Source organism: Peromyscus leucopus, chromosome 14 (assembly GCF_004664715.2).
Source record: "Peromyscus leucopus breed LL Stock chromosome 14, UCI_PerLeu_2.1, whole genome shotgun sequence".
In the NCBI taxonomy this organism is placed as follows: Eukaryota; Metazoa; Chordata; class Mammalia; order Rodentia; family Cricetidae; genus Peromyscus; species Peromyscus leucopus.
The window spans coordinates 23,170,430-23,314,608 of NC_051075.1; the positions used below are offsets into that span (position 1 = coordinate 23,170,430).

Here is a 144,179-nt window from a genome sequence, read left to right on the forward strand (position 1 = left end):
TCTGGTGATCCCCTAGACCTCCCACAGTGCCATCAGAAAGGTCATTCTGTTAGAGATCTCCTCCTACTTTATACACTTCGACACAGCAAAGCATAAGGCACATGGCACGGATTTGAAGGTTTTGTGTCCTGCTCCCAGTTTCCAGGTGCCCCCTAGGCATCGCTGTCTCCACCAGACCCCCCATTGCTCTCCTTGATGGCTCAGAGGTTAAGAGCACTGACTTCTCTTCCAGAGGTCCTGAGTTCAATTCCCAGCAACCATATGGTGGCTCACAACCATCTGGAATGAGATCTGGTGCCCTCTTCGGGCCTGCAGTCATACATGCTGTATACATAATAAATACATAAATCTTAAAAAAAAATTCCTTCTCATCTGTGTGCTCACTGAACTTAGTCCGCAGGCTCCCACGACATCATTCACAGCATGGCCTGATAGCCATTATCCCCACCACCACCAACTGTTACCTCTGAAAACAGCAAGAGACAGGTTCTCTTTTCGCATGCCTGGGAGTGACGACGATGTGGTAGGTGCTCAGCAAAGGTTGCGATTAAGACCCAGCAACTAAAGGTGAGCAGCGATTGATTACTGAGCTAGAACTTATTGGACACCTCTTCCATAATACTGCAAATGAAATACCTCTTATGCAATATTGTGAATGACCATAGGAAGTAAATAAGGATTCAGAGGTAAATTCGATTTAGTTTTGCTAACTCTTTTCAGAGAATGAATGCAGCCTGTCTGTAGCCCACGCTAAGCTGAGAAGCCGGAAGTCTGTGTCACGTGACCATGCCCTCTTAACATCAGCTGACTGGACCACAAAGGAATGGAGGGCCGTATGTTCTGGAGACGAAGTCTCAAAAGAATGATTCCAAGCCAGGCCAGTGTTAGATTTATATCAAACCCACAGCTACAGGTAAGAAGAGACAAATACTGAGGCTGGGAGATGGCTCAGCCTTTAAAGTGCTTGCCACCTAATCACAAGGATCTGAGTTCAAGCCTCAGCACCCACATGATAAGCCAGGCATGGGGGGCATGCACCTGTCATCCCAGCCCTGAGGAGGCACACACAGGAAGATCTCTGGGGATCAATACCAGCCTACCTCGTCCAATCAGGAAGCCCGGATCCCAAGAGAGCTGCTACCTCAAAAGTAGCGTGGAATGACATCTGAGATCGACCTCCGGCCTCTACATGTATGTGCACACAAGTGCACATGCACCTGTAGTGGGTAGCCATTCCAGCTTGGATCTGGAAGTTCCAACCCCCATTGAGACTCTGGCAACTGTCACGCCTACGAGGCGGGGCGAGGGGAGGTGCTGGAAACCCAAGAGCTGGATGGGCCAGCGCTCTCTCTGTGCCTGGAGCCTGGACGGTGGAGATTGACTGTGCAGAGCTCCAGAGAACACCGCTGGATTGCGATACACCTTCCCCAGACCCCCGCAACCTATCCATTCCTTCATTTGTAAGTCATCCACTAAATAAATCTTCCTTTTAACTACATGGAGTGGCCTTAATAATTTTCCCCAATATACACCTATACACACGACAAATAGCAAAACACTAAAACGATGCATAACAACTAACATGTCTAGGACTTTCTACATGCCGTATGCTATGCTATTACCCAGTTCATCCTTAAAACAAATCTGTGAGATACCAACCTCAATGTCCTCCTCCCCCACCCTGGTTCTAATCTGAATTACAGCTGGTTTCATTTGCATGCACCACCACCATTGGCTAGCACAATTACACCCCCAATGCATGGGTGGGATATCAAGTAGAAAGGCAGCTACAGAACTCCCCTAGTTCACATCCCCAACAGAGAGATCTGGGAGTGGTCTCCAGACTCAATCCCTCCCCATTGTAAGCTCTTAATGCGTCATTGGCATCTACACAGCTCCGGTTCCCACTGAGCCTTCCCCGTACTTTATTTTGTTTGTTTGTTTGCAGTAGTTATATACATAATTAGAGACAGTTTGTGAGTCACATCTCTGTGGCCGCTTTCAAAGTGAAATAAAGGGAGACTGGAAAGAAGAAAGAACCAGCCTAGGTTACAGGAGCAGATGGTGGAGTGCCTGCCACCGCGGGCGAAACCCCGGAACCTGGCAAAAGCCGCCCTCCTTTGCTCTCTGCTACACCTTGTGATCAAGGTTGCGTCTGCAAGGCTGCACGGGGTGTTGACTGGCAGGCAGGGATGCGCCTGGAAAAAAAGACCGTAGAACCCAGCCTGTGTCTCCAGTGTGTGAAGAGGGAGTGGAGTGGAAAGGAGCGGAGAGGCGAAGCATTGGCGCTCACTTCCCAAGGCTGCCCCAGCAGCGTGGGTGCTGAACCCTGGGATCATCCTGCAGGGGGCGTCATCAGGCAGCCAGGCTGCCATTTTCCTTGGGTGAAAAATGAATGGGGCTTCTAAAGAAACGGCACCTGCCAGATGAAGCTTCCAACCTCAGCATCTAGAGCAATTGATTCTAAACTGTCCTAACGCTGCAACCCTTTAATACAATTCCTCGTGTTGTGGTGACCCCAGCCATAAAATTATTTTCGTTGCTACTTCACAACTGTAACTTTGCTACGATTATGAACCGTTATGTAAATATCTGTCGTTTTCCAATGGTCTTAGGCCAACCCCGTGGAAAGGTCGTTCAACCCCCAAAGGGGTCACAACCCACATGTTGAGAACCACTGATCTCGAGCTTCAGACCCCTAAGTCAACCACTTAGCAGAGGTCTTGGTGGTCCTTCCTCTGCAAAGCGTCCTTTGCAACTCTCCGGGGTTTCCTAGCAGCACCATCTGCATGAATTACCTCAAAGCGACTAGACACCGGCGGCTGCAAGACTGCTCTCACGCTGCAGGGTGGGCTGTTCACTAGCAGCACTCTGCTCAAGTTGAACAGAAGATTCATGGGGGCTGGGGGCTGGGGAAATAGTCCATAAGTGCTGTGCAACAAGAGGACCCACATAAAAAACTGGTGGAGCTTTGGTGCAGCCAGAGAGAGATCCAGTCTCAGAAACTAAGGTGGAAATGCATCATAGATAATCTCAGCAGTTAAGAATGTGTTGCCGGGCGGTGGTGGTGCACGCCTTTAATCCCAACACTTGGGAGGCAGAGCCAGGCGGATCTCTGTGAGTTTGAGGCCAGCCTGGGCTACCAAGTGAGTCCCAGGAAAGGCGCAAAGCTACACAGAGAAACCCTGTCTCGAAAAACCAAAAAAAAAAAAAAAAAAAAAAAAAAAAAAAGAATGTGCACTCCTCTTCCAGAGGACCTGAGTTCAGTTCCCAGTACCTGCTTTGGTGTCTCACAACCACCTGTAACTCCAGCTCCAGCAGACACCACATCTCTGGCCTCTATGGGCGCCTGCACTCAAATAAATATCCTCTCATGACATAGGCACACAAACACACAGAATGAAAACTAAAATATTTCCCCAGGTGTGGTGGTGTACACCTTTGATCCCAGCACTCGGGAGGCAGAGGCAGGCAGATCTCTTGTGAGTTCCTGTCTCAAAAAGAAGGGCAGGATTTGGGAGAGCAATTAAAGAAGACTGTGGGTTTCTATAGGTAGGTTACCAACTCATGTGAACACACACATACGTGAAGAAAAAAAAAGAGACAAAAAAAGAAAAGAAACAGAAAGAGAAAGAGAAAAGAAAGAAGGGATCGAGTAAGGGAGAGAGAGAAGGAGGGGGAAGGTCTTTAGGGAAGCTCTCTGGAATCTGGAACACCTACCTCTAGAAGGCCTCTGAGCAAAGCTGTGACTTGAAGAACTGGAGGAGCTCACCACTAGAGGGCCCCACTGAGCTCTCTGCCCAGGGAGGGTCACAGGCTGGAGTATGTAGTTTCAGCCTCCAGAATTCAGCCACCCACACAGGAACACAAGACTAAGAACACGGTAGGATTTGACAGAATCTTGAGTCTTCAAACAAGTCTCAGAGGCAGAGGTAAGCCTCCCTCGTCTTTCTCCACTCTGGATGGAGTCCTATATCCCTCCAAGTAGAGTCTATACTTAGTACCCACTGTCATCCTCCGAGAATGGCTAGGGAATGGGAAGGGTGTTCACTGTGCCCTGAGGGTATGCTGAGTGACTTCCACATAGTCTGGTGAGATTAGAGGGACTGCCATCCATTGTCCCCAACCCCCAACCTGCTCCCTACACACACACACACACACACACACACACACACACACACACACACACACACACACGGGGGGGGGGTGGTATCCAAGAGTATTCAAGAACTTCCACGTAGTTAATTCTATAGGGCAAGAAAGGAGAAGCAAGAAAGACCAGGGACTCTGAGTGCAGGGTACCCAGACGCCAGGGGAGATTGGGACCCTTACTGGGAAGCAAGGTCCACTTAAGGAGGTTAAGAAGGGTTAGACAAGCTGGAGTTTTAAACCAGTGTCCGTGGCTTCCGGGGAATAGACTGGAAGAGCGTGAAGGAAAGTCATGGAAACCAGGTCGTGAGGCAACTGCGATAATCACAGCCGAGGGGATATGAATGCACCCGAGCCCAGTGACAGGGACCGTAAGGACACAGAACGGACAAGACCAGGTGGCCTGTAGGGAAGAGGAAAGGGAGGAATGTGGCTCCCGGGTTCAGCTGTGGAACTGAGTGGACAGTGGCGCTGTTTGTTGAAAGGGAAGTCTAGGAACTGGGGCCACCAGAAACAGCTGTCCACAGCTCAGAAGGGACTAGGTGATCCAGGCTTTAACTGCACTGGTGACTTGGTCTGTTGGTCCCAGCGCTTTGTCAGCCACAGAGGGATAGGGGCAGTATCTTAACTCGCTTTGATGCTCAATGCATCCCTCAGAGTGGCTGCTCACTAGCTGCTGGCTGCGCGAGCATATAGATAGAGCCCTGAGCTGAGTGAAGGAAGGCTAAGATAAGGAACAATAGAAAAAGCGAACCACGGTGAAAGTGAATGAAAATGCTAAACAGATAGCCAGGGACCTGTAAACAACTCTGAGCACTGTGGCAACAAGCACGCTCGCCTTGGGAAAGGAGCTCCCCTCCAATCTCCCCCCCCCCCAAACCCCCATTTAAGAACTTAGAGCACCAAGAAAGAGTGTAACAAACAGACCCCGTGATGGGTGAAGTGTTAAAGCGACATGGTCGTGTAACAAGAATATATTTCTCTCCCAAATTTACTGAAAATGTGTCCATCAGAATAAAGCTAGAATTACTTACTGGCAATAATAGAAATAGATCATTTGAATAAAGCAGTTACCCGGGCCAGAACAGCTGCCTGAGTGCCTGAGGCATGGTGCCCACCCAGAAGCTTCATTTGCCTATCAAATGCTGGCTCCCTGAAGGACTCAAACGGAAGATCGCAACTCTGCGGGTTTTTGTTTGGATTATCTCTGAAGCCGTCTTTCTAAGAGCAAATAATGTATTCATTCCACTTATCTTCACCAACTTTGAAGGTGGTAAAGGAAATCAGAACAAAGTTTCAGGCTAGCAATTCCTGGTTTGGGAAGAGGCAGCAGGGAGTGGAGGCGTCTGTCTCTGTGACCATGCCAGTGAGTCTTTCTCACCTTCAGGTAGAGGAGAATTAGGGCTAAGCAATCTAAAACATGCCATCCCTTCATTGATATATTAATCCTGCTGGGCGAGACTTAAGACCACTACCACAATTTTTGAGCCAAATTTGAAGCAAGCATTATTAAATACGGCCCAAGATGATGGACCCCGCCCAGGTCCATACCTGGGATTCTCTGAGAAGGGCACGGAATTGCATTAGACAGGGGCCTATAAAGGCAAAACCCACAAGGCTATGTACGCCCCACCTTTGTCCAATCAGGGGCAAGCATGCATCCTGGCATACTTCCCATCTATGTTACCTCCGACCTACGTGTGATCAAGCACATCTGTGCAGTGGGGGTAACCAACCTTGTTTACTAAAGTGCAAACACATGGCTAGTTATCTTATATAAACAACAGCCCCCAGCACTCCAGGAAGTCCTCTGTCCTTGGGGAAGTGGGGCCTCCAGACTGGAGGCAGTTTTTGTTTTACAGACCTCTTCAGCACTGTCATACAAACTTAAAACAACTTGAACCTCGCAGCTAGCCCTTCATGGCAGTTCACGTCCATTGTCTTCGTGACTGGATTAAGAAACAGAGGGTCGGGAGAGATGGCTCTGTGGTGAAGAGCACCCACTGCGCCTGCAGAGGACCCAAGTTCAGTTCCCTGCACCCAATTCGGGTGGCTCACAACAGCTTATAACTCAAGCTTCAATGGGATCCAAAGCCTCTGGCCTTCTCAGGCACCGGAACCCACCCAGACACACATGCACAAACATAATTAAATAAAAAAAAAAAAAATGTTGGGGAGACACACCTCTGAGCATGTCCTTGAGGGTATTTCAAGAGAAGTTTAACTAAGGATGTGGGAAGGGAGCGCCACACCGGGCTGGGGTCCTGGACTGAGGAAAAGCAGGAAAACGACAAAGGAGGCCATTCCCCTTTCCCTACTTCATGGCCTGGCCGAGATGTAAGCAAGCAGTCTCCTACCCACCACCACAATAGAAGCCACTTCCCCCAATGTGATGGAATATATATATCCCAGAACCTTGATCCGGAATAAACTTGACCTGCCTAAAGTTGCTCCTTGCCAGGTACTTGGTCACAATAACAAGAAAAATATACTCTTCATAATGTCCCCAGGAAGCCCCATGGGCTCCGTCTCCTACCCATGATCTGCGTCTTGCTTCTTCTTCCCTGTCTAGTGGTAACTCCAATACTAAATCATACTTTTGGTGTGTGTGTCAGGGGAAAGGGGATGATGCACGTCCAGGACGTAGGCAAGGGGATAATACTAATTTTTTATTGCTGTGTAATGAATTAACACAGATTCAGCAGTTTAAATGAACACACATATCTCACAATGTTGGATGTATATATGTGTGGTATATGTGTAGTCTTATGGGCATTCATATGTGTGTGTGTGTGTGTGTGTGTGTGTGTGTGTGTGTGTGTGAAGGTATGGGAAAATATGTATGCAGGTGTGTGCAGGTGGAGTCCAGAGGCCAATGTCAAGTGTCTTCCTCTTTCCCTCCCCACCTTATTTTTGATATAGTCTCTCACTGAACTGGGAGCTTGCCATTAGGCTAAATGAGCTAGCCAGCTAGTTCAGAGAATTCCCCCCCCCCTTCTCTGCTCTCATCCCCATCCTGAGCACTAGGCAACCTCCATGCCTGGCTTTTATGTGGGTGATGGGGATCTGAACTCAGATCCCTGTGTTTGCACAGCTGGCCCTTTACCCATTCAGCCATCTCCCCAGCCTTCCTCACAAGTTTGAAAATTAGGGACATAATCCCACAAGACAGCAATCGAGATGTTGAACAGGGTGCAGTTCTTCTCCGGGTTGGGTTTTCATCTGGAGGTTTGCCCACACTCATAGGAAGTGGGAACACACAGCTCCCGTGGCCATAGGATGCATGGAATCTTCCCTATTCAATGCTAATGATAGAGAAAGACTCTAGGAAGAGGGATGGCACACTCCCGAGATCCCTCGCCTTTGACCTATCCCCACTGAATACAATCAAGACGTGGCAGATACCCATACTTAGGAGAAGGATGTTATACATGTGCGTGATGAAGATAAGGATGAAGCAGTGCTCTTTTTGTGTGCATGTGTGGCTTTTTGAGATGGAGTTTCTCTATGTAACAGCTCTGGCTGTCCTGGAACTCATTTTGTAGACCAGGCTAGCCTTGAACTCTGTCATGTGCTGGGATTAAAGCCTTACATCCCCACCACCCAGTGGGGGAGGAGGGACTCTTTCCCCGAGGTCTTCCCACCAATGAGGATTTGGCTGGAAGAAGATGGACAAGGTCATCTTCCAATCAACCATCAGCTACAGAAGTCTTGAAGATCATTTGGTTTCACTTTGTCTTTTCCTGGCTCTGAAAGTCATTGGGGAAAAAAAATGGGTTTTGTAGCAAATCTAATGCCCTGCACAGAGTTCCCTCAATACAAACTTGTGACATAATGAACTGAGAGACTGACCTAGGGATGCATAGTGACTAATAAAACCATCCAAATCCCAGTGAAGTTTTTCTACTTATCATTCACACCTGTCATTCTCTCAGAAGAGCTTACAGAAGACCTGCATTGCCCGCCCACCTCGGTCCTTGAGTGGAGGCAGACTCTCAGAATATATGCTCACATATCACAGCTTCTAGTAAATATTCCTACTTAGGAGGTGATGTTTAATCTTTTTGCCAAGAATAAAATTCTGTGTGGCCCAAGTTTCTCAAGCATCATCTCACCTATAGGAAGGATGTTATAGTTTGTATCACAAACATCTCCCAAAGGCTTGTGTGTTTTGATCAGTAGCCTGTGGCACTACTCAGAGTTATCTTCAAAGGTGGAGCCCAGCAGGAAAAGTTGAGTAGTTGGGATGTGCCATTAAAGAGAATGCTGGAATGTCAACGATTCTCTCTCTTCTTCCCTCTTCCTCCTCCTTTTCCCTCCCCCCTTCTCTCCTGCAGCCCCTTCTCTCCTACCCCATTCTTTGGCTCCCATGATAGACTAGACCAGTGCTGGAAAACGTGACCCAAAACAAACCTCTCCTACTTCAGGTTGTCTGTGTCACGTAGTTGGTCACAGTGATGGGAAGCTGACAAACACAAAGGGAAATGGCTTGGAGATGGCATTGTCCCACAATTTGGTTAAAGTGTGAGTCAACCAAGGAGGGGATGCGGGGGACTGGGGATGCTTGTTCTAGCTTGGAAGCACTCACCCTTTCTTCCAGGATCCACATCTCTGTGGACCACTCTCTTCTCCTCTCCATGGGAGAGTCCCTTTGAAATATGAACTTTGGCAGTGAGTGAGGAGAAGCCACCTGTAAACAGAGGCTCTCAGGACATCATTCCCAAGTCAAATGGGAGCTCACGTGGAGAGCACAGTCCTGACTATGTATAGTCCTGACTGTTCAAGGGGCAGAAGCAGGAGGATCACTTGAGCCCAGGGAGGCAAGGCCAGCCTGGAGAATACATGGAAAGCCTCCTATCAAAAACCACAAACAATTGAGAATAATAAATAGGAAACAAATCTACTGGCAAGGCCTTCCATCTTGAATGTTTAATATGTTAAACAGTCTACGCAAATGTTAATGAGCTTGTTCCCTTCTGAGTATGAGACAATTAAACATCTATTGCATGGTAACCATATCATGCCAAGTGGTTCAATACCATTGCTTCCTTAGAAAGCAATAGATTGATAGTTTATTGGAGTATGAGGTATGAACAGTGGCATATGCAATTGTACAACAAGTCTCCCAAACGAAAGAGACTTACAAGTCATTACACTTCCATAACTCCTGAGAAATCAGGAAACAGAAAAGCCATGTGTACACACACACACACACACACACACACACACACACACACACACCCCAAAAATATTCTCCATGAGTACTAAGCCCCACCTTACATCAAAAAGACTTCCAATGTGCTTCCTCATCTCACAGTTCTGGCAGACAGAGAAGAGAAAGTATTTCTTCACATTTTTAAGGCAAGCAAAACAAAAACCCCTCGGGACATGAAGTGGTATCCAACACACTACGAAGGCCTGGCAGGATGGCTAAGTGAGTAGCAGTGCTTTCTGTACAAGCCTGAGGACCTGGGTTTGAATCCCCAGCACCCACATAAAAAGTTGGATGTGGCTTTATGCACCTGCAGAGCAGAGATTAGAGAACCGCGTGGACTTATGGCCACTAGCCTATCCTAAATCCGTCAAGCTCCCAGTGAGAGAGACCCTGCTCCAAAGAACAGGACCGACAGCAATGGAGGGAGACACTTGCCATCCTCCTCTGGCCTCCACACGGGAATGCACGCCTGCACACATGTGTGCACACAGGCACACACACAAAGGTAAATAGATGTTAAATTTTAATTATGTGTGATATTTAGCTGAAAATTATCCCCCCCCCAAACTATCCACCCCTAATCTCTGGAACTGATCAATATTAGCACGTATTACACCAAGAGATTACAGATGTGATCGAGGACCTTGAGAAGGGAATTTTATCTCCACTTATCATGGAATTATGATGGTGTGCATCCTTGTAGAAAGGAGACAGTGGACAGCCTGAGACAGGCACACAGCAGAGCTGGCACTGTGGCCACAGGCCAAAGCTGGAGACACAGCGACAGCAAGGAAGGCCTAGAGCCACCAGAAGCTAAAAAAGGGGGGGGGGGTGATCCCAGCCTTTGTCTTTTGACACTCAGAACTGTGCACCGAGGACTCACGGCTGTCTTTGCCATCTGTGATAGCAGCCACAGGAAACTCATATGAGTGCTGGGAGGAAAAAGAGTACAGAGCGGAGTACAGTGTGACGAGGGGACCATAGTGGGGGTGATATCCCAGAGAGGAAAGTCCAGAGGCTCTGAAGGGTAGCGTAAGAGCCCAGAGCTAGCAGTCAGAACTGACTCCAGTTCCCGAAGGACAGGCGGGGCCTGGGCCTCTGCCTGATGAGCATCCTTTCCACACAAAGATGAGGCCTGCGTGGGATGAGTCCAAGAGGCAGGGAAGAAGAGATATTACTTAGGATGGAGAAAAGGGAGCCGGGAATGGGAGGGAAACTCCAGATCATAAATCCACTTCTATGCTATGTTTAATGTCTATAACGATCTGAAAGATCCAGCTAATCTCGGGTACAGAGAGGTTCTACAGTTCACCCCGAGTCATACCGCAGGTAAGTGACTGAGCAAAAATTCAACCAAGCTTTTTTTAACTCTTAGTACTGAATTCTTTATGCTGTAACTATGAAAGAGACTTAAAAATGTAGACTAGGGTAAGAGCAAGCTGGGACCAGGTCAATAGTGTGGCTGTAAGCCACTATACACCAACAAAGACTTGGGCAGTACAAGCCCGACTCTGCCTGGTGAAGTCCCTGTGGGAACACAAGAGACAATGTCACCCAGTAACTTGACCAAGGAACACAGTTAAAAGAATAAATGCAAAATAAGACTCTTCCCCCCTCCCCCTCTCCACTCCCACCATCTGGCATTCACCTAGGTATGGGCTTCTATCTCCTCTAAACTCTTCCTCAGACATAGAGGCTTGCATTTCCCACATCTGGGGCCAACTCGGGCACCTTTCTTGAGGCTCCACACAGCAGTCAGGAGGCTCTGCTGACCCCTAGAACTGAAGGATCACCCGGAGCTCCAGCACGACTGATTTCCTTAACCTGGATTTGATTGGTGAGATCAGCCATGGCGTACCTGACGGCAGCAGAACCATTGCTCCTTCTGGTGTGGGCGGCCAATGGGGTGCCAGCCCAGGACTGCTGGAGCCAGGACTGATCTCAACGTTTGCACTGTGGCTAAGCAGGCATGAAGAGGAAAAAGCAAGCCCTGGGGACAATTGAAAGGATCAGTGAACAGTGCCGCGCCATCAGCACCAGCCAGGAAGGACACAGGGACATTTCCATCTATAGGGTTCAACTGGACCACTATGGAGAGGTGGCATTAGAAAGCAAATGATAGTTCAGCCAGGACGCCAGCCTCTGTGAGTGCTCAGCTAACTTGAGACCCTAGATCTAGGCACCGAACCTAGAAAGTGTGGGTTCTCGGAGGACCGCGTGCAAAAAAAGGACTGTCAGGGCTGGTGACACAGCTTTAACCTGCAAGAGCATGGGACTTCGAGGGCTAGAACTCGACCTCAGGTCATACCCCAACACTGCCAGGGAACTGCCTCCCGTTCTTTCCCCTTCTCTCCTACAGGCTGCCCAGTGTGAGGAAATCGGGAGTTATTCCTGAGGCCAGTAACTACAACCAATCAAGTCCCCGCTGTGCCCAGACATGGTTGTCCCAGCCCAGGGCAACTCCAGTGAGGTTGTGGCAAGCTTTCATGCTGAGGCCATGGGTGGAGTTGGGCTCCATGGGGCCTGGCCTCGTGTGTGGGGGCAGCTTTTTTAACACTGCTCTGGGTACTCAGCTGAGTTCCTTTTACCTTCTGATTCCTGAATATCTCTGCCTGGCCTAGCCTCCGCTCCCAGCTCCTCCCAGCTCCTCCCAGCTCCTCCCAGCTCCCAGCTCCTCCCAGCTCCCAGCTCCTCCCAGCTCCCAGCTCAGCTCCCAGCTCCCAGCTCCCAGCTCCCAGCTCCCAGCTCCCAGCTCCCAGCTCCCAGCTCCCAGCTCCCAGCTCCCAGCTCCCAGCTCCTCCCAGCTCCCAGCTCCTCCCAGCTCCCAGCTCCCAGCTCCTCCCAGCTCCTCCCAGCTCCCAGCTCCTCCCAGCTCCCAGCTCCCAGCTCCTCCCAGCTCCCAGCTCCCAGCTCCTCCCAGCTCCCAGCTCCCAGCTCCTCCCAGCTCCTCCCAGCTCCTCCCAGCTCCCAGCTCCTCCCAGCTTCCAGCTCCTCCCAGCTCCTCCCAGCTCCCAGCTCCTCCCAGCTCCTCCCACCACCTCCCACCACCTCCCACCACCTCCCACCTCCCAGCTCCTCCCAGCTCCCAGCTCCTCCCAGCTCCTCCCAGCTCCCAGCTCCTCCCAGCTCCCAGCTCCTCCCAGCTCCTCCCAGCTCCCAGCCTCCTTTGTGGTGGGGCCACTTATAGCCAATTTGAATCAACCAGACATGAAAAAGAAAAGACTCTATTCTCAGTTACATGAGAACACAAGGATGGTCAGTGAAGAGAGCAGTGTTGCCAATGCTGACTGACTGGACAGACGAGACCAGCGAAGCATGTGCTCTAGGGTGAAACAATGAGGCCAGACTAAAGAACACAGCTGTCGTCACCATGGAGGCAAGCACAAGCACCAAGGATTGTGCAGTCATCCTCGCGATGCTGAAAGAAATGGAAGATGACCGCAGGCTCAGACTTCACAGTTGCTCCTTGTGAAGTGTGGCTCCGTCTGTTTTCCCAGGCTTGTTGGTGCTAAGTAAGTGTGCAAACCTCTCCCCCACCCCCTGTGTTATCGTGGGTTGTTGAGGTTTACAACCCCTTTTTATCTTCATTGCCGAAGACTCTCAGGGCCTCCAAGATCTAGGTCCGCTGACCCCAGGGACCCCACTCCCTCTCTTCCTTCGTCCTGTACCTCTGCTCCTGCTACCCTGGGCTTTTCCCTTAAACATACCCTCTTACTCCTCAAACCACCTTATTAGCCTGCCTCCCAGGGGTTTAACCTAAACCATAACACCCCATTTCATAGATGCATTTGGATATAGGTGATGGAGATATAGCACTGTGGTTAAGACCATTTGCTGCTCTTGGAGGGGACCTGGGTTCAATTCCTACACCCCACATGGTAGCTCACAATCATCTATAACTGCAGATCTAGGGAATCTGATGCCCACTTCCGGCCTGCATGGGCACAGCATGCATGTGGTACACAGACATTTAAAAAATTTAAAAACAAAACAAAACAGAATTCAGTTAAAAAGTGAGACTGTTCTTGTGGAGGACAAGGATTTGGTTCCAATTATCTACAAGGGAGGATTGGATTGCCTTTTCTGGCCTCTGCAGGCATCCACACACCTGTATGCATACACACACAGGCATACATACACATAAAATAACTAATCTTTAAGAAATAATAGAGCTCTCTTTCTCTTCCACGGGGCAGCCAAGCGAATACCAACATGCAGATCTTTGTGAAGACCCTGATAGATAAACCATCACTCTTGAGGTAGAGCCCAGGGACACCAGTGGCCAAGATCCAAGATAAGGACGGTATTCTGACACACCACAGTGACTGGTACCCACTGGCAAGCAGCTGGAGGATGGCTGCATCCCGTCCAACTACCACATCCGGAAAGAGTCCACCCGGCACCTGCTGCTGTGCCTGTGCGGCGGCATCATTGAGCTGTCACTTGCCCAGCTCACAAGATGCTCTGCCACAAGCGTTCGGCATGCCTGCCCCATTCTGCCAACTGTCACAAGAAGAGGTGTGGTCACACCAACAAATTGAGCCCCAAGAAGGAGGTCAAATAACGCTGAGGCCTGCTTGGCTTATGACCCCAGGATCCAATAAAGTTCCCTTTTGTCAACTGGAGCAGAAAAATTAAGTTACCTGGGTTTGTATCCTTCCTGCCTCCCCCACAGACAGCAAGGATCTAACTTGTCACCCTAATTGTTTCTCCTCTGATACCTAGAAGAGCACCCGGCACAAACTAGCCGACAGTCAACGAGTATTTCATGGAGTGAATCATGAACAGGGTAAGTGCTGGTTCATTAGTCAACTCAACACAATTCAGAGTCTGAGAAAAGAATCCTCAGTGGAGAAAATGCCTTCATCAGATCGGTCTGTAAACAAATCTACAGGGTATTTTCTTGATTTGATGACCGATGTGGGGGGGCCCAGCCCACTGTGAGGATAACACCACTGGGCAGGTGGTCCTGGGGTGTATAGAAAGCAGGCTGAGCAAGCCTTGAGGAGCAAGCCAGTAAGCATCATTTCTCCACGATCCCTGCTTCAAATCCTGCCTCCAGATTCCTGCTTGAATTCCTGGCCTGGCTTCCTCCAGCGATGGACCCTAAAGTGTAAGCCAAAATAAACCCTTTCCTCCCCCAAACTGCCTTTAAAGGTCATGGTGTTTATCGCTGCAACAGAGAGCAAACCAGGACAGCATATATACACATATGTATATGGTCTATACAAATATTTTCTATAAGACAGCTTAAGTCATCGGCCTACATACAACCCTGAAACTTGAGCTACAAGATGGTGTGTGAACTTCGATCTTCTCTATCCTGTTTGCTGAGTGCGATGAGGACCAGCCTGGAATCATGAGCAGCAAATAAAGGGCACCGCATCAAGCCTTTCACAGAACGCTGAATACAGCAGAGTGGACAGTACCTGTAATGGGTACTTCCTACCAAACAAAATTATTACCTTGTGCTATGTACTATAACCCATAACTACCACACTTAGCAGTCTGTCATGACTGGTAGTTATGAGATGTCCCCCATAAGTCTTGGGTATTTGAATACTTGGTCCCCAGTTGGTGGCTATTTGGGGAGGATTAGGAGGTGGGACCTTGCTAGAGGAAACTGGTTTGAGGTTTCAAAAGACTCATACCATTTCCTGTTCACTCTCTGCTTCATGTTTATGAGATGTGAGTTCTGAGCTTCCTGTTCTGTCTGTCATATCTGCCGCTCACTGCCCCTGCCATTATGGACCTTAATTCTCTGAAACCGTAAGACCAAAATAAACTCTTTCTTCTATAAGTTGCTTTGGTCATAGTGTTTTATTGTAACAATAGAAAGGCAACTGGGACAGTGACTACAGTAGTGTCCTGGCTAGATTTAGACCAACTTGAAACAAACTAGAGTCATTAGAGACGAAGGAGCTTCAGTTGAGGACATGTCTCCATGACATCCAGCTGTAGGGCATTTTCTCATTTCGTGATCAATGGGGGAGGGCCCAGCCCATTTTGGGTGGAGCTACCCCCCTGGGTTGGTGATCCTCTAAGAAAGCAAGGTTCTATAAGAAAGCAGACTGAGCAAGCCAGGGAAAGCAAGCCAGTAAGCAGCTCCCCTCCATGGCCTCTGCATCAGCTCCTGCCTCCAGGTTCCTGCCCTGTTTGAGTTCTTCCTTCAGTGATGAAGAGCAATGTGGAAGTGTAAGCCAAATAAACTCCTTCCTCCCCCACTTGCTATTTGGTCATGGTGTTTCGTCACACAATAGACACCCTAAGACAAGTAACAAAGCAGAAAAAGACAAAAAAAAAAAAAAAAAAAAAAAAAAAAAAAAAAGGTCCTTATCTGCGAATAGCAGTCGCAATGATGGACAGTCACTGCAAATGGCCCTGCACTTTACACAAAGGCTGTACTAGGTCTACTGCAATATTTTGGATGGTGTTTCAAAATAAGATTGTAAAAATTAGGAATAATAAAGATGCATCCAAAATATTATAAAGGCCCACCACTTACAAACCACTTAATGGGGGCTGGGGAGATGGCTCAGTAGTTATTAAGAGCACTTATTCAGCATCCATATGGTGGCTCACAACCATCCATGGCTCCAGTTCCAGGGGATCTGATGCCCTCTTCTGACCTCCAAGGGCACCAAACATACATATGGGACACCTATATACATGCAAGTAAAACATACATAAAATAAACAAGGACCGCGGGATGGAAAAAGTATCAGTAACGTCAAGCCCCAGAGGTCTGACTGCCCACGGAGCCCTTGGCACCAAGTCCAGATAATTCATGATACAACTGCCTCTTTGGAACTCAAATTGGGCTATAGGTCAAGTTCTGGCCACCATTTTTTTCCAAGTTACAAAAAACACACTAGAAGTTCCAAAAGAGAACAAATAGCCATTTTCAGGATAGGAGAAACTTGTTGCCAACCATGAGGACTCCAGGCACGTGGGGGAAACTGCCTGTCAGAAAGGGTCAAGAATGATCCTGTAGGAAGATCCTCAACCGTCCAGAAGCCGGAGCCTCACAGCTGAAGCGTCTCCACAGAGCCCCAGGCACGTTTCTAATGATGAGTGAGTTGACTTTCTTTCCCTATAAATGGCTTTTTAAGTCTCGTTTCTGAAGTAACTAGGAACACATGCGTGTCTGGCGTGCCTCCTGGGCTCCTGCCCTCCTGCACATGCCAACTGTCCCAAAGCTGCAGCCCCTGAGAGTGATCTCAGTGATCCATATTATGATGAGGAGCCTATGAGCATCTCATGGGCTCTCTGGACCTTACAAGAAACCAAGGCCCAGAAAAGTGATGCGATTTTCCTAAGGTAGAATCATGGCTTGCAAGTCATGGCTTCCTGCATCTCAAAGCAGCATTGAGTTCATTTTAGTAATTAGCAATTGCCTGTGATTGGTTTATGGTCCCCTGGACAAGGGGCTAACAGTATAGCAAAGCCTGCTTCTTAGGCCTAAGGCTTTTTGTGTGTCTAGGATGACTTAATCCACACCACAATGGGGAAGAGAAATGCAACTCCATACATAGCCTCTTTTAATCCTGTGAAATATTCTAGTACTGAGCTGTTATTCAGTCTTAATACCTACTGAGGCTTCATTGTGCTAATCCCATGGTTGGGCCAAGTTCTTGAGTGACTCATGAGCCACAGAGGATTTCTTAATGCCGCCCTACCTATTCTTCCACACTGATTTTCGCCAGTCTTTGATGAGGCTAGCAATCCTCCTGCTGTGAGGATCCAACTCCCTAAGCTGTCACAGAGTCCCAGCTAGTTCCCTGGGGAATGCCAGAGAGCAGGGCCTCTATCTCTGCAGTTCACGCCTCAACCTGCCAACCTTCTTCTCTTTCCCAGCCTTGGAGAGGCGCCTTCACCTCGGCACCCCTTCACTCCCCCACGCCTGGAGTCTCCGGTACATCTCTCCAAGAGGGTTAGCATGTTAATAAAAAAGAAGAGGCCCTGACTTCAAGCAGCTTCTGAGTTTGGGTCCTAAAAAAAAAAAAAAAAAAAGCCCTCAGGCAGAAAAGAGTAGGGGAGCATTACCTAATTAGAATTCAGGAGGAGGATAAAATATTCAGCAAACAAATTCAAGCGAGCATCTCCAAACACTACTCAGCCTCCCTAGCACAGGCTCTTGCTGCCGCTGGCTCCCTGATGCTATTGTATTGCATTTTTAAAGAACAACAGGAAAGATCTTTAGCAAGACACCTAGTCTAACTTGTAATACTCAGCCTTTGTGTTCAGGCGTGTCTACACACACTCTTCATACTGGAATAATACAGTGTTTATGTTTGTGTCACCTCTATGATTTTGAAAGACCTTTCTCTATTCTTGTAGCTGTTTAGAGCTAATTCCCCAAAGGATAGTGCTGAATTACTTTAAAAATGCCATGTTTTTCCCACACACACACACTCTATGTTGTTATGTCACATCAAGTTCTGTGCGCGTCTCTTTAAGTCTTAGATGCCAAAGGCACTTAGCTGCACTGATTGGGAACACGTGGTTTAGGTGCCAGACAAATATCTCAGCAAAAACACCATGACTCTGGAAGCAGTGACCGAAGGCTTGCTGGACCCCTTTCCCATCAGCAATAGACATTTACTAACTAAGCCAATGGTTGTTCAAATTAGGTTCTCTTTCTTTTCTTTCTTTCCTTTCCTTTTCTTCTTTGAGATAGGGTTTCTCTCTGTAACAGCCCTGGCTGTCCTGGAACTCACTTTGTAGACGAGGCTGGCCTTGAACTCACAGAGATCCGCCTGCCTCTGCCTCCCAAGTGCTGGGATTGAAAGCGTGTGCTACCACCACCCCACTATCAAATAGGGTTCTCATTAGGAGAGTAAATGGTGTCAAAAGAGATTCCCTCATCAGAAATGCTTGGACTTTTCTCTTTCCCAGATGTGGGATATTTGAAAACACAAAGTGTGATATCTTAGGGTGAGACCCATTGTGCCTCATATATAACTTCGACATGTAGTCTGAAGGTCCTTTCATATAATTTTTAATAGGTTTCTGCATGAATGGCATAGGAGGCATTTTCCCCAAGGGGCATTGTCTTACTTAGGGTTACTATTACTGTGATGAAACTCCGTGACCATAGCAATTGGGAAAGGAAGGGTGTTATTCAGCTTAAGCTTCCACATCGCAGTTCATCACCAAAGGAAGTCAGGACAGGAACTCAGGCAGGACAGGAACCAGGAGGCAGCAGCTAATGCAGAGGCCATGAAGGGGTGCTGCTTACCATGAAGGGCTTGTTCTCCAGGATTTACTCAGCCCAGTTTCTTGTAGAAGCCAGGACCACCAGCCCAGGGATAGCACCATCCATGCCCTACAGGCTTGCCTGTGGCCTGATCTTATGGAGGCATTTTCTTAACTAAGGCTCCCTCCTCTCAGATAACTTTAGCTTGTATCAAGCTGACATAAAACTAGCCAGCACAGCTGACCCCTTATCAACTTTACACACAAAGATATCACCGTTCAGCCACAGCCTTTCCTTTCTCATTCACCCTCCAAATCTCACATTAAAACATAACTTTAAAAGTCCCACAGTCTTTACAAATTCAAACACATTGAAGTTCACTCCCTTTAAAATATCCAGTCTCTTTAAGAATCTGAAATCTCGGCCGGGCGGTGGTGGCGCACGCCTTTAATCCCAGCACTCGGGAGGCAGAGCCAGGTGGATCTCTGTGAGTTCGAGGCCAGCCTGGGCTACCAAGTGAGTCCCAGGAAAGGCGCAAAGCTACACAGAGAAACCCTGTCTCGAAAAACCAAAAAAAAAAAAAGAATCTGAAATCTCGATCCTAAGTTCTAAATCTCTCAATTGTGGGCTACTGTAAAAATTAAGTTAAGTACTTGCTGTGGATATCGCTCTGTATAAATAAAATGCTGATTGGCCAGTAGCCAGGCAGGAAGTATAGGCGGGACAAGCAGAGAAGAGAATTCTGGGAACAGGAAGCTGAGGCAGGGAGATGCTGCCAGCCGCTGTGATGAGAAGCAACATGTAAAGATACCGGTAAGCCACAGAACACGTGGTGACATATAGATTAATAGAAATGGGCTGAGCTTAAGTGTAAGAGCTAGTCAGTGGTAGGCCTGAGCTAATGGCCGAGCAGTTTAATTAATATAAGCTTCTGAGTGATTATTTTATAAGTGGTTGTGGGGTCTGTGGGGCTGGGAAGGACTGGAGAAAACTTCAGCTACAAGTACTTGCTTATTTTAAGAGGGCACAAACAGATCAAAGCAAAACCAAACTCCAACAATGTAAATAGCCTGGCATCTAATAATTGGGATTCACTAACCATCTTCTGAGCTCCTCCAAAGGGCCTGAGTTACTTCTCCAGCTCTGCCCTCTGCAGCACACACAGCTTGTCTCCTGGGCTCCAGCTGGCTCCACTCTACTGCAGCTCATGTTCGTGGTGGTTGTCCCATGATCCTGGCATATCCAAAATGCTGGGGCCTTCTGCTGCAACCGGGCTACACTTTCACCAATAGTCTCTCCTGGGCTCTCTTTAGGGACTCCAGCCCTCCCACACAGTGCCAAGCTTCTGCTGCTCTCGATGATGGCTTCATGCCTTCAAAACCAGCACCACTGGGTGATTCTTACATGACCAAGTTCAGCTGCCAACAGAAAGTACAGCCTTGAGCTGGGCGGTGGTGGCGCACGCCTTTAATCCCAGCACTCAGGAGGCAGAGCCAGGCAGATCTCTGTGAGTTCGAGGCCAGCCTGGGCTACCAAGTGAGTTCCAGGAAAAGGCGCAAAGCTACACAGAGAAACCCTGTCTCGAAAAACCAAAAAAAAAAAAAAAAAAAAAGAAAGAAAGTACAGCCTTGACCACTTCCAGAACATAGCTTGAGTGTGCTAACCCTCATGAAATACTTTCCAAAAGACTTTACTTCAATGATGCTGGTCTCTTCCTAATCAAAGCTGATTCTCTAGCTCCACCTGACCAGCATCCATTGTTCCAGCAAAGCAAAGGTTTTATTTTAGCAGTTCTAGTCTTTTGCTAATCATAACCAAGTTGGCCAGACACCACACCTTCTTCGTACAAAAAGCCCTGTAGTCTTTGCTTCCCTCTGAAACTTCACAAGCCAGGCCCCCATTGTCTGCACTGCTCTCAATATTCTTATCTTCCAAGCTCCTACAGAACAGCCCACTGAGATTTCAACATCCAATGACTTTTCTAGTTCAAAGTTCCAAAGTCTTTCCACAATTCTCCGAAACACAACATGGTCAGATCTTTCACAGCAGTAGCCCCTATCCTGATACCAACTTGTCTTACTTAGGGTTACTATTGCTGTGATGAAACACCATGACCAAAGCAATTTGGGAAGGAAAGGTTTTGTTCAGTTTATTTTCCACATCACAGTTCATCATCAAAGGAAGTCAGGACAGGAACTCAAGCAGGGCAGGAACCTGGAAGCCGCAACTGATACAGAGACCAGGGAGGAGTGCTGCTTACTGGCTTGCTCTCTGAGTTACTCAGCCTTCTTTCTTACAGAACCAGCCCGGGGATGGCACCACCCACCAATGGATCACTAATTAGGAAAATTACCTACAGACTTGCCTCCAGCTCATCGCACGGAGGCATTTTTTAACTTAAAGTTCCCTTCTGTCCAACTGTCATAAAACTACCCAGCACAGGCATCATGTCAAGAAATTGTGGATTTTGAAGCATTTTGGATTTTAGATTTTCAAAGGAGGAACACTTAACTATTAAATGTGCAGTGACAATTTACAGATGTTCCCAACACTTAGGTGGAGAGGAATCTGGAGCTTTGCTATCAAATACAGTAACTACTAGCCACAGTTAGCTGGGGAGACGTTGAAAGGTAGTTTGCTTGGACTTTCAAAATTGTAGCTAATCCCATATCCAGAGTGAAGCACCAGATGAAGTGAGTACTTACATTGTTCTTAATATATATATATATATTTATATATATAAACTCGGGAGTCAAATATTGGGGTAGAAACCTGGTAGGTCCAAAGAGAGACAGCAGAATGATTAGTTGACCCTGCCTCTCCACACTTCCAGATTGAAAAGGCCCATGAATCTTTCTAAGACCCTCCCTATTCCTTCCTGTGTCTCTCTATCCCAATCTGGGTCTACCAAAAGCTCTATGGTTAATTCTGGCCAGCTGAATGTGGACTCTATTCACCCTCTGATTCAAGGTTTAACTTTATTGTTGGTGTCAGAGTGCCATCAGAATATTCCACAGTGCCTGAGTTATATAAAATTTGGCTTGTGTTATAGCATTTTTACTTCATCAATAAGAATTCTATCTTAACGTCTGGAGTGGTGGTGCATGCTTTTACTCCTAGCATTTAGGAGGCAGAAACAGGAAGATCTCTGTGAGTTCATGGCCAGCCTGGTCTATATAACCAATTCCAGGATGGGTAGGTCTACACAGAGAGATCTTGTTTCAAAAAAATGAAAAACAAAAATAAAAAATTATGTGTTATTAGGCCTCACTGCTCTTAAGGGTATATCAGCTTTCACAGAACTTACAGAGTGTACCTAATTGTCAAGTCACCAAAAAGTGACAATATAACAAAATTTGATCAGACAACTTGCTTTGGTTGTAACCTGTAGTGAAGAGACACAGAAAGAGCTCTTACCTACTCCTGGAGACCTTATAACCCAGGGGCTCTGGCCCTTGACTGGGCACTGTGAAAGGCCCACACCCTTCCCAAAAGCAGTTGCATGTCATAGAGCCCCAGTGGGGCTCCATAAATGCTGCTTTAAACTGGTAGGAGAGGCAGAATGGTGGGGTGAAGGGAGAGGTATGCCAGGGTCCAATGCAGCAGCTACTCCAGCGAGTCCGTAGCCTGGTGCAGAAGTCACTACTGCCCAAGTGAGGCAGCAGAACAGCCTGGTTCTCAGGGGTTGGGGATTGAAAGCCGTATCTCAAACGTCTCCATTTTAAGGTATTCTTTTTACAATACACATATGAGTTGCGAGGTTTATTAAGTTCTGTAGTGATATTCAAATTACACATGCACAGACACCATGCTCCCTGGGAAATTCCTACAGTAATGGTTTCCAATAAACCATGCCTCACCACGCTCCTGCCTTTACTAACCCCTTCCTACCTGGGGTGGTTTGAATAAGAATGACCCTTATAGGCTCATATATTTGAATGCTTACTCATCAAGGCATGGAACCCTTTGAAAGGATTAGAAAGATTGGGAGGCATGACCTTATTGGAAGAAGTGTGTCACTAGGGGTGGGCTTTGAGGCTTCAAAGTCCCATGCAAGACCCAGTCTGTGTCTCTCTGCTTGTGGATCAGGATGTTGCTCTCAGCAGCTTCTCCAGCACCGTCTCTGCCTGTGTGCTCCCTGCCATGACATAACGGACTAAACCTCTGAAATGGTAAGCAAGCCCCCAATGAAATGTTTTCTTTTGTAAGAGTTGCTGTAGTCATGGTCTCTCTTCACAGCAATAGAACAGGGACTAAGACAGTCCCTTAATGCTGGTCTTGCTCACATGACTTGCTTTAGGCAAAGGAACACTAGCAGATACAGAGGCTGAATAAATGCTTGGGCACTGAAGCATGCCCTCTTGCTACCCGAAGGCCAGCATAGTGAGTTTTGCTGGAGGGCTTCTCTCCAGGTCCCACCAAGCCCCACAGTCCCACAACCCACATATAAAATAATCACTCAGATGCTTTTATTACTTATAAACTGAATGGCCATGGCAGGCTTCTTGCTAACTGTTCTTATATCTTAAATTAACCCATTTTTATAAATCTATAACTTGCCACGTGACTTGTGGCTTACCAGCATCTTTACATGCTGCTTGTCCTAGCGGTGGCTGGCAATGTCTCCTCCTCCTCCTTCTTCCTGTTTCCTCAATTCTCCTCTCTCCTTGTCCCACCTATACTTCCTGCCTTGTCACTGGCCAATCAGCATTTTATTTATATAGAGTGATATCCATAGCGCTTCCCCTTTTCTTCTTTTTTTAAAAAGGAAGGTTTTAACTTTAACATAGTAAAATTACATATAACAAAACAATTATCAAGCAAGAATCACAGTTACAATATTAAAAAAGATATCCTATCTATCTTATATTTGTGAGTTTAAGGTTTTATATCTAACTTATCTTTTATTATAACTGAGGAAATTACAACTATCTAGTCTTCAACCACATCAAAGACCTCAGAAGGATATAATATTACCTGAAAAATGGGAGAAGGATGTAAGCAACTTTCGGGAGTCTTGCAGGGTGGACAGAGACAGCTGACAGCCTGGACAGTCACCTAATGTTCCTTTGCAAAGTTGGGGCATCTGTCTTCAGCCCACAGGGCTAGAGTCTCATCACTTTTTTTTTTTTTTTTCAGTGTCCTGTAGAATGCCTGGCAGTTTTCTCTGCAAAGCAGGAACTTGAAGGACCATCTTGTCAAGCAAAGTTCAGTGGTCATCCTTCCATGGGTCTTGCATGTCCAGTCAATCAAGCAGTCCAGGCAAGAACAGTTTCTTGCCCGAATGGCTATCTTTGCCAAGGTGAAAATAAACTCTATATGGAGTGTCTTTGGTACCCATTCTCCTCTCCGAAGTAAATCAGTGCTGCCAGGAGCAGACATGTCTCACTGTCCAGAAAGTCTAAATTTTTAAAACATTTTAAATGCCATATTCTGTAGGTCTTTGAAGTGTTTGAAGATTACTTATCTGAAATATATCTATGTATACCTAGAAGACTTAACTAACATAGCCATAAGTATGATTATCATAGATGACTAATTATTAATCTACTTAATTATCCATTCTAATCTAAATGAGTTACATAAAAATAATACCTCAAACAAGAATAGAAATTTATATACAGTATAACAAAATTAAGTTTAAACTTGTATCAATAAACTAAAATCTATACCAATGTAAAACATTTTAAACATAAACTAAAATCTATACCAAATGTAAAACATTTATTTTATTTTATTTTTTTTAGATTTATTTATTTATTATGCATACAGAAGAGGGTATCATATCTCATTACAGATGGTTGTGAGCCACCATGTGGGTGCTGGGAATTGAACTCAGGACCTCTGGAAGAGTAGTCAGTGCTCTTAACCTCTAAGCCATCTCTCCAGCCCAATGTAAAACATTTTAAACAAGTTGTTGTTCTTTAAAAGTAGGTTTATTAATCTACCCTTTTATCTTATCATCGCTATATCCTATATATTTATGTCATATCCCCTTTTCTTTTTTAGAAAGAGATTGCATTTATAATCAACCTGTTTTAAGTAAAAATATTGGTTTTTCTCTGACCCACATCAGAGGGCTCCTCTGATTTGGGACACAAGAATCTATTAACCATTTTATTTTAGGAATATGCCTGGGTTTAGAGAGGGAGTGAGCCCATTCCATCTCCAAAGCCAGCTTGGTATATTTGGGAATTTGGGCATAGCTTCTCTTACTACTTCCTGCTGGAGGGGGGCGCTGTATCTTATGGGGACACAAAGAAAATTTTAGGATTATGGAGTAGTCCGTAATGGTGTATCATCTGAGCCAGTTGCCTGAAACCATTCTGGATGTTGGATTATCTGGGCCATGGTGTCATTGGAGACCTTTCAGGGGGTCTTGGCTGGTCAAACCTGATGTATCTTAATCTGGAACAAATCCATAGCCTCTGGCTTTCTGTGGAAACAAAAGCAGAACCTCTTTTCCAAAGCAACATACCTTTATATCTAAATTTTGAAGTCAAGGTACCTTTAAAACTTACATTTTGGCATAACTCAACAGCTTTTACAATCAAATGTTTTTCTTCAGTTACGAATATCAAAGACAACATAATCCAGATTCTCTGTGTGATAGCCATCTTTACTCGGCTTGTTACCTTTATCGTTTTTTTTTTAAAGACTTTATTTTTTAAAACTATTTGTTTATATAATGGTGTGTGTGTGTGTGTGTGTGTGTGTGTGTGTGTGTGTGTGTATTTCAATCCTACGTACATTTTACACACATTGTAAACTATTTTATCTGAACAGTCTTATTGTGAATCTGTTACTTTAAACTGAAGTATTCTAAGCCTGAAATGGTGCTGTGGCTGCTGGCTCCACCCGCTTCAGCTTCCCAACATGGTGTTGGTACGTTTTCTCCAGCTCTGAGAGTCATCAAGTCTCAGAAATAGTGGGTCTACGCTTTTATCAAGGCAGCATGTAGCCCAGAAACCTCTTTTTTTTAAATACTAGTAAAGACTAAATCTACCACACAGCGTAATGTGCCACTGGCAGACACCTCATTCCCGTCATACTGCCAGTCAAACGCACATGCCAGGAACCCACCAGTAGCAGAAACCCATGTTTTGTGGCGTCTAGCAGCCCGTATGAGACATGAAGCAGGAACCTGGTTTTGGCTCTGTTTAGAATTGGTTATTAAATATTCTCAGGTTTAAGGTGGAAACTCAAGCCGTTGGGCGCCATTTGTTGCTGGAGGGCTTCTCTCCAGGTCCCACCAAACCCCACAGTTCCACAATCCACGTATAAAATAATCACTCAGATGCTTATAATACTTATAAACTGTATGGCTGTGGCAGGCTTCTTGCTAACTGTTCTTATATCTTAAATTGACCCATTTTTATACATCTATTCCTTGCCACATGACTCGTGGCTTACCGGCATCTTTACATGCTGCTTGTCCTAGCGGTGGCTGCAGTGTCTCCTCCTCCTTCTTCCTGTTTCCCCAATTCTCCTCTCTCCTTGTCCCACCTATACTTTCTGCCTGGTCACTGGCCAATCAATGTTTTATTTATATGGAGTGATATCCACAGCAAGTGAGGGAGCCCAGAATTTGGGAGAGAACTTGCTTTGATGCCCCAGCTGTCTCCGACAGGACTGGTGCCATGAGTGAGGCCAGACAAGGGCAGCAACAGAAATCCCCAGAGTGGAGAGAGATGAGTAGGTGTTGGCTCTTCAGGCTGCTAGGTTTAGGATGGTGTGTTCCGCAGCGAGATGGGCGAAGCAGCAGTCTCCTGCCCTCACAGGCTTTTCCATTTCACATCTCATCAGGACCGGCACAGCAGGGTAGAAGGTTCAAATTAAGCATTCATTAATTCACCAAGGATGATATTCTGAAAATACAAATGTTAATATCAGCTCATGTTGATCGGTTGCTTTATTTCTTCTAATACTGCACATGTGACTGTGGGTCTGAAGCTCTTTTGCAGGCTGATTTTTGCACAGCACCTTTGCCAGCTGAGGTGGTTCCCAATGCACTCAAGTCTACTTAGCTGAATCTTTATCTCACATTATTTAAAAATTGTGTTTATGAGACAAAAATCCTTCCTTCTTCAGTATCTAAAATCACATAGCAAGCAAATTAGTGTGGAGGTTTGGTTTCTCAAGTGTCAGAGTAGGGGGATATACGGCAACCGCAAAATCATGAGCGCAGGGGCTGGAGAGATAGTTTGGTGGCTAAGAGTGTCGGAACACAGTCCAAGAATGGAGTTGTGCGAGAATTCTGAGTGTCTGTGAGGAAACTCTGAGAAAATAAGACAAGAGTCTTGTGACCTCAGTTTCTTCAAAAAACATGCAATTGTTCTTGGAATGTATTTTCCTGCCCCTCCCACGTGTAGAGGATAGGAGTGAATTCATTTAGATTATTCATTACAGCTGGCTATTATCTGTTTATATGCCTCTATGGAAAAACATGTTTTTGTCACGTGCAGCCTGTCCTTGTCACTGTACATTTTACTCAGGTGACTCTTCTTAACCCTCTGAGTATAAACTGTCTGATGCTCTGAATAAAGTTGGCTACTGTATGAGACTTTAGTCTGCCTCGTTTTTAGGCCCCCACTCTCCCAGGTTCATGCCTCTAACTGGAGCAGTAAACAAAGAGCTGCTCTTCCAGAAGACCCAGGTTCAATTCCCAGCACCTGCATGGTAGCTCACAACTGTAACTCCAATTTCAATGGATGAGACACCTGCTTCTGGCCTCCACAGGCACTGTGCATGAGCATGGTACTCAGACATACATGCATACAAAACAGCCTCAGACATAAAATAATGAAAATTTAGAAGAGACAAAAAAAAAATGCTCTGTGCATTTTAGAAAAGGGGGAAGGTAAGCAGGGCCAGACTGTTTAGGAAACATCTTAGAGCAGAACACATTCTCTCCTCACACTGCTGAGAGAGAGAGAGAGAGAGAGAGAGAGAGAGAGAGAGAGAGAGAGAGAGAGAGAGAGGTCTTAGACTGTCTGTGATGCTCTAATAAAGTAAGTGTGATTGCACCATTGACAAGGAGTAGAACTTCTTCACTGAAGGCTGACAAGGGGCCAGCACATCAGTGTCTGGTGGGGTTCACCTTCTCGCTGTTGGGGAAGAGGCAAAGGAGCTCCCGGAAGCTCTTCAGTAAGGGCATCACAAATGCCAGTCACAAGGTTGGAGCTCTTCCGGGTCAATCACTTCCGGGGTGGGGTGGGGGTCTTACTTCTCATACTGCTGCTCTAGATATTAAGTTTCAGTACATGAGTAGCAAGGGGAAGGGGTGGGGGACTCCAATATTCAGACAATAGTAATAAAATGTATAAATAACATCTGACTTGGCAGAGCACAGAAAGTTGAAAGGCAAGCCAGAAACAAGGCAGTTCATTTTTTTTTAGGACATGATCCTCAAATCTATATTCAGGGAGTTGGCGGTTTCAAGTCTCCCCAGAAGGAGAGTTAAAGGCAGAAATATGGCCAACAAATTGAATGCTTACACAAACAGCACCCCAACCCCTCAGTGCTGATCCTGACTCCCAAGAGCAGAAGTTCAGCATGCCGGCTACAGTTGAGATCACAGGTGACATTCTGATAAGGGGGTGGGTTTGGGGGGTGTGGTTCATGAAAGTCCTCAGGTGAAATCAGACACTCCACGACCCTGCTTTTTCCTTCTTTCCGAGGTATCTAAACAAGGAGATGCATATTTTAAAGACAGAGGTTAATGATTGCCCCCAAATAAAAGAAGGGCTAGGGACGGCCTGGCAGGTAGACAGCTTGCTGTGTCAGCCTGACCACCTGAGTGATAGCCCCAGACCTGTGTAAGAAGCCAGGGGCCTTGGCACAGAATCCCGGCGCTCCGACTGTAGGACAGAAGGAAAGACAGGAGTATCAGTAGAAACCTTGTGGACCCGCGCAGCTGCAGAAACAAGAGACACCCTGCCTTGAGAGGCGAAAGGACAAAACCAACTCCTGAAAATTATCCTCTGACTTCTGCGCACGTGCAGTGGGATGAGCACACACACACACACACACACACACACACACACACACACACACGGCTTCATGCATGCTAGGCAGGTACTCTACTTCTAAACTCCATCCATCCCCAGCCCATGACCTTCCTCTTAGATAATAAGAGACAGCCCCAGAAACAGCAGGAATTTATAGGCAGCTTCTCCCATTGACAGAAAGATGGAGAGAGGCAATCAAATGGACACTTAGAAGAACAGGAGACAGTTCAGAGAGCTAGGGGAAAAAAACCTAGAATGGTATAATTAATATCCTCAGACAATCTCAGAAAATACTTCACATCCATTATGCTATAAACAAGATGCTATTTTAAAAAAAAATAGGGAATACTCGGAGGGAAAGAAAAGCAAATTAAAACAGTTGGAGGTATTTTGAAAGTCCAATAGAAGGTTTTGGAAGATGAAGTGGAAACGATGTCCCAGAAAATAGAGCAAAATTAAATGAGGTGGAAAATGAGAAAAATGAAACTTGAAATTAGTTTCAAAGGTCAATCATCCAAATAAAAGGAGTTATAGAGAAGGAAGAAGAGGAAGTGACGTCAGGAGTAAGGAAGAGCCCAATATACAAGACACTGAAGAGCTCAGGCTGTGGGTATACACAAAACACAACTGGACAAATGAAAAATAACGTCTTTTTTTTTTTGTCCAGTTTGGGTAGCACACATCCTTAAAAGCTTCCAAGGGTGGGAGGGAAGGCCAGAAGAAGAGTTAGAAATGAAAACATCATCCAATCTTCCGACAATGATGCAAGTTAAAAATAAAAGGGAACAATGCCTTTAAGTTCGGAATAAAAGTGATTTCCCTGACAAGAATTCTTTGCCCAGAAAAATAATCAATCAAGTTTGATTGCAGAGTGAAAGCATTTTTCTGGTAAGTGAGGACTCAGAAAGGTGACCTAGAAAATCTTCAAGAAACCAGGAGAGCTGTGCATTAGCAAAACAAAAGAGCCACCCAGAAATGAGGAGCTGCTTCTTGGAAAAGCCTGGAGCTGCAGGTGAATGACTCCTCATCTGAGGAAGGCCCCTGGGCTGCCCGCTTAGAGGGCCAGCGGACTGTGAGCCAAAGGACCAGATGCTTCAGGGAGCTTTGTTGGCAAGGAAAAAAAAAAGATTTAAATGTGTCCGAACATGTTGACAGTAGATTCTGCCTGTTAATGGGGTGTTTAGAGATTCATAGAAAATAAAAGGCAATGATTATTTAGCTCAAAGGAATACAAGATGTCACTCAGTATGAAAATACTGTCGCAGAATACTCAATGGCTCAGTTCACATAGCATTTTTATCAAGGGCTTAAAAAAAAACAACCTGCATATAATAGGGCTGGAGACACGCTCAGCGGTTAGAGCACTTGCTGTTCTTCCAGAGGACCCGGGTTCAATTCCCAGGCCCCATGTGGTAGTGCATACAAGTGTGTAACTTCAGTCCCAGAGGATCCAGCGCCCTTTTCTGTCCTCCGTGGGCACCAGGCATCCACATGGTGCACAGGAAGACATGCAGGCAGAACATCCGTGCACACATATAAAAATTTAAGTTGACACACATGCCGCCCAGGGGTAGTACCTGTTGGTCAGGTTCAAGGAAAGCTGTTTAGACAAAAGGGTACACTGCATAATACACAGCAGCTCCCAATGCCTCTAAGATGAATGAGGAGGCGATGGAGAGGAAAAGACAGAGGAGCAAGGTGGTGTGGGTTTTCTTTTTTTCTTTGTTTTGTTTGCTTGTTTTTTTTTTAATTGAAATTGATATTCTTATTTGTATTTTTTATTTTATTATTTTTTCTTCTTTTAAGTCTATCTTGTTTTTATTATTTCTTTGTTAGTTTTACTTTGCAGGGGGCACTACAAGGGTGAGGGGCAGATGCAGAGGGACTGGGAGATGAGTGGGATTGGGGTACATGATGCAAGAGTCCCAAAGAATCAATTTTAAAAAAGCTTTAAAAGTTGGACACATTGGGCTAACTAAGAGGTACTGTGTAAGTTTATTGAGAAGAGAGGAAATACTGGGCTGGCAGCAGTGGATGGGGGAAGAGGCATGGTACAACTCTTCATTTTCAAAGTCTATAGCCAATCACACTCCAAATGCAAGATCAGGCAGAAAATAATAGTACAAGCCGTCCATCCAGAAACACAGACACAGCCAAAGGAACAGCTTAAGATATTCAAATAAAAATAGGTTGGAATTATTAAAGGGACCAGAACTAAAAAACGAACGCTATACATATATAATCAATTAAATGTAGTTGTATTTTAAAAAAAAAGAAAACATTTAAGAGGAGTGGAGCAAGCTGGGATTTCTGTTCAGATCTGTTATGTTTATGGTAAAATGCTTTACATTTTTTCTGCGGCTGTAGAATATCTGGGATCTGGTCCTAGCTCAGTCAACAATAGCCTATGTGATTTTATATAAGAAAGGTCAAAGTAGTATTTGTCCAACTTAGCTCAGCAGCTAAATCTACTGTGGGCCATGTTCCCACTGAACAGCAAACAGCTAAATGACAAATGGCAGCTACTGTTTTATAAAGGAGCCACAGTGGGTACCTGGTCTTCTATTGCTCCTAACACTGAGGTTATAGGTTCTTATTATTTTGTTTACCCTTTTTTCTATTCTTGGTAGGAAAACTTGTTTAACCCCTTGAATTTTATCAGTGGAAACCTAATGGCTTTTTAATTTGTGGCTACAACTCCGTGATGTTAAAAGCTCCATCATAAACTTCCTATGTTGACAGTAAAGGCACTGAATGGGTTAGCAGGCCTCAGATTTGGGGCTACCAAATTTAAAAAGTAGTGTATCCTTGTCCTTTCAGCATTGAGATAGATTAACTTACTGTAGTGTTGGGACATACAGACTTCCATTGTTTGTTTGTTTTTGCTTCTTTGTTTGCTTGAGACAGGGTATGCTTGCTTGCTTGAGACACTACATAGCCTGGAACTCACTATATAGACTAGGCTGGCCTCAAACTTACAAAGTCTGCCTCTGCCTCCTGAGCACTGGGATTAAAGGTTTGAACCACCACACCGGACAAAACACACAGACTTCTAACAGGCACAGCTGTCTCTTCACAGAAAACTGTCTGTAGTCTTTATCAAGGAATTAGGTTCCTAACTCAGATTTGCATGACAACGGTGGTTGGCTGACATGATGTGAAAAGGCTATCCTCTGATCTTAATGCAGGGCATTTTATGATGAGATTGAGGATTCAGGCATCTTTCTTCCTATCAATCCTAGAATAAATTTGACCTGATTACAAACCTTTGTCTCTACCCCACTTTCTTCCATCTCTTACACGTATTTTTCTTAAGAGCTGATCAACTAAATCCCTGTCTCAAACTCTGTGTCTAAGGAATTTCAAAGAGACGTGGTGTTAAAAAGTAGAAGTGGTCCTGAGAAGCAGCGAATCTAGAGATGGAGTACCAATGATAGAATACCACAAAGCTGGACTCTCTCAAAAGTGATGGCACAGGCCTATAATCCTAGAGTTTCAGAAGAAGATGGTGAGTTCAAGACCAGTCTGAACCATATGGTGAGACCTTGTCTCAAAAAGCAAAGACAGAAAAAAAAAAAGCAAGATAGATGGACAGACAGATGATAGATAGATAGATAGATAGATAGATAGATAGATAGATAGATAAATAGATATTGATAGCCCTTGGCTTGATGCTATAGTAGTCTTATTAGCACTTTCACAAAGGAACCAAATCAGCAACATGGAAGACTAGTAGTTCTAATAATTCCCCTCTTCTCCCTCTAAAATACCAAGTTAACAATATGGAGACAGTACCTCTGTGAAGAGCTAGAGACAAGCTGACAAGCCACAGGACCCAGGCAACTTAAAACCAAAATGCACATGGTGTTTAATTTTCATTGTCAACAGAATTTAGAGTTGCCATGGAAACATGCCTCTAGGTGTGTCTATGAGGATGTTTCCAGAAAGATTTAATAGAGGTGGGAAAGCCCAGTCTGAATGGAGGTGTCACCATTCCATGGGCTGATCCCAAATGGATAAAAAGGAGAAATCATGCAGACCATCAGCATTCATCTCCTGCTTCTTGGCTGTGGATGCTCTGTGTTGTGGTGATTGCCCCACCATGATGGACTGTAACCTCCATCTCCTGCTTCTTGGCTGTGGATGCTCTGTGGTGTGGTGATTGCCCCACCATGATGGACTGAACCTCAAATTAGTAAACCATTCTCCTTTATGTTGCTTTTGTCCTACACTCTGTCACAACAATGAGAAAAATAACCAATGACCAGGAGTTTCAATGAATGGGGGTAGGAAAAGCCACAGCATTTTGCACACTGGTTTCCCATGCCTTACAATATATAATGTGTGCAAATGGGAAGAAATTTCCTATCCCAGGTCTGTATCATGGCATACAGAAGAACAGACCGTGTGCCTAGCAATACAGCTTGTCTGGGGTCTGGCTGTCCAGTTCAGAGTTCTTAGAGAGCAACAAAGTTCGAAAGTCATTGAAAAGATGCAAGCACCACTGAGGGCTGTGTAACAATCTTTGTATACTGTAAATATGTATTACTCTCATTGGTTAATAAAGAACTGACTGGCCTGTAACTGCCAGGAAGAGATTGGACAGGAGAGCCAGACTAGGAGGATTCTGGGAAGAAGAAGGTTGGAGTTGTAGGAGTCACCAGCAGATGCAGAGAGAAGCAAGATGGGCATGCTGTACTGAGAAAAGGTACCAAGCCACATGGCAAAGCATATATAAGAAATGTGGATTAATTTAAATGTAAGAGTTAGCTAGTAACAAGTCTGAGCTATTGGCAAAGAATTTAAAATCAAGTTAAGCCTCTGTGTGGTTATTTGAGAGTGGCTGAGGAGGCACATAGAAATTCTGCCTACAACTGAGCATTAGAACTGTAGTTCACAGGAAAATACCAGGTGAACAAGAATCCAAAGAGGGTTTGAGAGTTCCTCCTAGGGCCTTAGAGGGGTTGATGAGTGAAGATCTTCCCCTGCATGAAACCAGAATACAAACACTTGGAAGTTTCTCAAATATTCACATCCCAACAATAGACTGCATAATATACATGGTCCAAAGGACCAATTAAAAACTTCAGAAACCAAACCTAATACAATGTTGTCTTAGCCGCCTGAATTTAAAGTAACAGTCACAGATGTTCTAAATGAACTAGTGGTGCCCCAAAATGGCAATGCTGGTGACATCGTCCTAAACATAAGGACTTTGCCGGGTAAACAGGATTCTTATTGGGTAAACAGAAGCCTAAAAGGTGGATTCCTGTTCACCAGAAAAGCATATCTCCAAAGGCAGGCATGTGCTTACCAGGAACCTCCCTTACTCTGCCCCCAAGAGTCAACTACCTTGGGCAAGGGTTTCTAGTTCCCCTTTAGTTGGAACAGTCTGTATCCACTCAAAGACCCCACCCTGCTGACTCATACAACCCACTTGCTTTTTTGCTGTTTTATTGGCCCCTCTCTGCCCCAAAAGTTACCTTTGGCAGTTTGATCCCCAATAAACCTTCATTCTGCCTCACTTATAAAAATGAACACAGACAAATAAACAAAATGATGCATAAACAAAATGAGGATCTTAACAGAGATACTAAGATGAATCAAGTAGGAAATCTGGTGTTGAAAATAGAATAAATAAAACTAAATGATTGACTCAAGGAACTTAGCAGCAGACGGGGCAAAAGAAGGAATTGGTGAACTGGAAGTCGTTAGTAACCCAATCAGAAGTGGGGGAGAGGATGAGTAAAAGAGAACTTACATCCCATGGGGAGTGTCAGAAACAAAATGTGCAAACAAAGAGCTTACTTGAAAAACAAAAACCCAAACACAACAAGAAAAAACTAGAATGTTCCTCAATATGGTAGGGGGAAAAAACAAGTTCAAAAGGTTCAATGAACTGCAACTACTATAAGTTCAGAGAATGACACAAACCATCAAAAGTAGAAGAGAAAATTCTAGAAGCCACTCAAGAAAATCAATGCATCATGCATTAGTCAGCTTCTTTGAGATCTTATTTTTCTTAATTCTTGAGACTTTTATACATGTACAATGAAATATGATCATATCTACCCCCAATGCCTGCAACTCTTCCTGCATCACCTCTGCCATGTTCTTCTCCCACCCCAACTTCATGTCTTTTTTCCCTGTGATAACCCACTAAGTTCAATTAGTGCTGCTCATATGTGCATGGGTGTGAGGCCACCCACTGAACATGGAAAACCTTCTTGTTGGAAAACCTTCACAAGTGAATGATTCTCCTTCTCCAGTAGCTATTGGTTGCCAATAGCTCCTTAGTAAGGAGGGAAGGGGTATCAATGACTATCTCGGCAAAACTGTGCAAGCCAGTGAAAGAAAAAAACCTACATTGAATACAAAAACACTGTATTGAGAAAAACTGCCCTTCAAAAAATGAAGGAGGAGGTCTGGGGAGCTGGCTCGGTGTGTAAGAATGCTTGCTTGGCAAGCATGGGGATAGGAGTCTGAATCCCCAGCACTCACATGGCCAGGCATGGTAGAGACAGGCAGATCCCAAGAACTTGTTGGCCAGCCAGCCTCTGTGAGAGACCCTGCCTCAAGACAATGAGATAGAGCTAGAAGACACCTGATGTTCCATGCTGGTCTCCACCTGTGTATGCACAGCTGTGTCACATACCTGCATAAAGGGGGAAATTGAGACTTTTAGATAAAAACCAAAGTGGTTCATTACCACTTAGACAACATCTGTACAAAATGCTAAACAGAATCTTTCAAGCTCACATGGGAGACACCTGTCAGCACATGAAGCAAAATGAAAAAAAAAAAAAAAAATGAGGTCCTCTAAGAGCAGTAACTATCCAGGCAAAATGCAGTAGCTGCTAATATTATCAGAAATTCAACAGCAGGATTACACACCTGACCAACTGACATTCATTCATGGAATGCAACTGTAGCCCGGCATACGAAAATCAGTATAATATACTACATAGCAGAATTAAGGACAAGACCCAGTGACTGGCTGAGCATGCTGTTCAGTGGAAGAACATTCGCCTAGCATATGCAAGGTCCTGAGTTCCATACCCATCCCGTCACCAGAAGGAAAAGTGAAACATAGTATTTCGGTTGACACACACAAAAAGCACTTGACAAAACTGAACACCATTTCAAGATGAGAAACAAACTGGAGTGCTCTCACTGAACCAGGACTGGAACAAACCCATCGCAACCTAAGAAAAGCCTGTGTAAAAAGGCTCCAGACAACACTCTTGATAGCAAACGACTAAAAGCCTTTTCCTCTAACACCAGGACCAGGAGAAGGAGGCCCATTCTTACAAGTCCTTTTCAAATAATATTTGAAGTCCTGGCCATAGGAAAAGAAATAAAAGACATTCAAATTAGAAAGCAGTAAAAGTATCTTTGTTCACCAATAGAATAAACATATATATATATATATATATATATATATATATATATAGAGAGAGAGAGAGAGAGAGAGAGAGAGAGAGAGAGAGAGAGAGAGAACACCAAAGATGCTACCAAAAATATGTCATAATAATCTCATTAAGCAGAATTCTAGAATTTAATGTCAAGTGCAGAATTTTGGTTTGGTTGGCTTAAATGGTTTCTGTTTTCTTGAAAAATGTTCTCATTGTGTAGCCCAGGATGGCATGAAGATCAAAATGTAGCCCTGGCTGACATTAAACTCATGATCCTCCTGACTACCTCAGCCTCCTGAGTTTTGAGATTGCAGGCAAGCATCTCTACATCCCATTTCAGTTTTGCTAAAATACACCAGCAAAGAACAATTAAATAGGAAATATGAGATAGGGCTTAAAACTTCCAAACTTTTGTACAGAAAAGGATACAACTAACAAAATGAAAAGGCAACCTATAGAATAAAAAAAAAAACACTGCAGATCGTGTGTGTGTGTGTGTGTGTGTGTGTGTGTGTGTGTGTGTGTGTGTTATAAATTTATATAATAAAATTTGGAAACTCCTGTAACTCAGCAGTAACAATAGCAAAATCATAAAAACTTATTTGAAACATGAACATAAAATACAAATAAAAATTCCTCTAAAGGATAATCTATGAATGGTCAGAAAATATATGAAAAGGTGTTCATTGTAACTAATTCTTGGAGAAATGCAAATAAAAACTGAAATGAGGCTAGACATGGTAGTAGGAGCCTGGAACTCCAGCATTTGAGAGGTAGAAGCAAGAGGACTGTCTGATGCCTGCCTGTGCTACATAGTGAATGCTATACTCACTGGAACTATACATGGAGACTGTCTCAACAGCAACAGCAGCAATAACAGCAGCAGCAGCAGCAGCAACAGTGCAACAGCAATGGACAGTTCACTAACTAGAATGGATACTTACAAAAACTGAAACAAAAACACTGAAAGTGAAAAATTCAGGTGATGTTATAGAGACTTGGAATCCTTTCACACTACTAGTGGGATTATAAATCAATGTGACTGCTATGGAAAACAGTGTAAAGCGTCCTCAAAAATTAAAAACAGAATTCCATGTAACCCAGAGATCTCAATTACAGGTATTCACCCAAATAAATTGAGAGCATGCTGCTAAAGGTATATTTTCATGCCCACCTTCACACCATGCTATTCACAATTTCCAAAGGGAACACAAAATTCAAAAGTGCATCAAGACATGGATGTAGAAACAAAATATAGCCTATACATTCAATGATACTCTTCAGCATTTTAAAGAGGAAATACTGTCATGTGACCACAATAGAGATGAAACTTAAGGGTACTGTGTTAAACAAAATGAGCCAGTCACAAATAGACAAATGGCATGAGAATGATTCCACTCATATGAAGTTCCTAAAACAACAGGAGTCACAGAGACAACAAGCAGCCTGGTGGTTGTTGTAGAATATCATTTTAAGGTGTGTTACTTTTGTTTATGTTACATTTGTTTAACTATGTGAAGCTGTGTTACTGTGCCCGTCTAAAACGCCTGATGGTCTAATAAAGAGCTCAAGGCCAATAGTGAGGCAGGCAAGAGAAATAGGCAGGGCTGGCAGGCAGAGAGAATAAAAAGGAGAGAAAAGAAGTAGCCAAAGAAGGAGGAGGACTCCAGGGACCAGTCACCCAGCCACCCAGCTGCATAGCAAGCCACAGAGTAAGAGTAAAATTTACAGAAGAAAGAAAATAAGAAAGCTGAGAGGCAAAAGGTAGATGAGATGAGTTAAGTTAAGGAAAGCTAACAAACAACAAGTCAAAATAAGGTCAGGCATTTATAATTAAGTATAAGCCTCTGTGTATGATTTATTTAGGAACTGGGTGGTAGGTCCACTAAAAGACTAAAAAAAACATCATTTTGGCACCCAACATGGGACTGTATTTCCACATAGGGCTTAAGAAAGCTGGGGGTGGGGTGGTAAAAAGGGATACTCCTCCTATAAGAATTTTGGCTGGATATTTTCTGCCAGTCACTGGGCCCTTTGAGCAGCTAGTATGTTAAGTAGGAACAAAAAACAAGTAAAAAACGCCTGCCACAGTGTAAGCATTGGCATTCTAGAGCTCTAGGAAGGTTGAATGCAGTTCCTGGTCAGACAAACCTGAGAGCCGTGTAAGGAGAATCCAGGTGTAGGCTAGCAGTTTAAAAGTTTGCTCATGCAGTCAAAAAAGACTAGAGATTCACGGTAAAAGAGATCCAGATGGAAAAACCTCTAAACAGGTTACAGTGTATTTAACAATGTGTATAGGCTTAAGAAAAGGAAAAGGGTGTAGTCATAGGAAGAAAATGAATAGTTTATCAAATAAAGTCTTTAAAGAGAGAGTAAAAGAAAAAAAGCCACAGAGAGATGGGAAATACACAGGTAGCCTGGATCCTGTACGTTATTGTGTTGATTTTGAATTTTTTGATTGTTGAAAAGCAAAGAACAGTTACAAAGAGACCTGGAATTGAAAGACTGTTGAATTAGTTTATATACTTTAGGAATGCATTCACTTTTAAAAAGTCAAAAAATAAATTTGTCAAATGGAAGTAAAAAATGCTTTGGAGTTTTGTTCCTACAGGAGATGAGAGGCTATGGATTCCTTCAGGGTTAATATAGATCAGGTTTGATCAGGCAAGACCTTCTGAAACTTGACAGGTGATATCTATCAACAAAGATTATAGCTGGTCTTCCAGGACGTGGCCATTATCTGAAATTTTCTCTCTGAGACCCTAAAGATACTTCTTCCACAGACAGCAGGAAGTAGTATTGAGAAAACTATGCCCACATTCCCAAGAATTGGAGGATGTGGGTGGTTTTTGGTTATTTGGTGGGTTATGGATGTTTGTTATCATTTAGGGAAATATGGAATACTGATACAAATTTAAAGTTATTTTTGTTACACTTGTCTACTCTTGTCTAAAGGATTATTTAAAAAATGTAAGGTAAAAATTCTAGTTTTAGAAGGCTGTTATAAACTATATAGGATAGTCAGAAAATATAGGTTAATGGTTAGTCATTTATAACAATCAATTTTGTAGATATGTTAGGTATGCTTTCCAGATCATATAGAGGTATATTTTAGATAGATAGATGGTCTTTAAACCTTCCAAAGACCTACAGAATGTGGCATTTTAAATGTTTTGTTAACCTAAAGTTTTTCATGACAATGAGACACATCTGGTCCTAGCAGCACCTCAGAGATGATGGGCATTGAAGAAACTCCTTATGGAGTTTGCTTTCATTATGGCAATGTTAGTCACTGGGCAAAGAAACTGTTCTTGCCTTTGACTGCTGACAATATGCTGTGCAGACTGGACATGCAGGACACAGAGGAAAGTGACTGTTGAACTTTGCCAAAACAGGCAGGACAGTCCTTCAAATTTCCTGCTTCACTGAAAAGTCTGTCAGATACTCTCTAGGCTGAAGATGGATGCCCCAATGTTGCACAGGAACTTTGAGTTACTGTTCAGGCAGCCAAATGTCTCTGTTGTTAGGTAATATTACATCCTTCTGGGTCTTTGATGGAGTTGAAGACTAGGTAGTTATAGTTGCAATGTTCTTTAGTTATGATAGAAAGTAAATTAGGTATAAAACTTTGGATTCACTAAGATAATACATTATATTCTCTGAATATGCTAACTACAAATGGACAGAATACTGTAAATATAATCTTACTTGATAACTGTTTTTGTATATAGTTTTACTATGTTAAAGTTACAGCATTTTTTTAGACAAAAAGGGGGAAATGTTGTAGAATATTATTTTAAGGTGTGTTACTTTTGTTTATGTTGTATTTGTTTAACTCTGTGAAACTGTGTTACTTTGCTTGTCTAAAATACCTGATGGTATAATAAAGAGTTGAACGGCCAATAGTGAGGCAGGAGAAAGAAATAGACAGGGTTGGCAGGCAGAGAGGATGAAAAGAAGAGAAAAGAAGTAGCTAGAGAAAGAGGAGGACTCCACGGGCCAGTCACCCAGCCACTGTGTCCTTCTTGTCCAGTCTGCACAGCAGTCTACACAGCAAGCCACAGAGTAAGAGTAAGAGTTACAGAAGTAAGAGAGTAAGAAAGCTGAGAGGCAAAAGGTAGACAAGATGAGTTAAGGAAAGGTGGCAAGCAACAAGCCAAAATGAGGCTGGGCATTTATAATTAAGTATAAGCCTCTGTGTGTGATTCATTTGGCAGCTGGGTGGCAGCCCCCCAAAAAAGTAAAAAAACAACAACAGGTGGTTACCAGGTTGGGGTAGAAGGGAAGGGGGAGGTGTCTTAATGACTGTGGAGTTTCAGATTTCAAAGATATATTGGTTACTTGTCTGGTCGCTGTGTCCAAAGTACCCAACAGAAACAATTCAAGAATGAGTCATTTATTTTAGCTCATGGTTTGTGAGAGTTCAGACCGTGGTCACGTGGCTCCACTGGACCAGATGAGAGATGGGACATGACAACAGAGAAGTGTGTATGATAGGAGAACCTTTTCACGGTGGACAGGAAGCTGAGGAAAGCACGAGGCCAGTGTGCTCTGACTCTCTCCTTTCCCTTTTATTTTTATCTGGGCTCCCAGCCCCTGGGATGGCGCTACCCACCACATCCAGAGAGAGTCTTCTCTGCTAAATCCTCTGGAAACATGCTCAGACATACACATGGAGGTGTGCCTCAGTCCCACAGGAATTATAAATCCTGTCGACGTGACAGTGAAGGTCAACCATGAAGCAAGATGAAAAAGACCTAGAGGGGACTACAGAGCCTAAAGTCGCAGAGATCAGGCAGTAGCACTTTAGTTGTGACTGACTTTAGGGCCAACTGCACCAGGGTGACCGCACTGTTCTCACAAATCCTCCTCTTGTGTGCTATCCCAGAGACCGTGACTAACCAGAATACTGCCTGGTAGAACAGCAGAATCTAGACCTTAATAAAATGTACCAAATGGGTGAGGCTGGACGGGGTGAACCCGTATTGATGCTGTTAGTATCCCACTACTGGGACGTGTGTGTGTGTGTGTGTGTGTGTGTGTGTGTGTGTGTGTGTGTGTTGGGGGGCATCAGTTCCCTCCACTGCCATGTGGGTAGGCTGGCAACAACTGACTGACAAGGCAGTGAGAACTGTACCTTATCCAGGAGGCCACAGCTCCCACCTCTTCACTTGGATCATCAGTGCATGAGCAGAGTCTGGAGTACCAGAGGCAGTGTGAATTACACTCTAGCATTCCCTCCCCCCTCCCCCTCCCCCCTCCTCCCCGAGCTCTAATCTATCTGAGACTACCTTCCTTGATTTGCCTCCCCTTCCTTATTCCACTGCACTGCTCATCTACAGACTTTCCATGACAAAACATGTCTTTAATAGAATGCATGTGCCCAAGGACCTGTCTCAGGATGTGCTTTGGGGGAAACCAGTCAGACGTCAGGCACATATGAATGTGACTTGAACTTGGAGGATCTGTACGCAGGGGGACGTTTGTTACCAATCTGACCAGACTTGACCTGGTTAAGCAGAAGCTGGTAAGGCTCCGTGGGGAAAGCACATGGCTACTGCTACCTTACACAAGGCATGTGGTTTATTCCCACAAAGACATATTCAAGGCCAAGCAGGAGAAAACAGGTTCCTTGTAACTCCAAAACCAGTTTCTGGTAAGTTCCTTGAAATGCATAGTTTAGTGTAAAGGGAAGCTAAAACACAGGATTCAAAATGGAAACAATGTTTAAATAAATTTGTCTTACAAAAAAACATAAAGGGTTGAGTGGAGATGATTTGGGACGATGGTTCAGTCAATGAAGTGTATTTCTGCAAGCATAGAACCTAATTTGAGCCTCAAGAACCCATATTTACACACACACACACACACACACACACACACACACACACACACACACACCACAAACAAACAAACAAACACTCACTTGAGCCTGGAGAGATGATTTGCTGCTCTTGCAGAAGATCCAAGTTGGATTCCCACCACCCTTGTGGCAGCTCATAATTGCCTATGACTCCAGTTCCAGGGGATCTGACACCTTCTTCTGGGCCCATTGGTTCCTGTATGTACCCGGTACACTTATATATACTCATGCATATACAGCTTAACAGTACATTTTTTTTAAGTCTTTAAAAAAGTGCAGTTGGGCATGGTGGTGCTCTGAAGAAGTGGAGACAATGCAGAGTCCTGGAGATGCAGTCTCCCCAGATTAGCTGGTTGTTTTCCAAATGTACTCTAGAAACTACTAGATAAAGAACAGGTAAAAACAGAGCTGTGGCCACCTCGGGAAGAACAGTTCAAAGGACAAACCCCACTGATGTTGGACCAAGAGTGTCACGGTGGCACAAAGACCACAGTCCACAAGGGAACTGAGGCAGAAAGCTGCACACCAGGGTGTCTAACAGTAAACCAATTCCTTCCTCCAGGACAGCCACAAAGCCAGCACTGAGCAACCTTCAAAGTCAGGGTGGCAGGGATGGGGTGGGCGGGTACTCCCAGCAGGGGGTAGTGAAAGGCAGAGGCGATGCTCTCTTGGCTTTGCAGCCTTGGAAAACCGGGCCATCGTTACTAATGATGTAGGCAGAGAAACAAAGACAAGGAGTCTTTGCTTTTGAACGTGAATCCCACAGGAAAGCTGCTTTGCGCTGTGTAGGTAGAAACAGACAAAGAGTTGCAGGCAAACGGTCACATCTCACGCTTTCATCTCCTGGCTGCCTAGCAACATCCACAGGTAGAGTGTGGAGAGGGAAATCCTCACAGAAGCCTAAGAAGAAGTTACCGGGTGTGTGGCGTCACCTCGTCTGAGAACTACTGCAACAGCCTGTGGAGATCAGCCCAGGGCCAGGCAGATGCCAGAGAGTGTGCCCCTTCATGCCTTGGTGCAGAATCTGATTAGGGGGTTGCTTATTTGGGCTTTGGGCTTGATTCTGAGTGGGGTCCCGAGTCTGCCACCAGGGAAAGGCATAAGCAATAACTAAAGCCGAAGGAACACTGTGGTTAAAAATCAGCAAACAGGACTGGAGAGATGGCTCAGCAGTTAAGAGTACTGACCGCTCTCACAGAGGACCCAGGTTTGATTCCCAGCCCCAACTGGCAGCTCACAACTCCAGTTCCAGGGGATCCAAAGCTCTCTTCCGACTTCCACAGGCACCACACACAGTGAACATACATACATGCAGGCAAAATATTCATACACATAAAATTAGATAAATCTAATATATATGTGTATATATATGTATACATACATATTTAATATACACACATTAAATAAACAAGCCTGACAGCATCATGCACTTCTCCTTCCTATATCTCAACATGACAAAGCACGGGTCTCCTGGTACTATATCAGTGGCAGGCCAGCCTCCCTCCATAGCTTTTCTCTCTCTCATGAAGAACATTCAAAACTTAACCCAAAACTTGGCTCTTGGGGATCCTAAACGAATGCCTTCTCTGCAATAAATCCAATTGAGCCAAATTAAAAAGTAAAAGGCAGGTTTATTTAGGGATGAAGTTGCGCCGCTGGACTGGGTTAGGGCTTTTTTGTAGGAGATGGGTGGGAGGCAGACATGTGCTTGATAAGGTATTGGAGTGTTGCCTGGATTTGGGGGTCCAGTAGGTGTGTCCCGAATCCAGTAGTCACTGTGGGATCCAGAACTAAGTGTTCGCTTTGTCCAGTGTTCTGTGCAGGCTGGCTTCTGGCAGGAATCTCTGTCTTGTTTGCAGAGCACCAGGTTCTGGGGGGTCAGGTAGGGGGTTCTTTTTGTCCCCAAACCTCCTGCCTAACGCTAAAGACAAGGAAAGGGGTAACAGGACAGGAAACAGTGCCCTCGGCAGGGTGTACAGGCATCCACCAACTACAGAGAAGGATTTTGTTCTTTGAAGATGTAAAAATATTTCACATGTATTTAGAGATATTGTGGAGAATTTCTGGTTTTCAAGTCTACTAGAGTAAACCTTGAAGAGTATTAGAGAGTGAACATGAATGAGGATGGTTTGAAAGACGTTTGTATGCGTGCAAATAATAATGCCTTCTTTCGAAAACAGACACGCTTTCATGTTTCCGGAACAAACCCCATTTAGATACTAGATTACTCCTTTTGAGAGTCTCAGCTTTAAGTTTTTAATTATGTTCTACTCAAAATATACACCCACACTGGAAATGAGTGGAAACAAAAGCAAACACATTAACCACTTGGAATTTTTCAACAACAAAAAAAGTTATTTTACATGTATATATAATGAATTGGGATAACTATGGGGGGTTTGTTTATTTTTACTCCCAATCAAAGTTTCCCCTCCCCTCTTCCCAACTCCCCACCCACCTCCTCCACTCCTCCTCCACTGTCTCTCTTCAGAAACAGGTGAATGGGGGCAATTTTACCCCCATTTCCTCTCCCCCTCCACCATCCACCTCCTGCATACTAACGGACCCTTCCTCCTCTCAAGTCTCCTTCCTACATCAGGCCATTTTCCTTCCATACACTAAATTTAATTAGAGTCACATGTGTGAGCATGGGTTGGGGATTGTTTACCAAAACATGGACAATTTAGCCATGCCTATACCACCGGAGAAAATGACATTTTCCCGGCCACGCAACCATTAACTGCCAATGGTCCCTCAACAACCACTATCCATAGTCCCTCGGCAGCAACCACAAAGTCCAGCAAGTCAGGCCAGAAGACTCTCAGTAAGGTCTGACTCTCCCACCTTATGTTCATATAGTCCTCATAACTCCATGCGATAAATGCTTCGCATCCTTTCCAGTGTGGAAACTGAGGCACCAGGAGGCCAAGCCGTTTCCCCATGGACTTACAGCCAAATAAGCAGCATGCAGCCTGGTTATAAAGCCCACAGTTTTATTTATTATAGCTGTCAATGCCATGCAAAATCCACGGGGAATGACCAGCCCTGAAGAAAACCCACCCATACTGATGATCCATATTGAAAATATAAACTACAGTGGGAAGGTCACTTCCTTCTACATGAAACATGGAGAAAGGTGAAAGCCAGAACAGAAATGGCAATAGCTCTGCCCTAACTGAGGATTCACCCAGAGTCTCTGTTGGAGTGGAGGAAAGAGAAGGTCTGTGCGCCTAGATAGATGATCGGGTTGCTGGAATCCCCCTGACTTTCATAAGCAATGACATGTTAGAGCATCTGCAGATATTGAATCAAAATTATTATCACTGTGCCTATTGAATCAAAATTGAGTTCTCGGTGAGTGCATCTCTAATGACTTTAATTATAGCAACTTCGTAAGTCTTTGTAAATGGAGTTGAGGACTGGGGTTACCATGTCAGGATTTAGCTTGGGGCTACGGCTTGGACAACAGATGGTTTTCTGATCTTGATGAAGTTGCTTGACCTTTCAACTCTGTAGTTTTCTGGGTCCTTGTGAAGACAGATTATAAAACATTTAGAATGTGCCTGGTGGAGGATAGCTCCTTTCTGTCGTTTAAATACATAAGATATTTATATAGTATTGGTTAAAAATTCCAATTAACAACCCAAAACAAAAGGGTATGTGTACTCCAAAGTCAGGAAAGCAAAGAGAAATAAGTTGCTATAGGAGACTATAAAACATCAGATTCTCTGTAACAGTGGCTCGGGCTGTGGACAAGCCCTCATAAAAAGGAAATAAATAAAAACAAACCTCAAGTCTGTTCGGAAATGAAAGTCACACTCTTCTTAAAAGAGGTACAGGCCGGATGGTGGTGGTGGCGCACGCCTTTAATCCCAGCACTCGGGAGGCAGAGCCAGGTGGATCTCTGTGAGTTCAAGGCCAGCCTGATCTACAAAGTGAGTTCTAGGACAGGCACCAAAACTACACAGAGAAACTGTCTCAAAAAAAAAAAAAAGTGAGAGGTACTAAACATACAGTTAAAAGTTATCAGAACCACAGGGGTCAGCACAGAGTGGCTACCAATGCAGCAACTGGGAGACAGAGACAAGAGGATGAGCAGTTCAAGGTCATCCTCCATTATACATCAAGGTCAGCCTGGAGTATGTAAGGCCTGCCTCAAAACAGACAAACGGAAGAACTCCAGAGGTAAATGAGCATAGAACCCACTTCTGTCTAGACGGGATTCACCATTCCTGCTACTCTTGAATTTGCATGTGAGTAACTCAGGGATGCAGTGAGAGAGATGTCATATCATAGCCCAGGCCCACATATAAGAAGGAAGAAGGGCAATAACAGGTATCATCAGAGGAGGTGGATAGACCAAAGGGATCTAGGCCCTGGGATCTAGGCTCAGAGACTAGAACTAAGAGGGGCACATGCTTATATGACCCTCAGGTGGCTAACAGGAACAGACTCGAATTCTTCACAAAGGATTGTAGTCATGACCTAGTTAGCCACTGTTCACAGATATATTTCCAAGGCAAGAGCAATCAACAATGAATGTGCATTAAAAACAAATCAGGGATAGAGATGGCTCAGCAGTTAAAAATGCTGCCATGTAAGCAAGAGGACAAGAGTCTGAATCCCCAGAGCCCAGGTCAACACAAACACTAGGTGGACGTGATGACCCATATGTAATAGCAGCCTCCTGAAAATGAGATAAGAACTCCCAGGAGCAAGCTCGCTAGCAACATCCACTAACTCTGCTGTGGTGGTTTGAATAAAAATGGCCCCCATAGGCTCATAGGAAGTGGCACTATCAGGAGTGTGGCCTTGGAGGAAGTGTGTCACTGGGGACAGGCTCTGAGGTTTCAGACACTCAAGCCAGGCCCAGTGTGTCTCACTCTTTTCTCTTCCTGCTGCCTGTGGATCTGGATATAGACCTCTCAACTCCTTCTCCAGCACCATGTCTGCCTACACACTGCCATGTTTCCCACCATGCTGATAATGGACTAAACCTCTGAACTGTAAGCCAGACCCAATCAAATGTTTTCCTTTTTAAGAGTTGCCATGGTCATGGTGTCGCTTCACAGCAATAGAAATCCTAAATGAGAAGTCTGGATTTGACCAAAAGAACATGCCTCAAAAATTAAGTTGGACAAGTGATCAAGGAAGACTGGTGAATCCAAGGACCCACATGCATTCACACATACCTGCATGGACTTACACACACACACACACACACACACACACATCCATATACATGTGTACACCCATCATACATACATATAAATAGAAAGAAGAGAAATCACACTAGAGATAAAAGTACTATCTGGGGCATATGATCATGGGGACACACACTGGATCTATTAGCAAACATTGATTGTTGTGTTGAAAGAAATATAAATGATGCATTTCTAGACATCTGTAGCAATCAGGAGACCATTACAAAGTGATTTAGCAAATGAAAAAAGGAACCTAATACACTCTTGGAATGATAAAATATGATAACCATCCAGGCATGGTGGCACACCCCTGCAATTTCAGGGTAGTCTTTCCCCCTCGGGATGCTGTGGCTGTAGGGTTGTAAGGACAGCTAACAGCCGATCAGGAGCATTCATCGATTGTGATTCCTTTTGTGAATTAAAGTTATTTTGAATATAATCTAAATAGACAATAAAAAAACAAAAAGAAGGCATCTAGTAATCCAGAAAAGTCAAGGGCATCCAGACAGAGTTCCTGCAGAAGAGGAGAATGGGCCAGAGACCACAAGAGAGTATCCGAGAGTTTGCATAGCCATCACACTCTGGGAACTCGAAGCCCAGTTAGAATAAGCAAAGTAAGTGCATGCCGGCGCCCGGCAGAGAGAAACCGCTGATGCCCAGAGAGGGAGTCCACTTCTAAATAAAGTCATAGTAAATGCACAGGTTTGCTTTTGGTAGCTGTCAAATTGACAGGAACAAGGCACAAAGCCTAGGGATACTACCAGGGAGGAGCCAGACCTGGAAGGGTAGAGCATGCCGTGATACAGGGGCTGGAGAACAAGACCCTGGGGGTGCAGAAGCAGGCAGGCTGAAGCCAGGCTACGCTAAAGGTTACCGAAGTAGACATGGCTGGATGCCGTCTCACGAGGGCTTCTCAGATCCCACACCGCACTTTGCACAGCGATGTGTATATCATATACATACGCGTGTTACAGAACAGCAGAGGGCTAAAGAGACCACAGAGTTCAAGGAGACCTCCCTGGAGGGAGAGGCAGAGAGCTAACACAGATGCAGTCGGTGCTGGTAAGATGCAGTGGTGAGGTAAGACTGAAGTGGAGTCCTGCTGGGGGTGCACACAGCCCAGCAAAGGGTCCAACGACGTTGAGGAGGCGTAGGGCCATTCAGGCAAGCACGGGTCCGAGTCTTCACAGACGGGTGCACAACAATTCAAGTAAACCATGTCAAGTTGTTCGGACTGTGCTTAGCTGGGAGTTCCCTGTCTATTGGTCCCTTGGCCTGTGTAGCAAGTAGCTGGAGAGTCAGCTATGAGGCTGTTACCATGGAGATGTTAGGTATCCTTTTCGTGAGGTCCTGCTGAGGCAGTGGACCCTTGTTGGTGTGTGTTCACTAAGATTTTAGCATTGTTTTTCTGATATGGTTTTATATGTCCATCGGCACAGCCTCTCATTTGACTTCTCAAAGTTCAGGTGTGGCACCTCTCCACGGCCATGAATAAATTATTTATGGGTTTGTGCCCCGTGTCTCATGCTGGACAGGTAGTGGCATCTATGTAGGTGTGAAACCATTCTGCCTCTGCATCCAAAGTGGAATCAACCCAGGGCCAGGCACGTCTTGAAAGCTGTTGTCTCCCACAGTATTTAAAAACTTAGAGCAGGGCAGAGCCTGATCACACACCACTCCAGGAAAGGAAAATACCTAAATAATTTCTGAACCATATTCTCACAACCCACTATTAATGACAAACACTTTAATCTAGGGACAAAAGCAAACTGCAGAGAAACTTCAACCTGTCTTTAGTATGTTTGTGGGTGGCCCAGCAACCAGAAAATACGTTTTATTCTTTTCAGGACCGAGCAAATATATTGTTGGGAACCTACGCTTTCACTGTGAGAGAAGAGGTAAAAGGACCCACTGTGGCCAGGAGAGGAAGGACCTATGGTGTGTGATGGAACTGAGACATCAACAGAATAAACACATTTGATTTCTTACTCCTTTCTACAGAAAAGGATGCTTGTGTTACTTTTCCTGGGAGATGTAAACAAATAGCTGTTCTCTTCAGATAGGGAGAGACAAAAGAAACTATTCCACCCAGGTCTAAACTGAGCAACCACTGAGTCTAATCGGGGTTATTTACAGGAAGCCCGGCAACTTATTATCTAAGCGGAGTCTTCCCTGAGAAATTATTGACAGCGTACATATCCTCAAGGAGGGGTGGAGTCACTCATGTCACCGACTGTCCCCTTCCCCCACCCTCCAAAGGGGAGTGTCAGTGGACCCAGTCTTGTGAAGGTCTCATATGGCCAAGCACAGGTGCTCTGATTTCAAAGCCACAACCATTCCATCATGACTGGAGGCTAGAGTTCCACGGGACCTAATTAAATTAAATCTCTGTACCAAAGGGCACACTTCGTGTCTGATCTCAGTTTCTGCACGCTGCTTTCCACTGCAAAGAAGAAACAGACCGATTACAGAGCTGAAATAAGGCAAGTCGAGAGAGAGAGAGAGAGAGAGAGAGAGAGAGAGAGAGAGAGAGAGAGAGAATGAGGCTGGAGAGATGAATGGGTGGGCAAGAGCATTTACTGCTCAAGCATGAGGACCCGAGTTCAGATCCCAGCATCCTCATAAACAGCCAGGCCTGGCCAACATGCATGCTTATACCTCCAGTGCTGAAAGGAAGTTTGTGTGAAGGGGCAGAGACAAGAGGGTCAGGGGAGTATGCTGGTTTGGCTGCCTAGCTCCTTGTTCGGTGAGAGACCCTGCCTCAAAGGAACAAAGCAGAGAGATAGAGTGAGACATCCAACATGTCCTCTGGCCACACATATGCCCAGATGCTTACACTGCACACACACACACACACACACACACACACACACACACACACACATACACACACCCCACACAGCTCACATCTATAGCCATACTCACAAGGCATTTACACATGCAATTAATTATTTTATTTTATACAAAAATAAAATTAAAAGGAGCAAGCTCGGATGGCTCTATAGACAGCATACAAGAGAAATTTTAAACATAGAGCGTTACCAGAAAAAAAAAGGATTGTTTTATGACTTTCAAAAAGTTTGATTCACGAAGAAGATACTAAGAAACCTTAAAATTGCATATGTCTAATAAATGACTATAATATATAAGACAAAACAGATACAACTACATAGAAAACTTGGAAACCTACATTTACCCCACACAGCAAAGCAATCCTCAGCAGGAAAAACAGTGCTGGCCATATCACAATACCTGATCTCCAGCTGCAGTACAGAGCCATAATAACAAAACTGTACGGTGCTGGTACAAAGGTATACATGTAGACCAGTGGAACGGAGGATCCAGAAACACACTCACTAGATCGAACTTTTGACAATGCTGTCAACAACAAGTTAGCCTCTTGAACAAATGGCCCGAGAAAACTGAAAAGCCACATGGAGAAACACAAGCTAGGTCAAGATCTCTCACCCTGAGCAAAAAGATAGTGATGTAAGAGCTGAGACTTTGAAACTGTTAGGGTAAGGGTATAGGCAAGGACTCCCAGAAAGGACTCTAGTGCAGAAAATAATTCTAAGAATTGGAAAATGGAATTCCATGAAACTAAAAGGCTTCTACACAATTAAAGAAACAAACAAAAAACTCACCAGACTGAAGACATACCTCCATATACCTTTTGCCAAGACAAGAGATTAATAGAATATATAAAGAACTAGAAAAATTAAAGACCAAAAACATCAATAAATGGACTAATGAATTAAATAGTTCTCAAAAGAAGAAATACAAAGCCGGGCGGTGGTGACGCACGCCTTTAATCCCAGGACTTGGGAGGCAGAGCCAGGTGGATCTCTGTGAGTTCGAGGCTAGTCTAGACTACCAAGTGAGTTCCAGGAAAAGGCGCAAAGCTACACAGAGAAACCCTGTCTCGAAAAACCAAAAGAAAAGAAGAAGAAGAAGAAGAAGAAGAAGAAGAAGAAGAAGAAGAAGAAGAAGAAGAAGAAGAAGAAGAAGAAGAAGAAGAAATACAAGTGGCCAATAGAAATATGAAAAGGCCAATAGGTATTCATCAGTCTTGGCTACCAGGAATATGTAAACAGAAACTCCTTTAAGGGTTCTGCCCCCCCCCCCCCCCCCCCCCCCCCCCGTTTTGGATAACTGTTGCCTTGCTTGCTTACCTTGACCTTGATATCCTCCCATTGCTAATTCCCTCCAGGGTTTCACTCTCCTGAATGCTTAAGGGAAGTTCCTTTGTCTGTGTATCCTGCATAATGGGCATTAATAGCTTAGATCCAAGATTGTAAAACATTGGTAGCAAACTTCTGCCCTCAGGGGTTCTCCCCTGTGCTGTAAGCCTGTATTTAAGACCTCCTCCCTCCTACAATGAACCATATTCGGCTTTAAAAAATTCAGCAGGCGGTGGTGGTTCACACCTTTAATCCCAGCACTCGGGAAGCAGAGGCAGGCAGATCTCTGTGAGTTCGAGGCCAGCCTGGGTTACCAAGTGAGTTCCAGGAAAGGCACAAAGCTACACAGAGAAACCCTGTCTTGAAAAACCAAAAGAAAAAAAAAAAAAAAGATTCGGTCTCACCCCAATTAGAATGGCTACCATCAAGAAAAGGACACCAAATGCTGGCAAGGGAGCAAGAGAAAGGTGTTCATAGCCACTGCTTCTGGGAACAGAACACCGTAGGACCACTGTGGATGTCAGCAAGAAGGTTCCTCAAAAAACTAAAATAGAACTACCACGTCATCCAGGTGCACTATGTCTGGATATACACTAACGTCAACACACCACCGAGATGCTTGCACACTCATGCTTATTGCTATGGTTGATATTCACAGTGACTAGGAAACGGAACCAACCCAGGTATCCATCAATAAACGGAAAAATAAGAAAATGTGGCACATACACACAATGGAATTTTATCTAACTGGAAAAAAGGAAATTGTATTATCTGCAGGGGGGAGGATGAACTGAATTTGAAGTCATTATGGTAAAGGAAACAAGCCAAACTCAGGATGACAAATGTCACATGTCTTGTCTGATGTGAAATCTAAATTTATGTGTGTTTGTATGTGTGCTTGCATATGTGTGTGCGTGCGTGTGTAAGAGAGAGAGAGAGTATAAAGGGGATTATGAGCAAAGAAGATTGTTTCAGGTATTTGTTTACACTGTATGAAATGTGTCTATGTTTTGCCTCACCTGCCTAAGGCACCTGATTGGTTTGATAAAGAGTTGAATGGCCAGTACCTAGGCAGGAGGGGATAGGCAGGACTTCTGGGCAGAGATAGGAACTCTGGGGAGAAGAGAGGCGGGATCCACCAGTCAGACACGGAGGGAGTTAGACCTGTGGAGTGGAGGAGAGGTTAAGAGTCACGCGGCAGAACGTAGATGAATAGAAATGGGTTCATTTCAGTCGTAAGAGGTAGTTGGGAACCAGCCTAAGGTAAGGCCAAAATTTCATAATTAATAATAAGTCTCCATGTCATTATTTGAGGGCCGGTGGTGCAAAGAAAGTCCAATAAGAAATCTTGTTACAGAGGATGAGCTCTTAAGGTGGGGGAGGGGAAGAAAGAGTGAAATGGAATACAGACACAAAAGTCAAGGGAAGGGGGACTCTGGGGAGGAAGGAGGAGGTCAGCAAGTAGGGGACAGGGAGACAGGAGAGGGTAGTGGGAGGGAGACAAAATGGTGATATATATATACACACACACACACCCTGGTTATGCTTAGACCACACCACGTCAGAGAAACATTCTAGTAAGAAGAGGGCCACTGTGCCAGGTACCCACAGGCACCTCTGGAAACAGGACCAGGGGCTTCTCTTGCTCAGGAGGAAGACAGGAATCAAAAAGGAAAACAGGAAGTAGAAATACAGTGCCAGACTAGGAGTGCAGCCTTGCCTGGCACACGGAGGCCCCGGGCTCGATACTGAAGTAGGGGAGGGGACTTAAAGCCAATGACCTTCTTTTCTGCGTTTTATTTTCTTGTTTTGTTGACACGGGGGTCTCACATAACCCAGGTTAGCCTCGAACTTGCTTTGTAGCTAAGGCTGTCCTTGAACTCCCGATTTCTCTGCCTCTAGTACCGGGTTTCTAAGACCGAGCCACCATGCCCAACTTAGAGATTCTTTAGTACAGAAAACAGGATGTGAGAGATTATCTTAGGTAACCATCATGTGAGAAGTGGGTAGGCTACAGGAAGAAATTCAAAGTGTAGGGATATTCTTATTTAGGAAAGTACCTATACATACCGACTAAATCTAGGAGATAGAAAAAAGGATATTCAGGTTCATCAAAATTTTAAGACCAGAAAGATGTAGGCAGGGTTTTGTTTTGAAACCACCAAAATGAAAACAGGATTGAGAAGGAAGTGGTCTGGCTGGGTGTGGTAGCACATGCCTGAAATCCTGGCATGCAGGAGACTGAGGCCTGCCTCGGCGGCACGCTGAAGCGCTGTCTCGGGAAAAGTCAGGTAAAGTGTAAAAAGCAAGCAACCATTGCTCCCCGCCCCCACAATAAAAAAAAAAAAATTAAAGCATCGGGACAAAACAAACGTGGAAATTAGGAAACAGGGAGTCAAACTCAGAACACTGGTGATAACAGCAGGTAGCTTTCATGAGAGGGACTAACACAGCTGTTTCCAAGAGATAGCCCTAAAATAAGATTTACATAAACACTGGAATGGAGTGTGTGTGAGTGTGTGTGTGTGAGTGTGTGTGTGTGTGTGTGTATGTGTGTGTGTTCATATGTGCAAGTACTTGTGTGCACATGCATGCAGAGGCCAGAAGTTGACCTCACATGTATCTTTCTTAATGGCTTGTGACCTTAGGTTTTGAGCCGGGAGCTCTCAATGAACCTGGGGCCCGATGATCCAGCTGGCCTGACTGGCAGTGTGTCCTGTTTTCACCTCCCCAGCTCTGGGATTACAGTCACGTGCTGCTGACCTGCCTGGCTTTTTATGAGGGTGCTGGTGACGAAACTCAAGCCCTCACGTAACTGACTCAGCCGTCTCCCAGACCCTGGAGACATTTTTTTTTTTTAAATGAGAGTAAATACTTATCCTGAGAATAGTCGCATGAAGAATAATGATAATAGTGAGTACGAGTATGATGATATTAATAGTTGATTGAACTCTATGCTGTCTGCTGTCACTAAAAGAAAGTGAAGGAGACAGCTTTAATTACAACCCACAGAACTATAAGACTCACAATGACTTGGACATTAACCCCAGAGCCTCAAAGTCCATCAGGCACTCTTCATCCATGCGTGTTCTCTAGGGTGGTCTTGAGATATATATATATATAAGGGCCAGCCAAAGAAACCTACTCTGACCCTAAAGCCAGAGCCAGCCAATGAAACTCGCCCTGATCCTGAAACCAGAGCCAGCCAAAGAAACCCACCCTGTCCCTGAAACCAGAGCCAATGAAAAAAAACACACCCTGACCCTGAAACCAGAGCCAGAGAAACACACTTTGGCCCTGGAACCAGAGCCAAATGTGCCCCTGACCTACTGAACACAAAACCAACCAATCCCTGAGCACAACATCTAGCCAGTCTGAGCTTGTTCAATCTCAAGGGCATCAAAATCTGACCAATTCCCTCCCTGAAAATCTTTTCCCAGAAAAACTCCGCCCCTAAGAAGCCCTATATAAGCTCTGTGCCTGTTCGGTGAGCAGCTGCCCTTCACCCTGGCAGAGACAGCCACTCTCCTGGATTCCTCCTTCCCAAGTAAATCTCTTGAAAGTGTTTTGGGTGAAGACCTTCTTTGGCCAGTGCGGAGCAGAATCTCTGCTGGGAAACTCCCCTCGGGGAACAGAGCAGAAGCAGCAACGGACCCCTCTGCAGGGAAACTCCCTTGGGAGCCGAGCAGAAGTAACTTTTCTGCAGAGCTCAAGCGGATTGCTACATTTCTGCAGGGGTTTCCCCTTAACAGAATGAAGCAGAATTAACAACTTGGGCTGCGCTGAGAAGAAACGGATACCTCTGCGGGGAAACTCCCTTGGGGAGTGGAGCAGAGCTGAGCTGTAACTGCTCTCTCTCAGGATTGCCACATCCTGCAGGGAGACCATCCCCCACAGGAACCCAGCCTCAAATATATCCTGACTTCCCAACAAGTCAGGATAAGAACCTCACAGCTGGAGGTATCCAGGACACCCTCCTTCACAGCTGTTCGGATACCTTTCCCTCCGGAGCTGTTACACTTGTAATATTAACAATGTCTCTAAGCTCTCCTAGTGTCCCTCTGACTGATGGCCTCTCAGATCAGAGCAGGTGAACATCCTTGGAGCCTACTGAGAACTAATGGATGTGGGAGAAAAATGTCAGCTAAGGACAGCCTTGGGGAGGACGAGACTTCCCTTCTGAGGCACAGGATTTCCGTGCGAAGGAAAAGTAGTCTCTTCAGACACTCTTCGGAGTCAAGGGCTGTAACTCAGAGTTTCAAGATGGCCAGTTTGGGCGCCAGTGAGATGGCTCATCGGTAAAGGTACTTGCCACTCAGCCTGACGACCTGAGTTCCATCCCCAGGACCCCCACGGTAGGAGGAGACAGCCAGCTCCCACGAGCTGTCCCCTGACCACCACACACATGCCATGGTACCCACCTGCCTTTATGCTTCTGCACATGTTTGCACACACAAAATTAATGTAAAAAGAAAAAATTGCAGTGACTGTCACTTTTATCAGAATCTAACCTGACATTCCACGTTGCAGAATTTCATTCTTTCTCATTTAATCCCCTACATGTTAATGTGAGAAATCTGGAACGCTGTGAATGTGTTATATCAAGAGCTCACACAATTACTTTTTACAGCATATACCCAGCAATATCAGCCAGAAGAAATAACTCCTCTAGAGCTGGAATAGGGGCTCAGGCTTTCAGACAGTGACCCACACTGAGGGTAAAGGGCCCAACCTTGTCATTTTCCCTCAGTAAATACCCTGGTAATGGCCAGAAAGTTCACTCAGTGTCAGAGTCCACACAGTCATCACAGCGGTCACGCGCCTGGCCCGGGGCCCCGAGATTGTGCAGCCATTGACATTTCAATCACAGTTGTTCACGGGTGACAGCTTGGTCCACCGAGCCAGGCTACCTGCCACAGAGGGAGTGCTGCACTTAACCCCAAACACCCCAAGTGTCATTTGTAGGTGCATGTGCGCTCGGGAGGAGGGGCCTGTCTCCTGGAACTATTCCTGAGGACAGTTCTCTGTCAGGCAGGAATGGAGAATTGAGCATGGGAGGTTTTACATGCGAAACTGTGCGTGAGTGAGTATACACTAAAGCACAAGGACACTCTGGAGCCGAGGAAGAGAAACCCTTGGATGGAGAGTCAAGAAGAGCGCGGGATGGGCTGCTCCTGCCTGCATGGGGCCAGCTTCCACACTTCCTGGAGAGGATCAGGCTGCAGCCTGTCACACCCTGGGCACAGCCAGCACACCACACAGGATGGGCCAGTGGCGGCGACGACGACGAAACTTCTAGAGGATTAGTACCACCTGGGTGCAGTGGCTGTGACCATATATGCCACAGATAGCCACCCAAAGGGCAGATAAGAGTGCGAGCAAGAAAAGGGTGTGCACGGAAGCAGGAAAGCTCTGTGGTGTGCCCCCAGCACCCTCCGCTCACAGAGCCTAACACTCTTGAAAGCCAGAGGGGAAAGGTTTATGCGGTAAAGCTGCGTGATCGAGTGTGGAGGATCGGCTCTGGAGCTGAGAAGTAGTCCATTAGCACCTATTTCACGGATTGCTACTTCATGGCCCTTTCCTCCCAGGGCTGCAAGCAGCCAGCAGACCTCCTCTGCCAATGAGGCTGAGCCCTAGTGCTGCCCCGGGAGTGGAGCTGGAGGTCTCTGTAACTGCCATTATGGGATAGAGTAGCCCAGGGTGGGCCAGGGAATCACCTGATGTCTACCACCCACATCCCTTGAATTCTCAAGCATCATTGATCCTAACAGCTCTCAACACACACACACACACACACACACACACACACACACACACACAATTCCATCAGTCACCCAGATGGCTCTGGGTCTTCCTGTCACTCATTTTTGATGATTTACTTAACAGTGACTTCTGAAGCCGTATCTAGACTGTGTGACTGTCCCTCTTGGTGGGGACATTTGTCCTTTGGCACAAAAACTGTTTTAGCTGGAAGAAGTCAGACTCTCGGTTTGAGTGAGCAATCGAGTCATCGTTAGAGGGAATAAAGGCAAGCAAGGTCACAAAGGAGAAAACTGGGGCAGGACGCAGTGGTGCACACTCATCCCAGAGACAGAAGCAAAGGCAGAGGGTTCTTCGTGAGATCAAGGTCAGTCTGGTCTACATGGTGAGTTCTAGATCAGCCAGAGCTCAAGTGTGAGAATGTCTCAAAAACAAATAACAACAACAAAAACTAACAAGCAAAAAACAGAGAAGGGAAATAAGGCACAAAAAGAGTGTTTAACTTGGATGGCAGAGTTACAGTAGCTGGCCTGGAATTTAAAAATACAGTTCCTCCATGTCCACTTGCTTCCCACACAACATGTTTCTTCTTACAGTCTATAAAGCTGTTGTGACACATTGGTGATTAAGACAATGTCCCGCACCCAGGGCCCTGGCTCTTGGCAGCTAAGAGAATCACCAAATCTTAGAGACCTACACTATAGTTCGTGTGTGCTGTGGTGGTTTAAAGAAAATGGTCCCCAAAGGGAGTGGCACTATTAGGAGGTGTGGCCTTGTAGAGTGGGTGTGGTCTTGTTGGAAGTGTGTCGATGTAGAGGCGGGCTTTGAGGTCTCACATATGCTCAAGATATGGCCCAGTGTCTCAGACCACTTCCTGTTGCCTGCACAATGTAGGACTCTCAACTACTTCTCTAGCACTGTATCTGCCTGCACGCTGCCATGCTTCTCACTAATGGACTAAACCTCTGAAACTGTAAGCCAGCCCCAATTAAATGTTTCCCTTTGTAAGAGTTGTTACAGTCAGGGTGTCTCTTCACAGCAACGGAAACCCTAAGACAGGGCCATGGAGGCACACCCTGCCCTTGTGGCCAGTTCACAACCACAAACATCTAGCTCAGCTTGTCAACCCAAGTTGTCTCACTTTCAGGACCAGTGTCCTTCCCTTCTGTCAGAGCCAAAACCTTTTTCAAGCCTGAGAATACTGCAGCAGAGACTAATTCATAGGTCCAGAGCCCTGGCAGTTGAATTACCTCACTTCCTCTCCCGTGGGCAGAGACACACAATCTGCCTTAATCGTGATCAGAGTGGTTTTGTAGAAAAAGTTCCCCCTGGTATTGGGAAGGAGTCTCTGGCTGACATTTGCAGGACCCTTCAGGCTTGCGACTCTGAAAGAACACAGCACTCACAAATGGTTAAATGTCACCAATGTCCACCCTTCATGGCCTTGAAGTTGTTTTTTTGTGATCGTCTCTACCTTCATGACTCTGGCTGGAATTTGGAGGAAACATTAACTTTGACCTATAGTAAATGCAGAGTGCTTTTATTTTTAGAGGCAGCTGGCCATAATCTAATAAGATAAGAAATGGCCGTGATGTAATTACTCTCCTTGAAGAGGAAACTTCATAACAACGTTACTTTCGTTTGTATAGGTCATCGCCAAGGCCAGGCTTCTTCGGGAGTTTCCAGGACCTGATTGGATTTGTGTGGATCTAAGTGCTCGAGTGGGTCAGGTCTTCTTCACGTGCTTAGGCCACTCACCTCAAGTTAGGAGAGCTGTGGAAGGAGCAATGCTGTGGCCACCACCCAGCAGGCTGCACCCTCTGCCACGCTCCTCCAGACAAGCTCCCGAGGTCAGAGTCTGATGCTTATGCTTGGCATGGACAAGCCCCGACACTTGGATTTTCAGCTCCCAGTGTCCCAGTCCCTGGAGAATCGGAGTCACAGACCTGCAGCTGCCCAGAGAAGCAGGAAGGCAGTGTCTACCACTCCTGTGTTTGGCAACAAGTTACTATCTCCCTTTATACTGGTTTATCAGACGCGAATCTAGCACCCATGGACGTGGCAATTGGACAGACACTATGGAGTCTTGACCATAATGTCTCTTACATTAAGACTCTACAAATACTCACTGAATAAGCCTTATAGAAGCCTCTGGGGAAAGTGCTTCATTTTATAGGTGAAGAAAAAGATGCACACAGAGGATAGAGCTTGCTCAAGGTCCCACAGCCCATAATGCCTATTTCAAAGGCTCATGGTTTTTACCCATGTCCATATATCCAGGTACTCAGAATGACATGCCAACTGTGTATTTGGAATTAGAGAAAACAGCAGTGTGCCTTTAATTACACCTGTAATTCCAGCACTTGGGAGGTGGAAGCAGGAGTCTTTCTGCAAGTCTGAGGTCAGCTTGGGTACAGAGTAAGACTTCGTCTTCTTGCTCCTACTCTCCCTATCAAATAATAATAATAATAATAATAATAATAATAATAATAATAATAGAGAAAAGGTCCATTGTACCATCACAAGAGCAATCAGAAACCAGGTAAGTGTTGTCCTTATTGGAAGTCCTTTCTTATCTGTGTGCAGATGTGTATGTGTGTGCAGATGTGTATATGTGTACAGATGTGTATGTGTGTGCAGATGTGTATGTGTGTGCAGATGTGTATGTGTGTGCAGATGTTATGTCATGACTTGTATGTATAGGTCAGAGAACATCGTTTGGGGAGTTGGGTCTCTCCTTCCACCTTGTTTCTGAGGCAGGGTCTCTCTTGTTATTTCTGGTACTGTGTTGTATACCCGCACTTCAGACCCATTCTCCTGTCTCTGCCTGATTCTCTTGTCTCTACCTCCCATCTCCCCATAAGACGTGGTAGTACTAAAATTACAGACACCAGCTACCACATCTGGCCTTTGGGACCTGGGTTTGGGTCCTCAGGATTGGGTGTTTACCCAGTGGGCCATCTCACCAGCCAAAGGCCTTTCTAATCTCTTGTTCTTGTTCCAAACAAAGTAGCAATGACAGAAGCCAATCTGAGACTCTTGCACAGCCAGCCACCATCCGATGCCACCACCTCCCCCTGCTGCTAATGAGCAAGATGGAAGGGACGATGTCTAACACTGTTATCCTCCCAGCTCCAAGGAGAGACCTGATTGGAAGCGAGAGGAGAGGGAAGTGCTGTAGGCTCCTGTCTGTGGGCCTGCCCAGTCGGCCTCCTCAGCCAGAGCCCTGCTCCCTGGGATCCTTTTCTGTGATGGTTTGAATAAAAATGGTCCACATAGGCTCATAGGAAGTGGCACTATTAGGAGGCGTGGCCTTGTTGGCATAGGTGTGGCCTTGTTGGTGGGAGTGCGCCACAGGGGGCAGGCTTTAAGGTTTCAGATGCTTAACCCAGGCCCAGTGTGAATTTCTCCCTTCCCTCTGCCCTCAGATCTGGATGTAGAACTCCTAACTACCTTTCCAGCACTGTGTCTGCCTGCATGCTGCCATGCTTCCCACCGTGATGATAATGGACTAAACCTCTGAACTGTAAGCCAGCCCGCAACTAAATGTTTTCCTTGGTACGAGTTGCTGTGGTTGTGGTGTCTCTTCACACAGATAGAAATCCCGACTAAGACATTTTCTCTCTGCATTCTGCAGCCACAGCTCAGCCAGCTTTAGAGCGCCGTGGCAAGAAGGGGATTGAAGGACTCTGACCCTTGAACCTCCACAAGCTTCTGTGACAGACCGAGTCTTCAGCAAAGTGTGTAACACTCATAAGATAATAAGCATATTTTTAGTGGGGCAGGCCGTCTGTCTCAGGAGGCAGGTCGCTGGGACATGCTTCTGTCCTTGTTATCAAACAGTGAAAGTGCCCGCTGTGATCCGATTGGCCGAAGCTTGTTCCCTGTGTGGTGGTAGGAGTGCCTGAGGTCACTGAGCTCTGCTCTGGAACACGTGCTCATCTCCTGGAGGGTGAGTAGTCATGGCTCCCGAGTCACTCACTGGCCCTCACACTCACTCCCACCGCAATGGTTTTCATCATTAGGCAGAACCCACAGAGCCATCTGATCTTGGACTGGGGGCTACATCAACCTCCTTGCTTTATAAAGTTACCCTGCTTCAGGCATTTCATTATAAGAACGAAAAATGGGCTAAGACAGTACCTCTGTGGGATCTAGGTGGGTAAGATAGGCTGACAAACTTAATCTTGATCTGAACCCTGAACGACTAATAACTCTAGAGACTGTGGACACACATGGGAATCTACCTCTACCCCCCACCCCCCCACCCCCACCTCCCCCGCCCTCAGAGTTGAGGCTGCAACCCAGAGCCTGCTGCATACTCTGAGGTATGTTCTCTGACCTAGAAATTTCTTCTTCTTTTTCTTCAGAGCTGAGGACCGAACCTAGGGCCTTGTGCTTGCTAGGCAAACGCTCTACCACTGAGCTAAATCCCCAACCCCGAGAATTCTTACCTATCTGTTCTGCCATGGTCTAATTCTAGGAAAGGAATAGCTCCAGTTGCTTAATCTGCCCACAGCCCCCACGGAAACAACCGAACAGCCTAAACCATGCCACTGAGCCCGTCACCCCATAAGCGACACAGATTTTATCAGTAGTACGTCATTTGGTACGAGCGTTCCACCTTATGAAGCTACCCCATGTCCCAGTGCTGCTTACAGTGCTATAGTGATCACATGCATGATGGATGACAGAGCTGAGTGAGAGAACTGGTCCGTTGAGAGCTAAATGAAGTCAGAGGCCCCAAAGTTCAAGTCTCGGGGCAGCAGCGTTCCCATGCACACCCGCCTCCAGGGAATGCTGCCAGGCAGGCCCTGTCCTCCTTTGCAAACTCCTTACTGCAATCTTGTCGGAAGAGCTTTGGTTGGACCCATATTTGGTTATATTTGAGGAAGGGGCATGCTGGGCCAAAGGCTTAAAAGGAGAAAAAGAACGTGTGTATATTAAGTACTGAGATAAGTTTATTTCCCACATACTATCTAGAAGAGCAATAGACAGACGTCATGTAACGCCAAACCCGAAACCGAACCCTCTCCCTTCATTTGGGGGGACAGCGGGCTGCTTTGATTAAATCTCAATTCAAAGACTGAAGGGTAAGTTGTCATACTGTGGAAGTCTTAGTGGCTACAGGGCACTGTTGCTGCCAGATGGCCTTGCTAATCATCAGAAGTCACAGATGTCTTGATTTTCTTTTAAAGCGGGTGTCCTTCATCAAGATAACACAAATTTCCCGACAGACAGAAGGAAATTCGCAGACACCATGCAGGGGAAGCAGGAGGTAAGAGTGAATGGCCCTGCTAAAAGCAGCACCCCACGCCCAGGAGAAAGTGTCCCCACCCTGGAAGTCACTCACGCCACCGTCCCAGGTCCTGCTCACCACAGCCAGTTAGGCAAACCCTGGCACGAGGTTGCCAGCCAACAGCCAAGAAAGCCACACAGGGCCGAGGAGTGAGTGGGCCTAAGAAAATAAGAAGCCAGGAGGAAAGGCCGTGGGCTTGGCTAAAATTAGAACTTATCAGATGGATTTAAGTACTGAGAATGTTATCTCTCACCACAGGGGGGGGGGCTGTCAAGAGGAACACAGGCCACAGGATGAATAAGCAGAAAAATAGGAGGAAATGATGTGCCGGAGAGCTGGCCGCTGGAGAGCTGGCCGCTGGAGAGCTGGCTGAGACAGCACACTCAGAAGCCCCGAATCAGAGAATTCGCTGAGGCAGAACTCCCCCATAGCAATATACTGGCAGACACTGTGGAGGGGGGGCAATTTGTCCCCCGCCTTTTCAGAATTGTGGCATGCCCTCTGTTTGCAAAAAGAAAAGTCTACGGAGACAGTTTCTTGGGAAATTCCTACGTCCAGCATTTTATGGCACACAGCCAGTAAAATTTCCAGAATCCAGATAGTCGGTGAATCCTCAGGTCCTTCCCCCAAGCCCCTGCTCCTTTCTTGGCCACCCCCAGCTCTGAAGACAAGAGGCTTCCAGATCCACCAGGCGGCTACTCCAACGCGCTGAAATACCAGCACACCAAGTCCAGATGCTCACCTCTTAAGTCCTGTTTCTCAGAAGTCCTCAAGAGACAAACAGGCCTTCTACTCCTTAATCCCAAGTCACATTTTGACATCTACACACACATCAGTCACAAGGTTCCCCTCAAGAAACAGACACAAAACCGAGACTTCCTCACACATGGAGTGTCTTAATCAGCTCAGTATTTATCCACTCCTAAAGCAATTTCTCTCAACCGCTTTTATACGTTGGAAAAATGTTACCAATAAAGTCCAACAGTATTTCCTAAATATCTGAGATGTCTTCTTAAGAAGAGCCACAAAACGACCTCTATAAATTTCCCACAAAGAGCCAGGTGTAATGGCACACACCTTTAATCACAGCATTTAGGAGGCAGAGGCAGGGTTATCTCTGTGAGTTCTAGGCCAGCCTGGTCTACAAAGTGAGTTCTGGGACAGCTAGAGCTACATAGAGAGACCCTGTCTAAAAGAAAGAAAGAGAGAGAGAGAGAATGAGATTTCTCAAAAGAGTTGGCACTCAGGAATGTAAGAAGCAACTCTTTCCAGAAAGGCTGTCTTAAGTGGGAAATTACCAAGGATCAAAGTCCCCCCAAACAAATTTTTTATTTTAGTCTTATTTCGACAGTCTTTCATACTTTCTAAGTAGACTGAAGGCCATGTGTCACAAGGCAGGTACCTAAGTGTGTCAAGAAGAAAAGCTAATGCTTCCTTTCCTCCCTGGAAAGCGCATCTGACATCGGAATGGAAGGGAGGCCCCAGGCACACTGCCCAAATGCTCCAAACTGTACCCTAGTGTTCTCCATTCCAGAGGACCTGTGTTGCTTAACTCTATCTTATAGGTGAGGATGGACCCCAAACAGCTCATGCCCAAGAGGCCAGTGTTGGCTAGAAACCCAAAGCCCCACCCCGCCCCCCATTGACTTAGGAGGCAGGCAAAGGAGATCTTATTTAAGAAGCAAGAAGAATTCAAGAATGAAGCCTCTGCGTGCGCGCTTTTTACTGAATAAGCACTCCTTTAGGAGGCTTGGCCTGGAACACTCGTGAATAACCCATTACGGGGAGAGAGAGAAAAAAAGACCAGGCGTTGAGCATTTAAAGCCGGCCTCCTCCAACTCCATTCACCCCTGCTTTGTTTGCCATCTGTCCTGCAGGAAGGAAAAGAAACGCCGAGGACCTGGAGGTCTGGGGTCCAGTCTTGCTGTGCCGCTCCTTCCCGGCGACCTTGGCAAAGCCACCTAACTGTTCTGAGTAGTTTCCTCAGCTGGGAAAGAGGAAGAGCTGCCTCGCTGTGGTTGCGCAGAACACCAGAGTGTGCACGTAGCGTAGGCACAGGTATCCTCTAGGACTCCAGCTTGTCCATTGTTGTAGGCTTCCATTGTTATAGGTAAAGGCCATGGCCCGAGCTAAAGGGTGCCTTTCAGAGGACCCACCCACGGATGCAGTGAGAAGCAACGTATCAAAAGTCATGCTTGGGGGTTGGGGATTTAGCTCAGTGGTAGAGCACTTTGTCTAGAAAGTGCAAGGCCCTAAGTTCGGTCCTCAGCTCTGGGGAAAAAAAAAAAAAAGACAAAAGTCGTGCTTTTGGAACAAGATTAGCCTGGCTCTTGAATGCAAACCAGCGCATTATTACTCAACTGAGTCCAAGGGTAGACAGTTTCAGCTTGAAGGGAACTCTCGGTTTCCGCTCCGTCTGTTAGGTCTCTAACCACCCCACTGGCCAGTGTTGTTTCCACGCCTCTCAAAAACTTCAGGGCAGAAGCCAAGTGCACTTTTGTCCTTTTTATTTGAACTAGCTTTGTTGAGTATAATAACCCTTGCACTTGATCAAGCCTAGATGTACCTGGCATGCCAGCTCCTATCTTACACAAAGCATTGACCTGGCGTGGCATTTCCCATCACTGCTTTCTCAGCAACACAGGACATTTCAGACTGAATGGCTGAATCCGAGTGGGAAAAAAAAAAAAAAAAAGAAAGAAAGAAAAAAAAGAAAGAGAGAAAAAAATCCTGAGTTACTTACAGAAAAGAAACAAAATCATGTCTGAATTGATAATTCATGATTTAGACAGCCCACAATTTAATTGGTATTAACTACTCTACTAAAGAGTTTTAAAATGTACTTAGGTAAGGCGTTTTATTTCCATGAAATTGGATCTTTGCTCCAAAATTTAATCTCCTCCTGCGGACTCCGCTCTATCCAGATGATGTAACGGTGAGGTAGGCTCTTAACATTTCATTGCCAGGAATATAAATGAAATTGATCAGATTATTTGCCAAATAATGTTCCCTCAGCTGGACCAAGTCCTCCCCTAAGTGGGCTGTGAAAGCAAGGGACCAGAGAGCAGACACTGAGAATCGCATTTTCCAGTGTGATCTTGCAGGCCTCGGATCGGCCAGGAAAAATTAGTGTGCATGAAAAGAGATTTGTTGTATGGTTCATTAGTTTAGGGGACCTTTGTCTGGAAAGAACACGCAAGGGCTAAAGAGTCATGTCCCTTGCGGGGTCAAAATAATGCTAACATGAAAACGACAAAATCCAGAGATGAGAAGTAATAAACAGTCGTTAAGCCCTCCCTCCAAGGGCTGCTGGGAGAATTAGGCGAGGTGTAGACCACTTGAAACTGCACTGGTCAGGCCGTAAGTGTGTGGATGCTTTTGTACAGACAACAGGCCCAGGGCCAGAGCACAGGCCTACTTCCCCCTTGAGCCATAGGCTGGTTCTCTGCTCCAGCAGGGCCTGGAGACGGAGTAAAATCCAAACCTGATTCCTACCAGGGCTGTCTCGCAGAAGCCACAAACAGTTGGGTCCTCCCAGGGAAGGGCTGGCCTTCTGCAGTGGCCTCGGCAGGTTCCTGAGAGCTGCGCAGAGAAGACAGGATGCTCTGGCCGTGCCTTCCAACATTCACCACCCAGAGGAGCTGAAATAGAATGGACTCCAGGTGCCAGCTGATGGGAGTCATCTTCTGAGACCCAGTTCTGAGAAAATTTCCAACAGCATCTTCTGTAGGGGTAACCCCTGGCCCCGGGGGAAGTGGGAGGCAGGCCCAGGCTCCAACTTCTTCCAGAAAAATCGGGGTTATGTGGGTGCCTCAGCCCAGGACACTTTAGTGAAGTCTGGGGTATAGCATCCACCTAGAGCCTACAAGAAAGTCCTTTCCAAGCAGGCGTCCTGAGATATCGCTGAGTGACTGAGTTACAACAGCACCCAAGCTCCCAGGGTTCGAGACCCCGGGGTGGTGGCTATCACCTGTCTTTTCTGTTCCAGAGACTGCCCTAGAGCCGACATTAGGTGAAGGACTTGTAACTAGGCTGCCATTCCTCCATCTGTCTTATCACCTGGCACCTATGTGTGGCCATCCGACCTGCAAGGTCCTTGTCTTTCCTGGGGATGAGCGGCCTTATATTTTTCTTTATAATTTTTTCAATTACACAAGAGATGTGTGTTCTCTTGAAACATCCAAATAGGGACTGGGAGATGATGGGGGTGGGGGGGTAAGGTGTTTGCTGCAGGCCATGGCCACCGGAGTTTAATCCCCAGACCCCCGGCTCCTCTCTCCAGAGGGGCCTCCAAGACAACCCTGCCTCGGCCTCCCGGGTTGGTTTGCTTTCACCTGGGTCCTAGGTTTGGAAAACTGGTCATCCTGCTGGCACAGCCGGCCCTTGGAGGGCTGAGCCGTCTCGGCCCCTCTTACCTTTATAGTTGTTGGGGTTACAAGGTGTGTACTAATATTATATGTGGAAATTTAATTTTCCAATTCAGAACTGGTCAAAGCATAGGGAATAAGCATCTGTGGAGCGCTCAGCTACAAATAGGGCACCAGGCCCCGAGACCAGTCTTTAAGGGGGTGACTGAACAGCACATTCTTAGTTCTCTTTCTTCTGAGAGTGCCTGATGCACCCCTTTGTATGTGTGTGATGTGAGCGTTGGTGAGAGGGGAGCAGAGGATGCCCTTAGGTCCCTGACTTGCCCCTTGATCATGGTAGAATGTCTCTATCAAACCGGCTACCTGGTCAGCACACTTCTGAGGGTCTACCCTCTCCACCTCCCGCGTCTCCATAGAAACCCTGAGACTATACATGCATTCCACTGTATCTGGCTATACAGGAGTCCCGGGGATTTGAACTTGGGTCTTCAAACTTGCACAGCAAGTGCTTTACCCATTGAGCCATCTCTCCAGTCCTCTGCCTTTGTTTTTATTAGATTTATTTATTCTCTGTGGGCATGCTTGTCATCGGATTGGTGTGTGGAGGACAGAGGACAACTCTCTCTCTCTCTCTGAGCCGGGCATGGTGTTGCACGCTTTTAATCCCATCCCTCAAGAGGCAGAGGCAGGTGGGTTTCTGTGAGTTCGAGGCCAGCCTGGTCTACAGAGTGAGTTCCGGGACAGCCAGGGATACACAGAAAAACCCTGTCTTAAAAAAAAAAAAAAAAAAGGAAGAAGATCTCTCTCTCCTTCTACCATGGAGGATCTGAGGATCAAATCCAGAGCATCAGGTTAGACAGCCAGCTCCTTAAACTACTAAGCCACCTCACTGCACACCCTCCATTTCTGCAGGATTCTTTTCTCAGATTTTGGACTCAGGGTTAGTAGATCCTTCTTCCTCTCCTTCCTCTCCCTTTCCCTCCTCTCCCCCTTCTCCCCCCTCCTCCCCTCCCCCAACTCCTCATCCTCCTCCCCCCCTTCCCCTCCCCTGATTCCTCATCCTCCATTATCACTTGAAAGACATGCCACTAACTTCTAGTCTTGACTTCAGATCTGCGGCCACTCATCCAGTCTTCTGAACAGGTACTGTTTTCATCGCAGCAATTTTAAGATTCCTTTTTTTTTTTCTCTCTATGTTTTTTGGCAGTTTAATTACTATGTATTTTACTATTAATTTGCTTTGGTTTAACCTTTAGCTACAGTTACCTTTAGGATTTTGAGGTGTTGTTTTTTTTTTGTTTTTTTTTTTTTTTTGTCTCTGGCTAGATTGGGGAGATTGACAGGTCCTATTTGAGGACTTTGGGGCACCACTCTCTTTCCCGTTAACTTCTGGAACACAGATGATAGGAATCTTAGCTTCTTGGGTGTTCAGGTGAGTATTTCTCACAGGTTACTAAGGCTCTAGGTATTCTGTTTGTTTTCAGTTTATTTACCTCTGCTTTTCCGGTTGATGAACCCGGATGTCTTTACATTCTCAGGTTTTGTAGTCTTTGCTGTAGTTCTGGGTCTGTCCAATGAGGGTTTTTTTGTTTTTGTTTTTGTTTTGTTTTGTTGTTGTTATTTTGGTTTTGGTTTTTCCTTAAGATTTTTTATTTTATTTTATGTGTCTGAGTGTTTTGCTGGCATGTATGTATGTATGTGCACTGTGTGCATGCTTGGTGCCTGAGGAAACCAGAAGGTGCCAAATGCTATGGGATTGAAGTTATGGACAGTTGTAGGCCATCCTGTGGGTGCTGGGAACTGAGCCTGAGTTCTCTGCAAGAGCAACAAGGACTGTTAACCACTGAGCATCTCCTCAGCCCCTGGCCTCTGAGCTTTTCCATTTTACTTGTATTTTTCTGTTCTACAGTTTCCGTATTTTAAAGCATCTGTTTCTTTGCTGGGGTTATTTTTTGTTGTTTCAAGGAAGTCTGTTGAAGGATTTTTATTGTAAACATTTTAACTCTTGTGAAATAATGTCAATAGGATTCATTTCAGTACTTACACCAGGCTTTTTGTTTTGTTTTTTTCTCTCATTAAATGTGTGATTTCCTGATATGACTGACTAGTGGATTTTATTGCATCCTAGACATTTTTTTTTTTTTCGAGACAAGCTTTATCTGTGTAGCTTTTCGCCTTTCCTGGATCTCGCTCTGTAGACCAGGCTGGCCTCGAACTCACAGAGATCCGCCTGCCTCTGCCTCCCGAGTGCTGGGATTAAAGGCGTGCACTATCACCACCTGGCTGCATCCTAGACATTTCAGTTCCTCTGCTTGGGGAGCTTGGTGGGACTTAAGTCACCTTCCGTGTTTGTTCTGTGTCCTCCCCTGTGCTCACATACCTGACCAGATTGTGCTTTTCCACTCAGCCCCATGATAACCTGTGGAATCGCCCTCAATCGACATACCTCAAACAGTGCTTTTCAACGTCTCTACATCCTAATCCAGTCAACAACTAAAACGAACTAACTCAGCCTGGTGGGGTAGGGGTGGGGATCGCAGCCCAGGGTGCAGTACCAAGGACTGATGCACTGGTCAGGATAATGAAGGAACTCCCGAAACAGAACCATGCCCTGTGCAGGGAGAGCCAGGAGCTCATGAACCGGATGGAATATCTGTTATGCAAGGCTAGCAAGCTCTCCTGCCTCACCTACCAGGCTGTCTGGTGACTCCCCCAAAGCTTTTGACGGCGACCCCATGTTGCTTCCAAATCTCCTGATCCAAGGTGCCTCTTACATGACCTACTTGGAAACCAGGTTCTCCAAGGAGACCCCTAAGATGATGTTTGGAATTATCCTCCTCTCTGGACCAGCAGAGCAGTGGGTGGTCCCTACTTAGAAGGAGCTCAGTACCTGTGTAAAGAAAGCCTTTGGCCTGAATGAGTAGAAAACCACCAGGCCAGGACCAGGACTAGGCCCCAGTGCAGCCTTTTCCCAGACAGCTCTCTAGCTTAGGCCACTGGTCTCCAACCTCTGCTGGGACGCTTGGCTCCTGCCAGCTCCAGGGACTTGACGCCTAGCCACAGCAGCACAGCCATCCCAGGCGCCTGTCTCTGAAGACCTCTCAGATTCAAGGGCTCGGGCTCAGAGGCACTTTCTAGAGTTCATGTTGGTCTGTCCACCAGTTTTTTGACATTTGGGCTCTCTAAAATTCCTTAATTTTGCATATTTTGTTTCCCATTCTCCTCATAAGCTGTGCCTTTTGCTTCAATGAGTCTAGGCATTGGACAGTACGTGGAAAAAGCCCTGTACCACTGTCCATTTGTTTTAAACAAAGTGCTGACCTAACTCCATGTGAGAAAGGCTAACTAATTTCCTTCCCCAAGCTCTCCCCCACCTTCTGTCTTCATTTCTTTTATTTTCACCAATAAATGATGCTAAGACAAATGTACACACATAATAAAAATCGGCTAACTTACTCAATGCTTTTTAAACACGAATGCATAGTTAATTATATACCGGAATGTAAGAGCCTTAAACTTTTTCCAAAAATGGCTGGGGCTGCACGTCAGTGGTAGAGCATAGGACTGCCTGTCAGGCGTGGGGTCTTAAGTTCAATCCTTGGTAGCTGTGAGATGAAATTCTCAAAGAAAATGCAGAAGAAAATCTTTATGAAACTCTTAAATGTGAAGTAAAAAAAAACATGAAAAACTTGATACATTTGACTTGAGAAGGAGAAGGAGGAAGATTTTAGTTATTCACTTTTGTGTGCATTGGTGGTTTGCCTGTATGTGTGTCTGTGTGAGGATGTTGGATCCCTTGGAACTGGAGTTACAGACAGGTGTGAGCTGCCATGTGGTTGCTGGGAATTAAACCCCGGTCCTTCAGGAGAGCGGCCAGAGCTCTTAACTGCTGAGCCATCTCTCCAGCCTAGAGATTACCATTTTAGATAAACTGGCTGGCAAAGGGCCCTGGCATTCTCCCATCTCTCCTACTGTGACTAGCTTTTATAAGTGGGTACACTGCATATGAACGCACGTACTCACGCTCTCACACTTTATGCCCTGATGCGTCTCTCCAGCCTGTACCTTTGTGAGATCCCCGACCCTGTGGTGAACAATGGCTTGTAGCACGCTGTTGTACAGACTGACTTCCCCAGTCAGTTCCGTGTTTGGTAGGCATCTGATGTCTTTGGAGGTGTTATGAGAAGCGGTGCTTAGCAGTTTTGGATTTAGCTCTCTGCCAATGTCATTTACGTTTGACCTCATAGAAGCCCATGGATACAATTGCTGAATCAAAAGGGTGTGTGTGTGTGTGTGTGTGTGTGTGTGTGTGTGTGTAGCAGTTAGCAACCCTTACACAGTGGATAAGAGGTTTCATCCTCACCAACATAGGTTGAGGAAATACGGCCCCTCTTGATCTCAGGTCCCTGTCCTGTCTCTTCTAGGCTGTATAGATTGTCATGTTCTCATTCACTTGGAAATGGGCTCAGGAACTTCTTGATGCTTAATCTCACTGCCCTGCCCTTGAGGTTCCATCCAGTGCAACTGTGATGAAAGGTCACATGTCCAGGAGAACAGAAACTTGAAAGATTCTTGAGGGACCTCACCCAGCCGTATACAGAGGAGTAAACATTGCTGGGTGTGGCGATGCGGCCAGTCAAACTGTAGAAAGAACGATATTAGAACTGTGGAGCTGCCTGATTATTGACAGTTGGCCTTGAGCTAACAGAGATCCACCTGCCTCTGCCTTCCGAGTGCTGGGATCAAAGGTGGGTGTCACCACATCCAGCTATAGATAGTGATTAAGCACCCCCAAGGTTCCATAGTTTCCATGAGAAAACAGTAGCCGCATTCTTCCCATGATCCCCTGGCTGCAAGTCACTGAAGAGAGTTGAAACTGCTCCTGGTCACCAACCAATGCTACCAGCTTGTTCTACAGGCCCTGGTCTATGGACCACCACCGACTTCTCATCCTGGTTTGAGGTGGGGTGAACACTACCACATGGACCACCAGTCAACTACCGCCATCTTTCCATTCTGTTCAGGGCCCCCGAGCAGGCCCATGATCTCCTTTACGTCTTATGCTGGAAGGCCTATCTGACAGTCCCTCCTGGAGCCAGCCTCCTGCCTAATATAAGTACAATGTCTGACAATAATAGCAGAAAGGAGCCCGGGGCATCTATTGTCTGGTTAGTGGCAGCTAGACACCATCTGTGCTCAGCAAGCATGAAGGTCCGTGAATAGAAATAAGCCATACATGGTTATGAATAAACACACACCGTCACACTGCCATCTGCCTTTGGTCCATCATGGAGACTGAGGGCTCCCTGAGCCTTCTGTCAGTGAACAGGGCACCCACACTTCACTCCAGGACTGGGGCAGAGCCATGAACAAGCCAAAGGAGGGGCAAACTTCCCTGAAACTGGAGGCTGTAGAGCAAATAGAAACTCTCACAAAAGGGATGTTCAGGCCTCCAGCAGCATCCCTGCAAGCCCTGCAGAGGAATAAAGAGACCAGACACAAAGGCCAGACGGACACAGACTTCTTATTCAAAGCTTCCTGGCATGTCATAACTGCGTTTCACTCCTACTTCCAGTGAGTGATGTGGACATGGCTCACCAGCTGTTTTTGAATGTCAAGTCTAGTAGAGGTGGCTTCCCGGGCTCAAACAACGCCCTGAGTCTTGTGTCCTAGAGGTGGCAGTACAGGGTCACATGTCCATGGTGGTGCTGTCAGCCACGAACCAAAGCTGGCATCTTCTTGGACAGATTCCTGTGTCATTGTACCTCCCAAGTGTCCCCTCCTCTGGTTTCAGCTTTGGAGTTACACTGGAGACTGTGCACGGCCATGGCCATGAACATTTCTGTCATTTTAATCTTTCAAGCATGGGCATCATGACCTTAGACTGAGCATGCTCAAGAATGTGATGGCCTCCTCCACTGAGCATGCTCAGGGATGTAGTATATCCTTTTACTGAGCATGCTCAGGAATGGACCTCCCCATCCATGGATACATTGAAGCTCTGTGAATAAAACCCCCATGCTTTCTATATTCAAGGAGGACGGTGCCTTCAGAATGAAGACTGTGCTCTCCTAAGCTGCTGCAAGTATTACATATTCTCCACTCTTTATGTCCCATCTCTGCTTATTTTGGCTCTGTACTCTCCAACATGACAACCCTTAATATTTACCTTCAGTGTCTTCTGAACACAACAGGCATGAGAGATGCATTCTGATTATCAGCAACTAATTTCAGATGGGAGACCTGACCTGGCTATGGCTCCTTTCCGGAGAGAAAGCCCTTCAGGCTGAATGAAGGAGAGACCATCCACTTAGATGAGGAGAGAGGAAGAACATTCTAGATAAGTGGATAATCAGGTACAAAGTTTCCTATTCCCTGTGTCCAAGGCCTACAGCTCTGCAGACAACAGCACCTTCACTTTGGCTGGAGTTCCGGGGCTAACGAGGCAGTACAATACCTGTCTCCTTCCCTGTGATGTGGCCAGGTAGAGAGCAGCAGGGCCTCCTCAGTGGACCTTGTCTGCAGGGATGAGTTGGCTGTTCTGCAGCTCTGGGCACACACTGCCTAAACAGTTCCTCACCAACATGACTGGTCCTGCATACTCTGCCCTCCATCTCCCTTCTTCTCTCAGGAGAAGCCTCCACACAGAACACATGGCTCCACAGAATCAAGGAAAGAAAAGATGGCCCCTGAGAGTTCTGGACTTGACCCCTGGACTCTAAGTTCCCAGCCTCTGGCCACAAAGGGCATCAAGCCTGGAACCAAACGCGTTAAGATTCCTTGACCAAACCTTTTGTGCCCAAGAACAGCTACTTAGCATCTCTTAGAAAATCCACAATGCATCCTCTGAGGTCAATGTCTGTGGGCTGCATGAAAATGTGCTGTGGATGATTGACTGATAAATAAAGTGCTGATTGGCCAGTAGCTGGGCAGGAAGTATAGATGGGACAAGGAGAGAGGAGAATGCTGGGAGGTGGAAAGCAGAGGCAGTGAGACACTGCCAGCCACCGCCATGAGGAGCAGGATGTAAAGTACTGGTAAGCCACAAGCCACGTGGCAAGATATAGATTAATAGAAATGGGTTAATTTAAGATATAAAAACTAGAGAGCAAGAAGCCTGAGCCATTAGGCCGAATAGTTTAAATAATATAAGCATCTATGTGTTTATTTGAATCTGAGTGGCTGCCGGCCCAGGCGGGACTGGAGGTAACTCCAGCTACAAAAATGTGTTAAAAGCCTGGTACACAGTAGCTCCTAGCGACAGAATCCTCTCCCCACTGGAAAGGAAGGAACAGTTTAGGCAAACAATGGATGAGCAGGCTGGCTTCGTCAGCTTGACACCCACTTCTCTTGGGTAAGAGTTCAAAGGAACAGGCAGTGTCTCCTGAACAGCATGGATGGGGCCCTCTCTCTGTGTTGGAGATTTTTACTCTTTTGGGGCGTCTGCCACCCAGCTCCCAAGTAAATCACACATGGAAGCTTATTCTTAATTATGAATGCCTGGCCTTAGCTTGGCTTGTTTCTTGCCAGCTTTTCTTAACGTATCCCATCTAGCTTTTGCCTTTGGGCTTTTACTTTTTCTACTCCTGTATACCTTTCATTATTTCTTACTCTGTGGCTTTGCTGTGTAGCTGGGTGGTTGGCCCCTGTTTCTCTGGCTGCTTGTTTTGCTTCTTTCTCCCAGAGTTCTCCTATTTATCCTATTTGCCTGCCAGCCCTGCCCATCCTTTCTCCTGCCTCGCTATTGGCCAGTTCTTTATTAGACCATCAGGTGTTTTACACAGGCACAGTAACACAACTTCACAGAGTTAAACAAATGCAATACAAACAAAAGTAACACACCTTAAAATAATATTCCCCAACAGCCCCCCCCCCACAGGAAAGCCAGCAGCCTCTGGGTTAGACCTCCGTCTGTGCCTCCCAAAGACTCAGGTCTCTCAGACAGCCCCACCCGGTCAGATCCACTGATTTGCTCGGCTTCTCCCTACCGACTCCCTCCCTGACAATGCAAACCCCTTCCCCGGACATGCCGGCTTTACAAATCAAAGGACTGACTCAGTGGTCGCCTGCTTGGCCACACTTGCTCTGGCTCTACAAGCCAGCAGCTTGGTGTCTCTGGCCCTGTGTCCCATGTGGGACCACGCACCTGGTGGTCACGGTTTGGGAGCACGATGTGGTGCCGCGGCAGGCCTGTGGCAGCAGGGACTTGATGCCATGCTGGCAGAAGATGATTTGGCCACTCCCATTATTTGGCCACTAAGACCTGGTGCTCCACAACGGTCTGGGGACAGAATGTCGGGGTGCAGCCCTGCTATCCATTAAAACAGAGACCAGGAGCCCCCTCGAGTCGCACCTCTGCAGTCTCTCAAGCACCCTTTGACCTTCAGCAGTGACACCTGGGGGTTTGGGAGGCTCGTTCCGCTGCCTTATGTACCTCTTCTTTCAACTCAGAGCGTTGTGAGGCATCAGAGCCTTTCTTCTCCCACAGGCCATGCTTAGTGGATCTCAGCGGTGCAGCCAGAGATCAGCCCCCTCCATTCAGCACAAGGTGTAAGGGATGCTCCTTCCAGGGAGCTGCTCTCAACCTGGAAAGTGCCCCGGAGAACACTACAGACACCACCCTTAGCAGGGCCCATCAGAGACCCTACTGCTGAGAGCTGCATCCCCCCCCCCCCCCCCCCCCCGCCATCATGGCTTCCTGCTATTCTTGGCCCTGACGTTGTTGGCTGTGTGTTGGCTCACGCCCTGGGAGATGGCTTGAGGCACAGCTCCCTGGTCCACCTTGGCACAAGCCAGTGTCTGTGGGGAACAGGCCCTCTTCTCCTCGTGACTGGCTGTGCCCCGCAGGCAGCCTCCCACTCTGCTCTTGGGGGGAAGTTTGCCCTCTTTCCAGTTGGTGTCGCGACAGGCAACAGTGTTCTGGAGCCCAGCTGCCTGGAGTTCTGGCCTGGCTCCCTCTGGTGGTTCAAGCGCCACAAAGCTGGTTTTCAACCCTTGACCGGCGGCGTCTATGTTCCTCTCAGTGGTTCTTTCACAGCAAGGGGTGGACCAGGAGGAGCAGGGAAGAACCCAAAGTGGTTTCTCTCACCATCTGTCCCCAAGGACGGTATTAGTTACTTTCTCATGGCGGTGCTCAGTTCCGACAAGAAGCCGCGGGAGGGAGGATTTGCTTCGGCTTGGGCTTTCAGATGGTGGGCAGAGTATGGTAGATCGAGGGACTCCTGGCTCAGGGAATGGGTCTGAAGCAGCTGGCTACATAGTTTGGGCAGGCCCCCTTCCCCTCTAACTGACCCGCATTCAAACACACGAGGTGGTGTGGGGCCTTTCACATTCAAACCGAAGGACATTTTGGCTTTAATAAGAGCCGCAGGAACAATGAAGGCACCCGAGAAGCTTCCGGCTTCCCTGGGTTGGAGACGCGGGCACTGACTAGTTAAAGAATGCATTGGCGGCTTTGACGGACCTTCAAACTGGGCCCTAAAATCTCTAATAACTTTGATTACTACAGACCTCATCATCTGTACACATAATATTTTTTTTTTCTTAAACTCCTGCTTGTGGACATCAAAAGTACGGTAGCTCCTCCCTAACACTGCGATGCTGTGACAAGTTGTGCTCTCCTTTAGTCCCCAGGGCATTTTTTGTGGTCAAAGTGACATGGCAGAGGGGGAGATGATTGACATGATGGGGAAACATTTAAGCCAATGAGAAGACCGAGGGGAGGGAAAAAATTGAAAGTGGATATGATCAAGGTGTGTGCTGTAATGAAATGCCGTACACTGTACAGTTAATATTAACTAGTGAAAGGGTTTTTGTTGTTGTTGTTGTTTTGTGTTTCAAGACAGGGTTTCTTTATGTAGCAGCCCTGGCCATTCTAGAACTCATTCTGTAGACCAAGCTGGCCTCGAACTCACAGAGATCCGCCTGCCTCTGCCTCCCCAGTGCTGGGATTAAAAGTGTGTGCTGTCATCATCCGGCTACAAACAGAAGTTTCAAGATAGGAAAAAAAATTAAAATATGAAAGGAAATCAATAGTTAAGAACAGAAAAATGTGTAATAAAAAAAACTAAACTGAAGTATCACACAAATTAAATTTCAGGCCAAATTCTATAACTCAAAATATAAATCAAACCTCACAAACCCAAATGAGTGAATCGGGGAGCACTCACCATGTTCATTCAGCTCAGAACAGAACACCAGTGTCTTTCAGAAGATTAACAGAACCCACCTCTGTCAGAACTGGAGAAGGTCCAGCCGCTTGCCCTCCACCCACCAGCTTCTCCTCTGTGTGAGGACCAGCTCCACCCCAGCCTGCGCCTGACATGGGTGGACAGCTCTCAGTCCTCACAATGGCCCCTTGTGAGGTCACACATGGTCACATGATGGCCGTTAACCACAGCTGGTCACAACCCATAATGACTTTCTAGTTCTTTTCTTGTGGCTGTTCCCTAACCCGGGAGAAGAAGCAACTTAAGAAAAAGGGTTGATTTGGCCTTGGGCTTTCAGAAGATGGAGAAGACCTGGCTGGCGGAGGAGGACTCAGCAGGGGTGTGAGGAACTGCGTTCACTGTATGGACAATGTCCTGGGCCTCCCAGGGACCAAACACCTCCAGCTAGGCCCCACATCCAAGGGTTCCCCGACTTCTCGAAACTCTGTTGCCTACGCCGACCAGTCTGAGTTAGGGTTCTATTGCTATGGTAAAACACCACGATCCAAAGCCACTTGGGGAGGAAAGGGTTTATTTCTATTGCACTTCCTTTAGGGAACTCAAGCAGGGCAGGGACCTGGAATAGGATCTGAAGCAGAGGCCGTGGAGGAATGCTGCTGACTGGTTTGCTCAGCCTGCTTCCTTGTATTACAGCACCCAGGACCACCAGCCCAGGGCAGGAGGCTATCACCCAGTGTAGGCTGGGCCCTCCCCCATTAATCCCTAACTAAGAAAATGCTCTACATGCTTGCCAATAGCTTGATCTTATGGAGGCATTTTTTTTAAAATTGAGGTTTCCTTCTCTCTCTAGCTTGTGTCAAGTTGACATCAAACTATCCAGCACAGGGAGCGAAGGTTCATGAGATAATGTAGGACATTTCACATTCACTCCATATCAAAGACCTTCCCCCACTTTATAATAATGAGAGCAACCATCACAGTGATTAAGTGTCTGGGGGTTTGTGCTTCCGTGGATGCTACACACTGGCACCTGCTGGGAAGGGGACCTATGCTTCAGCGCCCTTAGGACTTAGACCCTAAAATCTGTAACATTTGGCTTTTACAGACGTCACCATGTGTGCACTAGGGCATTCAAATCCCTCTGCTTTATTTAAGCTGTGAGTTTTAAAGGAGTGGGGGGGGGCTCTCACTGACACTGTGGGTGCCTAACAAAATGCTGTTTCCAAGATATCCTGGGCATGTGATGAACGTGTATCAGCCCCAGAGGGAGACAAATGCATCACAACTTCCCTGAGGCCCTCATCAGAAAGCTGGATTCCTAAGGACAGTGTTGAAGTGCTCAAAAGGATCAAGAAAAACCTGTGAGTCCAGAGACCCACGGACACAAGAGACGTCCTTCCTGTGGCCACTGGAGATAGAGCCCATTTTCTTGTTCTCTAACAAAATGCCTCGTTTTGAGTTGTTTATTAACTTCTTGTACTAAAGGAACTCGGCCAGTTAAGGCTAAGGTGCCAAGAGCTGCGGAGTGGAAGGAGGACCTATACCGTCTCTCTCCAACACGCACTCTGTTGCTCTGACGAGGGAAGGACTGAACCCAGTCCTCAGAGCTCTTCTCTAAAGGCAACACCCTTCATCAGGACTGAACCCCAAGGCCTTATCACCTAGATGGCCCGCCTCTTAGTACTGTTGCATTGGGGTTGACGTTTCAACAGGGGTCTCGAGAGACACATGCTCACACCCACCGGATAGTACAACCTAGAGCTGGCTCCCCCTAGTCTTTTGAGTTCGCCTGCACAGTAGGCAGGAAGTCAAAGAAGGTGAGGCGGTATTTGGTAAAGGAGAGGACATGATAATGATCAGTTTTTGTGCTCTTCAGGGGTGAGGTCAGCAGTTCAGAGTGTGGGATTAGATGGTGTGACTTTCCTTCAGAATACTGTCACTATCACTCTAAGGTGTTAGTAACCCTGAGAAGCTATTTGCGATTTTACAGAGCCTGAAATGCTTGATGCCTAACCTATCTACCTTCCTCCACCACTGAATTTTTTTTTTTTTTTTTTTTGAGACAGGGTTTCTCTGTGTAGTTTTGCGCCTTTCCTGGAGCTCACTTGGTAGCCCAGGCTGGCCTCGAACTCACAAAGATCCGCCTGCCTCTGCCTCCCAAGTGCTGGGATTAAAGGCGTGCGCCACCACGCCCGGCACCACCACTGAATTTTTAAAAACCGTCTCTGCAGGTATTTCACGGCCACTAAACTGCAAAGGAACCATTACTCCAGGCAGCAGGGCGTGGTGGGGTGGGGTGGGAGGCAGCCCTGGGTACATGCGTATAGCGCAGGTGAAGTCCTGAGTGAAGGTTGATATGAACATGGCCACATCAAGGACCCAGTGCCTCAGACCCACAGGATGGCAAAGCCTGCCCTGGATGGGTGAGGCTCCGGAGGATGCCAAAGCCCTCATGTCGACAGTATGTGCAGCTTCTCCTCAGAGGACTGCGGCCCGAGACAGCTCCCCTTCTGAGGTCTCCCCCTGAGACCAGCTAACCCCTCCCATGCTGCACATAAGGTTCCTCGGTTGTGTAGGTAGTACTGCCCGGTCAGCGTGAGCCCAGCCCACCTGATCCCAGTCCGTATGTCTGTCTGTCCCGTTTTCTCTTTCCGATCCCCAGTCAGATCAAGTCCCAGCTGTGTGGCACTTGTGAACGACCTACTCACTGGCAAACAGGTAAGAAATGACACTGGGACCAACCAGAGCTCTCTAAAGCTCTGTCAACCTAAGTTTACAGTAATGGCAGGGGCCAGGATGGCACAACTCAGTGGAAGAGTGCTTGCCAGGGCGGGACGAGGCCCTAGAGGCGTGGTTCTCAACCTTCCTAAAGCTGCGACCCTTCAATACAGTTCCTCCTGTTGTGGTGACCCCCGAACCATACAATAATTTTCATTGTTCCTTCATAACTGTAATTTTGCTGCTGCTATTGTAATGCAGATATCTGATATGCAACCCCTGCGAAATGGTAGTTTGACCCCCAAAGGGGTCATGACCCACGGGTTGTCCTAGATCCAAGAAAGAAAGAAATGCCAACAGTCTAAAGGCTAGAAGCATAGATGTAGAATCCAATAAACCTTTTTTTTTTTTGCTAAAGACAAAAAAAAATAAATAAATAACTCAAACCATTACGGAGGAGACTGAGTTTATTGGACATGTATTCACTAAGTCCTTGCTATGTGCCAGGCATTGGGTTAGGTGCTGGGAATATGTTGCATTGATCAAAAATGTACAAAATCCCTGTCTTCGTTGTACTTAACACTCTAGACATCACAGGCTACAAGACAATAAACATAATAAATAAGGAAGTGACAGTGTAAGTTAGAAGAGGCGGAAGATACTAAATAAAATAAAACAGAGCCATGGTGGGGGGCAATGGCAGGTCTTTCTGGACACTTTCCAAAATGATTAAAGGAAAAATATCAGCTTCTTTCTTGGAAAGTCTGTACATCTGAACACGATGAAACAAAACATTTCCGGGTCTGTGATGCTTGTGGGATTCTAGCAAAAAATTAAAGAGGTTTGAGAGACGGGAGGTAGAAGCAAAAACTTGGACGGGTAACTTTTGCAAAACAGGCGCTAAGTGCAGAGTTCTGGAGGAAGTGGCATCTGCATCCTGCGGCAGCAGAACCTTCCACAGTTCTAGCAAATTCCACAAGTCCGGCCACACTACCAACCAGTTGCTCTCAAGGGCCCGGGTGGCTACAGGAAGGCTGGCGGGGGCAGACAACGTGGCAGAACTCTAACAGCTTTGAGATCTTTTCATTTCCAATCTCTTCCAAGAATACAGCACGCTGCTCTTTTTCGTTGCTAATTATGAACGGTTAAAAGGAACACTGACGGAAGGGATCGCCCGCGCTTCCCATCACGTCTCTCTTCTCAACCTGTTCACCACACACATGGGTATTGTACAGCGCTAGGCTTTGCTCTGCCCACACAGTTAGCAGAAGCTAATGCTGAACTACCAGGAAGATTTCTGTCCTTTGATTTAACTTCCAATTTCAATGCCAGAAAAACAACCCAAACTACATGGCCAGTTTTTATTCTCTGTCTAATTAGGTTCTCCAAGTAAGAAGTAAAAAAAAATAGAGAATAATGGTGGTGTCATCTTCAACAAGAAAGTCATTGATTTAGAAAGTCCAGGTTGTGTAGGGCCAGGAAAAAGGCGTGTCCACCATGGGACACTTCTACACTGATCACGATGACTGCAGCCCTTTCTAGAGGTAATAATGTCATTAGGTTGTTGTAACTGTCCAGTCTTGGGTTAACATCTGGAAATGGTTGAGATGATGTGTATCTGTTTCTTGCTGCTAGGGTTTCAGGGTGCCTCTTTATGGCATCTGTCACCCATGGGTTTTGCAAACCTCCTCCTTTCAAATCAAGAAGTATACATAAAGTGCAAATAAGAGTCACTCCTTGGCTCCCGGGGTCTTGTCTCCACAGCCGTACCCCCAAATCTATCAGTAAAACCGCTGGCCAATAAGGATGTCGGCAGGTATTTCTAAAGTTAGCCAATGAGTTCATCTGGCAAAGAGAGTGTCTGAAGGTCAACGCAGTCCTGGCGAGAAAACATGAAGTACCACAAACAAGACAGGGATGTGAATGATGGAGGCAGTAGGGGGATTTTACAGACTCTTTGGCTCTTGACTCTTAGAATTTCAGGAACCATTACTAAATGAACGGGGCCAGCGGATCTCACGCCACAGTCAGTCTTCGCTTTTCCCTGGGTTGGGGACAGGAAAGAAAAGAAAGAAAAAAAAAAGAGTTAGGAAGGGAAGTCAAATTTGATGAATTATGTCACCAAGTCTCTCTCTCTCACACACACACACTCCCCCTCTTACACACACACACACACACACACACACACACACACACACACACACACACACACACACACTCCTCTATTAAACAACGTCCTATTTTATAAAGCAAATTGAGATTCCTGATAGAACTGTGCAAAGGTGTCTTCCTTGGCATTTGATAGGTACAGAGGTCAAACAGGTCATGAGTTAGGCAAAGTTACACCCATTTCTTGGTACAAACACACATTTATTTATTTGGCAGGGCAGAAAATTGCACCCAGGACATTCCATGTGTTAGACAGGCAGGCTCTCTGCCTCCGAGCTACATCTCCAGCTCTTACTGTAAGGTTCTTGGGTGTGCAATCACCAGAAAGAAGGATATAGACATAGCATTTCCTGTATTTGGGGGGCCAGGAATCTACCTTTTCATAAACCAACCTGGCAGAAGTACTACTTCTGTGCAGCTTTTTGGGGAGGCAGGACATGGGGGAGTTGGAGACTTGGTCTTAGTATAGGGATCAGGTTGACCTCAAACTCATGATCCTCCTGCCTCAGCCTCTAAAGGCTAGTTCTACCATGCTCAGCTTAGTGCAACTGATTCTGAGAAGTGTGGTTTATAAATGCTGGCTAGAGGTGACAGGAATGATGTTGTCACATCGGTTTGGTAAGAGTGCACTTTATATATACTTATATTTTATACTGAGTCAAATCCCACATCAACATAAATTAGCTACTGGAACTAAGATCCACTATATATTCTGTATAAATGCCAAATTCATGGACAAAATTTTATATTGCACATGACTGATTAACATTCACAATAAGCTATTTCCATCTACTATAAATCATCACATGATCAGTGAGCATCCTGGGGGGGAATGCCCCTTGCATTTCCTTCTGATTTTTTTTTTAAGAGCATGAAAGCCAAGGTTTCAGATATCATTATATATGAAGCTGAATTAGAACTGAGGTTAAACAGTGTACCGTAATATGTAAAACACTAAAGTCACAGAAAATGATCAGACACATACTAGTTAAATTCCTGAATTTCTTTTTGGCTTCCGCCCTCTCTTCAGCATCAAAGTACCAGACAGTCATAGCGTACCTGTGAGAGACAAGCACAATGCTATTAGAGAACACCCAAGTCTTTACGTTTACTCTGTGAAGCTCACATTAGAATCATTTGTAAAACCACCTCCTATTAGGAGTCCACTCCCACTTTCATTTAAAATCATTTCCTTTGGGTTCAAGTCTGTATAAACGCCTGTAACACGTGAGTTCCGGGCACGTGCCAGGCATTGGAACTTCAGTGACGCTCTCACTAGAACCTGTTCTCGAAGCTCTCGGCCTCCGGTGGGAAGGACCCAGTGGGGAAGCCATCTGCATAGCAGACTGGTCCTGCTAACGAACGGAGGCTGAAGACACGGGAAGGGAACCGAGAAGGGGAGATATCCCAAGTCACAGAATCTTTCTAACTTGAGGCCTGCTCTCTTTAGTTTTAGACATTGGTGAAAAGACACAGTTCAGCACTGATGTCTTTGCGTTTTTTCCATTGTCCCCTGTTACTTGCTTTATCCTATCTACAGGACAGACGGTAACTGGAGCTATCTCATGCTTGGATTTTTAAAACTTTTGTATTTACTGTTAGCCATAATAATTTCCATTAAAATTTTCAGTAAAATCCCCAAGAGCTTCTAACCACTTTTGCTGATATTTTCCCTATGACGTGGGTCACAGTGGGACCAGGAAATAACAAGAGAATCCTGCCACAAAACAGGGTTCTATTATTGAACCCCACAAAACGAACCACAAATAGACTTCAGTGGTGAGAGCTAATGGCCTGCTTGTGCAGGGCACATTAGAGTGGGACAAATCTGGGTCTCTGGGGATTGGAGCTGTCTAGAGGGCCGTGTAGATGGCCTTGAGTTAAGCACTGCCCTTCTCAGCTCTCCCCGACCTCGCTGCTACTCCCAGGACGAGCCCCAGTCTACATCACTCTACGCTCTGCCTGGCCCGCAGCGCTTTCTGGGAGATACCGGAGAAGTGGAGGCAGAAGCAGACATAAATATTTTTATCAGAGCTTTCTAGATTAAGATGAGACAATTCTAAGCTGTTCACTGACTCTCAAAATCTGTACATCCACGTGCTAAGGAAGAGGAGAGAAAGGAAGGAAGAAAAGAAAGAAAAGGATTTAAAAACATTCAATTGTAGCCTAGAGTGGTTGCATAGTGTGCATAACGCCCTGGCATCACAAAAGCTGTGTGCAATGGCGCATGCCTGTAATCTCAGCACTCAGGAGGTGGGGGCCGGAGGCCAAGGTCAGATACTCAAGGTCATCTTCTGCTACATGGTGAGTTCCAGGCCAGCCTGACGTGAAACTCTGTCTCACAAATGAATGAATGGATGGACAGATGGAGCAAGCAAAACCATAACATCCAACTGTTATGGCATGGATAAAGTTAGCCCAGGCAAACAGAAAGAGCAAAAAGGAAATGAATTCAGAACAAATTATTCTTTCCTTTCCCGCGGTTCTTCATTTGCTTAAACTGACAAACTGTAAATCCACTGGCAGAAGCAGGACTTTCGATAGGTGATAACCAGGGCTAGTTCACCATTAGGTCTTTGTTGCTGCTGTCTGCCCCTCGACGGTTCTGACCCCGGGCCTCACTTAGCTCGTGTTACCTTGAACTCTCAATCTTCCTGCTCACACGCGACTGCTGGTATTACAAGACTGCACCCAAGCAACGTTAGCTTTTTTTTTTCTTCCCCTTAAGGGGAAGGAGGAAGGGACAGAAGTAAAGGTGAAAAAAGCATTCTAAGTAACTAAGTCCAGTATGCAAAACTCACAGGAAATAAGTTAATAGTTACTTTAAACTGAAGTTAGGTTTGTATATTACCGAATCCTAAAGAGCCCCTTCAATTTCTATTACTCCAAATAGGTTTACCTATCAGTTTGGGGGTACAACCGGCACTTCTAAGTACAGGACATGAGTTCTAAGAGTTCTCAGGGAACTAGGGTTCATACACGTTCTCAAAGAGGAACTCTGGCCCCAGCTCTTACCTGGTCGCATAGGAGGGCTGAACTTCATGTGGGTTCCTGCGGTCTGACCAGAAGAATAGGAGTCTATCAAAAATGGGCTCCACATCTGCTACGAATGATTTCCCTTCCGGAAATATCCGCAGAACTCCTCCATGTAACTGAAGACCAAGAAGAGACTTAGTTATTTCCTGGTCTCACATGAGGTTTATCAGCAAGAATGTGTTAGCTCCACTGAAGAGAAACGCCACCTCTACCTCAATTTTAAGTGGGTTTAAATACTGACTCCCCTCATACTCTGCAGTTAAACTTATCTCAGACTTAGCTTCATACATTCCTCATCCACTTCAGACCAGCATCTTCCCACTCCCACAGCCATGAAGGCCACAGAGACAAAAGAGCGCACAGTCAGAGGGCATCACACAAAACTGTCCATGTCAGAATTCATCAACCCAAAAAAGCAAACAGACAAATCCTGAGCAGTTTCATAGCTCCCTCAAATACTAGGTCTAAGCACTCACCACATCCAGCTGCCCCTGCAATAACAATTTCTCTGAGTTCTTCAAATGCCCATCTGACCTCCTTGGTGGACCCTTCCCTGAAGGTATTGACACCACGCTGTCAATACCTTTTGGGGCACCTATCGCTCTCTTCACCTGCTTTTTCTTTTTCATATGTACAACCTACTTGTCCTACTGGAACAATCATCTGGGTAGAAATCAGGCTTCACACATCAATGTTTCTATACAATGCTCATCTAACACTGGCAGAAACTCAAATATTTGTTGATTTCATTCTTCCTCATTTATTATTGTTGGCCCAATAACTCTGCTCACATAGCATCTCAAAAGATACTTTTAAGCCCTAAAGGAACTGTTCCAGTCTTACTACCAAATAGAGAGGAGAGATACAATATTACATCACCCTGCCAGAGCCTGCACTAATGAACAGCTAACAGAGATGCACAGGATTCAAAAGCTAAGCAAGCTTCTAAAGGTCTCTGATTTCCCAGATCCCTAAATCATTCTGAACTTTCAGACAGTATACAAGGGTCAAACCGTGTTACATGAACTTCACATCTCTAGCCATTCCATCTCTACCATCTACCATCCACAAATTAGCCACACAACCTCTGCCATTCACGACAAATGGCTCCCTGCGGGACATATCATCCTGAGAAAGAGGACTATGTGGGAAATCCTCCTCAGGGACAGTTCAATGTCCCACGGTTCTATTTTTGTGGAACTCTCTCAGTGTTGCTGCTGGGGGGGGAAAGGTGTACATTACATGCTGAGCTGAGAATCACATCAGCTCTGCCTCCCAATGTTGAATTACCTCCCTCATTAACCCCCGACCTTCACAATCACCCTCCCTCCCCCCACCAAATTAATGTTATAGCCACTGCCTTTAATCTCATCATCTTCGGTCCTAATTCCACAAATGGGGGAAAGGTAAAAAATAAAAGAGTGGAGACAGACTGTTAGAAACTATAACTCTCCTAAAGTTGCCTGAATGTTTCCATCTAATTGGAAATGGCATGCTCCTCTCAGTGAACCCCTATTTGCACTTTTTATGGTTTACATAACCCACTCCGACCCCTCCCCCATTATTCCACAGTACCTTGGCATCCCAATTCTTATTCAGGTAGTAGATACAGGTGATACAGCGGCCGTCACCATTGGGGTTGTCCACATGGCGGACGTAACCTGTTCCATTTCCGGGATAGCAAGCCACCATTGCCTGTGGAGACATCCCAAGGATGCTGTTTAGAAAAAGCTGAGAGCCTCCTCCTACAGCAGACGTACACAGTACACAGATTCGGATTACTATCAGAGCATGAAATCAGCGTGAGGCAACCTTGGGTGTGGCATGAATCTTAGAAGGTCTTATTAATAAAAACAAACCTGGAGACAGGTGCTGGGGTGAACGCTGGAAGATCAGAGAGACAGAACAAGCCACAGCCTCACCTTGCCAATTCCTCAGCTGATTCTGTTTCCTCAAACTGGAAGCCTCTGAGTCCTTATCCAAAATGAATCTCAGCTGAACTGCTGCTCAAAGCCTAAAAGCTCAACCAGGTTCTAGTTCCTGGTTTTCATGCCTTATATACCTTTCTGCTTTCTGCCATCATTTTCTGGGATTAAAGGCATGAGTCACCATGCCTGGCTGTTTCCAATGTGGCCTTGAACTCACAGAGATCCAGACGGATTGCTGCCTCTGGAGTGCTAGGATTAAAGGTGTGAGCGCCACCATTTTCTGGCCTCTGTATCTAGTGGCTGTTCTGTTCTCTGACCCCAGGTAAGTTTATCAGGGTGCACAATATTTTGGGGAACACAATACCACCACATTTTGGTATGAAAACTTAACAGGCAGGCCATGCCTTAGGGCTTGGTACAGGGTAAGTGGTCCATTAATATTCCCACGTTCTAGAACATTGAGAACCTTCTAAAGAAACCCATCCACGTCATCATCAACAAGATGCCTGCCTTTCTTTCACACTCCTTTTTGAGAAAGCAGGTTTCAGGCTCCCATCCGAGCCCCACCAGATCAGTATCCTGAGATGGGGGTGCAGGGGGGGGGGAGACGCATAGGGGACACGTGCATGCCCTCTCAGCACTCAGAAGCTGAAGCAGGAAGGTGGGAAGTGGGAGGGGTCTGGCCTACACAGGGAAACTTCTAGAAGGAAGGACAGAAGTGATTGGGGAGAGGGGAAAGATAAGAGAAAGACCCTTTGGGGTGGGGCTTAGGCACTGTGCTTGTTTAGCGGTACCCTCGATGGTGGAATCATGCTTGTTTTCTTACAAAAAGAGCACGTCTAATTCCAAAGGGAGTTAGGGTCAGTGGGAAGCTAGACCTTGACCAATCAGCACAGATGACACAGGGAGACCTCTTTGAGGGGGCAAAGATACACACAAGTATTAAGTGTATCCCTCAATTCTTATGTATGCTCTTTTTCTGTTGTTAAAGATTGATTTATTTGCTGGGTAGCACTGGCACACACATTTAATCCCAGCACTTGGGAGGCAGAGCCAGGTGGATCTCTGTGAGTTTGAGGCCAGCCTGGTCTACAGGGCGAGATCCAGGACAGGCACCAAAACTACAAAGAGAAACCCTGTCTCAAAAAACCAAAAACAGAAAAGAAAAGAAAAAAGATTTATTTATGAGTGCTCCATCTGCATGTACGCCTTTATACCGAAAGAGGGCATCAGATCTCATTACAGATGGTTGTGAGCCACCATGTGGTTGTTGGGAATTGAACTCAGGACCTCTGGAAGAGCAGCCAATGCTCTTGACCACTGAGCCATCTCTCCAGCCCCCTCTTATGCTCTTCTTGATGATTATCAGACCAGGTGATAATCTGAGGTCCTCCTCCTTTGTCTAAGCACTGCCTGTATACCCACAAGGTGAAAGAAGAAAGTAGAAAGCCACGTCGTAAAATCCAACTGAGAATTACAATTACAGGGGAAATACAATATATATAACTGTTCTCATTACAAGACACCATTATCATTTAAAAATATTTTATAGGGACTCAGGATATCTAAGGAAAATGTTGGAACTGGTAATATAAAATGAGGGCCGAAAGCTTTTCCCTATTTTGTTTACCAGTGTGATCTTAGCGCCTAAGGAGTACCCGGACACAGACGTTGTCCACTGAAACGTTGACAAGTGTATCAATGAACTTATGAATGGTTCTTTGTTGAAAGCAGATCCCCTACTACCTAGATAAATAGCTCTTGCTTCCTCTTTGAAAGCCTACCTTCAGACATGCTTGGGGGGATCTGGTTTAATATTCCCTGATAAATATCGAGGTGACCGCATGAGTAAAATGACCACTAGTCAAGGACAGCCCCAAACTGAGCCACCGATGGTTCAGTGGGTGAGCTGACTCCCAGCTGAAAGCACAGAGCGAGCCGGGCCTCACACACACTGCATGCTGGACGGCTGAGAAGTGACCTGGCTCTGCAATGGACTTGAAGTTGAAATCAGAAGATGTCCCACACTTTACTTTTCTGCGCAGCTAGCAATCCACCAGCCTGCCTGTGAAACTTGAAAGTACCACTGTGATGTCATGTGCAGAGCTGATGAAGTTAGTCTGTTAGCCTGGGCATCTCCCCGAAAGGGTGATTTTGAGGTGACTGTAATAAGGATCTGACAAATGATGCCAGCACCAGATAGATGGGGGCTTGAGGAAGGCTGATTGGGAGCAGGCAGGAGTGACTGGCCTGGCTGGAGAGAAGACAAATGAAGTCACCTACAACACAACGGGAATTACCTATCCCCGGAAGCAGCTGTCAGAAGTGTAAGGGCCAACACTGAAAGTCATTCAGGCACAATTACTTGCAATTACTTGTTGATTTCCCCACCATCCCAGCCTCCCCCTCCTGAGAGGACCTTAAAAAAAAAAAGAAAAAGAAAAGAAAAAAGAAAAAGAAAAAGAACCGAAAGCTTTCTGTCGGCCCCTGATATAGCTTTATATTCCGCAACAGCTCTGCTCCCAGCAAAGGTCAGGGCTCTGGATGCCTGCCATCGACTTCATCTGCAACCGACTGTGTGATCCCAAGCTCCTTCCTGTGAGGAGGGGCACGGGTCCCACGGTTTATATTGATTGTCGATTTGACAGGATGCAGGATCACCTCGGAGACAAATCTCCGGGCATGTCTGTGATGGATTTTGTAGATGAGGTTAATTGAGGTGGGAAGACCTGTCCGAACTGCCAGACGAACTAAAAAGGAGCAAAGGGGCTGAGCATCAGCATTCTGAATCTCCCTCTGCTTCCTGCCTGTGGATGGAATGGGACCAGCTGCTTTGAGGTACTGCTGCCACGACTTCCTGCCACGATGGACTGTGCCCTGGGACTTGAGCCAAAATAAATCCTTCCTTCCTTAAGTTGCCTTCATCGGGCATTTTGTCACAGCCGTGAGACAAGTGATTAACACAGTCCTCCAATGTCCAAGAAGAGCTTAGACTGGATCTGAGCTCAACACCCAGAACAGCAGTGTCTTCCAGAGCACCAAGAAGCACTAACCCGCTTCAAAGCTCAGTTTCAATTAAAGTACAAGCAGGAAATAATGACAGTTCCCATGAACGCACCCTCCACTAATTGCTACAGGTATGAAACACACGGAGAGAACATGCTGGCACAATCCCTTAAGGATGCCCCTTTGACTGTGAGCATACGTGTGTTTCAGGGAAGGAAGAGATCATTTTTCTGGCCAGAGTGAAATTCACCCTCTCTCTGATTCCAGAAGTCATGTGAATCATGTTTGGAACAATGGAAGGAAACCCCAGGAAGTTCAAAGGTCCCGCTGCAACCTTGCTAACCAATTGTACCACTGAGGTTTCTGGCTGAGTGCCAGAGGAGACAGGAGCCGGGTTTTGGCTCGGACACATTCCCAACTGTCTGCTGGTCCTCGCCAGGATCTCAAATTCGGAAGCTAAGGATGCGCTGAGAGGCGAACCTCAGTGACGAGTCATCAAGTCTGTGCCAATTTGTGCACGGGGCAGCAACAGACTCCGGAAACGAATGGGTTTATCGGATCTGTTATCTAAGCCTCATCAAGTCTGGAGAAGGCTCCAGAGCCCAGAGCGCAGGGAAACACTGAAACACTTTATTGTTTTATGGGAACAGAGCTGGAGCATTTTAATGACGATCAACACTGACATTCACCAGGAAGGTATCTCACTTATTATAGGCTTTTTTATTGGCAAAAAAAACTTCCTGACTCGACCAGTCCTTGAAATCTACAGCAGTTTCACAGCCCAGCCGTGTCCCTTCGGTGGCACAGTCACTGTGGCCTATGAGCCTTCGAGGATGACTCAGCACGCCCTGATTCCGCACGGTCTCTGATGTATCACGGTTCCCTGCTCTGGCCCCCTGCACAAACCCCCATCCCCAGAGGCCTCTCCATAGCTCTGTAGCAACAGGAAATGAGAGGAACGACCCAGGTGTTCCCGAGCTGGCTCTGCACCAGAGATCTGTGCTTCAGACCCCTCCGTGGTCACGTTCAAGCAAGAAGAAGCGAACAACCAGAGAAAAACTAGAGCAGAGTCCAAGTATGAAATCTACTTTATAAATGCCACTAGCAGAAAAGAAAACCGTGCTGGTGTTCGGGGCTGTGGGGTGGGGGTGGGGTAGTTGGGGGGGACTATAAAAACAAACAAGGTTAGAGGTCAAGCCTGGGAGTTCCACTCCGAGGCCCCAACTGGATGCTCTAAGCCTGAACCACAACCTGACTATAGATACAGGCCTGTGCTATAACCAGCATCAACAGCCTGTCTGTTGATGATTTTTCAGACAGAAAACTTAGCATTTCTCCATAGATCATACTGCAGACCAGGGGTGCAGCCAGGCAGTAGAGCCACGCCCAGCAGGCATGACAGCCTAGGACTGATGCCCTGCCCCTCAAAAAGAAGACAAAAGAAGCCATAGCATGTATTTTAGGAAAACGTAGTTTATTGCTGAGGACTTTGGAGCCAGACTCCTTAGTATAGCTTGATCTTTACCAAATACAAAGTTGTGTCTTAGGCAAATTTTTAAAAATTGATCATTTCATTTATAAAATTTATAATCAGGGCACAGATATTGTTTTCAATTAGTCAAGAAGCCTGACATGGTATCTCACACTTGCTACTCCGTTTCTAAGGAGGCTGAAGCAGGAGGATGATCACTAATTTTAGATTAGCCTGGACAACAAAAGGAGATACGATCTTAAAAACAAGAGGCCGAGCCCAGGACAGCAGAACTTTAACAACAGCTGGTTGAAGCGTGTTAGCAAATTAGACCTCTTAGTTGCTAAACAGAAATATTAGAAAACTTTTTAAGGAATTTTTTTTTAATTCTTCTCTCTGGGGGATTTAATGATATTGTTTAATTATGTATACACGGGTGTGAAGGGACCAGTGTTTGTGAAGGCCAGGAGGCATCCGATCCCACTGAAGCTGGACTTACAGGCTGCTGTGAGCAGCTCGACCTGGGTGCTAGCAATCAGATGCAGGTCCCCTGCAAGAGGACCACACCCCCTTAGCCCCTGAGCACCATCTCTCCGGCCCGAGGATTTGTTTAATGGTTTTGTGAAGGAGACCTTGTCTGAAAGAAGGAGGAGGAGAAGAGGAGGAGGGCAGCATCTCGGGGAGAGAGAAGAAACAGGTGCTGCGCACCGAATACCGGGGATGTAGCACAGCCAGGTACGGGGTCAGCCAGTGCTTACATCTCTTTGTACCTCGGCTGTCGCATCTGTAAAAACGGTTAAGCAGACCCAAGTAAACAAATCCTGTAAAACTCATTCATAGCACAAGATCTGGGATTGCTTTCATTTGCACTGAGGGCAAGGGAGACCCTTTCTTTCTCTCTTTCCGTCTCTGCGCTAAGGCGCGGCCACACAGATAATTAATTAGATGTATCAAGAGTCAGGAGAAAAGACAGGTGAGCACACACCTTCAGGAGCCTGGGGGAAAAGCCCAATGGGAGAAAGTCACAGCTGAGTTTCCTGGCTTGAAACACTCTCATTGGCAGTCAGGCGGCAGGGGCCTAGGTGACATGAGGTGACAGTGTTCGCAGGGTCTGTGGGTGGAGGAATGGAAGTCAATACTTGGGGAGAACGGTTCGGAGAGGTTTGTGTTCAGCACGTATTTTAACTCCCACAACGAATGTGGACAGTGAGCAGGGCCAGCCACCCTTGGAACGCTTCGTGTCCCGTGCTGGTGAAGGCACCCGGCTTAGGCAGGGCCCGTGAGGTGACACACAGAGGCAGGGGAAAGGTGACCAGTGACTGCGCAGAGGCCTACGTGGCCTAGCAACAGCTCTAGGCTGGACTCTCTCCCATTAGAAAAGGGAAACTAAAATCTCTAGCCATCCAAATGCCTTCTGCAAGCATCCCGCCCCAAAGACCAGAGTGAGGGGGAGAAAAGCCAACCAGGCGAGCCATAAATATATCTCTTTAAGGTAAAGACAACTGAAGCCAGCATGTCAAATTACACTCTCTATTTGGCTCTGACAGTGAGTAGAACTCCAAATACCGTCGCAAATTAAATGCAGAGGCATGACAAAGCTGACTGGAACCGAGCTCTAGCCCCTGGTCCCCTTCCTCCTCCATCAAGGGTCTGTGTTCTTCAAGGATACTTAAACTTCAGGATTAAGTTCCCACAACATAAATGGCTCAAGACTGCTCCATGGAGCAAGGAGAGGAGGCGGTGGGAAGAGGAGCTACCAAGTCAGGCTGCCCAAGCTCTCTATCCTTGGGACTCACACGGAGAACAGAGAGGTCAAAAATCTCGGAAGTTGTCCTCTGACCTCCACAATGTACGCCATGGCATGAATGTGCCCACACGCACACGGGGGGGGGGGGGGGGGGGGAGGGAACGGGAGGGGAGAGGAGAGAAGGAGAAGGGAGGGAAGGGGAGGGGAGGGAGGGGAGGGGAGAGGAGAGGAGAGGAGAGGAGAGGAGAGGAGAGGAGAGGAGAGGAGAGGAGAGGAGAGGAGAGGAGAGAAGAGAAGAGAAGAGAAGAGAAGAGAAGAGAAGAGAAGAGAAGAGAAGAGAAGAGAAATGTAAAGGCCTCTTCATAAGTTGTCAACAGTCACGCAAAACTTGTCCCAAGTTCAGGAAAATGTCACCAGCACAAAGTCCACACTACCTGCCAGCTGAGCCAGCACATGACACTGAATGGGAAAGCAAGGTCTGGGTGTGAAGAAGAAAGAGCAGCCAATGGGTTTTATAAATATCTTATTTATTATCATTAGTGTGAGTGTGTGTGTGTGTGTGTGTGTGTGTAGACACATGCCATTCCCTGCATCTACACACCCAGGCCAGAGGACGACCTGTGCCAATTGTTTCTCTCCTTCCACCGTGGGGGTCCCCCGGTCAAGCGTGGCGGCAGCAAGCGCCTTTACCCGGTGAGGCCGTCTCACTGGGCCAGCTTCCGGATTTTTACACATTTATTCCAACCACCTAACGGGTAGAGAAAGGTGCTGTAGGCGATCGATTCAAGCACTCAGAGAACAAAGGCGGGCAAAGGCTCAGACCGTCCTGAGTTACCTCAGCATCCCGCTTGTTATCCGGAGCGATGTTGAGATCAAGCCCTTCAATGTCCTCCCTTCAGGTGCCTCTGGTTAGAGACCAACGTGCCAGAACGAGGGGAGAAAAAAAGTGTGGTTTTGGCGGGCAGCAGCATGGTTCCCGCGTCTCCACTTTCCCTCCCGAGGTTTCAAGATGACAGAGTCCATTGCACGTTAGGTTCATCATCCTTTCAACACACTCCAAACCCTCGTGTTTCCTACCGGTCTAGTTTCACAGGGGGGGCGGGCAGGGACCACGTCTGCCTTCCTCTCGCACAGGCCCTACGTTCACACGAAAACCAACGCCGTCCCTGCATTCCCACACCCAAGGCAGTGTGCTACACCTTAATCTCGCTGCCGATGCAGAGTGATGGTGTGCGTGCTCTTACACACGGATTGCACAACCAAGAAGGAGCTTCAGGACTTCTGCAAATGGGATTTCTAAATGGCGGAGTCGCTCTGGCGAAGTGGGTCTGCCTGCCCTTCCTGTTCTGGATAAGGCAGATAATCCACCATCTTCACTTCCCAGCCACTCACCCCGCAGTGAACGAGGCCCCCGCTTCCAGATCACACGAACAAACCCCAGCAATTATGCAGAAAGTAACCGGGTCACCGTCTGTTTAGATGTTCTGAGTTACTGATGATAGAGGACCAGGGACCATAGTCTTTTGAGATCTTTATGGTAAAGAGAGAGAGACTCCCATCCCATGCCCTGAGAGAAACCATTCACAGGAGCATTAGACATCCACCACACAACACACATACGCCCACAAGTTTGCACAAAACCACAGAAGACCACAGGACTGTAAAAGCTAACAGTGTTTGGCTAAGATTCCATTCCCGGGCGGGGGGGAGGGGGGGTGTCCCCAAGTCATGCACAACATTTTGAGGGAGTCACTCTCCCCGAGAAGCCAATGAAACTTCTCAGAAGACCGGGACTTTCAGGAGACAATTATCATTCCTCTCTCAGTTGTGGCTAATTCCTTGGCTTGAAGGGGATTCGTCTAAGTCCTGCAATTAGGCACGGTAAACAGGCCTGGCAACATCCACATTATCAGCGCGGGCTGTTTGGGTTTGGGAACGCAGCCCTTCCCGTGGAGGCCTGGCGCTAGGCCAGCCGGGAGATGACTGAGTGACAAGGCTACGTGCACTCCGTGAGGGTGGCAGCCAGCCCACGCCCCAGAGCACACCGCCCGGCAGCCAGAGGAGGGGACAGACTCTGGGGAGCCCTGGCTCCTCCCCCAGCATGCTCCAGACCCGGCTTTCAGCAGGGGCTTCCTCCTCCTGGCAAGGACAAAACCCGCCAGTCTCGCAGGCAGGCTCGGAGGACAATGTGACAGGGCAGTTAACCATCTCCTTCCCAAGGCCTTTGCCCAGATGTTAGCAGCTGCCACTTCCGGGTGACATTGTCCACAGAACCTGTTTCACTGCCTGGTCCCTGGGAAGGTGAGCAGAAGCTGTGTCTCGGTCACACCGCTCCACGCGTTCTCAGAGGGAGTCATTAACCCTGGTTATCGCATGGACGGACCTAGAGGTTACCACGTATCCCTGGAGAACAAATACATTAGTCATCCTTAAGGCAATGTGGGGGTGGGGGTGGGGGTGGGGCGTGGAACTCACAGCATTCAACTTCCTTAACGTGAGAAAACAGACTTATCAGAAAAAAGCCAACGTCAAGACCCCAAATTGGGGGACCAGTGACAGCCGACTGCCCAGAAAATTGTGTGTGGGTCTCTTTATGCTTCTGTCTTATATTAATCCCAGTGTATGTGAAGGAATTCACGGTGATTTAAATGCAACCTGTAAGAAAAGACTTTATTAACAACTAACACAGAAAAGCACAACCACCAATTAGAAAAACGCCTTGAAGCAACATTTATTAGGCAGGAGAGACCTCCATTTGCATGTCAGTGCTTAGGAAAAGGCATCTGCTAAGTTAAGGACACCACACACCGAAAGGCAGTGGAGTCAGAAAGCTCAGTGCTCACATTCCGTCACGGCACAAACGCTCATACAGTGCTCACCAGGTCCCTGCCAGCCGCGGGTGTGTCCCAAGTGTGGCTGCCTTCTCCCTGGGAAGCCACCACCGGGAGGGTACTCACCCTCACAGAAGAAGAAACGGAGGCACCCAGGAGTTTAGTTAACTTGTGTTTGAACCAGGTCTGTCTGGCTGTGAAGTGGAGCTGGGATCCAAAGCTGAACGAGAATCCTCTCGAAGGCGAAAAGACTGACTAGCCCGTCCCCAAAGTCTTCGGTTCTATATAAAGTGCAGGCGCCCCTTAGAGTCTCAGGACCCCGGAAGTCCTCCGTGGAAAGTGGTGGCCTGTTTGCATATGGCCGACCCAAACCCTCGTATACGCCAGGTAGAACGTAAATGCTATGCCAAGAGCTGACGACAGTATGGCGTAGGACAGGACAGAAAGAGCTAGACACATTTAGTGCAGAACTTTTCCAAATATTTCTAATCCAAAGATACCGAGGGGCTGACTATACTCATTATATCCTTTCCACGGAGATAGAAAGTCCTAAGAGGCAACATCCAAACAATAAAAAAAAAAATTTATAGAAGATACCAAGAAACGAGTGTGCTTGAAGTTGTCTGTGAACTGCAAGCTGAGGACAGAGTCTGAGGCGAAGGGAACTGCCTAAATCCTGTGGCAGAGCAACACTGGCCAAGCTGCTGTCTTGGCTTGTGTCACCCTTCCAGCAGAGCCAACCTCACCGTCAGGTCGCTGCTGCCCCTCAGCCTCCTCCAAGCCAGCGCCCCCCCCCCACACACACACACACGCCCTCCCTCCTCTCGGAATGCCCTGGCACTCATCTTAGCCCAGGGCCAGTCCACAGCCAGCTAGCTAGCCTTCCTTCCAGGTTCTGTAAGGCTGGGGCCTTCTTTCTAGCACCTTCCTTTATCAGGTCATGTCAGAATAAGCTATGGTTCCCAGACCAGCTTCAAAGTCAGATAACAAGTGCCCAATTCAGAAAAAAAGAAAAAAAATGTTTAAGGAAATATAAAAGTTCATTTTCTCCCTGGAAAGAAAATGAGAAACACCCGGTAAAAGAATCCCAGAGAAGAGATCCATTTTTCCTACTTGGGCACAAAGCTAGTTCGGGAGACATCTGAACTCTGCTACTAGTACGTTAATTAGAATTCACAAGATGCAGACTGTCTACAGTCACGTTAATTAGAATTCACTCAATGCAGACTGCTGGCTTAAAGGAGGGCGGACATCCAGAAGATGGCCAACTGGGGTAGAAAGGGGGCGGTGGGGGTTTCGGAGAGAGATGGACATCCAGAGGATCTGTGGCAGGCAGGGGTAGGAAGGGGAGGTGAGATGCCTCAACCATTTTGAGCGAGGGAACTAGAGATAGGTGTCCCTGGCTCCGCATCAAGCAGTTAATTCAATTGTCCTGAAGCTCCTCAGAGCCGGCTCTGGGCTCCATCGGACCAGTGTGGGGAACTGCCAGGCATGACCTCACACACTTGTAATCCTGGTATTTAGCAGAAGCCTGAGATCCACGGTCACCAGTTCAAGGCCAACCTGGGCGTCATAGCAAGATCTGTTTTAAAACGGCAAAAACCAACACAAATGTGAGAACTGAGAGTCAGAGACAATGCAGGAAGGTACTGAAAGTGTCGGAGCTTAGTAGGTGAGCCAGTGGTACTGAGCACGTCAAGGCTTAGTAGGTGAGCCAGTGTTCCAAAGCATGGTCTCTCCACCACTCAACGCTGCTTCCAAAACACTAGGAAAAGTGTTATCTGAACTAGGTGCCTTCCTTCCACTCCAAGACAAGCAGTGAAGAAGCAGCGTGTGGTGGGCAAGCCTGTAATCTTAGCTCTTGGGAAGTGGAGAGGATCGGGAATTCAGAGGCAGCCTCCCTAGCTAATAGTGAGTTCAAGGCAGCCTAGGCAACCAGACGGTCCCCAAACAAACAAAACAGCAATTAAAAAAAAAAAAAAAAAAAAGATTCCCAATTCTTCAGAATTACCAAACACAGCCTCCAACCCCCAAAAGGAAAAATGGAGGACCTCTATACCTAAGCAGGAAGGAGAAAAATGGCAACCACACCCCAATTTCTTACTGAATCGTACCTTCAATCCCAGTCAAGAGATTTCAGGGCAGAGAGTCCCAAACTTTGGCTTTCTCCTGCCCTCTATAGCTAGGCATCTTACTGAGGGCGCTTATTGGGATCCCAGGCTCCTAAGTGGTGTCCAAAGTTGGACTATATAGATGCTCATTTTTTGGAGACTCAACATTTTACAAGACGCTATTTCAGACTTGCAATCATCCAAGTGACCATGAATCTTTCTCCTTGCTCAGTCCTCCTAACCTGCGGTCACGAAGATTCACGTTCCCCTTGACTCCCTAGAAAAGGAGGAAACCATCAGCTCCCAGCTTCACCCCCACTATAGTGCCAGAAAACGAAGTTTATCGGCACAAGTCATAGAAAAGCTAGAGACGTGTAAGGCATGGCTGTTCCCCCCAAAATCTCACAGGTAAATTACAAACGCTTGGTCCCTATTAGCTTTAGCAACAGACAAATATGCTTGCATTTCATCAGCGGAACTCTAATTTTCTTGCTAACAATGGGACTAGGAAAATCCCAACACCATGCCTCATAAACTTCCCACGGTAGCTCTTAAACATCAATCACCCGGAGAGCGTGGCATTTCTGATCCAGTAGGGTTAGAGAAACCAAGAATGTGTGCTTACAGCCAATGGCACTCCCTCCCAGCCCGGAACCTCTGAGACCCATAACCATTCTATGCCAGAACCTTGAGTGTGTAAAGTCTCACTCTAAGTGTTCAAAGGTGAAAGCGAGTCAGCTGTGCACTAGTTAATTTAGGGAGCCGGGGCGGAGAGCAGGACGTGAGAGGACTCCCAGGGTGTTTCTGCACAGACTCTGCTCTGTCAGTCTACAGCAGGCAGGAAACACCTAGCTGTTTCTCTCCAGCATGATATCTTGTGCCGGGCTCTGCCTCTGAGGACAACTGTCAGACCAGGCCTGGGATCTGACTCTGAGGACAACTGTCAGGCCGGGCCTGGGCTCTGCCTCTGAGGACAACTGTCAGGCCAGGCCTGGGCTCTGCCTCTGAGGACAACTGTCAGGCCGGGCCTGGGCTCTGCCTCTGAGGACAACTGTCAGGCCACGGCTGGGATCTGACTCTGAGGACAACTGTCAGGCCAGGCCTGGGATCTGACTCTAGGAACAAATGGTCTGGCCTCAGCAATCAACTATTTTCCTTCTCCGTGGGAAATCTGGACTCACGTTTTCATCTGACTCCTTATACTCGGGAGCAGATGTAATATTGTACCCATTTTATGGATGTACAGAATGGGCTCAGAGAATTGGCTTGCCCAAGAGCATGATGAGATGAAATAAAGTGGAAGGTTTCCATTCTGGTGCCTAGTGACAGACAGCACCCAAATTTAACTTAAAATGTACAAATAAATGCCTAACTCCCTCATAAAGGAGTGGGAGATGTTCTGAGAGACCGCCTTGCCAGGGGCCGAGCTAGGACCAGAACGTGAGGAATCTATGTGTCGGGTTTTGGTGTCTCGCTCCTCTGAGGCAGATCTGTGGAGAAGCTGCCAGGATCTAGGTGTGGCACAGAATTTCCCAATGAGAGAAAATAACTCGCAAAGCTAAGGTCCTCCTTTGGAATGGCCCTGCATAGCTCGTCCAGTGAGAGACCGTGATGCAAACTCCTCCTTCTCCTAGCAAATATATGTGCTCCTTTTTTTTTTTTTTTTTTTTTTTTTTGGTTTTTCGAGACAGGGTTTCTCTGCGTAGCTTTGCGCCTTTCCTGGAGCTCACTTGGTAGCCCAGGCTGGCCTCGAACTCACAGAGATCCGCCTGCCTCTGCCTCCCGAGTGCTAGGATTAAAGGCGTGCGCCACCAACGCCCGGCTATATGTGCTCCTTTAAAACAAAACAAAACAAAAAAACACTCAGGCGTTCATTGAATACAAAATTCCTTTCGAAGATGAAATGAGCCAACCAACTACCTAGAACCTTAAGGAACTGTATATACAAAGTGCAGTGGCCTCTGAATTCAGCAACTTCTAAATGGAAGAGAGGCAACCAAATAAACGTCCTGGGGCGATCTGGACTGTGCCACCCATTGAGTTCCAGGGGACAGAGAACTGACTTCCCAAGACAGGCGCTACCGGACATGGGAGGGTGGTAAGGAGTGTAAGACAATGCAGAGGCTAGCCGGCTGTGCCCGGCAAAGCCCTTTGTCAGGGTGCAGGAATGAAGGCAGCTGGGAGATTAAGTGTGAAAAGGTCAGATGAGGTCAGACAGAAACAGCCTATGTGTCTCAGCAAGAGGTTCAAAGGGTTATTACAGTGGCCGGGGGAGGCGGGGAACAGTGCTGGTTACTACCATGCTTCTAAGAATGGAGAGGACATGATTAGTGGGGGGCCGCACCACCAGCTTCTAGCAAAAACGAGGAAGAGGGTTTACAGAAAAGGTGAGACCCCCCAAGGCAGCCTGATTTTCTTCCTTAAGGATGTCTAGTGAAGAAAGAGAATTCTAGTTGGAAAGGAAATCACAGAACTTGAGGTTCCGCCATGAAGCTGAGAAATAAACCAGGCGCAACGGGCCCAGTTTTGATCAACGGTCTGGTGTGCCCCTGCCTACGTGATTATAAAGGAGGGTGATGGTCCGTTCAAATCATTCAAATTATCCCAGAAAACAACATGAATATGGAAGTTCGGGGCGGGGGGGGGGCACGTTGGTTTGTGTGTTTTTTAAAAAGCCATCAGATTGTCAAGGGGAGGGGTTGGTTTTGCACACAGTCCCTGAGCTTTGGAGGATGTGTAAGGCAGGGGAAGATGAACAGGGGTGCTAAGAGATCTTTATTTTTTTGTTCCCTAGTGAATAGCAGAGGCAAGCTTAGGACCACACGCAAACTACACTTCCAAGCAGCCTCCCGAAAACCCTCAACTTCGCCCGTGAAAATCAAAACCGGATTGTAGTGACACTCAGAACTGAGTTTTCCATTTTGTCTTCCAACTGGCAAGTAATCAAGACAACGATCCCATCCTTCAGTTATATATATTTGGCGATTATTTTTGTTTTGAAAGGCGAAAACATTTCATGAGAAAGATGCACTGACTTAGTTATTTTTCTTGTTGATGTGACCCAGTACCTGACGCGAAGCAACTTAAGGCAGGAAGTGTTTCTTTTGGATTAAAATTTGAGGGGGTTTGCTCCAGCCTGGCCAGGGATGGCATGCTCGTGAGGCTGCTGCTCCATTGCCCGCAGCCAGGAAGCTGGGAGCACATAGGCTATGAGGCTGCGCTTCCAACTCCCAAGACCCTCCTCCAGTGACCCCCTCCCTCCAGCAAGGCTCCCCTTCCTAAAGGCTCTTTTTTACAAAACAGTGCCAACTCAAACAGCTGCACCCACGGAGGGGGCCCCCAGTTCGCAAAGCCACACCACACGTTTACTCCAAACGTTACCAAGGTGCCTCCCAAAGAATCAAACCTTGGCTTGACTTAACAAGGATGTATCAACACTGTTCTGAAACGTAGGGAACATGAGGCAAGGTGCCAAATAAATCCCAATTCCAAACCCGAGCGGCTACATTTTACAGTGTAGCGTGGTGGGTCAGTCTGTAAGGCTGAGGTGGGCGGGGGTAAAAAAAGACTCACAGAAGTGACTCCCCCGTTCACCAAAACCACGCGCGCGGGCAGGAACTCATCCGCACACCAGTATCACAAGAGGAGGCACACTCAAGAAAGTGCTATCCCAGCTTAAGACAGAAATAACTGAGAGAAAGGGGGTACAAATCCTATGTATAATTAACCGAGCTCACTAATCTTACTTGGCAAACACCCACAGAGCCGCGGATCCAAGCCCAAATCAATGGCTCCTGGCCATCTGCCAGCGCTGAATTCTTTAGCCTGGCATCATCAAATGATCTGTCTGTTGTATTTACAATTCCAGTGCTTCTGGATGCAGCCACCCACTGGGCACCCCTGGCAGATACCCAGCAGAAGACATCAGAACGATCATTACTGTCAGAACACGTGCATTTGGCAAACACCAGCAGACTGAGGAGACACGGGATCTCGCAGAGCAGCATTAGTTAACAGCCACCAAGTACGTCTGCGGCTCAGATAACGTTAAAAACACGAATAGCCTTGCCCACAGCACTAACCCCGTTCACGACGCTTCGGTCTTCACGGGGCACAAGTCAAATGTCATTTGTTTACCCAGCACTAGAGAGTTCACCCAAAAGCGGAGCTGCCGAGCTGAGCAAGCGAAGCCCAGGTGAGCAGGCTTCTCCTGAGGGGCATCAAAACGCTCACCAGACAGCTCTGCTCAGGGCAAGTCTCCAAACCTCACGGCAGTGTCTCCCATATACGGTGTGCTCACGGGATACCATTCTAGGAGGCAAAACTCTCTTTGTTATTCTTAAAAAAAAAACAAAACAAAAAAAAACTAGTTTTCCTAACCAGAGTCAGGAATCGGAAGAGAATTTACCAACTTCGCTTAAGCTGTCAGAAAGAGAAACTGCTCCTGACATCCAAAAGCCAGCCACAGAGATAAGCAACATAATTCCACCTTCCGGGGGCTTATCGTTTTCAGTCTGAACTTTACTGAAAAATCTCACATAAAATACTGAATTCACGTGGCAGAATTCACCAGCTCGCCCTGGGCCACATGACCCAGCCCCGGCCAAGGAGCTGCTCAAGGTGTCCTCTCCTAGAAGAAACCTTTCTTGCATGCGCGCACACACACACACACATACACACGCACGCACGCACGCACGCGCGCGCGCGCACACACACGAGCTACAGAGATAGCACAGCTGTTATGAGCATACACTGCTCTTGCAGAGGACCCAAGATCAGTTTCCATCAGCCACATACAACAGCTTACAACTGCCTGTAACTCCAGCTCCAGGAGATCACGACACCCCTGACCTACAGGCGCCTGCACACACCCACACCGTGACACACACATACACATAATGAAAAATATTTTTGAGACATCTCACTGGGCAGCCCTGACTAGTCTGGAACTCACTGTGTAGACCAGGCTGGCCTTAAATTCACCGAGATCCACCTGCCTCTGCCTCCTGAGTGCTAGGAGAACAACCCAAAGAAAACAATGACTGAAGAATGCCAGGGAAGGCTTTTCAACCAGAAAAGAACAAACTAAAGGGGGTCAGGGGAGACATCAACCATTCTGGTGCTGGCTACCCCATCCACGCTCACCTCACTCCTTGGGCCTTATGAACACGCCACTCTTCCTTCCTCTACCCATCCATAATAAGGTCTGCCACAGAGCAACCAGACACCAGCTACCCTCTGAAGGAAAAACTAACCTAATGCCCACTGACTTCTAGCTTCACCATGAGCAGGGAAGACTCCTGAATAGCTACACAGTGTGTTTCTTCATAGGCCATGAACTCTCCCTCACCGAAGTCAGGCTTCCCTCACACTCAGGCTGCGTTCTAGAAATGATTTCCTCCAGCAGTTGAAGACTTGAACTTCAGGGACACTACGGACAAACCCCTGCTCCCGAAGGACCACACCTGTCAATGGGCCCTGGCAACCATATTTGTGACATATGATTCGAAATGCTTCCAGCACCCCAAACCAGGGCTCACAGGGCCCCAAAGCTAGCTAAGGTGAAGTCAACCGGGCTTTATCTAGGGCGATGGAAACTCGGATTCTAGGCTGGTGTTCAAGCCTCCATCCATCATGACCGAAAGCCTGAAGCAGCCACTGGAAGGATTCATCTTGCGCCGTGTGTGTGGAACAGCAGCAAACGCTGGACTAGAAGGAGAGAGGAAGAAACACGGAACACAAAGCAAAGGGGCAGAGAGAAAGGCCCTAGAACTCAGAGAGCTAGCACCCGCTGGATATGAAGGCTCCATGTTCTCAGCCCCGGTCCTCTGAGACTCCTGATTGCATTTCCTGAGCTTGTGGCCTGAGAGATATCTGATCGGCACAGCACCTCACCCCATTTTGGCTTCGAGTCACTTCCAACCAGGATAAATCTATTAAGTAACAGGCATTCTGGACACTACCAGAAGGCTGGGCCCAGCAGCTGCTCCACAACAGGGAGCAAGCCCACCACTGAGCCCACACTCTCTTGTTCATCAACTTCCGGCTGTTGCGTCAGTCCTCTGTGTTGTCCGGAAAGGACTGACCTGTCTGCGCACAATACAACCCTGTCACCCACTGTCCACAGATGCTCTGGTCCGGGTCCTAATAACCGGCCTAGCAATGCTTTCCTAAAAGCAATACTGGAAAAACTAACACAGCACTTCATTCCTTCAAACGCACTCGACTGACCCTCTTCAATAGTGTGTGTGTGTGTGTGTGTGTGTGTGTGTGTGTGTGTGTTTTATAGCTTGAGACATAGTTAACTATAAACTAGACTCTCCTACAATTCGCCTGTATTTGTGAGTGTAAGCTGGCTCACAGGAGTCCTGCAGAAACCCACAGACACACATGCATATTTGGGGCATCAAACTGGAAAGCCCAATGGTTAAGAACACAGACTGAGTCAGACAAATCTGGAACAAAGTCTTAAACTTCACTCAGAGCCTTTAAACAAGGACAGAGACTGGAAACTCTAAGAATTTTACATGGATTATAAAGTCTTTTCTCCCAAAGCCTTTGTATTATTATTATTTTACACTGGATAAGACCTAAGTGACTTCTCAAAGGCCACAGGCTTAGTAATGCCAATCCTCACTCTGCCCCTGACTGTGAGAGACTCCCGGTCTATTATTTAGGGGCTCCGTTCCTTTAGGATTGAGGCTCAGAAGAGTGAGTAAAATCGGCACGTTAGCACAGGCTGAGCAGAGGGCCGGGCAGCGCAAACTGCTCACTAAAAGGTATTTATTATTGCTAGGGTTCCCAACTCCTGCGTCTTCAGTGAATGCTTCAGGCAAAGGGACATTCGGTTCTATAAAATTACACGTTCCTGGAAAAGAGCCATTTGCAAGCTCTAGGCGGCCAAAGAAAAAGGAGCAAATTATAAGCAGTATTTATCTTGGATGCGGTCTAGATCTCCAGAAGAGAGTAACAGATAACCCACACTAGCTGGAAAGCAATGACCACACTTGAGGCTAGGGGGCGCCATGCCACACTCATTGGCACAACGGGGACCGCTTTCCCCAGGGGGGACCCCAAACCCCACTTGGCTACAACAAAAGAGAAGCAGACAAATTTTAACCAATAACAACTTGGGGGGGGGGTCAGGGAAAGGTACCATCTAACAGTTCTACCACGGTTTCAATTTTAGGGCCAGTAAATACTCTTATTTATTCTCAATATCTTTGCAATTCCACTCACATTATTCAATGACCTTTACAAATCCAGTTTTAAAAAAAAGGTAACGAGGATGTATGCATTCAGAAGCACAATGCATAGAAATTTAAAGTGCATTAAAAAAAAAAAACAGTCTAAACTAAATGTACAAACTGGCAGTTGCTAAAACCGCCTGGTGGGAGTTCATATTAGCCTATCTACATTTGTATATGTTTGAAATTCCCTCGATCAAAAGTTATAAATAAGTTTAAAATCTGTACCAATTCTCTCTTATGAAAATAAAAAAAAAAAATTCCCCTGCAAGTCTAAGCAGGAAACTAGGTCTATCTATATCAGTACTGTGGGAAGCAGCACAAAATGAGGACAGCCAGGGAGGAAAGTCACGTAAGGAAGAAAATAGGCCAAGTGAAAGGAAACGTGCGTGTGGAGGGAGCCCCTATAGACAGGATGTGTCTGACAATGCATCACTAGCCAACTCGGAGTAAGGGCCAGAGGACTGCCGTCTTTACAGAAGTCAACCAGAGTGTTACGGTTTTAAAAAAAAACCTACACTGTTTGTTTGTTGAAGCTTGGTGTTTGTTTGTTTGGTGTTTTTCTGTGTTTTGGGGTTTCTTTGGTTTTTGGTTTGGTTTTGTGTCTATGTGTGTTCTAATTAGCAAGGGGATAGTCCAATCTAGAGGTGGACTCTCTAAAGAGTATGAATGAGAGCTTTGTGCCAGGAAGAGCCGAGTGAGCCGTAATCTGGATAAGGACAGATGCCTCTTCAGTGGGTAAGACAGATTTCTCTTCTCAATGCATAGGCACCTTGTGACGCGATTAACTGAAAAGTTATTTGGTCCGCCCAGAAGAGAACCTAGGATTGAAAACTCTACAGAGCTTGCTTCCTCACCCTGGGCGATTAGGTGTTTTTCTCATTCCCTTTGAATTAAACTCTAGCTTGGGATTCCCCTGTCATCCATTAAGTCAAAGCTAAATCAGAATATAAATTTTAAAACTCTGCTAGTGACATGACTTATCAATTAATTTCAGTCTCCCTCAGAGGGGGGGAACTTATCCCTAAACCACTGAGGGAAAATTCTTTAACAGCCAAGCTTGTCAGAAACTTTACAGAACTGATAAGGAACCACTTGCCCTTTCAGGCTGAAGCTACAGGTACCTCCCAATACTGAGGCTAACCCCGGGGCTATCCGAAAGGTTATTTAATGCAGAAAGAACTCTGATCAAAACACAGATGACCTTCGAGTCTACCACTGAACTGATGGAAGAAAAAAAAAAAAAAAAAAAAAAACTCTACCATCATGTTCCAGCAGAGTGCAGGTAACTGAACTATTCCCAAATCAAATGAAAATGTAGATAGAATCTGGTACTTTCTTCTAAGCTTCACTTTGGGTCTCAGGCAGTCGGCGGACATCCTCCTGACTTGATAGCAGTCTGCAGCTCCCCACGCTACTCATCCATCCCAACCCCTCACTTCCAGACATTTCTAGTTGAGTTTATCCCCAGACCAAGCCTACACTGAGAAACCGTACATTTATTATCAATGAGTGGCACATTCGTGAATGCTCGTGGTCCCTCAGCTGCTGGTAGGCTCTGTCTCGCTGCACTTAAGAAGTTTTAATGATTCTGAGTCCCTTGACCAGACAGCAGCAACATAAGGGCAAATCACTCTGAATCGCTCCTGGAAGAGGATTTGACTATCGTTAAAGCAAGAAGAGGCCAAGTCAGCCAAGACTAATCCAAAGCAATGTATATATATATGCACAGTCTCAGCTTTTCCCCCTCCCACTGCCCGGCCTGCCAATCTATACCTGGAAACGTTTCCAAGATAAATCACCACCACCCCCTGCACCATTTCCGGCTCTGTGAACAGAAACGAGGTACTTTTTACCTAGAGGTACTTCACCAACTCTCTCCACGGACCTTATCAGGTAGGTTGAGTGGACTTTGCCATGAGTGTATAGGAAAAGAAACGCAACCGACGTAGGGCTCGGCACCAGGTGAGAATTTTCAGTTGGGTTGATGGGTCTAAGAGAATCCTGGACGCCAGGGGTCAAAGGCTGCACGCAGAAGTGGAGTCTTACCTTTTCACATATCAAACTCTTCCTTCCCACCCTACCGGACTCTGCAAGCCAACTAACACAAGACAAAAATTACACTTGCCTCTAGTAGGGTTAGACCTTCGCTACAGTGAAGGTCAGTACTGTGTGGCTTTAACACCGGCGCTTCGGATCATGGACATGTGGGTCGCAGTGTTGGGAATGTCTTTTCCCTCCACAACCCAGTTGTCCTGCATTCATCACCAAAACCAGGGCATTTCTCTCCGAGTCAGCAGAAGCTCATCATCATGCCACACCTGAGCTCCTTAACGTGGACTTTTGCCTAAGGAGGTGGGCCGGGAGGTGGAGGGGACGCCAGAGAGCAGATAAGGCAAGCTGACTTCTCGGTTAAAAAACCAAAGTTCGCTGCAGCCCAGCGAAGGAGGCACAACACTCCGGGTGAAGGTTTCCCGTCCCCGGCAGCGGTAGCTGAGGCTGGGCGCCCGCACGCATCCTACCTTGGACCTCTCCTTGACATAGTATTTGCCCAGCCGGCTCCCGCAGTACAGGACCAGCCTGTCGATGAGGGACAGGAGGAAGTTGATGGCCTCGCAGCCCTCCTCATTGCCCCCGATCCACGTGATCTGGTCGCCCCGCAGGTGCCGCTTGGAGACGCCGGCGCGCGGCCCCGCCAGCTGGCCGTCACGTAGGGCCCCGTTGTAGTGCAGCTGCTTGACCCGCTCCAGCACGCAGTCGCCCACCACCTCGCCTAGGAAGTTGTCCAGGTAGCAGAAGCCGACCTCGTGCAGACAGGGCACGATGTACTCCAAGGCGATCTTCTCCAGATCCAGCCTCATGATGTGTCCCAGAGGCATCTCGCCCGCAGAGCTGACGCCGGGGACCCCCACGGTGCACGCGCCGAGGGCTTGACCTGCGCGAGCGCACAGCCGAGATGCGGAGAGCCGGGCCCGGGGCTCACCCACCTGCGGCGGCGGCCACGGTCCCCGAGCCACTTTAGCGCCAGGGGCGGGGAAAGTTGCTCGCAACTCGGGGGAGAAGGGAGTCCCGCTCTCTAAGACCGGCGGGAGCAGTGTGGGACTCCGCCACCCAGCGCCGGACTGGCCCAGTGAGAAGTCAGAGGGCCCCTTTTGGAGATGCAAAGCCACCGCCGCGGCGGCCGCAGCCGGGGGAGGGACGGGAGGAGGCCCCGCCTTGACCTCAACGTCATGGTCCCGCCCCCGGCACAGCCCTCCTCCGGGCCCTTCCTCCTGGACTGGTGCTGCGGAGCATCCGGGCGAGCTTTATGCTAACCTGTGCGTGACCCAAGACCAGGGCTGAATTTTTTTTTTTTTTAAGGCTCTCGATTTGCATATTGTTTTGCATAAAATCCCCTAACAAACTTGAAAACCTGGATCCCACAGCTGAGATATACACGAACTTAGCCGCGTAGTTTACAGCCACTTTTCTGGGAGAGGCACCTCTCTGGTGACTATATATTTCTTAATCGTTGGCCTCGCGCTAGCTAGCTTTACCTGGTGACTTTCCGTCCTCCCCGTTCCTCTTCGGTTTGACTCGGGTCGGGCAGTTCCCACCCCTCGGAGAGTGAGATGAATCCAGTTTTAACTGAAACTGATACATTGACAAATGTTCCCCTTGACTCCCTCTGTTCCCCCCCCCCCCCCCCCGGGCTAGGCTGGTGTACATGGCTGAGGGGAGGGGAGAGGCATTACGGGAAGGGAGGGGCGTTGCCAAACCCTGCAAATTCTTGCATTTTGCCCTGCAGGAGATGTTCATGCCCCACTTACTACTCAAGCTCCTTACTAAAAGGCTCTGAAAGTCTACCTCAAATCACTTACATGCTCCCCAGAAGAAACACTGTGTTCTAGGTCTCTCTGACTTTTGCCAAAACTAACTAGACTCCCGAGGGAGTGCAAGACCCTACCTAAAAGACTTTATCTACCAATAAGCCGGTGGCTGTATAGATATCTGACGTCCTTCCCTTCCAAATACTAGGGGTCAGGAGGAAGGGAGGGAGCCAGCGAGGTGGGAAGGCGGGAGGGAGGGAGGGAATGAAGTCGGCATGCAAAGCCATTTCCATTTTCACATCTTTGTATATTTGGATTTTCATTTAAATTGAATGAGAAACTGCACCCGTCTTTTGGGCATCGTTTATTTTGGACATAAAGTCTCTACAGCCTTTTCGCTTTTTTTTTTCTCTTCCCAATCACCCCCCTGTGGGAAGTGGGGTCCATGCAGTTCATGCCAAGAAAGAGAAGCAGAAGAAAGGGTGCTCACAGGAGGAACGAAGCCTGAGGCAGGTGAGGGCAAGCAGCCCCTGGGGAGTGGCAGTCCACGGTGGAGGGGCCGGGCAGCTTTGATGAAAGCTAGCTCGCTCCGTGGGGAACAGGGGCCCTGTCAGAGCTCCGTTGGCCTCTTGGAAAAGTCTGCCCAGGAGCAGGTGTCCATCCTTAGGGAGAAGGTTCAAATTGCCCTGAGCTCAAGAAGTTGTCCACAGAAAGCCCACTGCAGCCCTAGGGCGATAGGAGCCCCTGTCCTTGGAACGATGTTGCCGGCACATGATAGACGGTTGGAAAATAGTTTCTTGAGACCCTGAACCTGGGCCCTGCAACCTCCACTTGGAGTTTGAAACAGGAAGCCAGGAGGACAGGTCCTTTTGCAAGAGGAACTGGGGAGCCTCTCAGGGCATTCACTGGGACAGAGTATGAGGAACCAGACCTCAGCGGCCACTGGAGGTGGACAGTGAGAACTTCTGCAGGACATTTGTCTCACCAGCTGGCCCTGTCCGGTCCCAGTAGTAGCAAATAAAGCAAAGGCCAGAGGGTTATTTATCTCCATTGGGAGCAGGATGGAAATGAGTTCCAAAGAGGAGGTGGGGCCATCTCCCCTCTGTTGTCTGAACCCCTGTCTCTATGAGCCACTCTGAGCCCTTTTATGCTCTTCGGCAGGGACACCCTGGGGTAGCCAGGTGGGGCAGGGAGTGCCTTGGGGCTTTTGCAGCTTGGAGCTGGAAGTAGACCCCAGAGTCGACAGCACCAAAGAAGGGTCAGAGTAACAGGCAGTTCTTGGAAGCTGGCCGAAATTCTTCTAGCCTGTGGTTCCTTTTAGCTCCAACCCATATGTAGGCAGACTTTTTCGTAAGGTCCGCCATCTCCCCAATAACTGACATGGAAAAGTTTTATTAATTATAAATGCTCAGCCAATAGCTTAGCCTTATTACTAACTAACTCTCACAACTTAAATTAACCTATTTTTTTTTATCTACACTCTACCATGTGACAGTACCTTTTTCCAGCATGACATGTTCATCTCCTGCTTCCTCTATGCTTTGCTGGCGACTTTGCCCTCCTTCCCAGCATTCTCTGGGTTTGGCTCTCCTGCCTAACCTCTTCCTGCCTAGATTGACCAGTCAACTCTTTATGAACAATGAGAACAACACATCTTCCCAGTGTCCAAAAGGATTGTCCCACAGCACCCATGTGCCTGGGGCTGATAGAAGGGGATTTTCAAAGGCCTGAAAACCTATAGTCCTGGTGGAGGGGTTGGTTAATAAGACACAGAAAATTATACATCCACATCCTGGGGTGACCTTGTTTGCCTGTAACTTTAAGGGCTAAGTCATTTAACTTAGTATTCAAATAATATTTCCATAATTTCACAGCACAGTGGTTTCTAGTGTAGTCACAACTAGAACAATAGCTCAAGCAGGTTCAAGCCTGAAGCTGTTCTAGATTACTTTGGTTCCCAAACGTGGGCTGTTAAAGAAGGGAGTTAGCCCTGGAGCACCATCCCTGTTCAACAAGGGCGTTGACTAACCAACCGCAGACGGGCCAATCAACTCAGGGCTGCCAGCCCCGGGTATAGGAAGGGAGTCCGAGATACCGTGGCTGGTAGAAATCAAAGTTCGTGATTACGTAGAGGGCACAGAGAAGCAGGAGCCAAACAGACTCTGAGGCTGAACCTCAGTCAGGCAAAACCCAAGTTACCTTTTAAGTACATTTCTTTCAGACATTTGTCCGTTAACGCGTATCGTTTTAAAAAATCATTGTTATGTTACTCAGCTTTCCATAGATAGGACAAAGTACCTGAAGCAATCATTTAAAAGGAACAACGGTGTGTTGGGGTTCAGGGTTTTTGAGGTGTCACCCTCCAGTCTCTAGGGACTGTGGGGGCCTATCGTGTCAGGGAGAGCCAGGACGAGCGACGGAGGCCAGGTTTCCGGGATAGGATACAGGACGCACCCTCAGTCACCTCACTTCTTTCTTCCAGACCACTCTCCTCGAGGTTCTACTGTTTCCCAGGGTGCTGTGGGCTGCCAACCAAATCCTAACATACGAGCGTACAGCATTTCAGAGCCAAACCACAGCAAGCATCGAAACAACTTTTCAAAAAACGTAAAACCAACTTTCTTTCTTTTTTTTTTTTTTGATTCTGTTGTGATAAAATTCCCTGACAAAAATCAACACAGGGGAGGAAGGACTTGTTTTAGCTCAGAAGTCACAGCCCATCATTGCAGGGAAGTCGAGGGGTCGGGGATGTAAAGCAGCGAGTCACGTTACATCCACAGGTAGATGTAGCCATGAGTAAATACACGTGTGCTTCACCATCTCCGCGCTTTCACATGCACGATCCCCTGCACAGGAAATGATGCCACCCAGAGTGGGCAGGTCTTTTCCACTCAGGTAATCAATATAATACCCACACACACACACACAGACTCCTCACAGGCCAACCTGCCTATGTGATTCATCACCGAGGGACTAGAGAGATGGATCAGTGGTTCAGAACACTTGCTTCTCTTCCAGAGGACCAAGATTCTGTTCCCAGGACTGACATGGTGACTCACAACCATCTGTAACTCCAGTTCCCAGGAATCCAACACCCTTTTCTGATCCGTAAGATAACCAGTCACACGCGTAGTGCATAGCTGTAAATGCAGACAAAACACCCATATGTGTAAAATGATAAATAAATGAAATATAGGTGATTCCTCATTGAGATTCCCTTCCCAGGTGATTTTAGATTTTTGTCAAGATAGCAAAACTAGCCATCACACTACTTCAAAGTGAAAACTTGAATGGCATTTAGTACATCCATAGTGTGTTACAACCACCACCTCTCTCTAGTGCAAACACATTTTCACTGCCCCAAAGGAAAATTCTAAACCCCTTAGGCAGTAATTTTCTGCTCCCACCTTTCCCCAGTCCCTGGAAACCACTGATCTGCTTCTGTTCCCATGGATTTACTCACACCAGACATTTCCTGTAGGTGGGTCATACTGTCTGAGACTTCTTCCAACTGGCTCCTTTCATTCCACATAAGGTTGTTTTTCAGGCTCACCCACATTCTATCACGTATCAGTACTTCATTTTTTATAGCTGACTAATAATCCATTGTAGATACACCATAATACGTCTACTTATCACTTGATGGGTGTCTATTGCTGCGACAAAGCACCATGACCAAAAAGCAAGTTGGGGAGGAAAGGATGTATGTGGCTTACACTTCCACATTGCTGTTCATCACTGGAGGAAGTCAGGACAGGAACTCAAGCAGAGCAGGACCTTGGATACAGGAGCCGATGCAGAGGCCCTGGAGGGGTGCTGCTTACTGGCTTGCTTCCCCTGGCTTGCTCAGCCTACTTTCTTGTAGAACTCAGGACCACCAGCCCAGAGATGGCACCACCCACCATGAGTTAGGCCCTCCCCCCATCAATTACTAATTAAGAAAATGGCCTACAGCCTGATCTTATGAAGACAATTTCTCGATTGAGGTTCCCCTTTTTCAGATAACTATAGTGTGGGTATTAAGCTGATACAAGATAAGCCAGTACAATGGGTATTAGGTTCTTCCCATCCTTGAATCACTGTTCATAGTACTGTTGTGAACATATGCGCCTAAGAATTTGAATATCCATTTTCAATTTGAGCGGTGAGGGCATGTACCTAGGAGTGAAATGTTGGAGTCACATTTCGAAGAACCACCAAACTATTTTCGACAACAGCTTACCATTCTGCATTTGCATTCCCACCACTAATATGGAAGGGCTCTATCAATTTTTTTTCAAGGAAGGGTCTCGCTTTGTAGTCCTGGCTGGTCTGGAACTCATTAGAAGACCACACTGTTCGCAAATAGACATCTGTCTGCCTCTCAAGTGCTGGAATCACAGGTATAGGCCACCATGTTCACCTCTATTTCCTCGTTTTATTTTATGTGTAGCAGCAGGGGTTGGCCTGCATGTATTTCTGTGCGACCTGTGTGTTTCTGTTGCCCGCAGAGGTCAGAAGAGGGAGATCCTGGAACTAGAGTTACAGACTGTTGTGGGCCCCTGTGTGGGTGCTGGGTGGGTCCTTTTTTTTTTTTTTTCAATGATTTATTTATTTGCATGTGTGTGAGGGTGTTGGATTCCCCTGGAACTGGAATTACAGACAGTTGTGAGCTGCCATGTGTGTGCTGGGAATTGAACCTGGGTCCTCTGGAAGAGCAGCCAGTGCTCTCAACCGCTGAGCCATCTCTCCAGTCCTGGGTGGGTCCTGTGGTCCACTCTTAACTGCTGAGCTGTAGCCATTGCCCCTCAAATTCTCTTTTAATCCTTGTGTAATCTACCATCTCCTATCAAAGTCCCACCGTCCATCCTAGTAGGTGCCTGAATAGTGTGTGTGTGTGTGTGTGTGTGTGTTATGTCACTGAGGCTTATCGTCATATTGAATGACTTTATACAGAGTGACTTTTGCACAAATGATAGCTAATGACCAAAATACTCTCCTAACATTCGATACGGTGTCATAGGTTTTACAGCCACTACTTCAGTTCATATTTATAACGTTAAGACTTGACTTCTGTTGTGAGTCCCCATTGTGAATACAAACAAAAGAGCGGGTAAATAATTCACTGAAGTTTCCACTGAAAACACAACCATGTAGGGCCTTCTAGTCTAGTGAGGCTGCAGGAAATGCTAAGCCACCTGCTGGGCGTAGCGATGCCTTACTCCTGAGCACGTTTTTTTTGCTGTTGTTCTTGGTTGGGACATTTTGGTGTGAAATGACATTTTAAATTTTTGCTTCCTTAACTAATACTTTCTGCCCATGCGGCATAAGCAAACTCTACCATACACTGTTTCGAGGACAGTCACTTTTCAAACCGCAAATTAGGACCTGCTTCTTGCTCCATCCTAATTATAGCCCAGGGTTGCAGGATGCAAACCGTAAATTTCAGTGATGTGTTGGCCTGTTGAGAACGATCCCTAGTCATGAGCTCCGTTTCAGTTCACGCACGGCATGTGTGTTCACAGGACACAGGAAGTGAGTTTGTTTCAATGAGGCTAGTGAAACAAGACCAAAGTGAATTTATGGTTGTAAGCTCATGGGTATAAATTGGGTTCAAAGAAGGGAGTGTTTGATTACATCGTTTTCCCTGTGGACCCAAGCCCTCCTGGTCTTCTTTACCAGGTCTAGAAAAGTGACCTTGTGTCAATCCATAATTACTTCTCAGCACACAGGCACATTTCATTCAGTCCATCTCGTTTGTTCTCTGGATATTCTGTCAGGGTCTAGTTCTGGGAAATGTGACATCAAAAATATTACTATTTTCCAGTGTTCTCTTGTTTAGGCTTTAAGTGTCTAAAAAGCCTTTTGCATTAGTCACAAAAATACAGCTGTGTCAAATTTTAAGATGGAGACTTTAAAGAGCCTTTTTGCCTAATTTCATGAAAGGTTTTCCAAAAGTGCTTCTATTCATTAGAATTTTACACCATGCTGTATATTTTTAAAAATACGCGTATCCTAAAATAATCTTAGATGTACAGGGAAGCTGTGAAGACTTATGCAGAGTCTCCAAACACCTCACAAGCTGTTCCCCCACAGTTAACATCTTGCGTTGCTTGGTCGAGTCGTGGTAACTCATGAATGGTACTGGTATATTTTTAACAACTAAAGTCCTAATGTCACCCAGATTTTCTTTACTTTCATGCAGTGACCATTGTCTCTCCCAGGATCCTGTTGACACTGTGTAAGGGCTAAAGACGTCCCACACATCCCCCAGCCCTGGAACTCCTGTATAAACCAGTCCAAAGACCCCTGGGGTGCAGAGCAGTGAGAGATGGCCACAAGACATGCCTGACTGGGAGTCAGCAGGACTGTTGGAAGGTCTCCTCTGCACACCCAGGGACCTCTGGGACTCAGGTGCCTGGCTTTGCCCTTCTTTCCCCTGGCCTGGCGGTGGGAGCAGTGTGACAGGCCAGCAGCCCTGGCTTTGCTACCAGCCCCTTGCCTTGCTTGTCCTCTTTGCTTTCCCTTGTACAGAGAAAGCATTTCATGGTCTACGGCAGAGAGTCTCCAACTTGAGCGTCCCTCAGAGTCCTTGGCAAACTGGCTTCAATGGTGTCCCTGGCAGTCCCCATCCCTGGAGCTTCAGCCGGTGGACTCCCGGCGTGTCTTTCTGACCATTTCCCAGAAGCTGCTTCTCCTGGTCTGGAATGATGCTTTGAGCCACCACCCCCATCCAATCAGCACACCATGACCCTAGTGAGGGAACGCTACTGGTCTGTGGTGAGCGAGTGACACCACCAGGCAAATCCAGCCACATCCAGCGGCTCAGTGCTCTGAGGACGCAGCAGAATTACCAGAGTGCTTTGAAAGAAATGGCCCACACGAAAGCTCCACCCCAGCTGGGGATGGGCAGCTTTTTAAAAGTTTCAATAAATGATGTTATATCGTAAGTCATTCCATAGACACAATGACACCAAGCAAATCGTAAAGTTTTCTTGTGGTAGCAAGAACCAGGCTGCTGGAGAAGATAGTGTACATGGGAGGGGTCATCTCTTCTTTTCTGCGATCCAGGAAAAGAGGGCACAACCCTGCGGCAGCCAACCGGGTCCCATCAGAGGAGCCTCGTCTCAAAGATGTAGCCCACACAGAGCAAGCCAGAGTGTTGAGGAACAGGGAGAACTTAGTGACATCACAGAGATGCTCATCCCTCAGTACTTAGAGCCTGTTCTGCCTTGGGACTTCTAGTTATGGGAGATAATGTGTTTCTTTTTTTTTTCTTCTTCTTCTCCTCCTCCTCCTCCTCCTCCTCCTCCTCCTTCTTCTTGTTTTTTGAGACAGGGTTTCTCTGTGTAGTTTTGGTGCCTGTCCTAGAACTCACTTTGTAGACCAGGCTGGCCTCGAACTCACAGAGATCCGCCTGGCTCTGTCTTCCGAGTGCTGGGATTAAAGGCGTGTGCCATCACCATCCGGTCTTCCTCATTCTTTAAGTCCACGTGTGTCACAATTCTCAGCAAGCAGCCTTCAAGATCATCCTAACAGATACTGAGAAATATGGTCACCCTGTAATCCTAAAAAACAGTGTCTAGTTTAAAGAGTGGGTGTAGTGATGCATGCTTTTAATCCCAGTGCTTGGGAGAAAGCATGTGGATCTCTGTAAGCCTGTTCTACAGAGCAAGTTCCAGGCCAGTCAGGACTTCATGGTGAGACCCAGTCTCGAATAAATATATACAAACTGTATCATTTTTTATTTTAATTAATTTTATTTGTTTATTTATTTGTTTGTTTGTTTGTTTGTTTATTGAGACAAGGTCTCACTGTGTAGCCCTGACTGGCTTGGAACTCTCTATGTAGACCAGGCTAGCCTTGAACTCTCAGAAATCTGTCTGCCTCTGCCTCCCAAATGCTGAGATTAAAGGTATATGCCACCATGCCCCGCTAAGCATCTACTCTTGAACCCCCTCACTTGAGTATCTGCCTCATATACTCTGCAGAAATGTGACTGAGGAGAGGCCAGACAGACTGGCATCAGGGACAGGTCTAATGCAAGGCTGGGGTGGGCCTGAGGCAGGCCAAAGGCAGAGTTCCTCCCCGCCGGCACACTGCTTCTCTCCGCCTGGGAGTTCTAAGAACTTCTCCCCACCAGAGAAAATGAACAGAACAAGTCAAGACCTGGCTTTCCTGTGTGCTTAGAACAACTCGGTTTCTGCTTCTACCTGAGTAAATACTAAATGCTAGTCCAATAGGAGGTTACGTCCTGATTGTATTCTGCATGAATGGTTTTTCTTGAATTGAAGTTTATTTTTAGGCAATAATTCTTTTTTTTTTTTTTTTTTTTTTTTTTTTTTTTTTTTTAAGTATTTACAGTTAGAAAATGTGGTGCATACCACTCAACACCGGGAGATAGAGAGAGAAAAAAAACGCCTGTCAAATGGTTTATTGCAAGCATTTAGTGTACTGGATTACAGACAGAATATCAGGTAGGGGAGAGGGGGAGGGGAGGCAGACTCTAGATGTTATCAATGATTGTGGGGAAGCAGGGGGTTTGGGGTGAGACTTATATTCCATTGTTTGTGCTTTTCTTTTTTTCTTTTTCTGATGGGCTTGCGTACATTTTTAGAAAGAAATAAAATTAAGGACACACTTCTTTTTGTCCTGCTTAAAAACAGTCTTTCTTCTCCTGGGCTGGCCCTGGGCCTCTCTGCACTAAGGGCCCTTTTCTGACCGCAGTGCTGTGCTGGCAGGGCCTACAATCCTGCAAATTGCATTTCCCAGAGGCCTTTGCCAGCTAGCTGGGCACGCTGCTGCCAGTGGTTGGAAACTGCATGAAATGAGGGATCAGTTTCCCCCTTACCTTAAACTTCTGTAAGTGGCTAGGGTAGGCGACACCAGCAGTAGTCGGGTTCCTGTGGCTTTTTAGCAGTTCGAGGACATCACGGCCAGGCCAGCTCCAACTGTACCAGTGGCTTCCCACATTGTCAGGGTCCTGAGAGCAGCATGCCTTCATTTTTTTTTCCTCCAGCTGTGGAAGTAACAGTGATTTCCTGAAGATATTTATCCCTAGGTTACTACAGGTGGGCCTTCAAGATCCTCCAATCGTCCAACATCTTTATGACTGGTTCCTTGTGATCAGTTCCCTCTCTTCAAAATACCTTCTGAGGGTTCTGTTATTTTAGCTAAACGCCCACTGATGCACCCGAATACCCTTCTGGGTCACAGAGAATCTGCCACTGGCACCCCAGCTCCTCCCTTCTCCCTGTTTCCACTGCCTTTGCCAATCCATGTCCATCACCACTTCCCACAGTGAGGACCACAGACCCCTTCAGACCTCCCAGACTCCACACCTGGGCCACCTCCACGCACTCACCACGCAGTTCCCAGATGCCCCAGCCTCCATCCCGGGGCCCCGGTGAGATGGGTCAAATCCCTGAAGTTAAAATCCAAGGCTGGGCATGGTAGGTAATGTCAGCCCTTGACAAGAAGTGCATGTGAGGCCCACCTGGGCTACACAAAAAAAGCCATAATAGGGACTGAGGAGAGGGGTCAGTCATTAACGTGCCACAGCATGAAGGCCTGAGTTCTAAACCCCAGCACCCACATAGAAAGCTAGGCAGTTATGAGTGTATAATCCCAGCACTGGGAAGACAGAGGCAGATCTTCATTCACCATGATCCAGTCTCACTTCGTCTCTCACAGTTGTCCGGGCAAGCCAAGCCTCCTGCCACCTCTGCGAAGCTTACCTCCTTCTCCCTGCCCTGTAGAAGCCTGAGTGTTCATGATCTCAGCACTCAAGAGCCTGAAGCTGGAGGATCAAAAGTTTGAGATCAGCCTGGCCGGCATGGTGAGACCCTGTTTCAAAAAAACAAGAAACAACCAACATTTTATTATTGGTGTGTTTTTATGGATCAACCTCATTTCTATCTCATCCAGGACTATGGGGACAGAAACATGCCAGTCACAATATCCCTACTGACAAGTACTCAGCTTGACACAAAACAGCTGTTTGCTATAAGCTGGTAAACGTTCTGTATATTTTACTGTTTCCATATTCATGCATAGGCATCAACACCTTTAGTTCTTACTTTCCTGAGTCCTTTCAATTAGGCATTCAACCATCCATCCATCCATCCATCCATCCATCCATCCATCCACTCATCCATCCATCCATCCATCCATCCATCCACCCATCCATCCATCCATCCATCCACCCACCCATCCATATATCCATCCACCCACCCACCCACCCATCCATCCATCCATCCATCCATCCATCCATCCATCTATCCATTCACCCACCCATACACTCATCCATCCATCCATCCATCCATTAATCTATCCATCTATCCATCCATCCATCCATCCATCCATCCATCCATCTACCCATCCATCCATCCATCTATCCATCCACCCACCCATCCACTCATCCATCCACTCATCCATCCATCCATCCATCCATCCATCCATCCATCCATCCATTCATCTATCCATCTATCCATCCATCCATCCATCTATCCATCCATCCATCCATTCACCCACCCATCCACTCATCCATCAACTCTTCCATCCATCCATCCATCCATCCATCCACTTGGTAAGTATTTTCTTGCATGCCTCAGTGTGTCAGGCACTGTGCTGGACCCCAGTAGGAGAGCCAAAGTCAAGACCACAGGATTCCTGTGCTTGTGAGGGCTGTCTGTGAAAAGGAAGACAGTCCACCAGGAAGTCCCTGAACAAGCACAGGACTGTGGGTGGCTGTTAAATGTGGCCAGAGAAAAAAGGCAGGTGAGAATGGAGATGGTGGATGCTGTGTCAAGTATCTTCAAAGTTTTCCTTGAGAAGGCTACCTTTGCCCTGAGGCAAGAGTTTCCCAAGAGGAATGATGAAGTTATGGTCTCTCCTCCCTTCCTACCCTAAGCAATTAAGCTTTATTTTTATTTCATGTGCATTGGTGTTTTGCCTGCATGTATGTGTGAGGATGCCAGATGCCCTGGAACCGGAGTTGCAGGTAGGTATGAACTGCCATGTGGGTGCTGGGAATCGAACCTGGGTCCTCCGGAAGAGCAGTCAGTGCACCCTAAGCAATTAAAAGAGCAGAAACCTTAAAATAAGTGCAAAGGTCAACAAAACCCTGGTTTCCCCTTAGTGGCAAGTATCTGAATACCTTTATGGGAATAACTAAATATCAAATTCTTCCCTAATAACCTTCTCAGGTTTAGGCTTTTCTCTGCTGATTTTCTATAATCCATTTGTTCAGGGCTCATGCAAATATCTGAGGAAAGAGCATTCCAGGATGGGGCTGGGGTGTGTGTGGTCTCTAACATGAAAGCTGGTGCCTACAGCCCATGGAACAAAGAGTTTCACTGGGACAGTCAGGCATGTTCTTACACATCCCGTCTATGGCTACTTTCCTATCTGCATGTCTTTGAAAGTGGGGGGCCCTCATCAGTGGGGTATAGCAGCACAGTAAATAAATGACAGTGAGCTCTCGCTGTGGTTACAACCCGGCTCCTTTTCCTCCTGAAAGGGTCCTTGGTGTCCTTTGGAACAGTGAGGGACCAGCTTTGCAGATTACCTCCACTTCAGACATCAATCACAAGAACTAAGTTGTTGCTCCGCTGTTAGCAGATTGGCTATAAATCAGGTTCCCACTATGCTTTCCTTGTAATTGGCCGGGATGACTCATGGCACCCAGAGAAACACTTGTGAGCCTCCAGCTGCAGAGACAGATAGGGCAAGGCAGTGGCGGGGTGAGGCAACTCTCAGCAGCTCTATGTGTTCAGTGACAGGAGAGCTCCTCCAGGACTTTTTTTTTTTTTTTTTTTTTTTTTGAGACAGGGTTTCTCTGTGTAGCCCTAGCTGTTCCGGAACTCACGCTGTAGACCAGGCTGGCCTCGAACTCATAGAGATCCACCTGTCTCTGCCTCTGCTGGGATTAAAGGTGTGTGCTGCCACTGTCTGGTGTCTCCAGGATTTCATAGACTTTAATCTCCATCATGCCCCTTCCCATTCCTGCAGGTTGTAGGTGGGTCCTAACCCAGCTGATGCTAGCGCAGCATATTAACATAAACTCAAGTGTCAGCCAATGGACTTCTTAGAAGTGACAACAGACACTTCTGTGGCTCACGACATTCCCAGGGTTTGAGAAGCTGATGACAGAAACGAGGAACAGAGACCAAACCTACTGCACTGTCCTGGTGACTTGTCTCTTGCCGTGATAAAACACCATGACCTAGGCAACTCATAAACTGAAGAGTTTATTCGAGTCTCATGGCTTCAGGGGGTGAGAGTCTGTAATCATCATGGCAGGGAGCGTGGCAGCAGGCAGGGTGGCATGGGGTTGGAGCAGCATCTGAGAGCTCACATCTTAAGACAAAATAGAACTATGAGGCAGGGAGAGGGAGACAGACAGAGAGAGAGAGAGAGAGAGAGAGAGAGAGAGAGAGAGAGAGAGAGAGAGAGAAAGAGATGTGACAGGGAATGTGGGAATGGCCAGAATCTTTGAAACCTCAAAGCATACCCCCAGGGACACACCTCTTCCAACAAGGCCACACTTCCAAATCCTCCCCAGACAGTTCCACCAGCTGGGGACCAAGTGTCCAAACATATGAACCTATGGAGGCCGTTCTCATTCCAACCACCATATGCATTGTCTCTGCTGGTTGATTATTTATCTGGGACATTTCCAGGTGCCTCTGTCCAATCAAGACTTGGAAGCTTCCTATACACCTGGCTCCCTACCATGTCTGTCACAAGCCAGGTTGCTGGGAGCCCACAGCTTCTGCTAGGAGCAAACTGGTGAAAACTCTGGGAGGCTAAGCTCAGAGGTACTCAGGTCTTTATTCTGTCCCATGCTCCTCATGCCAGGGTACAGGAGCTCAGTCAGTGCCGCACTAAGAACCATAGGTTGATCCAGGGCAGTGGCTCCCTTCTTGGGACCCACAAGAGCATAGCCTGAGCCCTCACTTGAACCCATGCCACACCTTGTGTCCTTCCAGCAGCTCCCATTTCTGCTGCGTGCTCTTTCCGCTTTTCTGTCCCTGTTTGCTCTTAGTGTTCAAGAACCAATTCAGTTAATAACAGCAATAAGTTGCCCCTCCCCTAAATCATAATAGATTTGGATTGGAATTATGAACCCAAGGTACAAAGTAAGGTACAAGGAATCTCACCACTTTGTAAGTCTGCAGGCAAATAGATGGAGGCAGAGACTAGGTACCACGAGATGATATTAGTAAAACAAGGCAAAATTTTATGGAGTATTTTTAGAGATCTTTGTTCAAAGGAGAGGAGGGAAGGATACAGGAGGGAATATTAGGAAAGTAGGGAGAATCATGTTTTACTACAAATAGCTGCCTCTCCTGAGCCTGCTCCTCTGTTTCTCAAATGCTCTGCCTCCATGTATGTATGTATCCACATATTTATGCATGTATGTATGTGTATATGTATGCATGTTTGCATGCATGTAGTATGTGTGAATGCATATGTGTGTGTGTGTGTGTGTGTGTGTGTGTATGCATAGATGATTATTGTAATCCAGACTGGCTTTCAACTCTCACTCTCCTTCTAGAGTGTGGGACACAAGACCCAGCTCCCTGTCTCCTTTAAAAAAGAAAAACAAAGACAAAAAAAAAAATTTCAAGGAGACACCCCCAACCTCCATTGATCTGCATGCTCACAATCTTTACTTCTGGCCCAGCTGTCTCCTCAGCCTCCTCAGAAATTTCCTCAAATCTCCCCAGTAACAGCATCCACTTTGTCCAGCAAATGGTAAAAAAAGGAAGCTTACCAGAAGTTCAGACCCAGGTAATTTTTAAAAGGTGAGAACCAATGTTAGACTCTAAGTAGACCTGGGATCTTGGGGAGGACTCAGGCACGTGTTCCATGTACTGCTGCCATCTTGCTAAGATGAGGAGTGGCCATGCGTCCATGAGAGGCCAGAAGTAAGGGAGAGGAACTGAGGCAGGGCAAGGCTGGCCAGCCTTGCTTCTCCCCATGTTAAGAATTGGGGGAACTGGGTTGACAAAAACAGGGAGACTTTCCCATGTTGATTCAAGCTTTTAATAGCATTGAATTTTACTCTTTTAAGAATGGTCTGCTGTCGCTATGGTCATCCATGAAAGCTCCTCTAAAGAAACTTCTCTGCCATGGAAACCTGAATTTCGTGCAAAGAGCAGAAACAAACACTGTATTCAGAAGGTGCAAGGCTGGAATGTGCCAGATGTATTATTGGAGGCATTGAAAGAAGCCCTTGGTGCAAAGCCAGAAGAAAAGGCCCTGGGTCCAGATAGGCCACACCAGGAAGGGCTTCTAAGTCCAGGCACTAAAAAAGAAAGCATTTGGAGATTTTAAATACTATTATAGCAATTGTTCCTAGTCCAGGGCGGGAATGAGCTCTGGTGTTCATCAGGGAGTTTCCAGACAGATGTGCCACACAGCTTGGGTGGACACTGACAGGAGACTAAACCGTCAGTGAGGGTTGGGCTGGGTGACATCCGTCACCTTTCTGGCATATCAAGATCCTGAGTCTCACTTTTCTCACGGGGCCTCCCTTCTCTATTCTCAAGTATTCTCTCTCTCTCTCTCTCTCTCTCTCTCTCTCTCTCTCTCTCTCTCTCTCTCTCTCTCTCTCTCCATTATCCACTTGGTGGTGCTGTCACTGACCCATGTGGCAGGAATGAATATATTCATTCCGACAAGTGTGTGCTCTCTCTTGGCTACCAGCCTCTCAAAAGGATGAACCCCAAGAAATTAGAATTTTTCCAGGAATCTCCTCTGGGAAGAGGAAATGGCCAAAGCCAACACAACCAGTGGAACCGAGTCAAACAAGGGCAGCCAATGAAGGGAACTGTCTCCTGGAGAAAGACTTACAACCTGTTAGATGGCCTTGCAGGACAGACTGCCCTTGTAGGAGGGACTAGGAGATTGGACAGCGGTGGGCAGGAGACAGAGCTTGCCTGAGTGTTTGGATGCTCATGTTTCTTGCCTTCTATTTGAACCCTCAACCCTTCATCCTCAGCCGCCCCACCCCAAAATGGATTGGAAGTTGCTGGCTTTCTTTGTCCCTCTTCCTAGTGTGGCCACACTGAAATCTCGTTTTTTCTGTTTTTCACTATTAATTTGGCTCCTTTAATTGGTTTACGGAGTGTGAGTGCCAAGCTTGGCAGGGACCCAGATTGGGATTTCTAAGTTTGATAACTCTGCCAATGATTTATTCTTGGTTCCACTGATCGAATTAGAAGCCGTGACTATGTGCTCTTTGCATACATATATGTTTTCTGTCCTAGCACTAACATGCACCTGACAATGAGCTCTCTTTGACCTAGAAAATTTTTGAGGACAAAGGCCACCTCTTTTCCCTCATGGGCTATATCTTGGTACACAGCCACAGATCTTTAAGGCCCTCGTATACAGGCAAGACTAATGGCCAATCGTCAGTTGTGATCTAGATGGGGCAAAAGACCAGTCTACCCCAAATCAGATTCATTTGGGAGCCTCTCCTCTCAGCAAATTAAATCCATGATTATCAATGGGATCTTGAAGGCAGAGAGCAGCAGGGGTGGTGTTAGGAGCCATGAAAACACGATGGCTGTGCAGTTGCTAGCTTAGGAACACTGAAAACCCGTCACCTCATACCAGAGTTAGGGAGAAATCAGGGAGGATCTGACACTGAGAGGGGAAGAAGAATGGAAAGAAGAAAAGGAGTCAGGACAGGCCACCGACAGAGCTGCAGACGGGAGCTGAAGCAGCCGAGTCAGGGACTTGAGGAGGGAGGGAGCAAAGGGGAGACAGGCACGGAGCACCTTTCCAAGGCCAGAAGCCAAGAGTGTTACACCTTTCTGTCTCATTTCATTTGAAAGCAACCCTGCAAGGCAAGAAATGATCCCAGGGGCTAGTGACATGGCTCAGTGGGTAAGAGCACTGGCTACTGTTGGAAAAGAATGTTCTTGATGTTGGACAAAGAAACATATGAACAAGACAAAGGCAACCTGGCCGGGCAATTTCTTTTCGTTGAAAGGTTACGCCATGATCCCAGCTGCACAAGGGGAGCGTGGCTGCTCCTCCTAAGCTGAGTTGCAACCTTATAGTCCACTCGGGATTGGCTAAGTTGGAAGCCAAGAGGGGTCAGTCTGCCTACCTGCTGCTGAATTCTAGAAATGCAGCAGGGTCTTTGCATAAACAAACGTTTCACAAGATGGGGGAGAGATACTGAATATTGATTCTTGGTGGATAACCACCTTTGATTGGAAAACAAAAAAAAGGTTTCTCACAATTGACAAGCAGGAACCCCTGGGTTCTATTCCCAGCCCCCACATTAAAAGCTAGGCACGTGACAGCATAGCCCTGTAACCCCAGCACTATGGGAGACGGGGAGACAAAGATCTCCCAGGCTTGCTGAGCCTCCCTGGGTGAAAACGGTGTCTTAAGAGAGTAAAGCAGAGAGAGTATAGACCAAGGCCCACGATGATCTCCTCTGGTCTCCACATGCTTGCCCACAGGTGCATGCCTCTGTACACATGTGTACATATACCATCCACACATACACATACATGCATACACACATACATACACACATACATGCATACATACATATACATACATACATACATACATACATACATACATACATACATACAGTTATCATCCTAGTTTTACAGCTGTGAATTCAAGTGGCTTCTCACGAATAGCAGAGCTGGGATTTAGGACCATCCGACTCCACAGCATCACTCCTCTGCTTCCTTAGACAAGCAAGGAAGTGTCCCTGTTGTCACAAAGCACTGGCTGGCAGCGCAGAGAGCCTGGGATGTCCCTGAACACTGTGATCTCAGGCACATGAGATGCATCAGGAAAGATGTTCCGCTCTCAGAAGGAAGGAAGGAAAACTGTACTCGCTACAGCTTCTCCGCTCTACCTGCCCCTAGCCAAGGTGAGTTGCTTGTTCTAACGCCATAATTTATCCTGTGATCTCCTGGGTTCCTCGAAGGAAGCTATTGACATGCAATGTCTTTGCAATTTCCTGTTTATGAAAAACGTAAACAACTATGTCTCTTCTATACACAACTGTTCTCACTCAGGGATCTGAAATCCTACACAAGGCCATGGTGGTACATGTCTGTTTGCCGAGCACCTGCGTCCCATGACCAAAAGCAACCTGAGGAAGAGAGGATTACTTCCGCTCCCACTCTGTAGTCCATCAGAAACTCAGGGCAGGAACTCAAGGCAGGAACCGGGAGGCAGGGGTGGGTGCAGAGACCGTGGTGCTTACTGGCTGCTCATTCCTCATGGTTGCTCAGCCTGCTTTCTTATAACATGCAGGACCACCTTCCCAGGATGGGCACCAACCCCAGTAGTCTAGGCCTTTCCACATCAATCATTAATCCAAGAAAATGCCCCCACAGACTTGCCTACAGACTGGTTTGGTAGAGGCATTTTCTCAGTTGAGGTTCCTTTTCCCAGACAACTCTAGCGTGTGTCAAGTTGACAAAAAAAACTAACTAGGACAGCTTAGAAGGAGAGGCAGGAGGATTGTCATAAATCAGAGGCCAGCCTGGGTTAAATATTGAGTTCTGGGTTAGCCAAGGCTGCACAGTGAAGCTATATCTCATAAAGAAACAAAACAACAGTAATCACAACATAATTGTGTGGGGGAGGCCAAAACACCTTGACCACACAGCTGCCATGACAGGCTTAGGTGCCCAGACACAGCTTCTGTGACCCCAACACCTGGACCCAGGAAAAGCCATAAGTTGACCCCACCCAGGGAGGGCCTACATCTAAGGGGAAGTACCTGACATCCCAAACATTCCAACCATTAGATAAGGTGGCCAGATGTCCCTGAGTCTAGCATACACCTATTTCTGTTTTACAGATACCCCTAGACAAATATCAGCCAATCAGGGCCCTGAACCCTGAAAACTCCTCACCCCAACCTCTGCTATGATAAAAGCCCTACCCTGCTTGGGCTTAGGGCTCTCTGCTCTCACCGCTACGTGAGACAGACAGAGGGACCGAGCCCTGGAGCTTGACATAAAGGCTCTTTGCTTTTACATATGGAATTCGGTCTCCCTGGTGGTCTTTTGGGGGTCCCCACAATCTGGGCATAACAATAATCTACAGCAATTTAGAGATGAAAGTGGACCTGCTTGGAATACGCGGCTGGTCTCAAACTCACAGAGATCCGCCTGCCTCAGCCTCCTGAGTGCTGGGATTGAAGGAGTGTACCACCACGCCCTGCATAAATCTGAATTCAGAGTACAGTGGAAGCCAGCATACAGACAACAGTGCAGGCTGACTTGTGCCCAGCCCTTGCAGGTTCTGTTTTCTACGGCTTTGAATGTCAGCCTTGGCACATCCACTGCTAATCAATGTGACTCCGGCCCTGCCACTCGGTTTGGTGAGTGACATCATTTCCCTTCTCTGGGTCGCAAGGCTCTCACCTCTCTGTGATTTCAGGTACAGGATCTGTTGGACTCGCCTAGCTAATACTGCTGGTGGTTCTTTGCAAACTTTACACCCCGCCTCACCCCCACCTGCCCCTGTTTCTGCTGAGGGTAGCTATTTGGATGTAGGTGTCTCATCAAAGTCTCACACGCTAGAAGTTTGGTTCTCAGTGCGGCAGTGAGGAGGTGATAGAAGGTTGAAGAAGTGACAAATAGTGGAAGAGTATGGCGGAAGCTGCCTTTGAAGTGCTAATGTTCTCGAGAACCCAAGTTAGAGCCCTCAAGCGTAACTGTATAAAGAGACAGCCTTCCCCTTCAGTCTCTTGGGCTCCCTGTCTCCTCATATGCCCTCTTGATATGCACCCCAGCTGTTGTGATTCAACCTGCCAATGAGGTCCTCACCAGAAGCTAAATGGGGCTCCCCAATCTTCGACATTTAGCCTCCAAAACTGTGAGTGAAATACTCTTTCCTTTAGAAGATCCCCGGCTTCCAGCATTTTGTTAGGGCAACAGAAAATGGACTGAGGCACAAGCAGGGCTAGGATATTGAATGGGAAGAAAGCACAGCTATTCTCTTGGTGCTTTCTCTCAAAGTAAGGCACACATGACCTGCCAATAAAATAGCCCGCTGTTGCCCAAACAGGGGTCCTCGTGGTGTTACCGTGTGGAGGTCTTGATCATGTTCATTCTCTTTGCCAGCTGAAGAATTAAAAGGCGGGGAAAATCTTGAGGACACAGGTCAGGTAATATCCAGAGGAACTGCAAACAGCACACAGGAGCAGGCCAAGTCAACAATTGAAGAAAGACTTTGTTTTAAAGGAAACCCGTGCATGCTGCAGACACAGGGATAAAGACCCTCCAATAATCGGAGCGGGGCTCAGGGAAGCTAAGAACCGTTTCTTGAAGGTTGGCCCTTTTCTAAAGCAGCTGAAGGCTCTTCCTCCATCATTTAGGGTTGTTTGGTTTCAAGAAAGACAGATGGGTGACGGGCCCACAGCTGTTCTGGTCCCATCTTCAACTTGTGAGTTCATCAACGGGGCCACTGCTGGGAACACTTACACGGTCTTTGTTTAAAGCTGCCTGGCTTTTGTCTGGAGTCCGAGGATGAGGCAGGAGCCAGCCTCCATGGAGGTTCACCATCTTGATGACCCAGCTTGACCCCATAGCTGCCTGCCTATCAAGGAGTCTCTGACTGCTGTCCTTCACCTCACCAGCACAAAGGCTGCCATGGAACAAGATCACATGACTCTTATATCCTAAAAGTCATGTTGTTAGCCAGAAGACTGTTGCTCAATTTGATTAAAAATCTAATCCAGCCTCATGATAAATCATTTCATGTGAAAATCATCTAGAGTTTGGGTCTTTGTTTTTAGATTGCCCCATTTTTAAAGTCCACAATCATTTGTATTCATTCGTTGACACCAATGATAACGGTAGACAGTGAACCATCCGCAGGATTTCTGCAACATCCCTGGTGGCCGTGGTGTGAGTCCATCTGATGAACTCTGGAGGGTCTCTGAAAGGCGAGACTCTCTGGAAAAGGCTAGAAGTTGGTCTTTAATTTCTGTTTTAGACACATTATAAACTTGAAAATTTATTTCCTAGTTGATTCAATCTGCCATCACTAAATCTTTGGGGAGAATTACAGGAATGGAGATAAAATCTTGGTAATTTATTCAATTTTATCACTTCTACTGATCCCATAAAAAGACTCCATCTGTCAAATTATCTTTTCCTTAAGAAACAAAACTTTTCATCACTTTCTTTATATGGGTATGTTGGAAACGAGTGGTTTAAGTATCTGTGTCATGAAAACTATTGACGTTCCAATAAAATCTGTTCTTTTTGAATTATCTGCTCTTTGCCTCTTTAGAGAGCCAAGCACCGGCATCTATCATTTGTTTATAATTCGCTCGTGCAGCGCAGGATTTATTGCTTTGGGTGAATACATTACGGCGTATTTGAGAAGTGTGGAATGAAATATTCTTATGCTAACACATTCTGCGATTGGGATGCCAATCCATAATCAGTACATCTTTCTTTTACAAATTTCTGTCTGGCTTCTCTTGAACGCAAGGGTGGGGAGGATGGGAGGCTGGGAAGCGGGCTGAACGGTGTCATTAACCGTGGATCCGTGACCTTGTTTCTGAAGTCACATGCTGTGTGTCAGCCCACTCACCTGTGAGCCTGGATTCCATTACAAAGCCCTCCCCACTGGTTTTTCTGTTTTCTAACCTCTGTGGAGTGTTTGGTTAGCTCTCTCACACAGTGTCCCCTTTCTTTTCAAGAGGCTCCTAGGATTGTGAGACAGAATTCAGGACACCCCAATAAAATGTGAGTTTCAGATAACAATGAATGCCTTTTTAGTAGGTGGCCCATGTGACATTTACTATGTCCTATATTTTTATTTGCTAAATCTGAGACTCCTGCCTATTCCTGAGGTCTCTTTCTCTCGGGGTAAAAATGGAGATCATTACCAGAAACTTTCTCTGCTTCCTGCCATCTCCTCTACAAATGTTACATCTGGAGACTCACCGTAGCCTTCTCCCTCCCTCACTACTGGCCATGTCAATTACTCCCTCCTGAGGTCTTGGCCACCCCATCCCTGCTATATTGGATGTCTTTGTTATGCCCAGATCGTGGGGACCCCCAAAAGACCACCAGGGAGACCGAATTCCATATGTAAAAGCAAAGAGCCTTTATGTCAAGCTCCAGGGCCCGGTCCCTCTGTCTGTCTCACGTAGCGGTAAGAGCAGAGAGCCCTAAGCCCAAGCAGGGTAGGGCTTTTATCATAGCAGAGGTTGGGGTGAGGAGATTTTCAGGGTTCAGGGCCCTGATTGGCTGATATTTGTCTAGGGGTATTGGTAAAACAAAAACAGGTTTGTGCTAGACTCTGGGACATCTGGCCACCTTATCTAATGGTTGGAATGCTTGGGATGTCAGGTACTTCCCTATCCCTGGGTGGATCCCTGGGTGGGGTCAGCTTATGGCTTTTCCTGGATCTGGGTGTTGCCTGCCAGTAAGCCTGTCACAGAAGCTGTGTCTGGGCCCCCAAGCCTGTCATGGCAGCTGTGTGGTCAAGCTGTTCTGGGGCCCCTCCACATCCTGACCCAAATGCAAAATCACAGGCTACATCTCAGTATGAACAGTGCTGTAACACCTGGTCCTAGATGGATGGATGGACAGATAGATGGATGGATGGATCAATGGGTGGAGAGGTGGGTGGGTGGATGGATGGATGGATGGATGATGGATGGATGGATGGATCAATGGGCGGAGAGGTGGATGAATGGATGGATGGATGATGGATGGATGGATGATGGATGGATGGATGGATGGATGATGGATGGATGATGGATAGATGAATGGCTATGCATTGTGAAGGAAAGATGGGCCTAAAATGTATAGAGTCACAAGCCAGGCTCAGAAAACTCTCCTGGACTTTATAACTTGTGTAAGAAAGAAATCTGTAACTCTAGCATTGAGGCAGTTAAAGCCTGAGGTTAAAGATTTCAAGGTAAGCCTGACTTCAGCTACACAGTGAAACCCTGTCTCAAAACAAAACAAAACACAAATAAAACAAAAGCTGAAAAAAGAAAATAAGAGAAAGAGCGAAAGAAAGAAATTTGCTAGTTTTCCTAGACAATATTCCGTACTTACATGTCGTATCATCATTGTTGGTCCTGATACCGTTTCTCATGTGACTTGTGACTAAAGGTGTGCTACCTCATAAAACAGGCTCCTTGATGTGAAAAGCCTGCTACCTCATCTCCTTTGTTCTCCTCCCAGCCAATCGGAGACAGTCACGCCAACCCTCTCTGGGGGAGGGGGTCCCTCTCCCCGATAAGCCTTTAAGAAGGTCTTGTGCCAGTAGCCATCCCTGTCTCTGCCAGATCCAGAAGCAGCCCTACCTCCTTGCCCCCTCCGAATAACAACATCTTTGCTGAGAGTCTGGTGTCTGGGTGTATTCTATATCATATCCCGGGTCACTTCAATTATCAATATGGCACTGAAAGATGGCATTTTATTGTGGGTATTGGTTGGTTGCTTTGGTTTGGTTTTTGGTTTTGATGGGCTTTCACTATGAAGTCTTGGCTGGTCTGGCACTTTCTATGGAGATCCACCTAGCTCTGCCTCACAAGTGCTGGGACAAAAGGCATGTGCCACCACACCCAGCAAAGAAATATTTTTAACTAGCTCTTTTTAGATGTTTAGATTAGCAAGCTACAAGAGAGCTTAAGTTACGTTCTGTTTACTCCGTGGAAAATTACATTACAAAACCACAGTCAAATGATGTGATTAAGAACTGTCAAGCCAGGGCTGTAGAGACAAAAGGTATCTCAGAAGTAGTTAAAGCAGGTTTTTCTGCTTTGTGAAACCGTTTCTGGCTCTGGTGATGCTCACGGCACTCCTTGACATTTTAAAATATGTGATTCTTGTCTTTTCTTTTCTCATTTTAAACAAACACGTACTTTTTGTGTATGGTTTTGTATTCTTTTTAAAAATGTATTATTAGGGGAGGGGGCTCATTCCATGACGCATGCGTGGCAGCCAGATTGATCTCAGTTCACCAGGCAGGCATAGCAAGGAGCTTTACCCAGGGAGCCATCCCATCCGGCCCTGTGCTCTCCTTAAACGGCTTCTGTCTTTGCGTGACCTTCAAGGTCTTCTGTAGACTGGAATTCCTCTGGGGTTGGAAAAGAGCAGAACAGGAAACAGAGTGAGCAATCCAAGTGAGAAGTGGGGGGCCACTTCTAGATGTTAAAACTTACACAAGGGGGGCAGGTGATTTTCTAGCTTGACAAATTCCGGAGAGCGGCACAGGTCTTCAGCAGCCCCTTCACACATGCCCTGGGTTCTTCCTCTTCGCTGACAACAAATACCGTTCAGGGAGAAGTGGCCCCTTTTCCTTTGCCGTCTTTACGACGTACTGTGCAGGGGGACAATGATCTGCTCCCCTCGCTTTTGTTTTGTTTTTGTTTATTTCTCGTTTTATTTCGTGTGTCAGGATGTTTTACCTGCGTGTGTATGTCTGTACACCGTATGCATGCAGTGCTCTCAGAGGCCAGAAGAGAGTCCCCTGGCAGTGGACTTACAGACAATCGTGAGTCCCCCTGTAGGTGCTAGGAATGAAACCCGGGTCCTCTGGAAGAGCAGCAGTCAGTGTTCTTAACTGCTGAGTATTGAGTCTCAAAGCCAGGACAAATGGCTAATTGAGGAGCCTATTCAACATATCAAAGCAGACCTGGCTGCCAGGTTCTCCCAGCATCCCTCAGGCCCTACTTGTTACAGAGTATGGCTGGCATACCCCATCTCCTACCCTAAACTTGTCCAGCCCAGGAGTTGGGCTGCCCTTCTTCCCAAAGCTGCTCGTCCTTAGGTACTCCAGCCATTTTGGTTACCCGGCCCTTTTGTCTACCCGTTACCCTCCTGACCTCTTGGTCTTCTGCTCTCCTGGCTTTCATCTCCCCTCCTCACCCTCCTCATGTGACCCAGCTCAGAGTCATGTTCACTGTGGACTCTTTTCAGATGTCCCTGCTTCTGGCTATGGTCTCCCTTTTTATCTATAGTAAACCTTCTCCACCATACCTAGGAGCGGACATGTTCTTCCTGTTTCATTTCATGTTTCCATTCACTGAACCATCTTTCCTGCCCCAGTGGACTGTTCCCAGTGTCCTCACATTTTTCCATCAGCGCCTACAGTCTAATGAATGTCCACACGATTAGTAGGAGCCTCTTCTCCCAAGCTTCTTGCTCACTCGTGACTTTCTGAGGCATTGAGCACACCAAGCCTTCTAACCCCATCCTCCAGTCAAGGCAGGAAAGCCTTGTGGTCATTTGGTGTTCTGTCCAGGTTGGATAAGGAAGCAGTCTGTCAGTTCCTTTTCTGTGAACGCACAAGTGAGAGAGAAGGAGAAAGCCCTCGCTCACTTACCCTCTTCAGAGACCTGGTTGTGTGCTAAGTTTGAACTGCAGGGCGAGCCTCCCCCATAGCCTGACTGGTGTGCAGGAAAGTGAAAAGTACCCAGCTTTATGGGTCTTCATGTCAGAAACCCAGCCCTACCCTCCCAGAACCCCACTACCAACCATCTCTGTATTCCCATGAGGAATTCCTCCTTGGACCCCAATGTAGGCCAGAGCTAATTTACGGCTCTTTTACCCAGAAAAATATGCCTAACTGTTATGGACAGTTACTAGGCCATTGTAAATGGAACATTTGATGAAGAGACTTCTCTTTCCCAAACAAGGACTGCAGCAATTGGAATCGGAGGGTTTTCCGAAGGGAGGATTCTTGGCCCTAGCTTCAACTCGATTATAGAAAATGACACTGTGAAGTATCACGTGGGCTTCATTATGGTCATTCAGATCACAGTCCAGCTGTTTTTTTATGGAGATATAACTTGATGTAAATTGGATTTCTCTATAGGAGATTTAGATTATGCTGTATTTCCTGGAGTGTTAGAATGAGTTGCAAATTGATAAAAATTATCCTTATGGGGGTCTACTAATAATAATTACGAGAAATATTTTTTTCTAACAGGTACATTTCATTGACTCTAGGCAAATAAAAGCTTTATTTAAAATTTTAGGAACTGACCTCCCCTGATGGCCCAATGTGCTATTGTCTCCATCATCATTTCCAGCATTCAACTTCACGGTAGAGAATCTGAGGGGGGCTGGAGGGGTGGCTCAGCAGTTAAGCACTTGCTGCTCTAACAGAGGGCCCAGTTCAGTTTCCAGCACCCACAGGCAGCTCATAGTCACCTGTGACTCCAGTTCCAGAGGACTGGACACCCCCTTCTGGCTTTCTTCAGCACCTCCACACATACATACACAGCCAAACAGAGACACACATACAATTTTTTTTAAGAATGTGAAATAAAATTCTCTGAAATGTAGTAATGTATAGAAGGATAGATAATTTCAAACATTTTGGGGAAAGGGAACTTTTAAAGCCCTTTTTTTATAAGACACATATGATAGTGTATCCATTGCAGCGTTATCTAAATTTGAAAACACTCCATACACCCAACTAGTAGGATGTTGGTTAAGTGAATTATAGAAGTCTATGTAACTGTTAAAATGATGATATAGGTTTGTAATTGTCTATATGGAAATATATTCCTTAGGAGGAGAGACTCATAAAGCTGTATATAATAAAAAAAAATAAATACTGAATGAATCTGAAATCTCACATGATATGCATGAAATATAAATAATAGGACTTTTCTTTGGGTAGAAATATGGAAAAATGAACAAGCTATTTTGATTTCTACATTGTCTTTTTTGTTAACTGCTTTTTTTCAGACATGCTAGAGATCAAACAAATGTTAGGCAAGTGTTCTCACCACTGAGGCAAGAACCTCAGGTTTTCTCTGATTTGTAAAAACAATGTACACATATTATTTCACATCTAGAATCAACAGTCATTGTGCTTTTTATTTAAAAAAATCTCTTTGCTTCTGAAGGGTAAACTCAAGGGTTGTGGTGTAAAAGGGTACTAGAAGATACCCAACTCCTGCTCCCCTCCAACATCCCCCTCCAAGGAACACCCTTCTGGATGTCTGGCAGATGGCCACTTGTAATTAATAGGGAATTCACTATTTCTCAAGTTCACAGTAATTCTGATAGCATTTAATTTGGATGGATAATTGTGTTAGCAACATTCCACTGAGAACGGGAATCAAATTTAGAGAACTATGGAATATTTTGGCATGCTCTGGGTATGATGATGCCCCCAAAGTATGACCCCATGCTCACAGCGAAGTGCTCTGTCTGAGATGGGGAGAATAATATAAGTTCTTTATAAAAGGAATGAGGGGGAGCTATTGCAGAGGTAAACAAGGTCAGAGGGCATTTATGGGATGGAGAGAGACTGGGATGACCATGTTCATCTTTTTGTGGAGCTGGCTAGAAGCTTTCCCAGTATTTCATAAGATCTCTCTCTCTCTCTTTCTCTGGTGTGTATGTGTACCTCTCTCTGTCTCTCTGTGTGTGTCTGTCTTCCTGTCTCTGTCTGTCTGTCTGTCTCTGTGTGTCTGTCTCTCTGTGTGTCTGTCTGTCTCTGTCTCTGTGTGTCTGTCTCTGTCTCTGTGTGTATCTGTCTCTGTCTCTCTGTGTGTCTGTCTCTGTCCTGTGTGTGTGTGTGTGTGTGTGTGTGTGTGTGTGTGTGTGTGTGAATGTGGAGTCCAGAGGTCAACACTGCCTCTGTCACTTTGTCACTCTATCAATCTTTCTATCACTTCCCACCTTATTTTTTGGAGACAGGGTCTCAAAAAAGAAATGGTCACTAAAAGAAATGGTCTACATCCTAGTCATCAGGGGATGCAAATCTAAACTTACTTTGAGATTCCATCTTACACCAGTCAGAATGGTCAAGATTAATAAAACAACGACAGCTCATGCTGGTAAAGATGAGGGGTAAGAGGAACACTCATCTGTTGCTGGTGGGAGTGCAAACTTGTAAGTCACTGTGGAAATCAGCGTAGCAGCTCCTTTAGAAGCTGGGAACAGATCTACCCCTAATATCCAGCTACACAACTCTTGGGCGTATACCCAAAGGGCTCTACATCTTACAACAGAGACCCTTGCTCAACCGTGTTCATTACTACTCTAGTCATAATAGCCAGAAATAAGCATGTAATCAACAGGTAAATGGACATAACTAGAAAAAAAAAAATCATCCTGTATGAGGTAACCCAGACCCAAAAAGACAAATACGGTATGTAATCTCTTATATGTACATGTTAGCTTTTAAGCCTTTGATAAGCATGCTACTGTTCTTTTTTTTTTTTTCCAAGACAAGCCTTCTCCATGTAGCCCTGGCTGTCCTGAAACTCACTTTGTAGACCAGGCTGGCCTTGAACTTACAGAGAGCCACCTGTCTCTGCCTCCAGAGTAGGGGTTAGGTATAAAGTAAAGGTCTATGGGGGAAGGGGAGGATCTCTCAAGGAAGAGGAAATAGAATATATATAGGTGTAGAGAGACAGGGTGGGAGAGGGGACCGGCAGGGGAGGGTTAAATGAAGAGGGGTAAGGAAGAGGGGTAAGGGGGGGAATACAGGACAACTAAGGGCCATGTGAGGGGCCATATGGAGGCTTACTACAGTAGAAGCTTCTTAAATAATGCACATATATGAAAGAACACTAAACGGAATCACCAAATGATGGGGGTGACAACACCTTGACTAGACATCTCTTGCCACCAAATACAACTTCCGGTGCCAGGAGTGGTTGGCCACAGGGAGCACATGGGAATCCCCAAACAACTCAGGCTATTGCCAAGGCTGTTGGTTGCCCTCCACAACATGACAATAAAGCCCTATGCTGAAGACAATACTTAGAGAGTTCATTGAACATGGAAAAGTCAAGTGTGTGCCGAATTAGAGCCTTCACCCCTACTGATGACTAGTGTTCATGATCCTGGAAGTTACTCTGCACATAACCAGAGGAGAAAGGTAAACACCAGCCCAGCTGCAGCCCTTTCGATCTACAATGGTGATCTGTGTGCGTGACACACTGGTGCTGTAGCGGCACAGACATTGTGGGAGTGACCGACCACTATCTCATCCAATTTGAGGCTCATTCCATGAGATGGAGCCCATGCCTGACACTGCTCAGGTGGCCAAGGACCTGAGACCAGACAGGCCAGGGGCCTAGAGGAATAACCAAATACTGCCGTTCAGCTAAAGGAACATAACAATAAAACGACTTCCAACAACATTCTGTAGACACAACGATTAGTGTCTCGTTCCGAGAAACTTCCTCCTGAAGTAGATGTGAACTTACACAGAGACTTTCAACTGGACAATGTGCAGAGAGTGAGAGACTTTGGAGCACTCGGCACTAAACGGGACGTGTTCATCACACCCCTCAGGACTCAGGGAACTCTGTAGAAAATGAGGTGGAAAGATTGTAAGAGCCAGAGGGAACGGAAGACTCCAAGGAAACTGTCCTCTGGACACAACAGGGCTGATGCACATATGACCTCCAGAGACCAGGCAGCAAGCACAGGGCCCGCAGACGTTCAAGCCAGACTGGGTCCCTGTAGTGAGAGGGGAAGTGGACATGGTCCCCCATCCCTAACCAGACGCTATCTCCAAGTGACAAATGCTTGCGAGGGAAAAAACACTCCTCTCCAATGGCATCTCACTGGACATTCAAATACATTAAGGGAGGGCTCCATGCCCAGCGGTAGATGATCAGCACAAATGGATCGGGTGTTTTTGGAGATCTTTCTGACTCATAGTGCTTTGTTTGGGCATTTTGTTTACCTTACTGGTCTTTGCTTGTATAGTATAGTTTCCTATTTTGTGTTTTTATGGTGTATGTATATGTTTGTGTATGTGTGTATGTATGTGTGTATGTTTGTATATATGCATGTGTATATGTGTCTGTGTATATGTATGTATGTGTCTGTGTGTATGTATATATGCATGTGTATGTATGTGTGTATGTGTATGAATGTGTGTATATGTATATGTGTGTGTTTATGAGTGTATGTGTATATGTGTGTATGCATATGTGAACGTGTGTATGTGTGTATATATGTATGTGTACATGTATTTATGTATATGTGTATACGTATGAATGTGCGTGTATGTATATATGTGTGTATGTATGTATGTGTATGTATATGTGTGTATATGTGTATGTATATGTGTGCATGTGTATATGTGTGTGCTTTTATCTTTCTTTGTCTTTTTAATTCTCGAGGGGTTGTTTTGTTTTAACACGCCTGTTTGTTTTCTAAAGAAAGAGGGAAGAAGGCGTGGTGTGGGATGGGTGGGAGGTGGGGAGGATCATGGAGGAGATGATGGAGGGGAGCTGTGATCAGATGCACTGTCATGAAACCAGATTTTAAAGTAAAAAGAAGAATTCATGTGCCAGGGATGACTAGTGCATGCGGTGGCCCAGGCACCCGGAGTCAGCGTTGACCCCGAAGAGAAGAGCCAGCTCTGATGGTGTAGGAGCAGGGGCGTGGGGCGAGTCAGTCTTACTCAGACGGGAGCAGGCAGAGGCCCAGGTAACATCTGGCTCCATGAGGGGGAGCCACCCATTGTTCCCTAGTTCCCTTTTCTTATATCAAAATCTGTTTCTGTGTCTCCCTAGTCCGCCAGCCCTGTAACCCAGAGTTAGTTTAATCCCTGTTCCAAATGAAAGATAAAAGCAGCGTGCTACCCTTGAAATATTAAGCCACAGTAATTTCCATTCCCCATAAGTGGCGGTGCCCTATGACCCTTTTCTCGGTGAATCAATGGGTTCCACCGTTGCAGGGGAAGGCTGAATTCATAACTAGAACAAAGCCATTACTCGGCTTAGAGTGTCAAACTAAATTTCTTAAGTTCACAGCAAGATAATTCCAGGCTTTGTTAAGAAAAAAAGGGTTTTGCCTAAATCCAAAAAGTTTTCCTTTTCAACATCTTCGAAGCCATGCCAGGGGTTCAGGGCACAGTTTACTGCGAGTCTGAAGCTTTCCAATGGCTCATGTGAGTCGTCAACTCTCTGAGGGCTACACGCTCTCTGATGATGCAAAAGAAAGGTTTTAAAATTGTCAACTTGATATTCTTTCTTAAAATTAGCTTCCTGGGGGATTTGCTGTAATTGACTGGCTTTCCCCCCACTCATCTCAGCCTGCCTTTCCCAGCCACCACTTTTTCAATTTCATACATAGAAAAGTCATACTTCCCACCATCTGAATTCCTACAATGGTGCATGGCCCCAGGAGACAGAAACCTCCAGGGCACGAAATAACTGGCTGTTTGAAGTACTGCACAGCCCCGGGAGGAGCGCCAGGCAGGCTCACAGGGCACAGTGAGGGCAGCATCTGTTTACCTTTGTTTCTATACTTTGGAATTCGCATGGGACATGGCTGCCATGAGGACTTGCCTGCAAACACTTCAGCTGGAAAGTGAAATCAAGGCTTCTGCTAACCAAAGGCATGGCTGGTTAGCTGCCTGGGTGGACAGTGAGAACTGAGCCTGTGAATAAGGCTTAATGTGAAAACATCCCACTGAAAAACATTGAATCAGGAAATCTAATGTCGTCAGGTTCCAACAAAAGAGCAGACACACAATATAAAATACACCACAGGCCTTTACAACTTTTACAACTACGAAATCTATGAAAAAAATGTATAGATGTTGATTTGATGGGTGTGGAAGTTTTCCAGAATTCTTAAAGAGTTCTGTAGTTGGATTTTCTTGGGACTGCCAGCTCCCAAATAATGACAGAGACTTCTTACTAATTACAAAGGCTTGGTCTTAGCTTAGGCTTGTTCCCAATCAGCTCTTAAAACTTAAATTAACCCATCTGCATTAATCTATGTCTTGTCACATTGCTCGTTACCTCTGCTCAGTACCATGTGTCATCCCACTTCCTCTGTGACTGGCTGGCGAATCTTGCCTCTCTTCTTCTCAGAGTTCCTATCTCTGCCCAGAAGTCCTGCCTATCCTCTGCTATTGACCATTCAGCTCTTAATTAAACCAATCAGAAGGTGCCTTGGCAAAGACATATCTTCACAATGTACAAAAAGATTATCCCACAACATTTGGCCCCTTTTGTATAAATAAAAAGGAAATGTTTTAACTCTAACACAGTAAAACTATATACAATAAGAATGATTCTTTGGTAAGAATTACATTCACAATGTCCGTCCATTTGTATTTGGCAAATTCAGAGAAAGTACTCAATTATCTCTCCTATCTTGGTGAGTCTAAAGTTTTAGACCTCAATGACTTTCTATCAAACTTATATTACCAACCTAAAAATATCTTTTTAGATCTTAAAATTTTTTCTTAGATACACAACTTTATAAAATTTCTCTCTTTTTTAAGTTTCTTTTTTTGAAACCGTATAACTATCTAGTCTTCAGCCCCATCAGAGACTTGAGAAGAATAAAATATTACCTGAGTAAACAGGAAGTGCAGAGCAAACAACTTCCAAAACTATAGAAATGACAGAAGCAGCTGGCTGTCTGGACAGTCACCCAAGGTTCTGCAGCTTTGGGACATCCATCTTTGGCCTACAGACCTAGAATAATTGACAGATTTTTCTTTGAAGCAGCAATTTTGAATGACTGACTTACCTTATCTTGACAAAGTTTGGTAGTCAACTTCCTTCATGTCCTGATTGTCCAATTTGGACAGCATACTGTCAGCAGTTGAGGCAAGGGGAGCCTTTTGCTCAGTGGCTAGCTTTGCCACAGTGAAAGCAAACTCCATTTGAAGGTTCTTCAATACCCATCATCTTCTTTAAAGTAGATTGGTGTTGCCAGGAGCCGACAAATCTGTCGTGAAAAACCTTGTGTTATTAAGACATCTTAAATGCCATATTCTGTAGATCTCTGAAGTGTTTGAAGACCACCTATCTATCTACAATATAGCTCTGTTTGACCTTGAAAACTTACCTAACAAGATTACATGTTTAATTGTTATCGATGACTAACTATTAACCTGTATTTCTTAATTATCCTAAATAGTTTGTAATAATAGCTTTCAATGACTAGAACTTTACCTTAATTTTTAAATGAGCTGCAAAGGTACAATACCTAAACAAGAGTAGAAACATATATATAGTATGCTATAACAAAAAATAACCTTAAATTTGTATCAATATGCAAAAATACCTTATACAAGAGCAGAAACATACATACAGTATAACAAAAATAGCCTTAAATTTCTGTCAATATACAAAAATCCATACCAATGCAAAATATTTGAGACTAGTAGTTGCTTCTTAGTTTAAAAGTAGATTCAACAATCTACCCTTTTATCCTATATATACCCTATATCCTATCATTTCTATATCCTCCTTTGTTTTCTTTTCAGAAAGAGATCCTTGAATCTAAACTCCTTTGCTCAGTTTCTTCCTTGACCATGACCAATAATAACTTGCAATTAATCCCCCTAAATAATGATAAACAGCCATAACTCACCAAATAACCAAAAACCATCCACCCCACCTCTTGGGAATGTGGGTGCTGTGTTCTTAAAATTACTTCCTGTTGTCTGGGGGTGGCAACATCTTTAGGGGACCCTGAGAAAAATGGTCGAGTCCTGGGAGAGCCATCTATATCATTTGTTGTACAGTCTCTGTGTGAAGGGAAACTGTAGAGCTTATCTGAAGTCCTGGCTGGAGTAGTCTGTGAGGCTGGACCATTTTAGCTAGCCACTTTGTAGTTGTTCTGGATGACGATTTTTAAGGAAACTGCAACAGAGTATTCTAAGAGGCTGGATCACCTGGGCTATTTGTCTTGTCTTCAATGGTGTCTGGCCCTTTCTTCTGAAAACACACAAACTTTTAAAAATGCCATACATACCTGCATTAACACAAGTATGGAATGTGCAGTGTGCACAAGTCAGCTAAAGATGATTCTCTGCTCTGTGTTTGAGCAGGTAAAAGACATCTGTCAACTTTATAAGTCCATTTGGACTGCATAACCAAAATATAATGTAAATCTCTACCACACATATGAAAGGATGACCCATAATAATAAGTCATGAGGACTCTGTAGCCAACAAGATTTATCATGTCTCATCCAGTATCAGAGTTGTTCCTATGTAAAGGGATTAGCATATACATCACCTGTCTTGTAGTTTTTCTTGGTTTATTCCTTCATGTATGTAGCCAAGATTTTCAGAAAGTCTCTCCTGGTCAAATCTGATCTTTAGTAATTCTGAAGGAATCCGTAGCTTTTCACTTCCTGTGGAAACAAAGGCATAACCTCTCCCCCAATGCAACACATTTCCTGACTTCTAGTCTGAAGTTAAAACATTCTCAAAATACATTGACTGGTTTAATTTAATAGTATTTTCCCCCATAATCCAATGTCTCTCAATGGATGCTGGTTTTTGTTAACTAGCATATAAAAAATTTAAAGTTAATAAAGCTCTATATAGGATCCAGATGCTATGTGTATATCCCATCCTTATATGGTTTGTTCCTTTTATATTACTTTATTCTTTCTTTAAAGATTTTATTACTTTTAAACTATTTTTTCTATGACTATCTATCCTCATATTCTTTTCTTTATTTAGCAACTAAGCACATTTTCAAGCACATTGTACCTGTTCAGAGGTTTTTTCAGTCTGGACATGGCTTTCTGCACACTTGCAGCCTTCTCTGACCATGAGACCCAAACTTTAAATGGCCACAGGACTCTGCTTAGCACGTGGCACTGGCTCTGTCCTCCTTGGGTCAGTCCAGCAGGCTACCCAACTGGTTGTGGGCTGCAAACACTGCCCAGCGGCAACAGCCAGGAGCTGTGTTTACCCATTGGGAAGTTGGGCTGTGGCAGGCATTTCTACCTAGTCTCCTGTGAGAAGCACTCCAGCTGCCCAATACTGGGCACCAAATGTAGTTGTGTTTTCTTTGAACCACCAGCTCCAAAACAATGACATGGAGACTTCTCACTAATTATGAAAGCTTAGCTTTAGCTTAGGCTTGTTCTCAACTAGCTCTTAAAACTTCAATTAATCCATTTGTATTAATCTACATTCTGCCAAGTAGCACATTACCTCTGCTCAGTACTATGCATCCTACTTCTTCTGTGGCTGGCTGGTGAATCTTGCCTCTCTTCTTCCCAGAGTTCCTATCTCTTCCTAGAAGTCCCGCCTATCCTCTCCTGCCTAGCTATTGGCTGTTCAGCTCTTTATTAAACCAATCAGAAGGTGCCTTGGCAGAGACATATCTTCACAGTGTACAAAAAGACTATCTCACAAGAGAGTTTGAAGGAAGGATAAGTTTGCTTAAAAGCACAGGGCAGAGAGACAGGATAAGACAGAGATACTGTGTAGGTAGGTTTTTGTCAGCTTGACACAACCTACAGTCATCTGGGAAGAGGGGACCTCAATTGAGAAAAGACTTCATCAGATTGGCCTATAGGCAAGTCTGCGGGGGCATTTTCTTGATTAATGATTGATAAGGGGGGGCAGCCCACTGTGAGCTGTGCCACCCCAGCTGGATGGTCCTGGCTGGTCTAAGAAAGCCATGAGCAAGCCATGGGGAGCAAGCCAGTGAGCAGCGTTGCTCCATGGTTCCCGCCTCTTCTGCTTGAGGTCCCGTTCTGACTTCCCTCATGTTGGAACGCAACCAGGATGTGTAAGCCAAGTAAACCCAGTCCTTCTCATGTGGCTTCTGTCTTGTTGCTTATCACAGCGACAGCAAACGAGGGACTCTGACCATGGGGACGCTGAACAGTCAAGAAGCCAATAAGCTTTAGGATGTGCTGGCCATGAACAGATTCATTCGGAGGAACCCAGGGCACAGAGAATTGTTTTTTGACTGCCAGGAAAATCACCAGCTTTGCTTTGTAGCCACCCCATACCATGGGATCGCCACAGGGCAGAGGTCGAATGTCAGGCAGACAAAGTGCTGAGAGACTGCATAGGCCTGGTGCCCACATTGCTCCCAAGCCTGCCTGACTCCATGTGGCTGACCTATGGCATGGCAGAACTTTTCAAGGTCCCAGAAAATGTGCTGAGAGACACAAAAGGACACTGAGAATTAGGAATGTGGCTGTTTAGGGAGAAATGACAGCTGGACTCCTTACCCACTGACTTGGGAGCCCCTGGAAGATTCCCTAAAGGATAGTTTTAAACCAGAAGAGAATACTTATTGTGAAATGGTACGTTTTGGTTGCTTTGGACTGAACTTGAAATTTCATGTGACCGAAGTAACATAAAGGGAAAGAAGATTTATTTTGGCTAAAAGATCCAATCCATTACCTCAGGGAGGGCATGGCAGAGCAGAAACGCTAATGTCATGATGAGAGAGAGAGAGAGAGAGAGAGAGAGAGAGAGAGAGAGAGAGAGAGAGAGAGAGAGAGAGAGAGACTAGCCTGCCATGGGTTTTTGAAACCTCAAG

At 46.4% G+C, this 144,179-nt stretch overlaps 1 protein-coding gene and 1 long non-coding RNA gene across 2 annotated transcripts; both read right to left on the reverse strand.

Annotated features, from left to right (window-relative positions):
- Window positions 1-26,086: 26,086 nt before the first annotated feature.
- Window positions 26,087-77,057, reverse strand: LOC119088974. Its single transcript, XR_005092734.1, has 2 exons — window positions 76,832-77,057; window positions 26,087-26,431 (listed from the first exon to the last, which is right to left on the reverse strand). It is a non-coding gene; the product is annotated as an uncharacterized LOC119088974 (long non-coding RNA).
- Window positions 77,058-79,998: 2,941 nt separating this feature from the next.
- Egln3 (egl-9 family hypoxia inducible factor 3) lies at window positions 79,999-108,327 on the reverse strand. Its single transcript, XM_028869700.1, is given in 6 exon segments — window positions 79,999-81,593; window positions 82,704-82,777; window positions 84,734-84,870; window positions 86,330-86,449; window positions 107,618-108,172; window positions 108,175-108,327. Coding segments are annotated over 6 exon segments (1,056 nt in total). The 3' UTR covers window positions 79,999-81,576.
- Between the last annotated feature and the right edge of the window lie 35,852 nt (window positions 108,328-144,179).